At 42.1% G+C, this 144,179-nt stretch overlaps 1 pseudogene; it reads right to left on the bottom strand.

Moving 5' to 3' along the window:
• Positions 1 to 31,204: 31,204 nt before the first annotated feature.
• Positions 31,205 to 138,816, bottom strand: LOC133049722 (calcium-responsive transactivator-like; annotated as a pseudogene).
• Between the last annotated feature and the right edge of the window lie 5,363 nt (positions 138,817 to 144,179).

Raw genomic sequence — 144,179 nt, 5'->3', positions numbered from 1 at the left:
TTCAATTTTCCCATCTCTGAAATGGGGAAGGGTTTAGAAAATTATGGGCTTTGGCAGCCTGGATGGGAGGGGAGTTTGGGGAGCATGAATACATGAGTCCCTTTGCTGTTCACCTGAAACCATCACAGAATTGTTAATTGACTATACCCCAATACACGGAGAAGGCAATGGCACCCCACTCCAGTACTCTTGCCTGGAGAACCCCATGGATGAACGAGCCTGGTGGGCTGCAGTCCATGGGGTTGCGAACAGTCGGACACGATTGAGTGACTTCGCTTTCACTTTTCACTTTCATGAAATGGAGAAGGAAATGGCAATCCACTCCAGTTTTCTTGCCTGGAGAATCCCAGGGACGGGGAAGCCTGGTGGGCTGCCGTCTATGGGGTCGCACAGAGTCAGATACGACTGAAGTGACTTAGCAGCAGCAGCAGTATACCCCAATACAAAGTGAAAAGTTAAGAGTAAATAAATAGTCACACACACACATACAAACAAACATATACACACACACACATGTGTGTGTGTGTGTATATATATGTATATGACAATTATGGCTCTTGGGCCAAACCCATCTTCTTGTCTCTTTTTACAAATACAGTTTACCTGGAACACAGCCATGTAGTTTGTTTACATATTGTCTGTCTATCTCTGCTTTCACACTATAACAGTGGAGTTGAGTAGTTGTGACAGAGATAATTTGGTTCATAGTATCTGAAACATTTGCTATCTCACCCTTTAATAGAAAGCTTGCAGATCCCTGAAATAGAATAGATATTATCTATATCATGGCATTTTTATGAAGATAAAGTTAGCCATGAACTCAAGAAGAGTTCTTGACACATAGTAAGACCTTAATAAATCCTAGCTAGTGTTTTTAATATCATCATTATATAATTTATTATTATCACCATTGTTATTGGGCAATTCAGCACCAACAGCAGACGTTGTGGGTCCCCACTACCCCTGCTCCACTGCCGGGGCTGACTCCTCCTTGAGTCTGAACTACGAGGTTTCTCCTGGAGTTCCCTCTGTCCACACCAATGCCCACCTCCAGGTTTTGGGCTACCTTTAACCTAGACCAGGGGAGACAGTAGGGGGGAAATATAAGGGAAATATAATGAACTCACTGTGGATTTGAAGGTACTTTGAAATCTGTTTTCTCCCCTAATCTGCCTACCACTGTTTACAGAATCCTTGAATGGCTGCCCCATGCATTCTGTACTCAGTGGAAGAAACAGGTAGCATGTGCTTATTCCATCTTACCTGAAGCAATACAGTTTAGTATTATAAATTTTAAGGCAAAATGCTAATTATTTCTAGGATTATTAAAAACTTGGTCCCTGTCTTAGCAAAGTTTAATGGAGGGATTTCCCTGGTGGTCCACTGGTTAAGAATTTGCCTTTCAATGCAAGGTCGAATGTTCAATCCCTGGTGGGGGAATTAAAATCCCACATGCCAAGAGACAACTAAGCTTGAAGGCCACAATTAGAGAAGCCCATGCAATGCAAGGAAGAGCCCACACTTTGCAAAGAAGACCCAGTGCAGCCAAAAAAAAAAGCTTGGTGGAAGGTAAGAGGTCAGGATAATCCCCACATGTCAGAGTTTGGTCTTTGGTTTTTTTGCCCTGTGTGTATGTGGGGAAACTTTAAAGAGTGGGTTGAGCTCTCAGCCAAATGAAACTAGTAGGGAGCAGATTAGGGTTAGGGCTATAGTCCATGGGGTCACAAGAGAGTTGGACATGACTTAGTGACTAAACAACACCACAATGAGCACCCAACATTCTCCAAAGTAGGGTTCTCTAGTCAAAAGCTGTATTTTCAAGTGTGGCTTAGACTGGGAGGCTCCAGCAAGGCTTTGGATTCATTTCTGCTTGAAAACAGAAAGACAGTGTCTTTGTTCATTTGGAATAGAGTAGAATGGGCCTGAGAGAGGCCTTGACTGGGCTGTTTCAGCAGCAAACCTTGCAGGCTAGCTTACCTCACAGGTTCAGCAAGAGAAAAAGCAGAGCATGACTATCTTTTACATCGCACAGTAAGTTGGCCCACTATTAAACACAGCACAGTTAGCATTTAATCTCTAATCAGATTGGCAATTCTCATTCCCTTTGGGGAGGAGCTTGTAATAAACTGGAGAGAGGAATAAGAAATATTATTGGACACTCCTTTATCTATGGGAGAATTTGACTTCCCAAAAGAAATGAAAGTAATTTTGTACATTTGAACAGAGAAACTCCAAAGGATATTAACCCATGTTAATACTTCCTGGATTTATGGTAGTAAACATAAATGAATGTCTGTTCCCCAGGCAATTTTGAACAGCGTCCAAACTTCCTCTCTAATACCTGTGCTTGCCCAGAATTGTTTTCATAAAAGAGTGACAAACATCCCTTGGTTGGTTTTCTAAAAAGCCCTCAAGTGAACTTAGATCTCCCCTGTAGGTCTCGTCAGAGACAGCTGAAACCTTTAAGCCTTTCTGGAGCTCCTCATGGCCAAGCTGAGGACAATTTGCACAACAGAATAAATAATGATAGTGATTGATTATAATGCATAAAATAAGACAAATATCCAAGAAGCCATATTGATGTTAATAAATAATTGAGTAAATAATAAGAGAGAGAGAGAGAGAGAACTGCTCTTCCTTATGAACTACCAGTTAAAGAATGGAGCAGGAATGACTGAAATAGAAAAACCACTCTTTTGCAAACACCTCTGTAATAGTTGTTTCAAGTACCATCAGTGAATGCTAAAATCAGCAGTGAAGGCATCATGAAAAACAGATATTTGTACAGTTTCCCTCTCAAGATATTCTTAATGTAAAGGAAAAATAGTAACTTTTATTTATTTATTTTTAAGACTTTTTTTTATTTTTTGATGTGGAACATTTTTAAGGTCTTCATTAAATTTGTTACAATATTGTTTCTGTTTTCTGTTTTGGTTTTTTGGCTTCAAGGCATGTGGGATCTTAGCTGCCTGATCAGGGATGGAACCCACATTCTTTTCATTGGAAGGCTAAGTCTTAACCACTGGACCACCAGGGAAACCCCAAATAGTAACTTTTAAAAATATAAACCTGGCAGAAATCCCTTCAACCAAACGATCAAAGTTAACATCACCACAATAAGACATACAGATATCATGTACCTCCTGGTCTGATGCACTGAGAAGGTTGAACTTCTGTATTCTTGCCCCCAAAATGCATGAACTCGACTAATCATGAGAAAGATCAGACAAATTCAACCTGAGAGATATCCTACAAAATAATGGACTCTATTGTACACATTCATAAAAGTCTGAATAACTTTTCCAAATTGAGGAGACCAGGAGACATGACAACTAACTGTAACATGGGATCTTGGCTTGGTTCCTGAACCAGAAAAAGGACATAGGTAGAACAACTGGTGAAATTCAAATAAGATCTAGGGATTAGTTAGTTTTATTGTACTAGTGTCAATGTTCTAGTTTTAAGAATTTTATTATAGTTATGTAAAATGATAAATTTGGGGAAACTGAGTGTAGGGGATATGAAACTCCCTGCACATACAGTCCATGGAATTCTCCAGGCCAGAACACTGGAGTGTGTAGCCTTTCTCTTCTCCAGGGCATCTTCCCAACCCAGGAATCAAACCTAGGTCTTCTGCATTGCAGGCGGATTCTTTACCAGCTGAGCCACAAGGGAAACCCTTCTTGAAGTCCAAAATTGTTTTAGAATTAAAAGTTAGAAAATAAAGTCTTTCTGAATTCTGTGAAGACATTCCTTTACCCTTAGATTTATGCAATGAAGTAGGGCAGAAATTATACAGAAGATAAAAATTTGGTATATGACATTAAATATTTTGTAGCATATATTAGGTATATAATTTGTAATTGATGAAACATAGTCTATAGGTTCATTTTAAAACAAAGTTGGATATTAAACCTTTAATTAGGAATTTAATGCCCTAATACGATTTTAAGTCTGTGAAGAAACAATTTTAAGCTTACATAATTTTGACTTAAGCCACTGTTTCTAGAAAAGCAATCCTCTGCAAAACTGGGAATGGGCCACAAATGAATTACATTTATCAGAGACTGAGTAGATTGATAGAATCTGACTTGCAGGGAGGTTCTGACCATCTTGATTTTTTTTCTTTCTGATTACAAATCATCATTGATTTCGATAGATAAACTTAATTGCAGCTAAAGTGTGGCCATCATACTGAAGGACTTTGGGGCATATGTCATTATGCAAGAATGCATTGATTAAAAACAATAGGAAAGAAGACAAAACCTAATTCAGTTCTGGCTTCTGAGAATAATTTTTAATCTGAAGGTCTCAGAATCAACAGGGACATTCTTTGGGAAGATTCATGACCTGAAAGGACACTTTTGTTCATTCAGGAGCATGTATTACAAGAACCAAGGAAGATGTATGAGAACATGCATGACTCTCCAAAAGGAAATGAAATTGGGCATAGATGTTATTCCTGTCTGATTTGCATGATGAATGTATTCCCAGATCCTACGCTACGGACTACCAATCTATTGATTTTGGAAAGCCCAGAGCCCTTAGTACTGGGTAGCAGAAATGGAAATGGTGTGATAGTTCATGTGATGGTCAGTGTGTATGGAGGTGGAAGTCACTTGCAAATACTCAGGTGAATTAGTGAATTTTGTAAAAATGCTGGTTTATTTTCTTGGGCAACACTCATCGTGAGTCGAAGCTAACTTACAGAGTGCTTGCTATCTGTTAGGTTCTGTGCTGCACAATTTCTGTGTAATTCATGTAATCATCACAGCAACCCTACAGGGTAGATACTAATGGAGAGCTCTACTTTACAGATGAGGAAACTGAGATCTGGCAGTAACTTAACTTGCCAAGTGGGTAAATCCGGGCGGCCTGGCTCTAGAGTTATGCTTTTAGCTACTATACTATATTTAATGTAGGGCTTCCCAGGTGGCGCACTGGTGAAGGATCCACTTGCCAGTGCAGGAGATGTGGCTTTGATTCCTGGGTCGGGAAGATCCCCTGAGAAGGAAATGGCTACTCACTCCAGTATTCTTGCCTGGAAGGTCCCATGGACATAGGAACATGGGGGGCTACAGTCCATGGGTCACAACAGAGTTGGGCATGACTGAGCGACTGGGCATGCATACTTGTAGTTTAGGGTTTTGCTTCCTTGGTTTATTATGTTCACTTTTCTCTTCTGACCATATGCTAGTGATGTTCTATTGGTTCTGGATATATAGTAAGTACAATCAGCATTTTATAAGCACTTTATAAAAATTAAATAATTTAATTCCCATAACTAACAGGTGTGTGAATTTCAACGTCTTCGTTTTGCAAACTGAGGTTAAGTAAAAGTCCTAAGTCCTTAGCAATTAATTAGCCAAGGTGAGAGTAGCTGTTAGAGAGACAGAACTTCTATTCTTCCCTCTCCCCTCACTTTTTTTTTTGCATGTGGGATTCTACTTCCCCCACCAAGAACTCAACCCATGCCGCCAGCGTTGGGAGTGCACAGTCTTAACAAGTGGACGGCCAGAGAAGTCTTCAGGGCTCCTATTCTTTTTTTCTTATTTTTTTGGCTGCATCTCTTGACATACAGGATGTTAGTTCCCCAACCATGGACCAAACCCTCGCACATTGGGAACATGGAGTCTTAACCACTGGACTACCAGGAAAATCCCCAGGGCTCCGATTCTTAAACGCTGCTCTGTGCTAACTTTGGAGGATGTGGCAGATTGCTTTTCCTCACAACCCAAGTTTGTTCTCCCCCTTCTTCCCTATTGTGGAGTTTGGGGGTGAATAACAGGCCCCTCTGTATGGGCTTTGTTAACCAGATGCCCTTGAAGCTAGATTTGGCCATTCAACTAAGCTCTAGCCAAAGGAATGTAAGCAGAGGCGAGTCTTAAATTTCTGTCAAAAAATTGCTTACCCCGGCCAGACTTCTCTCTTTCCTGTAGGGGAAAGCAGAGTTGCCAAGCTGGTCTGGATCTGCTGGACTGTGATATCAAATTTGTTCTGATGGAGGATAAGTCATAGCCCTTAAACAACTACTCTCTCCTGCATCATCTGACGCATTCTAATGACAAATGTTTCCTGCCTTCTGGCAAAGATTTTTTTTTTTTCCTTAGAGCAGCTCAACTTCTACCACAACATCAAATGGTTCAATAGTCGTGTGCCAGAATCGAATATAATATTCCAAGCAGTCACCTATGAATTCAGGATCTAAGCATTCTGGGAACAACTGCTGCCTAGAGATGTTCTAGGTTCATTAGTTTGTGAACAGAAACATTGCTGTTCATTCGACTGTGATTTCCCAGTGACCTGAGTAACTTTTATCATGCATCCATTAAAAATTATGGGACGGAATACTACTTAATGGCACAGAAGCGAAGATGTTCATGATATTTTTTAAGTGAAAAATGTGCCTTCCAAAATGATAGATCAGGTATGACCCCTGGTTTATAGTAGTAGACCTCATTATGTTGAGTAATTACAGATTTTTATTTCCTCTTTCTTGACTTATTTATAATAATACAATATTTTTTCAATACAATCATATTATTTTTATTAAAAAATTTAAAAGAGGAAATACAGGTGGAATGTATAGCATATATCTGTGTGTGTGAATATGTGTATATGTGCTGTGTGTGCTAAGCTGCTTCAGTCATGTTGAGCTCTTTGCAGCCCCATGGACTGTAGCCCACCAGGCTCCTCTGTCCGTGGGATTCTCCAGGCAAGGATACTGGAGTGGGTTGCCACTTCCTTCTCCAGGGGATCCTTCCCACTCAGGGATCAAACCTGTATCTCTTATGCCTCCTGCAATGGGAGAAGGGTTCTTTGCCACCAGTGCCACCTGGGAAGCCCCGTTTGTGTGTGTGTGTGTGTGTGTGTGTGTGTGTGTATAGAGAGAGAGCAGCTCTTTATGAAAAAAATTATATATATAAAATTATGTATACAATATATACGTAATTATGTGTATTTACATGTGTATATACATATATACACCTGTGTGAAATAGAGAGCTCTAACAAATTAAATTGAAAAATATTCTGGCTTAGAGAACTAGAGTTTGAGTTCTTGCTCATGTAACAGAGCAGAGAGCAGGTTCCAAGGTGGTTGGTGGGGGCTCTACTCCCTGCTGTCACTCAGGGGCTCAGGCTGACAAAGGCTCTGCTGGATTGAACAAGTGGCTTTCAGGTCACCATAGTCATCTTCATTCCCACCAGCAGGAATGAAGAAAGAGCCCAGAGAAATGCACATGGCAGGTTTTCTAGGGTCAGGCACACATTATACTCACATTCCACTGTCTAGAACTCAGTCTTGCCACATCCAACCATACCCTGTCATCATTAACCTAAGACGTAATATCATAGTTCCCAGTTATTCACTCAGGTCGAATAAATAATTGAACAATATGACTTTTTATTTCTTATTCTTAGATTATTTTTTGGTTCAAACTTAGTGCTGCTAAAAGATAATTTATCAACTTTCCTGTCAATTTTTTTTTTTCATGAAGAGCGGGAATAAGAATCTTCTCTCCCCAAAGATTCAGGACTTAGCCTGTTGTACTTTAGCTTTGTAACAATCATATTGATTCACGTTGGTATTATGTTCTAACTAAGTTTCATTTCAGAGCAAGTGGCACCTATTATTTACAGATCAGGAAAATAGTTGACATTCAGTCCTGTCTCTGGGGTGAAACTAATGAATTGTGAGACTGGGTCATGGTGAATAAATTACTTTGAAACTGTGGAATTCAGATGTTTGTTATTTTCTTTTTTGAATCTCAGTTTGCTCTCTGTGACTCCCTGCTGTTTGTCTTTTGATTTTATAGATTGTATGAAATAAGCTCTTTGCATCCTCATCTCCACCCTCTTCTTTTCTAACCTCTCCTCAAGTAAAAGGGTAGTTTGTTAAATACTGAATATAATCCAAAGAATCAAGTGAGATTGATTTCCTTGAGTGATGGTCACAATAAATTTCTTCTGATCAAGGATAACTCCCAACTCCTTAAGCAACTTCTCCCTCTCACCCAGTCTGAAATATTCAGATGACAGAAATGTTTTTTTTTGTATTCTGATCATGTTATTCTGATATTGAAAGAGAGGAAGCAGTTAGGAGATGTGAATTCTGAGTCAGGAGAGTAAGAGTGATGGATAAATAGCCTTGAAGCTTTAAGAATTAAGGTTAGGAGAAATGAAAGATTATGAACAATGTTTTGAAAGCTAACTCACATCTCAGAGGACAGTGAAGAAAAGAACCAAGATCTGAAATGTACGGATGTGAGAGTTGGACCATAAAGAAGGTTGAGTGCCGAAGAATTGATGTCTCCTAACTGTGGTGCTGAAGAAGACTCTTGAGAGTCCTTTTGACTTCAAGGAGATCAAACCAGTCAATTCTAAAAGAAATCAACCCTGAATATTCATTGAAAGGACTGAGGCTAAAGCTGAAGCTCCAACACTTTGGCCACCTGATGTGAAGAGTTGACTCATTGGGAAAGACCTTGATGCTGGGAAAGACTGAAGGCAAAAGGTGAGATGGTGAGATAGTATCATTGCCTCAATGGACATGAATTTGAGCAAACTCTAGGAGGTAGTGGAGAACAGAGGAGTCTGGCATGCTACAGTCCATGGAATCAAAAAGAGTTGGACACGACTTAGCAACTGGACAATAATAACAACTGAAATGTACGGTTTAAACAAATAGAACTGCTGATAAGAGTGGGTTTTCCAATAGTCAAGAACCTACAAGTCTTGTCCTCCTTCTCATGTCCTCCTTTTCAACATATCCCTCTCCATCATTCATAAATTCTCTTTCTTTTCTCTCCTCCATTCCCTGACTTTCTTACCTGTTCCTTTCACACACCTGTTTTTTCCTGGTACCATCCTCAATTCTCTACACCTCTTGCTCACACCTTAAGGTAGCCACAAAATGGAATGGAATAATCTAAAATACATACATTTATTTACAAATAATTCTAAGCTCTAAATGTCAGTGTCCATGTTAGGATCCAGACATCCAAAGATGAACAAGGTATATTAATAATTCCTGATCTCAAATAACTCATAGTCTATTTGGTCAAGTGCTTCCACTCTTTGGGAGTATGAAAGGCAGAAAAGATAATTTTACCAAGGAAAAGCTTCCCTGATTCTCCCTGGCAAATAAGGGGACACTTGGGTCTTAACAGATAATTAAGATTTTTCCAGATATAAAAGGAGGGAAGACGCTTTCAGGCAGAGGGAACAGTATATAAACTCTTTTTTATTTTTCTTTGAAAAGAGATTTCCCAGTACTAAATGGATTTCCTCAAGAATAATCAAAGAGAAAGTATTTCCTTTCTTATCTATTCTGAGATGTGTTACACTGACTAATGATGTCAAAGTAAGATTTTCCTATCTATAACCCAGTTATTTAGAATTCCTATCTCTTGAGAACACAGCTGAACATCAAGCAATAAGCAGGCAAAGATATCAGGGTAGCCAAGAGTTTCGCTGCAAAGTGTCTCTGCTTAATGAAGAATTGTTCAGTCGGAGCCTCTTTCTGGTTATTACAGACATTGTTCTAACAAAGCTAATCAGAGACAGTCATATGGGGTGGGATCAGAGAAAGAGCTGAGCGTTAGAGGGCTATTTCAGGCAGGCTTACTAGGAGTTGTTGTTTAGTCACTAAGTTGTATATGACTCTTTTCGCAACCCTATGAACTGTAGCCCGCCAGGCCTCTATCCATGGGATTTCCCAGGCAAGAATACTGGAGTGGGTTGCCATTTCCTTCTCCAGGGGACCTTCCTGTCCTAGGGATTGAACCCATATCTCCTGCACTGGCAAGCAAATTCTTTACCACTGAGCCACCAGGGAAGCCCTTACTAGGAGCAGTAAAAATAATCGCTAGAACCCTGAGAGTCTGGAAAGAATCATAAAAACTAGCAGTGGGTTCCAAAGCTCCAACCACAGCTGCCCTGAGACCACTGTGTGAGAAGGCAAAGAAGCTGGCAAGCTTTGGTCAGCTCCGCACAGTTATTAGCTCGTTGCACCGATGTTCTCAGTGATGATAATGGGTCATTTACAAAGGAGGTTAAATTCAGTTCCATGTGCTCTGCCTTAGAGAGCAGCTTATAATTAATTTTAGAAAAACTGCCACCTAAGGTAGCTAAAAATTTCTTTTGAAATGTACTGCTGTATCCTAAAATAGTCTACGCTATTAATTCCTTGCAAGGTTTTGTGATTTTACTATACATTCCTTAAAATCACTACTACTTACATTTTGCCTTAAAAAACAAAACCCTATCTTTTAACAAACTCTTTTAACTGTCTTTACAACTTAAATCAAGCAGTTAGCTGGCAGGGTCGGGGAAAGATACAGGCACCAGAACCTTCTTCCTGCCTGTCGGAGTCACCATCAAGCGGGGGTCTGCATGGAGATGAGTGGAGCATGCTGCCTAAGACAGGGGTAACATTCTAGGGGAAGGACCACATTAAACCAGATAGTTCAACATTTAATTTCAAATGAAAAGTGAAAGCATTTTCAAAGCCCTGTTTACATTTAACCACCATTTGTTTATATAAAAGAATCACTGGCAGGCAGTCATCTTGGATTAGACTGAATCACCGAAGCCTTGGCATGGCCACTTCTGAATATGTTGCCGAAGACCAGAGCCTCCCTGACCACTTCTTTCTGGATTGTTCTCTGCTGCTCAGTCTTTTGACTTGACTAACTTTAGGAAAATGCAACCCATATTTCGAACTTCCCTGCTGGCTCAGTTGGTAAAGAATTTGCCTGCAATGAGGGAGACCCGGGTTCGATCCCTGGTCAGGAAGATCCCCTGAAGAAGGAAATGGCAAACCACTCCAGTATTCTTGCCTGGAAAATCCCATGGACAGAGAAGCCTGGTGGCCTACAGTCCATGGGGTTGCAAAGAGCTGGACATGCCTGAGTGACTAGCACTTTCACTTTCATACAACCCATATTTATTTGATGCTCTAACCTGCCTCTTGAGAAACCTGTATGCAGGTCGGGAAGCAACACTTAGAACTGGACATGGAACAACAGACTGGTTCCAAATAGGACAAGGAGTACGTCAAGGCTGTATATTGTCACCCTGCTTATTTAACTTCTATGCAGAGTACATCATGAGAAACGCTGGGCTGGAAGAAGCACAAGCTGGAATCAAGATTGCCCAGAAAAATATCAATAAGCTCAGATATGCAGATGACACCACCCTTATGGCAGAGAGTGAAGAGGAACTAAAAAGCCTCTTGATGAAAGTGAAAGAGGAGAGTGAAAAAGTTGGCTTAAAGCTCAACATTCAGAAAACTAAGATCATGGCATCTGGTCCCATTACCTCATGGGAAATAGATTGAGGGACAGTGGAAACAGTGTCAGACTTTATATTTTTTTGGGGCTCCAAAATCACTGCAGATGGTGACTGCAGCCATGAAATTAAAAGACACTTACTCCTTGGAAGGAAAGTTATGATCAACCTAGACAGCATATTAAAAAGCAGAGACATTACTTTGCCAACAAAGGTCCATCTAGTCAAGGCTATGGTTTTTCCAGTGGTCATGTATGGATGTGAAAGTTGGACTGTGAAGAAAGCTGAGTGCCAAAAAATTGATGCTTTTGAACTATGGTGTTGGAGAAGACTCTTGAGAGTCCCTTGGACTGCAAGGAGATCCAACCAGTCCATCCTAAAGGAGATCAGTCCTGGGTGTTCATTGGAAGGACCGATGTTGAAGCTGAAACTCCAATACTTTGGCCACCTCATGCGAAGAGTTGACTCGTTGAAAAAAACCCTGATGCTGGGAGGGATTGGGGGCAGGAATAGAAGGGGATGACAGAGGATGAGATGGCTGGATGGCATCACCGACTCAATGGGCATGAGTTTGAGTAAACTCCGGGAGTTTGTGATGGACAGGGAGGTCTGGCGTGCTGCGATTCATGGGGTCGCAAAGAGTCGGACACGACTGAGCGACTGAACTGAACTGATAGGAGAAACAGGCAAGGAAACTCGGGTCAGGGCAGAGATGAAAGAGACATTTGTCTTGCCCCTCCAAGAGTTTGGTGGGGCGCAAAGGATGTTCACAGAGAATTCAGGTCAGGGTATAATGTGAAGAGCGTGATAAAAACTACAAACAAAATGGTATTGCAAGCATTGGTGGAGTGAGATTATTTTCAGCCCGGCAGTCAGTGGCTTAGGGGTTGAATCAGGGAAGATTTTGTAAACGAAGAATATGGAATCTTAGTATTAAGGATAGGTATGATTTCAAAGGGGAAAGATGACAAGGAAGACTTTTCTGGGTGGTAGAGGGGACAGTGTGTGTGAAAGCATGGGGTTAAGAAAACACATTATTATTAGAGGCTTCCCTGGTGGCTCAGCGGTAAAGAATCCATCTGCCAATGCAGAAGAAATGGGTCTGATCCCTGAGTAGGGAACATCGCACTTGCCACAGAGCAACTACTGAGCCTGTGCTCTAGAGCTGGTAAGTTGTAACTACTGAACTCACATGTTGCAGCTACTGAGCCCATGCACCCGAGAGTCCAAGCTGCCCAACACGAGAAGTCCCCACGACAAGAAGCCTGCGCACCGCAATTAGAGAGTAGCCCTCACTTGCAGCAACTAGAGAAAACCCTCCCACAGCAAGGAAGACCCAGCACGGCCAAAATAATAAATTAACAAATATTTGAGAAAGGACACGTTAGGTTTCAAGAAGCCTGTGCGAAGATGGGCAGGGATTGGTATTGGAAAGAACCCTAGGCAGGGAGGCCGGAGCCAGGCTGTGGGGTGCTATGCCTAGGGCTTCACCTGTGGGCAGCGAGATGCGCGGGAGGAACAGTTTGTGGCGCCTGCGTTATAGCCAGTGTCGCCGCCCAAAGTGGAAAAGCATCCGCTCCTTCCACGTGATCGGAGAAAGCTGGAGCTGGGAGCTCGAGGCTTGGAGCGAGAAGTAAGTGCGAAAGAGCAAAACAAATATTGCACGGCAACACATACATGTGGAATCTAGAGAAATGGTACAGACGAACCTTTTTCCAAGGCAGGAGTAGGGATGCAGACATAGAGGATGGACGTGTGGACGTTTTTTGGGGGGGGGGGGGAGGGGAGAGTGGGACCAACTGGGAGAGCAGGACTGACATATATACACTACCAGGGAGAAAATAGCTAGCTAGTGGGAACCTGCTACAAAGCATAGGAAGCCCAGCTCGCTGCCCTGTGATGACCTAGAGGGTGGGATGGGAGAGGGGAAGGAGGGGATATGTGTATGCATATGGCAGATTCACATCATTGTATAGCGGAAACTGATACAACATTGTAAAGCAATTGTTTTCCAATTTTTAAAAAAAGAGAAGCTCTCTCAAGCACCCCTCCCTCTGAGGCCTCCCTTCTGTCTCTGGAGGTCACAGTGACAGAGGCCCATGGCTGAAGACCCCGTGGTCTGGGTGACCCAGCATGGCCCGTGCTCAGCTTCTGCGAAACCCCTTCTCCACTACCATGTACCGCCACCCCAGGAACACAATCATGTTCTTCCTTGAGCCCCATCAACACTGGCCTCTTTGACCACTCCGTTAGGGTCTTTTGCTTCATTAATGAATTGGTTTCAGCCCCCCTGAACTAGATATAAACTCCTGGAAGGCATGAGCCAGTTCTTTTGTTTACCCCTATTTGGTGACAGGTGCATAGTATGTTTGCAAAAAAAAAGGTCTTATTTTTTATACCAGCCCACTTTCCTCCCCACAAAATGGCTGATGAAAGAGTATTAATATAGCAAACTACTTAATCCTTTAAAGATTCCCAAGAAGAAAGCTATAGTTGTCAAATAACTTAGATGGTTTTCCTTCAATTAGCAGCTTTGATTGCATGCATATTTTTAGATTTCTGTTCGAGGTATAGAAGTCCCCAGAGTGCCAGTGGCTTCTTACACCCACTTCTTGGCCAATATTTTTTTTACCAGGCCCTGAGTCATAGCTCTGAAATCAATTCTGCCCTTTACTGCAAAATCATTACAGGGCCAAGAAAAATGATCCTTGCTGTTTAATCAGCGGGGGTGCTGGAAAATCAGGAGATATTGATACTGTATTGTGTGATAAAGGTCTGAATGAAGTATGCCACCCAGAGACGTGAAGGATGTGATCACGTTCAATCTCAAGCCTGGCTCTAAAATGGTGTTCTGATGCACTTTCTGTAATGCACAGAATCACAATTTTTTTGCGCATTCAATTTCTTGCAGAGTCTTTTAAATCTTTCTTACCCAAATAAAAAGAACATTCTAAAGATGAAGCGTGTGATCATAAGAAACTGAACCTAGGTATAAAATGATGTCAATCTACTGCCAACTTTTTTTGGTATGCTATCCTCGTTAGTTTAAAAAATGAAGTTGGACTCCAAGAAAACGATGAGAGAGCAAAGATAAAATATTCCCCATGCAATCAGAAAAATCACAGAACTGAGGAGACTCCAGTAGGAAGACATCACTGTTCTTGCTGTATCATACAAGCCAACAGCTGTAAGACTAAGGCTCAGGAAAGATGGGAATTCAAGAGCTGTGGGGAGGAAATGGGTCCTTTCTTCATCTTTTCCTGGAGACCCTGGTGCCTCAAGTAGAGACCCTAAATGAAGGCTTGGTCACCAGTTCCCAAGTTCAGTACATCAGAGCCAGGATGGAAGGGACCACAAGACATAAAGCCTGATGGCTTAAATAAGGACCTGCTTCTGGCCTCTTTATTTGGGGGTAGTTTTGGGGCCTGTAGAATCAGAACCTCTTGAGTCCATGGTCAGACTACAACTCCTTCAGGTTCATGGGATTTGCTGCTGTTTGCATTGTGAGTTGCTGAGATCAGAGCCCTCTTTAACCACCACCACTTTCTGGATTGTTCCCATCAATCAGTCTCTTGCTTTGACTAACTTAGGGCCATGGAACCAATATGCATTTAGTGCTCTGGGACACACATAGTAGGAACTGGATTGGGGGGAACTAGGATGAATAAGGTGTTTTTTTTTTTTTTTTTTTTGCCCCCGGGTAGGTTTGGAGCTGGGGGTGGGAAAGGATGATCACAGAGAATTCTGTACAAATACCCCTAAGTAACCCTCTTAGCCTATGCATGCTCTCTTGCTGGGCCAGCAGAGATACTCTCTTGAGGATCTTGGCCATGGAGCCCATGGAGAGAGAGGCACAGTAGGGTGACCTGGGAGCTTGTTCATTTCCCCTCCTTGACAATAAGGTACTAATCTTGTTTATCTTTATTGGTCTAGATCTGTGGGCAGTGGCTGTACATACTGCTCTCTCAGCAATTATTTGCAGTTGCTGCTAATAATAATGGGGCTTCCCAGGTGGTGCTAGTGGTAAAGAACCCGCCTGCCAATGCAGGAGACGCAAGAGATGCAGGTTCGATCCCCGGGTCAGGAAGGTTCCCTGAAGGAGGAATGGCAACCTGCTCCAGTATTCTTGCCTGGAAAATTTCATGGACAGAGGAACCTGGCTGGCTACAGTCCATGAGGCCACTGAAGCACAGCCAAACAACAACAATAATAATAACCATTTAATGAAAATGCACTATGCACCGATAAATTTTCATGCACTATTTTCAGCAAATCATTATGAAAATCCTTCTGAAGTAGATACCACTATTTTCATTTTTCAGACAGGTCTCTCAGAGATCAGGAGCCCTACAGAGTATCTGAATAGTATGTCCTCATCATCACAGACAGACCAAGGGTGTGCTTTGGATAATTAAAAAAAGCATTGTTTTCTAGTTCTTTCATCGATTTGTACATTTAACAAACTCTTATTGAGTGCTAGGACTATGTGCTAGGAGGCCCCAAGATAAGAAATAGACGCAGAACAAAGTGTTTTAAGACATAGTTCCTTGTTTTGAGAAATTCCTTTTTATGCAAAGGAGATAGACACATGAACCAACAATTTTATTTCAAAGCCCTTAATGGGACTATTGAGCAGAACTACCTGCCTAATTAGCAAGTTATGAAAACACAGTATTCTAAAACATTTGTGATGCTAATTATGATACTATTTTACAAAAGTATCTGAAAGTGGTTTAGATGTAAGGGGATAAGTCTTTATTCTAATTATAATTTTTTTTTCTGTGATACCGTTTTCTAAGATGATAGTACCACTGTTGACGTTTAGTTACCCCGGTGTTTTGTTTTATAGAAATAATTTGATGGATACCTAATAGTTCTTTCGAAACCCTATTTAAATTTTCTTCTTGTCGTTCTTCCAAATACTTTCTCTCAGCACATTTTTTCTTTCAGATATTTTATGGTCAGCATTTTAGAGACAGCTTCCTTTTTAATTTGGATCTTGGCACCTTAAAAATAGGGCTTGATAAAGGAACACGCTACAGTTCCTTCCGCAATCTTGAACTGCTTAAGACTGCCCTCTTAATAACGCTTCACATTTATCTTAGCACTTAAGAGTTTGCAAAGTGCTTTCCTATACATTATCTTAATGAACCTTCTTGATTACTTGATGGGATAGGCTAGAAAGCATTCTTATTGCCATGTTTATTAGTGCTACAAAAACAATACATGAAGACAGAAAACCCCCCAACAGTACAGACAATTACAAAATAAAAATTAAAAATTAAAAAAAAAGGGCTTCCCTAGTGGCTCAGATGATAAAAAAAATCCACCTGCAGTGTGGGAGACCTGGGTTTGATCCCTGGGTTGGGAAGATCCCCTGGGGAAAGGAATGGCTACCCACTCCAGTATTCTTGCCTGGAGAATTGCATGGACAGAGGAGTCTTGTGGGCTACAGTCCATGGGGTTGCAGAGTCTGATGATTGAGCGACTGAAAAAAAAAAATCTCTTCCCAGACCTTTCCTCATATGTTACCATTTTCAACTGCTTTTCTTTTCTCTTCTTCTGGTACTTTTCTCTATAATTTCAAATAACAGTATATGGTCATTTCTGTGCTTGTCAGTCTTAGGTAGAATCTAAGAATCTAAATGGATTCCTTTCTGTGAAAGTGAGAAATTTAGCTTATTTATAATACCTTCCTCTTTCACTCAACTTTTTGCTAGTTATATATTTATTTTAGTTCTTCATTGCATATCTTTATAATACTAAATAACATAGTGCTTAAAATCTGGACTGCTTCATATTTCAATTTTAGAAAAAATATATTTACCCGTTTTATAGCATATGAAGAATTTTTACTGTTTACCTCATCAAAGAATATTATCCTTTACCTCATCTCTCTCCCTTTTACTCCAAACTTCTATCAGTCCTATCATTACTTTTGTATGTTAAGGTTTTAAATTTTTACCTTGCGTCCTGTAACTATAATTAATTCTTACATGCTTTGTTTATGGGTTGATTAAAAAAATTAAAACATGATACTTATTCTAATATGATTATGAAAATACCATGCACTATATATAGTCCATGAGGTCAAAAAAGAGTTGGACACGACTTAAAAACAACAACATCTAATTAGTGATTAGTTACACAGCTGTGAAGGTAGTCTTGTAATTAAACCTATATAATTTAAAGGAGAATGTTTCAAGTGTCAAAGTCAAATGAGACTTAGGTGATATTGATTGCCCAAAATTGGGCTACAATGCTGCAATTTGGGTCACATTTTGATCTACTGTTTTTTGTTTTTTTACAGCTTTTTGTTTTTCCTAGAATTTAAATTGCTTAACTTTTCCCCTATGTTGCCCTTTCACTTTACAGCCACGTCTCAGTTGCAATCAGCATTGCCTTCTAAGAGCTCATAAATGCCGCTTTTCCAGAGAATTGTCCTGGGCCTAATGGAAGCAGCCTTTCCAGGGAGGTTACCCCTTCTCACACAAGCCTGTAGCTGGTTAGTCTGAATGACTGACACAGGGGCAGTAGACCAGTTTGCTGCAAGATGGGGCCCATTCTTTCCTGCAATTTGTGATCCCTATTTCCCTGTGGAGTCACTATACAGCTTGTATTGAGCAGAGCCACATTCTTGCTTAGCTTTTTTTTTTTTTTTTTAAATCTTTTATTATTTCCCTCATTCTCCTTCTCCAAAGAGCGTTTCCTCAATAAATCACTTGTAACAGAATCCTCATCTTAAGCTCTGCTGGCATTATCAACTAAATATTTTTCCTCCTCAAAAATTTTTCTTTTGAAGTCCTGATCCCTACTGTGACGGTATTAGGAAGTGGGGTCTTTGGGAGGTAATTAAGTTCAGATGAGGTCATGAGGTTGGAGCCCTCACGAAGGGATTAGTGTCCTTTTAAGAAAAGAAAAAGAGACCAGAGCCCTTCCTCTCTCTCCATCCAAACACACCACAAAAAAGCCATGTGAGCAAACAGCAAGAAATTTTATCTGCAGGCCAAGAAGAGGACTCTCACCAGACACCAAATCTGCTAGCACCTCAATCTTAACTTCCCAGCCTCCAGAACTGTGAGTAATAAATGTCTGTTGTTTAACTCACCTGGTCTATGATTTTTTGTGATAGCAGCCCAAGCTGATGAAGACAGCTAGGATATCCAGTCTAAGACAGTTTTGATAGAAGATCACAAGTCCTCACCAAATCACTTACAATTACATAGTTGTTTTTTTAAACCTTACTAAGTATTTTAAAGGAATCCACTTTCTTCTTGAACACATTTTTTGTTAGAATCCTCTGACTTCTAAGTTTGGATCAACTGCTCTCTAGGTATACTATGCATCTAAAATAATGAAATTTCTTTGATTGCCTCACTTCTGGGTTATATCCCCTAATATTTTATCATACAGTACAGTATTCTATTTCTTGGGTTCCCTTTTGTGTTAAAAAAACAAACAAACATGTAATAAAATTTAAAGCAATTGTCACAAAAGTTGGACAGGGGCTTAATTTTGTGAGTCATAACAAGTACGAAAATCTGTTTTCACTGACTTTATGATTGGCAGTTTGGCCAAACATATAATTCTTGTTTCAAAATAATTTTCTTTCACCCTTTAAAAGGAAATTCTGTATTGTGTTTTAGTTGCTAAGTTTGCTGATGAAAAATCCAATGTCAATCTGATTCTCTGGGAGGTGGGTAGGAAATCTATTATTTGTCCCTAAAGTTTTTTTTAATCCCTTTCAGTTTTCTAACTTTCATCTATTTGGTCACTCAATGGGCTTTTTCACTCTGACAGCTCCAGCCTTTCTTCAGCTCTAGGAAATTTCCTTGAATTATTTTTTTAATTGTTAAAGCTCCTTTGTTTTTTCTACCTCTGTCTGGATTTCCTCTTAGATGCATAATGACTCTTCTGGATTTATCTTCTGTATTTCTCTTAGTCCCCACCTCCACTCATATTTTAAAATTATGCTCTACTCTCTGGGAAGTTTTCACAATTTTACCTTCATCTTGGTGTCCTTCTTTGGGTCTGTTTTGATTTTTTTCTCAATTATGAGGACTCCTTAGCTTTCCATTTATATTTATGGATAAAGTACTAGATGATTATTGTGACTTGCCCCTGGGGTATGTGAGGCTCATGGAGAGGGAGAAAAGTAGTCTGCTTCTATAATGGATGTTTAGTGTGAGCACGTTCAGTCACTCAGTCGTGTCCGACTCTTTGTAACCCCATGGACTGAAGCCTGCCAGGCTCTTCTGTCCATGGAATTTTCCAGGCAAGAATACTGGAGTGGATTGCCATTTCCTTCTCCAGGGGATCTTCCCCACCCAGGTGAATCATGCTTATTGTCATCTGCAGCTCACTTTTGTTCTCATATCTGCTAACTCTGGGCTTAGAGTTTCTTCTGATCTTACAGGGAGGAACATTTTCAACTCCTGTCTCTGCTGCAGTCTCCTGCTTGGGTCCTGGGCTGTGACTTCCTCTCTCAACATGAGTCATTTCCAAGGCTTTAGTTCTTGATGCTGTTACGGATGTGTCCTCCTCACACACCTTTATTATTGATCTAAGGGATATCTGGGAGGACAGTGAGGCCAGCGCACGTGTGTCATCTACCCTCCTGAATGAGAGCGTGATCACTGCCATTTTCTAGTTCCCAAAACACGGGCATGCTTTGTCTAATAACTAGTAAGCTGTGGAGGTGAAAACTAGAATCCCGGTTTTCTGTCACCTAATGTTCTTTCCATTTCTCTGTACCTTTTTACCACCTCTTGTCCTCTCAGTCCTTATCAGTGGAATTCGAGACAGCTGAGCAGGAATGTTTACAAGCAGATTTTTGTGCATGTATCTCATTAGAGCCAGATGTGAGAACAGATAATGTATTTGTATTTGCTCTGAATGTTTTTCCCCAGTCACTGTTGCTCTCACTCTCTTCTTGGGCTTACGCACAAACGTCAGAGATAAAGAGATTTGGAAAGTTTTTAGTTTTAAAATCAGTGTGAGTCACTTGCAATAAGAGCTTTAAAATCAGTTAGTTGACTAGGGGGAAAAAATCTCTTTAAAAAATCTTTATTATGACCTGTGAACATCACATTTATGAGGGCCTACTTTGGTTCTAATTTCTGAAAACTAGTTTTGTGTGGGATGAAGGAAAGATATATAAATTACTTTTATCCACTGTTTAGTCAAAGTATACAACTCTCTTAACCTCATTCAGATCCACCTAATATTTTCCCTCTGGCAACCAGTTTTTGTCCCCATTAATTATTTAAAAATGAAAGCTGGAACATGTAGTTATGGCTGTTATTATACACACAGGGCCTGTTAAAGTGGATTAGGATTTCTCACCTTCATTTTGAGAAAACCATGGTTAATATGAAAGAAATAGTGGATAAAGTAGGGATTCCTTTTCATCAGGGAATCAGAGAGCAGAGAGTAACAATTCACTCACTCAATGAATGAGTATCTATTGTGTATCTCCTACTATATTCAGGCATTGTTGGAAATTTGGGATGAAAACAGATAAAATGGTGAGCATCTAGTGGAGAAGGCCGGTGTGAAGCAAATAATAGAAATACATGGTAAAATAATGAACTGGGAAGATACCATGAAGGGAAAGTCCACACACAGAACCATGGATAACTGGGGGAAGGCAGTCAGGGAAGGCTTTTCTGAAGGAGGGACGTTTAAAACGAGTTCTAAATGTGAGGGAGCAGGGTCAAAAGGGAGGAGAATTTAGGCAGAGGGAATAGAAGATGAAAGGGCCCCACAATAGAAGGGGGCATGTTCTAGGCTGAGAAGAGCCAGAGCAGCTGTGGAAAGGGGACGAATCCACAGCACAAGGGCCTGCAAGCTTGGGCAGCAGGAGAAGGCACTGAAGATGGTGTGGGGGTCTGACTGGATTTGTGCCCAGAAAAACTGTTCTGTATCATGAGGTACAAGCTGGAACAGAGGACCTAGCAGGTCAGCTGGAAGATCATACCAGTAATCCAAGTGAAAGGTCTTGTAGTGGAGATAAAAATGGGTGGATTCAAGCGATATTGAGAAAATAGAATTTCTGGGGCTGTTGGTAGATTGAATAGAGAGACAGCATGCATCTGGACCTCAAGGATGACTGGTTTCTCACAGGTGGAGGAAACACCATACTTTGGGAATATGGTGATTAAGATGAGCTTGAGAATGGGTTCTGTACTGACAGTTAAGAATGACGGTTGGACTGCTGTATTTAACATGCGTAACCAACAAGGACCTACTGTAAAGCACAGGGAACTCTGCTCAATGTTATGTGGCAGCCTGGATGGGAGGGAACTTTGGGGGAGAATGGATACATGTATATGTATGCCTGAGTCCCTATCATATCATTGTTTATCGGCTATACCCCAATACAAAATTAAAAGTTTTTTTTTTTTTTTTTTTTAAAGGATGAGTGTTGGGATGATAAATGGCCTTTTAAAGTAAGGAAAAAGATGGAAATGAAAGATACAGGGGTAATATAACCCAGGGTACAACAAAAGTGGAAGAGCATGAGGAAAGGATTAGGGTAGGCGGGAGAAGAGAAATGTGAGTAAGAAGTTAGAAAGGCTGGAAAGATAGGCTGAAGCTAAATTTCTCTAGAGCTGTGAGGGCCATCTAAGGAGTCTTGGCTTTATTTTCTAGACAGTGGGCTCCAGAGATTGAGAAGATTAAAATGAATGGAGCCATGGCTCCAAGATTTCAAGCCTGAGTGGTTGGAAGATTAGTGAGCTATCCTCAGGAATGGATAAGACAGCAAAAACACATGATTTAGAGGGGCTGATAGTGCTAAAGAATCCGCCTGCCAATTCAGGAGATGTAAGAGAAGTGGGTTTGATCCCTGGGTCTGGAAAATGCCCTGGAGGAGGAAATGGCACCCCACTCCAGTATTCTTGCTGGGAAAGTCCCCTGGACAGAGGAGCCTGGTGAGATACAGTCCATGGAGTCGCAAAGAGTCGGACATGACTGAGCATCTGAGCCCTAGAGGGGTTGTCAGGACAGCCAAGGAGAAATATTTACCAGGCATTTGAAAATACATGAAGCTCAGGGTTGGAGAAGTGGATTTGGAAGTCATCTCCAAATAGTTAAAGCTGGGATGGGGAAAGAGGATCGCTGATGAAATCACTAAGGAATTAAGAGTAAGGATTTCAGAAGACAGACCCAGATGAGAATCTCAGGAAATGCATCACTCAAAGGGCATAAAGAAGAAGCGTTGTCAATAACAGGAGTACGGATGAAGCTGACGGAGAGGCAGGAAATGAGTGGGAGGGGAGTGACGTCAGTCAAAGCAGGGGATCAGCTTTGTAGGATGGGGATCAGAATTGTAGGAGGAACAGGGTTAATAGTGTTAAATGACTCTTCAAGTCATAAGTTAAGATTGAGAAATCTGGGGAAAAGCTCGTTAGGCTTGAGGCAGAGAAGCAGAAAAGACAGGACCAATCAGAACTGAAGGGAGATAGGGACTGGCTCACGAAATGCTTGTTGAACGAAAGGAGGTGGGAAAGTGGGCTGGCCTCCCTGCCAGGGAAAGCTCTCAGTGGTACCTCTAGAGTGTATTTTTTAATATTTTTCTTAATAATTTTATTTCTTTATATTTGGCTGTCCTGGGTCTTAGTTGCTGCACAGGCTTTTCTCTAGTTGTGGTGCACAGGCTTCTCATGCTGGTGGCCTCTCTTGTTGCGGAGCACGGGCTCCAGGGCACAGGGGCTTCAGTAGTTGCCGCAGGTGGTCTTGGTAATTTTGGCTCCTAGGCTCTAGAGCACAGGCTCAATAATTGTGGCACATGGGCTTAGTTGCTCCATGCATGTGGGATCTTTCAGATCAGGAATTGAACCTGTGTCCCCTGCATTGACAGGTGGACTCTTCACTACTGAGTCACCAGAGAAGCCCTAGAGTTTTAGTTTATAGCTACGCATCTTCCATTGTTTTTAATTGTGTTCTGAAGACCATAAAATAATGCAGCCGGAATGATTACTTACCCCTAGGTCTTTTCTGGTCATTGTTTGATATTCAATGTAAAGTTATTGTAAAAGTTGTGTTTAATCCACTTACTCAGTGACCTGGGAAGTTTGGCTTCCATTTAATGGCTGCACAAATGACTGACTGGGCTCCAGGTCTTGATGCAGTTGACATACTGATGCCTGGAGCTTCCTCCCACACAGGCTCCTTAGGTAGCACAGGAAACAGACAGGGGGTCTAAGGTACCTGTAAAAGGAGGGATTCTCTGACCATTTGTACTCTTTGGGGTGGATTACAGAAGCGAGGAAGGGAACTTTCAGATGTTACTAGATTACTTTCAGTTTAGTAGAGAGTTCTTGTTGGAAATGCATCCAAAGGACTAGGATGAGTAGCTGGCTGTTGTCAGCAGGTGATTTGGTGGCTGCACAAGCTGCAGAATCTGCATAGCTACACAATAAGACATACTTACATTTCTCTATATGTTCTAGAAATGGAAATCTGCAATGGAAATGAAAGAGCATGGTTCTGCTGTAACATCTTCCTGACACTCCTAATCAAAGCACATCATTACAGCTGTAAATCTCCATGGAAAGGGCAAAGACAGGGGATATGGGAAAACTAGTGTTTAAGTCTCTGCCCTGCACCTATTAGTATGACCCTGGGCATGTTACTTCACATTCTGTGTTTCAGATTTATCGTTTAAAAGCAGGAAGTATGGGACTTCCCTGGTGGTCTATTAGCTAAGAGTCTGCACTTACACTTCAGGGGAAATGGGTTCGATATCTGGTCAGGGAATTAAGATCCCAAATGCTGCATGCAGTTCAGTCAGTTCAGTTGTTCAGTTGTGTCTGACTCTTTGTAACCCATGGACTGCAGCATGCCAGGCCTCCCTGTCCATCACCAACTCCGGGAGCTTGCTCAAACTCATGTCCATTGAGTCAGTGATGCCATCCAACCATCTCATCCTCTGTCGTCCCCTTCTCCTCCCGCCTTCAATCTTGCTCAGCATCAGTCTTTCCCAATGAGTCGATTCTTCGAATCAGGTGGCCAGAGTATTGGAACTTCAGCTTCAGCATCTGTCCTTCCAATGAATATTCAGGGCTGATTTCCTTTAGGATGGACTGGTTGGATCTCCTTGGAGTCCAAGGGATTCTCAAGAGTCTTTTCCAACACCACAGTTCAAAGGTATCAGTTCTTCAGCACTCAGCTTTCTTTATAGTCCAACTCTCACATCCATACATGACCACTGGAAAACCCATAGCTTTGACTAGATGGACCTTTGTTGGCAAAGTAATGTCTCTGCTTTTTAATATGCTGTCTAGGTTGGTCATAATTTTTCTTCCAAGGAGCAAGCATCTTTTAATTTCATGGCTGCAGACACGATCTGCAGTGCTGCATGGTGTGGCCAAAAAATATATATATATATTTAATTTAAAAATAAAAACAAGAAGTAACATGTTGATGACTCCCAAATCTACACTTCTCCCAAGCTCCCTACCCTGTTATTCAACTGCCTCTTGGACATTACGTAGGTGTTTCATGGGCAACTCAAATTTGTTTGTCCAAAATCAAACTCATCTTTACCCCTACCCTGGATAAAACAAAGTATTGCTCTTTCTGCAGGTTTCTAACTAATTTCATAAACTGGAAACTTGAGTGGCATCTTTGGCATATCTTCTGCCCCTCTCCATTTTCAGTTCATCACCATGTCTTATCAACATCATTCTCCAGCTGTCTGGCCATCCTGACTTTCACTACAATACTGATGTTTTCCTGTCTGGACCTCTCATCTCCTGCCACTTGCCCTCTTGTATCTTATACTGCAGCCACACTGAGCTGCTTTTAGTCCTTGAGCTGTACCATGGGCTTACTTTCCACTTGACCTTTGAAACAGTGGTTCTCTTTGCCTGGAATGCTCTGGCCATATTGCATCCTTTTCTATCTTCTGCTTAAATGCTATTTCCTTTGGGAAGCTCCACTCATCTCCACCGCCCTTTGGACTAGGTTAGGTGACCCCACTCAGCAATTCCATAATACTTGTGATACTGCCCCTAGTATAGCACTTGTCAAAGTCTATTTTGGAGACTTGACTAGTTACTTATTTTCTTCCTAAACCCTTAGTTCAGGAATTGTATCCATCTTGTTTACTAATGGGGCTTCCCTGGTGGCTCAGATGGTAAAGAATCTGCTTGCAACGCAGGAGACCCGTGTTTGAGCCCTGGGTTGGGAAGATCTTGTGGAGAAGGGAATGGCTACCTGCTCCAGTATTCTTGCCTGGAGAATCCCACGGACAGAGGAGCCTGGCAGGCTACAGTTAATAGGGTCGCAAAGAGTCGGACATGACTGAGCGTCTGAACAACAACAGTGGATTGTTATAACACTAAGTATTTTTTGAGTACTTACTGCATACTAAGTACTTTACATGCATTATCTTGCCTAATTCTCATAACAATCCTATGGAACAGACATATTATTACTGTCTGTATTAGTCAAATAAGGAGAACAAGGTTCAAAGAACTAAAAATAAAAACATTGTCCAAGGTCTTCCCGGCAGTGATTTTCCAAGACAGCTGTCAATGATCCTTCCTTCTAGTGATAGTACCATGGTGAAGTCCCCTCTCACATTGAATCAGGGCTGACCAGTGTGACCGGTAGAAAATGGCAGAGGTGATGGCCATGTAACTTCCAAGGCAAGATCATTGTGGCCTCTGCCTTGCTCCCTTGGCTCACTTGCTCCAGGGTAAGCCAGTTGCCAAGTCATCAGATCACTTAAGCCGCCTGGGGAGCCCATATGGAAGGAAACCAGTCTCCCTGCCAATAGCCTACAGTACCTTGCCATATGAGTGAGCTACCTGGGAAACAGAATTCCTAGCCCCAGTCTAGTCTTCAGCTAATTGCAACCCCATGAGAGACTTTTGGCCAGAATCACTTAGCCAAGCTGCTCCCAAATTTCTGAACTACAGAAGCTGTGGAAGATGAAAAACGATGCTTACTATTATAAGCCTGACAGTTTGGGGGTAATTTGTTTCACAGAAGTAGAGAACTCTTACACAGTTCAGTGGCGTGTATGTGTGCTAAGTCACTTCAGCTGTGTCCAACTCTGTGTGACCCAGAGACTGTAGCCCACCAGGCTCCTCTGTCCATGGGATTCTCCAGGAAAGAATACTGGAGTGGGTTGCCACGCTCTCCTCCAGGGGATCTTCCCAACCCAGGGATCGAACCTGCATCTCTTATATCTTCTGCGATGGCAGGAGGGTTCTTTACCACTAGCACCACCTGGGAAGGCCCAGTTCAATGGCAGAACCAGGATTTTCTCCTAAATCTGACTCCAAAATGCTCTTAACCATGAGCACTCTATTTTCTTACACACTCATTTTTAACACAAAGAGTTAAAAATGATAGTTATGCAGTTCAGTTCAGTTCAGTTGCTTAGTCGTGTCCGACTCTTTGCGACCCCATGAACCACAGCACGCCAGGCCTCCCTGTCCATCACCAACTTCCAGAGTCCACCCAAACCCATGTCCATTGAGTTGGTGATGCCATCCAACCATCTCATCCTCTGTTGTCCCCTTCTCCTCCTGCCCCCAATCTTTCCCAGCATCAGGGTCTTTTCCAATGAGTCAGCTCTTTGCATCAGGTGGCCAAAGTATTGGAGTTTCAGCTTCAGCATCAGTCCCTCCAATGAACACCCAGGACTAATCTCCTTTAGGATGGACTGGTTGGATCTCCTTGCAGTCCAAGGGACTCTCAAGTGTCTTCTCCAACACCATAGTTCAAAAGCACCAATTCTTCTGTGCTCAGCTTTCTATATAGTCCAACTCTCACATCCATACATGACCACTGGAAAAACCATAGCCTTGACTAGACAGACCTTTGCTGGCAAAGTAATGTCTCTGCTTTTTAATATGCTGTCTAGGTTGGTCATAACTTTCCTTCCAAGGAGTAAGCGTCTTTTAATTTCATGGCTGCAGTCACCATCTGCAGTGATTTTGGAGCCCAAGCATCTCACAAACTGTCACAGATGACAAAACAGAGGCACAGAGAGATTTAAAAATTAATTGGTGAATTCAAGTTTTGACATCAGGGGGTCTAATTTTAAGAACTGTGCTCTTTGTTACCATACTGAGCTAACATTATAATCAGAACAATCTTTCAGGAAATTAATCTGGAGTTGAACTGCTAGATGGGATGGAAAGGAAAGAGCATGAAAGTGTGGTCTTTGACTGGGAGGCTACTGTGATTATCAAAGAAAATATTATTTGAGAGAAATCAAGACCTCTGTCATGGAGAACAACTCTGAAACTATTTCTCAAAGTATCTTTGAGTACTATTTTTAATTTTTGTTTTGTTTCTTAAAGAATTGTTTATTTGCTTATATACTTTTGGCTGTGCTGGCTCTTTGTTGCTGCGTGCGGGCTTTCTCTAGTTGTGGTGATTGAGGGCTACCCTTTGCTGCGGTGTGAGGGCTTCTCATTGCAGTGGCTTCTCTTGTTGTAGAGCATATGGGCTCAGGCTCAGTAGTTGGGGCGCACCAGCTTAGCTGCCCTGTGGTAAGCGGGATCTTCCTGGACCTACAATAGAACCGTGTCCCCTGCATTGGCAGGTGGATTCTTAACCACTGGACCTCCAGGGAAGTCTTCTTTGATTACTGTTATTGCCTGTTGAAGATTTGGATGGGCAGGTCATTGATCTTTAACAATAAAATATTTCTCAAATTGCAATAATCTGTACTCATCACTCAGTATTCTAGAAAGAGATTAACCATGATCATTGTCCAACCTGACCTCCCAAATGGTGGGAGTTGGGCCAGCTGAAGACTGCTGTCAGCATTCTCTATAATGTGTAATTTCTATCTTCCTGCAGCATTCAATATTTATTTGTTATTAGCTATATTTAATTTATTTTTTTAATCGGAGGATAATTGCTTTACAAAGTTGTGTTGGTTTCTGTGGTACAGCAGTGTGAATGAGTCATAAGTATACACATATCCCCTCCTTCTGGAGCCTCCCTCCCACCCACCTCCAATATTAATTTTTATGTCAAAATATTTGTACTGCTGTTTAAAAAAAAATTTTTTTTTTAAGTTTTTATTTTGTATTGGATATAGCCAGTTAACAATGTTGTGGTAGTTTCAGGGGAACAGTGACAAGACTTAGTCATGCATTTGTATGTATTCGTTCTCCCCCAAACTCCTCTCCTATCCAGGTTGCCACATAACATTGAGTAGAGTTTCCTGTACTGCTGCTGCTGCAAAGTCACTTCAGTCGTGTCTGACCCTGTGCGACCCCATAGACGGCAGCCCACCAGGCTCCCCCGTCCCTGGGATTCTCCAGGCAAGAACACTGGAGTGGGCTGCCATGGCCTTCTCTGCTGTGCGGTACAGTAGGTCCTTGTTGGTTATCCATTTTAAAAACAGCAATGTGTACATGTCCATCCCAAGCTCCCTAACTATCCCTTCTCCCCATCCTGCCCCCAACACCCTCGGCAGCCATAAGTTCATTCTCTAAGCCTATAAGTCTCTTTCTGTTTTGTGGTTCCACTGTTTTTAAAAGAGGAAGGAGAATGGACCAAGATTTTCTGCCTTTAACGTAAGCTCACAGATCAGTGATAATTGAAATGAGAAATCCTGGTGCAGGAAGAGAACTGATTGTGCTCTGTCCTTGGTAGAGTTTTGAGTCATTCATGCAGTATAGTGTCTGGAGAGTTCTAGTGAGTCATGCATTGCTAACTATGGAAGAAAAAATGTATTTTCTAAAGCTGTCTGTTATGACTCATGTCTTTCAGTGAGCATCAGCAGATGTTGGTACCCTATTGACTGGTGATCTGATAGGAAGTTTCTCAGAGAGATCTGTGACACAATTTCCCTCTTGGATCAATCTGGCATGGGTCCTTTCATTTGTCTTGCAAGATGCTTGCATTAACATTGTGACTTATTTTTGGCTTGGTGTTAAAAAGATTGTTTAGTAACAAAAATGGAGCATTTGGATATTGTGGCAGCTGGGAGGAAGGCTCTTGTTTTAAAATGAAACAACTGAATGAATGTTTTTTACAGTGATTCATTCTTCATGTGGGAAACATTTCTTTGTATATATATTCTCTCTATTGGATACGTGAAGCTGTTTTACCTTCAATATTTAGGCAGAATTTCCTAGCAAGTGATTTGGGAACAACATCTATAAATGATAAAGATAGGTTCACCTGCAAAATAAGCAGTATGGAAACTATTAGGATTGAATGTTAGGAACCACTTGGATTCTACTCCTAACTGGGTCAGAGTCTGTGTATAACCTTGAGCTATTCATGTAATCTTTTTTAAACTTAGGTTTTCTGTCTGAAATAGTCAGAAAATTGCTTACCTATTTAGCCAAGGCAGAAACAATTTCCTGATAGGAAGATGACTCAGCAGCCTGAGGAGGGAATGTAGCCTCTTGTCCTGGAAGTCTTTGGGGAGACGGAGGCAGCCAGCTGCCTGGATGGATTAAAGTTTAGTGCTTGAAGACTGGAGGCCAGAACACGCAAATGAAGCCTGACCTTTAGGAACGGTAAAGAAATGTAGTCATTAAGGTCATGTGGTTTGCCTGCCACTGAGCTAGATTCTGAGAGATAATGGTGAACCAGATGTACCCAAAGTTTCTGCCCTTATGATGTTTATTGTTAAAGCTGCTTTGTGCATGTTTGAGATGATTCAGAGAGAGGTTCTATTATTTTTATTATTTTAGTCTCTGGATTTGAGGCTTTTTTTTTTTTTTTTCTTTTAAAATATGGGATCATGCAGGGTCACTGCTCAAGAAATACAATTGTGGGAGTCTTACAGGAAAGGAGTCTGATGTTGTATGGGGTATTGCTAAGACAGGCCTTGTTAACACAGGGCTTAACTGCCCCAACTCAGATGGCAGTAATGGAGTCACACTGGCATTGCCAATTACCTGAGATGAGCAGTGGGGAGAGTTTAACATCTATCACAGGGACTTTTGGGCCAAAGTTAATGGGGCCTCCACTGCCCCCAGAAGGGCTTTTCACCAATGTGCTGATGTCCAACTTAGATGATGATTATGGGGCTGCAGTAATTGAACCACGGATTCTGAGCACACGAGTCATTCATTTTCTGTGGTCAGGAGCATAGCCAGTGGAGATGTACAGACGGTGTAGTGGTATCACTGGTCTTGCACCAAGGTTTTGTTTAGAGCTCACATCTTACAAAGCAGTGGTTCTTCCTACCTTAAGAAATTTGAAATCCCCTTCTCTTGCCATTGTGCCTGTTGCTCATGCAGGGGCAAAGCTGCCACGGGTGCTGAGATTAGGGTGGTGGAGAGAGAGCCGCAGCATCACATAGCAGGTCCTTTGAACAGATATCAACTGGCTGGGGTATCCCAAGTCTTTCAGTGTTATTGGCTCATTTGTTCCATTATAGTTTTAATATTTTAATTGCAATATTTGCTTTACTGAAGTGGTCAGAACCGAACCCACAGTATCTCAGAGGTCTGCCTGTACCCCAAAGAATGGGAAGCAGAGTCTTGAAGAGATACTTGTAAACTCACATTCACAGACCGCTATTTATGATAGCCCCAAAGTGGAAGCAGCCCAAGTGTCGGTGGACAGATACATGGACCAGCGAAATGTAACCTAAACATACAATGGAATATCACTCAGCCTGAAGTGTTGGTCCCTCAGTCGTGTCTGACTCTTTGTGACCAATGGACTGTAGCCTGCCAGCCTCCTCTGTTCATGGAATTCTCCAGGCAAGAATACCCAGGACTGGGTTGTCATTTCCTTCTCCAGGGGATCTATGTGGCCGGGGGTCAGGGATGGGGAGTTAGTGTTTCCTGGGGACGGAGTTTCAGTTCAGGAAGATGAGAAGGTTCTGGAGTTGTTGGTGGTTTGTGGTGGCTGCGCAGCAATGTGAAAGTACTTGATGCTACTGAGCTGTGTTAAAAATGGTTAAAATGCTACATTTTAAAAAACGTGTTTTTACAATTGAAAGCTGCAGGCTGCTGTAGTTCTCCTGGAGCAGGTACCTTGGGAGGAGCCTGGCTGGGGCCCTGTGGGGCCCTGCGGACCACTGCTCCCTGCTAGCTCCCACCATCCAAGGCCATGGACTGGCTCCTGGGGGTGCTGGCTCCCTCCCCGGCCTAGTCTAGCAGGATGAGGCCTGCTGGGGTTTGACTGCACCTTGATGTTGGCCTGAGACACCTAGTTGCTGATGGCGCCTTGGCCCTTAGCAAGGACACGCTCTGTGAAGCCGGTCCCAGGAGGCTGTGGCCAGGCCCTGAGCCATGCTGCTGCTGGGTAAGCTCACGGGGGAGGTGGCGGGCAGCATGCTCTCTTCAGCCTACTGCATGGACACGCGGCTCAGACGGCTGCGGATCTGGGCCATGCCCACAGGATCAGTGAGGCTGCCCTGGGGAGTGCAGCTCCTGGGCAGAGCCACTCGGGGACAGACCTCGGGGTCCCAGCATTGTGCTCCGGATTGGCTGGGCAGGAGTGGGGACTGCGTGTTTTGGCTGGAGTCCCATATTGTGGCCAGGTAGGCTGGGCTCCTCTGCAGGATCTCCTGGCGCTGGGTGCACTCGGCGGCCTTGCCCTTGCTGAGGTCCAGGGTGCGCTGGGCCAGGTGGTGGTTCTTCTCCAGCACCTTCTGGATGGTCTGCTGCATGACGCCCTCCCGTTTGCCTCTTGGCGTGGCCAGGGACACGGTGGTTGGTGCCCCATTATAATTTATAAATTAAATGATTTTTAATTATAATTTTTAAATGAAAATGATCCAAAGCCTATCCTACTTTGAGGGATGTCCCAGCAGCCATGTAATATCACTCATGATTCTTTTTTTTTTTTTAACTGAAGTGTATAGTTGACTTACACTGTGTTAATTTCTGCTGTACAGCAAAATAATTCAGCTATACATGTGTATTACATTCTCTTTTATACTCTCTTCCATTATGGTTTATTTCAGGACACTGAATACAGATTCCTATGCTGTACAGTTGGACCTTGTTGTTTATCCATTCTATATATAATAGTTTGCATCTGCTTATCCCAAACTCCAGTCCATCCTTCCCCAGCCCCCTTCCCCCTTGGCAACCATAAGGCTGTTCTCTATGTGAGTCTGTTTCACAGATACGTTTGTTTGTGCCGTATTTTAGATTCCATGCATAAGTGATATCATATGGCATTTGTCTTTTGCTTTTTGGCTTACTTCATTTAGTATGATAATCTCTAAGTCTCTCTGTGTTGCTGCAAATGGCATTATTACATTCTTTTTTTGTGGATGAGAAGTATTCTGTGGTATGTGTACCACGTCCTTCTTATTCACTCATCTGCTGATGAACATTTATGTTGTTTCCATGTCTTGGCTATAGTGCACAGTGCTTATGAACATAGGGGTGCATGCATCATTTTGAACTAAAGTTTTGTCTGGATATATGCCCAGAAGTGGGATTGCTGGATCATATAATAATTCTGTTTTTAGTTTTTTGAGGAACCTCCATTCTGTTTTCCATAGTAGCTGCACCAACTTGCATTCCCGCCAACGGTGTAGAAGAGTTCCCTTTTCTCCACACCCTTTCCAGTATTTATTTGTAGACTTAATGATTGCCATTTGGACTGGTGTGAGGAGGTTTTGATTTGCATTTCTCTCATAATTAATGATGTTGAGCATCTTTTCATGTGCTTTTGCTCATCTGTATGTCTTCTTTAGAGAAATGTCTATTTAGGGCTTCTGCTCATTTTTCAACTGGATTATTTGTTTTTGTTGTGGTGGTGGTTGAGTTTTATTCCGTTTGTATCTCATGATTCTTAAGGGTTTATATTTCTGAGATACTGCAACAAATGGTGACTATCTGATATGGGAATGTAAAAAAAATCAAATCTCTTGCCAGAAATCAAATATTAAACTGTTATCAAGTCTTTATTCTTTACTGTCTTCCTGCTTCTTCTACAGTTGGAAACACTGGCCTGTTTCTGGTGTTTGGTGAAAGCGTCCCCAAAACTGTACATAAGACTGAATTAGGAAAAGTCACCTTCACATTGGCCATCTGTAGAACTGACACATCCTGAGTAATGATTTGTAACTGTGAACCTGAAAATTTGGGGACGTACTATGCTAAATTAAGGCAATCAAACTATAAACTCATCAGATTAGTTTAAGCTCTAAACCCATATTAGCCTGTTTGACAATACAGGCTAGTTTGTTGGTATTTGCACTGTGTAAAGGAAGATGGTTTACATGAAGAAATACATTGCAAAGAACTCAGAAAATATTTTAAGGGAAGTTGTTGAGTTTGATAATAACAGCCGCCAAAATCATGTCTCTTATTCCTTTGTCTTTGGTTCCCAGATAACAGTAATCTTCCCACTTGAATTTGACTCTCTAGGTACCACACAGAGACCAATGGGAATGGGAATCCCAGTGTTCTTGATGGTTACATTTCTCAATGAAAAATAATAGATGTTCCAGTTTATATATTATTCTTTTGTGAATTTTATTAATGTTAATTGGCACCCTAAAGCCTAACAGTCTCTAGGCATACCAACAGAACAAACCTTTCAGTCATAAAGTTGAGGACTAGACTCTAAATGAGATGACCAAAGACATCGTCATCCCCCGAGACCCTGACTGGCTCCCAGCCTAGACAAGAGCTCTGTCTCAGCTTTCCTTTATTGCCACATGTTGGATTGATAACATGTTTTGAGAAGGCAATGTCAGAACCTTAATGTTCTGAGCCAAAATCATCTGGTGGCACAGGCTGACAACCTGAATGTGTTTTTCAGCTGAAACTAGCACGTGGTCGCAGCAGTCACCACAGCAACGGTGTGGCTGGAACCCTTAGGGGTTTTTCGGCTGAGGAATAAGGGCAGCTGTGAGGATGGCTTCTACTGGAATTAACAGTGACTAACTTACAGGATTAGCCTCCTGGGAATCCTTTATGCTTTTTTTCTAGTAGACTTAAGTACACACTGTGATTGTTCTTCAACATGAAACACTTCTCTTGACTTTCATTAGATACTACAACTCTTTTTCTCTTCTAGATTTTATAAATGTTAATAAATCTTCATAAGGGGCTCCAATTTAAAGAGTGGGAGAAAGGTGAAGACATTGTTTTAGGCTATAGAAAAACATAGGTTTTATCTCATTTTCAACTCTGCATTCCTGAGTTTTCCTTTTGTTACCTACCTACTGGGCTGCACTTATCTCCGAATTGAAAGAAAGACAAAGTAAAATTTTAAGAGGTGTAGAACAGTGAACCTGAAGAGTTGTTTAGAATCTATTCTATGAAGTCAGAGTCTTTTACGTTTTTTTCACACTGTAGACATACCAGTGCTAAAATCAAATTGATAACACTTAAATTCATATCAAGAACCAAAGACTGGGGGAAAAAATCAGGAAAGCTTTATAACAGAATTCAGACATTCAGACATGTATTCAAAATTTTTCTTAATGGCTTATTATTGGGGAAAAAAAGAAAGATAAATAAGATAGGTATCTGTCATGAGAGTGGTGGCTGCAAAATTATATGAGAATAATAAGCAACATTTTTCAATAGATTAGTGTTTGGAAATACATATGGAGTATATTGTCACTGAAAAATATATTATGTTGGAAAGTTATGTTTTTTATGCAGCTCTAAAGATAATTATGATTAGAATCTAGAAAACAGAAAATAACTTTGTTTTTCCCCCTGGCTTTGTTGAGTAAAATTGGCAAATAAAACCTGTATATATTTTAAGTGTGCAATGTGATGTTTTGATATATGTATATCTTTTGAAATGATTACCATAGTCAAGTTGATGAAGATATTCATCATTTCATATAGTCACCATTTTTTGTTTGTGTGTTGGGAACACTTAAGATCTATTCTCTTAGAAAATTTCAAGTATGCAATAGTGTATTATTAACTACAGTCACCGTGCTGTACATCAGATCCTCAGAAATGAAGTCAGTGTGATAACCATTTGCTTATTGATTTCATTTAGAATTCAGTCATATCATTACCTGTTTGGTTGTTAAGGTGTGGTGACATTGCAGGTATTACTGTAGTGAATGTGGATAAGATATGCTTAACTGCTACTCTGGGCTTCCCAGGTGGCTCAATGGGTAAATTATCCGCTTGCAACGCAGGTTCAACCCCTGGGTTGGGAAGATCCCCTGGAGGAGGGCCATGGCAATTCACCCCAGTATCCTTACCTGGAGAATCCTGTGGACAGAAGACCCTGGCAGGCTACAGTCCATAGGGTGGCAAAAAGTCAAACATGACTGAAGCAACTTAGCACGCACACGACTGGTACTCAAGGAATTGTTCAAATTGTTTTAAAAAAATCTTAAAGGAGCACAGATCTGAGAATGAAAGGTAAGGACATCTAGACACAGGGTTTATTGATGGTGTTTATCACATACAAATATAAGTTCATAGACTGCAGTGAGGTGCCATCTTGGTGAAATAGACTTACAGGGTAAAGCCAAAGATGGTGACTGATTTAAGGTGCTTGTGACTTAGAGCAAATAATTGACTCACCATGTGGGCTCTTAGTTCCCCAACCAGGGATTGAACCTGTGCCCCCTGCACTGGAAGTGTGGAATCTTAACTACTGGACCACCAAGAAAGTCACTAGGCGCTGTTTTGAAAGGCTTCAGTTTAGTGATTAAAGAGATAGCCGTGGGGCAGGATAAAGGTCTATCCAATAAGGACTGGCACTAATGATGAATGTGCCCCGTTTCCTAGTTTAGCCTGGAAACATGGCTTTCAAGTCTCTTGTTTTGTTTTATTTAGCATTTAATTATTGCGCCTCTGGAGCAAAACCTCTTTTAGCCCGGTTAGCAGTTGGTGACTAGTAAGTAAATCATGCATTGCTCAAATAGGATTCCCAGAGATTAAGGAATTTGCACAAATACAAAATTAACAGGCATCTCTGCTGAAAAGTTCACTTACCTGACACTTTCAGAGAATGAGATGGGTTTTCCAAATAAGGTCAGGACCTTCCCCAAGGTAAAGGGCCTTGGGCAACCCAGTCAGTGTAGGTTCCTGAGATAATCAATCACACTGGAAAAGAGACCCTCTGCCAGCATCTTTCGTGGTCCCTTGGATTATCTTTATTCAAGACAGAAAATTTTACATTGAATTTTAAAGTGTTCCAAAATAGAAGAGTGTGGTATAGTACCACCATGGGACTGAGGAAAACTGGGTCCATTGCCCTCCCCAAGGCATGGCTCTAACTGGAATTTACCAGTTAAAAGGCCAACTCATTTTAATTTAGCCATTGTTGTTCCACCATTTCCTCCTACTTCCTGTTAATTGCCTCTCTTCTAGAAAGAAGTGTCCTGAGAAGTTGAAACAAATATCATTAAGTCCAGTTTCACTCTAGTAACACAACTGTGTGTGCGTGCTAAGGCTCTTCAGTCATGTCCAACTGTTTGTGACCCTATGGACCATAGCCTGCCAGGTTCCTCTGTCCACAGAATTGTCCAGGCAAGAATACTGGAGTGGGTTGACGTGAGACATAAATCAACCAACCTCACCCCCAAAAGGGCTTACCACTAATTCTTCCATAATTCCAGTTTCCACACGGAAAACTACTTAAAATTGCATTTTAACATGGGTTTTATTCATGGTTTTACTCTTTTTATTCATCTTAGATTACTGATGTGAATTACCTCAAGTACACAGTCATTCTTTCAACTATTCGTCTTTGTTTTTCCCAGGTGTATCTAAAGCAGTGAGGTGAGAGAATGAAATATTTGTGGGATGATGACTTGTCGTTCTATGCTTCCTTTTTATCTAGCCCAAGTTCTCCATCAAAGGATCAGAAACAAGCTTTGAGGAAAAGAAGAAACAAGCTCTGTTTGTTTCAGGTATTTAACAGTTCTTTGTTGGTTTGCACAATGAAGGATGTCAACAACCCCTGTAGTATTTTTGTAAAGAAAATTTCTTCAGAGTTAGACTATTTGATACTGGGTTGTCGATGGTGGCGGTGGGGGGTGGGGAGCCTGCTCTGGCCCCTCCTTCAGCTCCCCCCAACCCCCATACTACACAGTTTATGATTTAAGAGTTTCAGATGACAGGAAGAGAAAGAAAAACGTCTGTTCTTTTCTCTCAGGTATTCTTAGAAATGCCAACTCATTTTTCTGGAGTATATATAGCACAGGTTAACAAGAAAATGAGTCACTTCCAGCCCTGTGTGGGAACTATGACACGGTAGTAGCACAGCTTCCTTACTGTAGCCTGGGAGCAACAACCTCTTGAGTTTTTAACGTCACAATTGAATTACCAAACGGAGAGAGACCGAGGCTAGGAGAAGGGTTGTCATCAGAGTTAATTGGACACACATTTAATAATAACATATGGAATTATTGTGCTGAATGGCAATTAAGTACAAACGGTGCTCAGCCTATAGAACTGAGCTCAATTCTGAGTATACCACGGGCAAGTGAGGCTCAATAGGCAAGGATCAGAGTTGGCCGGGGGCGGGTGGGGGGGGCGGTCAGTAGATGGAAAATTACCAAGAGGAAACATCAGGGGTATGGAGGCATTCTGGCTAAACCAACTTGATAAGATTTTTGCTGAAGGCAGGGCCCTGGGGATGAAGAATTTGTTCAGATACGGAGGGTAAGGTTCTTGGTCAACTGACATGGCAGCGTTTTTGCTAAAATTGGGTGATGAAGAGATGGACACAGAATTTTAGTGGTTGGCTCCTAGTTGAGAAGAAAGTTCTGAGGAACCTGACCAAAGTCTGGTCAGGGAAATAGCCTCCTTTTAAAAAAATTAAATAATTGATCAATATATATTTTTGGCTGTGCTGAGTCTTCGTGGCTGTATGGGCTTTGTCTGGTTGTGTCGAGTGGAAGCTACTCTCTAGTTGTGGAGCACTGGCTTCTCATTGAAGTGGCTTCTCTGGTTGTGGAGCACGGGCTCTAGAGTACGTGGGCTTCAGTAGTTGTTTGTGGTGCATGGGCTAACTTGCTCCACGGCATGTGGGGTCTTCCTGGACCAGGGATTGAACCCGTGTTCCCTACATTGCAAGGCAGATTCTTAACCAGTGGACCACCAGGGGAGCCTGAGGAGATAGTCTTTGTCATGCCTCATATCCCAGCATCTTTCCCCTGCAACAGTTCTCTTTTCTCCAAACCACTCACCCATTTCTGCTGATGGTCCCCAGTCTCTACATCAAGCCTAAATCTGGACAAAAGCAATCACAAGAATGGCAAACAGATTTCAGAGATGCTTACCCTGCTTGATTGGCAGTAGCTTCCAGCTCAGATGAAGACAGGCCATAGGATAGGAAAAGATGCTGCAGCCAGCACCCCCTGGGACATACCAAGATTGATAAAGCTTAAGATTTCTACAGTTTACAAAAAGACATGACCACACGAACAGATTGTCAGGGCCTTGGAAGGGGCCTTTGCAAAAGAAGGGTCTTAAAGCTTAGCTTCCTGGTAGATCTGCCTCTGATTGAGACACAAACATTTCTCACTCTGATCCAACACTCTAGATCTCAGTGGCCCATTGTTCTTGCAACTAATCCAAATTATCTTTCCTTTATGACTAGCGCTCCTTGTGTCCTCCTTGAGATATCTTTGCCTATCGTGATGATATTTTCCTTTGCTCCTCCCTAATAATCAAGGTACCCAGTCATCATTGTCATCCTCCTCCTCCTAGTATTTATTAAAGCCTTGGTGTACACCTGGCAAGGTATGAAGAACTTCTACTGCGTTATCTCTTTTAGCCCTCATAGCCACTTAGATGGCAGATACTATTGCAGTCATTCCCACTGGACTGAGTTGGGCAATGAGGCTTAGAATGGTTGGCTACTTGCTCAGGGTTAGCTCGCTCAAGAGCCAGTAAGAGGCAGAACCAGGTTTTAAACCCAAAGTCTAAGTTCTTAACCTACCATGTAGTACTGCCAAAAGAATTAATTTGGATTTATGGAATCTGTCTGCAATGCAGGAGACCCAGGTTAGATTCCTGGGTTGGGAAGATCCCCTGGAGAAGGAAATAGCAACCCACTCCAGTATTCTTATCTGGAGAATCCCGTAGACAGAGGAGCCTAGTGGGCTACCGTCCATGGGGTTGCAAGAGTTGAACACAACTTAGCACCTAAACCACCACCATGAAATTTAGGGCAAGAGAGAAGAGATGTGATAAGTCTAAAGTCCTTCCTTATCACTACATTAGTGGCTGTTTCCTTATAAGACAGTTTGGCCCCACTTGAAATCTAAAGTACTTTGCTACCATGAATCTCAGTTATGGCTTCCATCATTTAGTATTACAGCTTCAGTTTCTGTCTGTCCCTTTTGATAAATCTTGAGCTCCTTGAAGGAGCTCAGTTATCCTCTTTTATCTAGTGGAGGATTTGGCATCCAGTAGGACTCAGTAAGATTTTGTTGTAAGAGGGCAGCTGGGGAGTTTAGAAGGGTTGCAATCAGAACATCAGTTTTGATATTTAATCCTGCTGCCTACAGGCTTTGTGATACTGGGCAAGGCATTTACCCTCTCTGAGGGTCTGTGCTGCTCCATTTCTGGAATAGGGATGATTATTTCTTTAGAGCATTAGGGGATCTAAATGACCACATATATGTGAAGACCTTTTGAAATTTGCAAAAACTCTACCTAAATGTGAAGTGGGCTTCCCAGCTGGCTCAGTGGTAAAGAATTCGCCTGCCAATGCAAGAGATGAGAGTTTCATCCTGGGCTGGGAAGGTCCCCTGGAGAAGGAAATGGCAACCCACTCCAGTATTCTTGTCTGGAGAATCCCACGGACAGAGCAGCCTGGTGGGTTATAGTCCATGGGGTTGCAAAGAGTTGAACACAACTGAGCAAGTAAACAATTACAACAAAATGTGAAGTATATCTGAGTATTGCTCCTGTTTTCAATGTCAGCTGCTGACATGGTGCCTTTTCTGGCCCAGCATCCTGGGATGGTTGACAGTCTCCTAAGCTCATTTGTCTCCCCAGCACCCAGCAGTGTTCCTTCAGGGTGGTAGGTGCTACTAATCAGTATTGCCCATGTCATACAGAAAACCTGCTTCATTTAGAGTTGACTGTAACAAAATTGATGGATTTGAGGTTTATATTCTTCCATGTCTTCTGCCCACGTTTGCTCTAGGTCCTAAGGAGATGTTAAATGAGCATAAATCTGGGTAACTATTAGGAAGAGGAAAGAAAGTAAGGGTCTCCACAGCTCAGGTTGCAGATAATTGGCTTCTTAGCTATTGAAGGTTAAGTATAGTGACTCACCAAAGCACAATGTTCTTCCTAACAGTCTTTATCATTGACATTTAACCGGGTTTGCTAAATGCAGCAGAGAACATAAAAATCTTAGGAAGCTGACATCTGAAAAAGCTTTTAGAAAGAAATGAATCAAAGATTCAAGAATTTCTTCAAATTTAACATTCACCACAAATTCAGCCTTCTTGTGCTTTAATTTTTTTTTACAATCAACTTTTCATTTTGGAGAAAAATTTTTCTTTTTTAAAAAATTCCTGTAGACTATATCTTCAATCATAACAAATTCTCTCAAGATATTCTGAAGCCTTTAAACACCTACTACTCTGCAAAGATAGGTATGATTTGCAACTGTCTTCTTTTCTTTTTAAAGATTTATTCATTCAAGTCAAGATAATGGTTTTACCAAAAGGATTTTAACTATACAAAGCTAACAATGATATATTTAGCATAAGCTCAACACTTTCTTTTGGACAATCATATAAAGAACAATATGAATACTTAGAATCATTAAATTGTATGTAGGAAAAAATGTTTACAAAATTATAAGAGTTCTCTTGACTCAGTAATTCTGTTTTTAGTAAACAATCTTGAGGAAATACTAAGGGAGAGATGGCATTTCTCATAACAGTGAATAATTGGGAAAAACTGAAAGGCCCAACTTTAGGGAGATGGTTAAATAAATTATTGTTTATTGACTAAACTGCAGCCATTAGAATGCTATTTTCCAAAAAATTAATTACAGGAAAAAATGCTGGCTAACATAATATCCAGTGAAAAGCCAAGTATGTGTATTTTTATATCATAGGCATTCTACTTAGAAAATATATATATATTTATGTAGAAAAAAGACCTCTGTCCATGGGATTTCCCCAGACAAGAATATTGGAGTGGGTAGCTATTCCCTTCCCCAGGGGATATTTCCGACCCAGGGATCAGACCTGGTCGCCTACATTGCAGGAGGATTCTTTACCAGTTGAAACTCCAAGGAAGCTCAACTGAAAGGAAACCCACCAATACATTAGTGATTGAGGTTATATTATTATATAATATAGTGATATAATATAACATTATATTGAGGCTAACTGTGGGTGATGGATATGTATGTAAGATTCATTTTTGGTTTAATTTTTTTGTATTTCCCAGATTTTCTGCAATGAGAATGTTTAAAATTTACAATCAGACACATGTACAGGGGGGACACAGGTACACCCATGGCTTATTCATGTCAATGTATGGCAAAAACCACCACAGCATTGTAAAGTAATTAGCCTCCAATTAAAATAAATAAGTTAATTTAAAAAATTTACAATCATAAAAAAGAGTTACTTTAAATATGCCTAACACAATATTTATAGTTATTACACAGCAGATGGTGACTGCAGCCATGAAATTAAAAGACGCTTGTTCCTTGGAAGAAAAGTTATGACCAACCTAGAGAGCATAATAAAAAGCAGAGACATTACTTTGCCAGCAAAGGTCTGTCTAGTCAAGGCTATGGTTTTTCCAGTGGTCATGTATGGATGTGAGAGTTGGACTATAAAGAAAACTGGGCACTGAAGAATTAATGCTTTTGAACTGTGGTGTTGGAGAAGACTCTTGAGAGTCCTTTGGACTGCAAGGAGATCCAACCAGTCCATCCTAAAGGAAATCAGTCCTAATGTTCACTGGAAGGACAGGTGCTGAAGCCAAAACTCCAATACTTGGGCCACCTGATGGGAAGAACTGACTCATTTGAAAAGAACCTGATGCTGGTAAAGATTAAAGATGGGAGGAAAAGGGGATGAGAGGATGAGATGGTTGGATGGCATCACTGACACAGTGGACATGAGTTTGAGTAAACTCCGGGAGTTGGTGATAGATAGGGAAGCCTGGCATGCTCTAGTCCATGGGGTTGCAAAGAGTCGGACACGACTGACCGACTGAACTGAACTGAACTCAACACTGTCAGATTCTTACATTATGATAAAACATTGAAAGCTTTATATTTCTCCTGAGATGGCTTCCTATACATGTTTATTTCCTGATTTTGTATGTCCACTTGACTGGATAGCCCACAGAATTTTCTGGAAGAGTTCCATAAATCCTTCAGACCAATAAAGCACTTTCCATGTCCCGCTTTGTTGGGTCCTCAATCCCAGTTAGAACAGACTGGAGCTGTGGGTGGGGAGGGCAGGAGGGACTGGTGACCTAGTTCAGTGAAGAGAGTTTAGTAGCTGTGGTTATGGCAGGTCATGGGTTTCAATCCCAACTGTGTCTGTCATAGCCGCCACCTCTCTGCGGCTCTGTTTCCATGCGTGGATTAACTGACATAATGGAGGTTAGCGTGATGTCTGGCACTATAGTAAGCACTCAGTAAAAGTTAGCTTTTGTGTATGTGCTGTGCATGCATGATCACTTGGTTGCTTAGTCGTGTCTGACCCCCATGGACCAAAGCCCTCCAGGGGCCTCTGTCCATGGGATTTCCCAGGCAAGAATATTGGAGTGGGTAGCCATTCCCTCCTAGAGGGGATATCTTCCCAACCCAGGGATCGAACCACCTGTCCCCCTAGTCTCCTGCATTGCAGGCAGATTCTTTACCACTGAGCCACCAGGGAAGCCCATAAAAGTTAGCTTTTACTGAACTTCAAAAGAAGTAGAACCCTTTCATCAACTCCGCAGGCAAGAGTTAGAACAATCTTAGCAGGTGTAGCCAACTAGTTGCCCTCTTGGTAGGAAGGAAGCAATTAACCGGTTGACTCTTTGTGTTTTGTTATTGCGGGTGAGGAGGGAGGCGGGGCTCAGAAAGCCCCATAAGGGCTGTGCCCGGGGAAGCACAGAGCTGGAGGCGCCAGATCAAGTGTTGTAAAAGAGGATTCAATTTTGGAGGGGCAGTTTAGGGACAGAATTGGGCGGAGCTAGGTGACAAATGTTTTAGGGACAGCCGACTGGGAGTGTGAGAGCTGCTCGCGTTCCTGAGTTTCCCAGACATCTTGGCCCAACGCACAAGGAGAGAAGGCCACCCCTGCTGTGGTCACTGTCCGCCCCCTCTCCAGCACAATGCTTCCTTCTTCTGAACCTGCCTCTCAGAGAGGGTGTTCAGTTCAGTTCAGTCGCCCAGTCGTGTCTGACTGTTTTCGACCCCATGAATCGCAGCACGCCAGGCCTCCCTGTCCATCACCAACTCCCGGAGTTTGCTCAAACTCATGCCCATCAGGTCGGTGATGCCATCCAGCCACCTCATCCTCTGTCATCCCCTTCTCCTCCTGCCCTCAATCCCTCCCAGCATCAGGGTCTTTTCGCATGAGGTGGCCAAAGTATTGGAGTTTCAGCCTCAGCATCAGTCCTTCCAATGAACACCCAGGACTGATCTCCTTTAGGATGGACTGGTTGGATCTCCTTGCAGTCCAAGGGACTCTCAAGAGTCTTCTCCAACACCACAGTTCAAAAGCATCAATTTTTTGGCGCTCAGCTTTCTTCACAGTCCAACTCTCACATCCATACATGACCACTGGAGAAACCGTAGCCTTGACCAGACTTTGTAGGCAAAGTAATGTCTCTGCTTTTTAATATGCTGTCTAGGTTGGTCATAACTTTCCTTCCAAGGAGCAAGCGTCTTTTAATTTCATGGCTGCAGTCACCATCTGCAGTGATTTTGGAGCTCAAAAAAATAAAGTCTGACACTGTTTCCACTGTCCCCCAATCTATTTCCCATGAGGTGATGGGACCAGATGCCATAGAGGAATAGATAATTCAGGTCACACTGATGAACTACTTAACCTAGGGGGAATAGGCAGTACCCTCCTCCCACCCCTCACCAGGGTGGAGTGTCAGGGACAAGCCGTGGAAAGCGTCACTCCTTCACTTTTTGCTGCCAAGGGTGATAGATGCTATTTCATTTGTTCAAAAGTGTGTTAGCGTGCACTCAGGGGAAACGAAGCAGTGAGAAGTATCCAGGGTGGCAAAAAAGTCAGGAATTTGACATTTGTGTTTTTGAATTGCTTAGAAAAAAATTAGTTCCCTGAATGGTTTGTAAAAGAGGATCCTTGTTCTCTGTGATGAGAAAATTTGAATTAAAAAGAAAAGTGACACGCTTTGGTAATACAGCATCGGAGAGTGAATTTTAGAGAAATCAAATTTCCTTCTTAGGACGTTTGGGGAGTTCTGCTGGTTCTCGGCAGACCCAAGCAGCAGAATGAGGCTAAAATCAGTCTGATCATTTGCCACCTCACTGGCAGCTCAGTGGGATGGGAGAAAGGTGATCAGCTCAAAGCCACCATTTGGCTTGGCCCATATGCAATGGGTCAGGGACAAATTTCAGCCTGGGTTGACTTTATTTATTTAATTACTTTTTAATCTTTGCTTTTACATTTCTTATTGAAGTATAGCTATACAATATTATATAAGCTACAGATGTACAATAGAGTTGGTTACAGTTTATATATTTATATATAATTTGTATATATTATAAGCTACAGGTGTACAATAGTTACAATTTATATATTTATATATAATTTGCATATATTATAATATATTCTCCATTTATAGTTGTTATAAAATAATGGTGATATTCCCTGTGTTGTACAGCATATGCTTGCAGCTTATTTTATACCTAACAGTTTATGCTTCCTGGCTGACTTTAAATAGCGCCTGTTCCAGCTGCCAGGCACTCATTCTCATTCTCCAGTCTGAATTTAGTTGTAGTATCCTTTTGTGTGATCAGTTGCTCAGTTGTGTCCGACTCTTTGTAACCCCATGGACTGTAACCCACCCAGAACTTCTGTCCATGGGATTCTCCAGGCAAGAATACTGGAGTGGGTAGCCATTCCCTTCTCCAGAGGATCATTCTGACCCAGGGATCAAACCTGCAACTCTTATGTCTCCTGCATCTTTTTATCTCTGGTAAATAAGAATTGTTTTTCCAGTAAGAATCTGACATCAAAGGCCAGGATAATAATCCAGGAAAACTCAGGCCTCTCATGGAAATGGTGAAGAATTGGTAGAGGAGGGTGACTTGACTTAGGAAAATATCTTATTTCCGTGGTTTGTAAATTGTGAGACAGGCAAGGTCTTACCTGCTCCCTGCCTCCAGGCCTTTCCTTTCATCTAGAACTCTCCCTTCAGATTGTAATGAAATACTTTGCATTTGAAAAAGCTCATCCTACTGAATACTAACTTCTTTGGGATTTCAAGACTTTTTCTTTAAGAACTCTCTGTTAAAACGCATGGGATTCCCAGGTGGCTCATTGATAAAGAATCTGCCTGCCAATGCAGGAGACTTGGGTTCGATCCCTGGGTTGGAAAGGTCCCCTGGAGGAGGAAATGGCAACCCACTCCAGTATTCTTGCCTGGAAAATTCCATAGACAGAGGAGCCTGGCGGGCTATAGTCTGTGGGGTCGCAAAATTGGATATGACTGAGCATGTTCACACATTAAAATGCAAGCATTCCAGGAAGGAGTCAAGTCTGCAGTGTTGACAGTTAATACTTTATCAGTATCAGTCAGAATCACTTTAGCAAACATTTACTGAGTCCTTTCTACCTACTTATTTATATATTTATTTGTTCATTTGTCTGTTTATTTAAAGTCGGGTTTATTGAGGTATAATTTACGTACAGTCAAGTTTATGCTTTTAATGTTCCACGCCTTTTGGGAAAAATACAGCAGTAATGTAACTAACCCTACAATCGAGGTATTAAACATTTCACTTTGGGGATGGTCCCAGTGCCTGGCAACAATGCACCTGTTTTCTGTCCCCATTAGTTTTGCCTTTTCCAGTCTTTATTATTATTTTTTAAATGTTTTATTGGAGGATAGTTGATTTGCAATGTTGTTAGTTTCTGCTGTACAGCAAAGTGAATCAGTTATACATACACAAATCCACTCTTTTTTAGATTCCTTTCCCATACAGGACATTACAGAGTACTGGGTACTGAGTACAGAGTACTGGGTACTGAGTACAGAGTACTGAGTACAGTTCCCTGTGCTATTCAGTAGATCCTTGTTAGTTATCTGTTTTATATTACAGTACTGTGCGTATGTCGATCCCAAACTCTCAGTTTATCCCTCCCTTGGCCCTCCACCTCTGCTGTCCCCCTGGATAACCATAAGTTTGTTTTCTGTTAATGCATCTGTGCCAGTCCTTATTATTTATAAAAATAAAACACCTTCTCCTTAAAAAATGACCCCAAACTGTATTTGACTCTGTTTGCAGTCTAGCTTCTTAGCCATTTCCCTTGGGGAGAGTATGGATAACCTTTCAGACTCATTTCCAGTCTCTATAGCCAGCCAAGCACTTGTTAACTGGGGAGCCAGTGAATGGGAGCTGGGAAGGAGAGAGGAGAACCAGGCAGAGGATGGGTATGTTGGGGGTGGGGCCGCTGATTTAGGAAGTACTCAGTAAGTCACTACACACTACCCTTCAAGCTGCAGACTTTCAAAGATGCAAACATGCGTTCCATCAATGTCAGGCATGAGTGAAATTCCAGCTTACCCTCCTATTGCTGACGACCCTTCAGCTCTACCATCTCCCATCTCCTCTCCTCCAGTCGGTAACTCTTCTTGCCTGTTCACTTGATGCCAGCCCCTATATGCCAGCTGCTGTATTGTGCTACTATACTTTTCAAGGTACTGGACTGTAAGATTAAAAATGTTTTCCTTATTTTTTATGTTTGTTTTTTAATGTATTATTTGTGTGAAAAGTATTATAAACCCATTACATTACAGTAGTATATAGCCAATTGTGTTAGTTGGGTACCAAGGCTAACTTTGTTGGACTGAATGAACAAATTGGACTTATGAACGCACTGTGGGAAGGGAACTTGTTCGTATGTGGGGAACTTACTGTACTCATCTGGCCGCCAGCGCTGCAGGTGGGCAAGTCACAGAGCGCCCTTCACCCGGGTTCCTGTTGGCCCTCTCATCCAAAAAAAATAAAGCCAGGTCAGAGGCAGACTGTCAGCTTTATGAGGATGAGTCCCCTCTCTTGGTCTCTATCATCCCTTTTACCCATTTGGTGGCATCTGCTGCGAGTGACTCTGCTCGTGGTGGGTCAAGGACAGAGGAGGGTAGAATCATTTCCACATTTCTGGCCGCAGAGACTGGGTAGGTGATGGTGCCAGGAATAAGGGAGGAAAATGAGGAGAAATAATATTTTTTGCACTTCTTCCATGTCGCAAGCACACATGATTTCATTTAGTCCTCTCGTGCATCAGATGAGCCTCTGAGCCAGAGACCAGTCCACGCCAGCTCTGTTCTCCCACCCCGTGTTGTGCAGCATCAGTCGTGACCGTGACCGTCAGTTTACCCCTTAACTCCTTCCTCACCCTCCCTTCCTTTCCTCCTCACTGCTCTGTCTTCATTCAGTCTCATCATCTCTTGTCTGGATGCTTGCAATCATGTATTAGGATTCTCTCCACTCCAACCTGGTCCTCATTTATCCCTTTTGTGGCTACCAAAGTTATTTTTCCCAAATGCAAATTGGATCTTATTTGTCCCCTGCTTAGATTTCCTCTGTGACTTCCCATTATCCTCAGCGAAAAGTGACAACTCTGGCTCCTGGTAAACAAGGACCCCTGATCCAGTGCAAGCCCCTTTCCCTACCTCCTCTATTGCACCCAGAAATCTGCTGGTGGCCCTAGGCGACCATGCTAGTTCATGCTCATCTTCTCCTCCTCCCTTTCCTAGCCGTTCCCTGGGCTGCACGGATCTTTCTTGTCTAGATGCAATATTACCCTCTCCTGTTCCCTCTGCAAAGACCCCTCCTTCCCCTGTTCTTCACGGCATCCTGACAGTGTTCTGTTAACAGCCCTTGTGTGTGCGTGTGTGAGCAGTCACTTCCATCATGTTCGACTCTTTGCGACCCTATGGACTGTAGCCTGCCAGGCTTCTCTGTCCATAGCGATTCTTGACGAAAGAATACTTTGGGTGGGTTGCCATGCCCTCCTCCAGGGGATCTTCCCGACCCAGGGATCGAACTCGAGTCTCTCATGTCTCCTGCATTGGCGGGTGGGTTCTTCACCACCAGTGCCACCTGGGAAGCCCCATTACAGCCCTTACCAGAGTTTATTGCACTCATGTGCTCACATCTCTGCCTTGAAATCACTCTTTTCCCTGCCTTTCTGCAATACAATTCTTAGTAACTGACAAAATCCCATTTTGTTTTACTTTTTTTAAAGGATTTTAAAAAACCACTTATTTTTATATATTTATTTGGCTTTGCTGAGTGTTAGTTGCAGCACAAAGGACCTTTGATCTTTGTTGTGGCATGCAGGAATTTTAGTTACGGCATACAAACTCTTAGTTGTGGCATATGGGATCTAGTTCCCTGACCAAGGGTCAAACCTGGTCCCCTGCATTGGGAGCATGGAGTCTTAGCCACTGGACCACTAGGGAAGTCCCTCAAGGACCTTAAATTCTTGCTTTCCACAACATGACTATCTCAAAGAGTTAAAGCTTGAACCTAGAAAACTGGCTGATACTCAAGCCCATGCTGCTTCTATAGCATAAACTGTAGAAGCACATTTGGGAAGAAAGATGATTTTACTGGGGGTGTGTTGTATTTGAGATGCCTGGGGTCACTGGGGTGACTGTGTGCAGTAGACAATTGGAAAGGAGAGTGTGCACTTGGAAAGCAGTTTGGGGTTGGTTTTCAGTAAATAACTCTGTTTGGTAGACCTGAAGCACTCTTAGCTTTGGAGGCTCTTTTCCACATCATATAAAATATATCAAAATAACTCATGTACAATGTTTTAAATAGGTAATCATATGAGTTACATTGCAGACCACTCACATGATTTAAAGACTTGATTAAACATTAAATTTTTTTTTTTTCTCGTGTTTGGCTGCACTGTGGGGGCATGCAGGATCTTAGTTCTCCCACCTGGGATTGAACCTGTGCCCCCTGCAGTGGAAGAGAGCTGTCTTAACCTCTGGACTGCCAGTGAAGTCCCTGATTAAACATTTATTCATTTCAGTTTTCAGTTTCCCCCCCTTCCTCTTTCTTTTCCTTCCTCCTTCCCCTTTTCTCTCAAAAATTTCCTTGACACTTGAAAAGAGATGGTACTTCTTATACCAGCACCCAATAAGCTGTCCCAAATAAAGAGAGGTATTTATGCCAATAAAGGTATTTAGACTCCTCTGTAAACTCAGTTTCAAGGCAAATCTCCTACTTCTCCCTGTAGAGGAATTCTGGTGTCTCTGCTGGGTTTGAATCAGTGATGTTCCTTTGTCAAATGAGAAGATGGCTGAGAAAATCCAACAGAACCCTAACATTTGAAGTATCTGGCAGAGGAATAGGGGTCTGGGGAGAGGGCCAAGAGGCTAGAGGTATACCAGATAGTAAAGAGTGGAGGGTTTCTAAAAAGGAAAAGCTCAGTAGAAAGAGGGATTTGGTATGAAAAAAATGGAAAATAGTTCATTGATAGGCAATTTAGGAGCCATTGGTGGGCAGAGCTAGGTCATCTCGAGATGGCACGGGAGAGGGAGCTAATTGAGCAGAGCAAGTGTAGACAATATTTTAAAGACACTAGACTATTAAGGGAAGAAAGGAGAGATAAAGGGCATAACTAGATGCAATTGCAGTTTGCTTTGATTTGCGATGGGGAAGCCAAAAGGTGCTCAAGGAGGCTGAGGGGAAGGGGCCAGTGGAAAGCATGGGCATGGGTCATGGGAAGCATGAGTTATCCAGACTCAGCTCCGGCCAACCCGTTTATTTCTACTCAGTCCCATTGCTCCTGTACTCAAGGACATTGCTCCAGTAATGTTCTTTTTCTGTTACCTCACAGTAAACCTCTTTCGAGGTGTTGTGTTGAGAAGGAAAAGAGAAATCTAGGCAATGGCTTGAAAGGGGAACATGAATTCTAAAGATTTTGTTTTTAAGATGAGAGAAATCTCCGTGGGTTTGTATGTGGCTGGGAAAGATCCAGGAAAAGGAAAAAACTTGTGAAAAAAAGAAAAGTGAAAGTGTTAGTCACTCAGCTGTGTCGGACTCTGCAATCCCACGGATTGATACTTCCCTGGCGGCTCAGACGATAACGAATCTGCCTGCAATGCAGGGGACCTGGGCTTGATCCCTGGGTCAGGAAGATCTCCTGGAGAAGGGAATGGCAACCCACTCCAGTATTCTTGCCTGGAGAATCCCATGGACAGAGAAGCCCTGTGGGCTACAGTCCATGGGGTTGCAAAGAGTCATACATGACTGAATGAAGAACACTTCCACTTTTCATTTTTTCACAAGTTTTTTTCCTTTTTCCTGGATCTTTCCCAGCCACAAACAAACCCACTAAGATTTCTTTCATCTTAAAAACAAAATCTTTGGAATTCATGTTCCCCTTTGAAGCCATTGCCTGGTTTCTCTTTTCCTTCTCAACACAACACCTTGAAACAGGTTTACTGTATTCATTGTCTCTAACTCCTCATCTCCCATTCTTTCCTCCATTAACTCTAGTGAGTGCTGGTGGGGTCAGGGGTTGTGCCTCCCCGCCCCTTTCTGTTAAAAGTTCCCCGTCAAGGTTATTGAAGACATCAGGTGGCTAAATTCAACAGTCAGTGAAGAGTCCTCATTTCCTGCTGGCGTATTTGCAGCATTTGACAGGTGTGATCACCCTTATCCTGACATACTCTGTTCACTTGAGCTCCAGTCCTTGGTCCTCTTGTCTTTTTTGGTCTATACCCACTTCTACGGTGATTTCACCCTAATCTCCTGACTTAAATACTAGTCTGGACTTCTCCCCAGGGCTCCAACTTCATGTTCAACTTCTCCACTTGGATGTCTAATGAGCATTCAAAACAGAGCTCCTGAGAGTCCACCCCATACCTGATCCTTCCAAGATCTTCCTCATCCCAGCAGATAACAACTCCATTCTTGAAACTGTCAAAGCCCAACGTTTCAAGGTTATCTTTGACTCTTCTCTTATTCTCATTGGAGAAGGAAATGGCAACCCACTCCAGTACTCTTGCCTGGAAAATCCCATGGACAGAGGATCCTGGTAGGCTACAGTCCATGGGGTCGCAGAGTTGGACACGACTTATTCTCATGCCCTGCGTCTATTAATTAGTAAGTACTGTTGGCGTCCATTCAAAATATATCCAGCATCTGATCACTTCCTACCACCTCCAGTGCTAACACCCTAGTGACTAGGGTCTTTCCAGACCACCGTCATCTTTCACCTGGATTTGCTGCCTCAGCCTCCTAGCTGGGTTCCCTCCCTCTACCCTTGTGTTTGTCAATCTAGTCTCAGCACAGCAGCCGGGATGTTCCTATTAAAGTGTAATTCAGGGACTTCCCTCATGGTCCAGTGGTCAAGAATCCACCTTCCAATGCAGGGGACATGGGTTCAATCCCTGGACAGGGATCTAAGATCCCACATGCAATTAAGGCCACATGTTGCAACCACTGAGCCTGAGTTCGGGAGCCCAAACCACAACTAGAGAGAATCCTGAGCGCTGTAATGAAGAGCCCATGTGCTGCAACTAAGACCCAAGACAGCCAATAAATACATAAATACATTAAAAAAATAAAAGTGTAATTCAGATCACATTACTCCTCTGGCCAAAACCTCCCGTGGCTTCCCAGATCACTCAAAAGAAAAGCCAGTTTTGCCATGATTTCCTTTCATTGGCTCCTTCACATACCCTGAGCGCACATTTGTTTTACTCCAAGGCCTTTGTACTTACTACTTCTTCTGCCTGAAATGTTCACTCCCTTGCCTCCTGCAGGGTTTTAAGCATCACCTTCTTAGGGTGACACCGACCCCTCTATTCGAAGTTGCAGCATTCTTTCCTGGATACATGACTTTCTATCCTCTGCTTTGTCTTTTCCTCAGGGAAAGGACTTCTATTGTATCCCCTGTGATTGATCCAGCACCTAGGCCCTTGCTTGGCACTTAAGATATTGAACGAATGAGAGCAATCCCACTGGAGGACAGAGGGATTATTAATAGATGAAGGCTCAGAAGGGAGCACGTGGAAAGACAGATGTAAAAGAAAAAACACTACATTTTTATCTAAAGAGACAGGGCAGAGTAGGGAATCAAGAAAACTCCTGATACCATCATTTGCACGTCGACTGAAGCAGATCAATACCAGTATGTCACCTTTCCTATGCATTTCTATTTTTTCAGGCTTTTATCTCTAATTGTGGTGGGACGAAAACTTTGTCCCTCTGTTAAGGGAATTGCACGTGCTATTAAGAAGATTGGTGGAGATTTCCTCACAAAGCACAGAAGCCTTCTTGACCTTGACATTGTCTTACACCTGAGGTAAACCAGCTTTGTTCTTGAAGACCCGTCATCCTGAAGCGTAAAACAAGGCTTCTTTTTATTACCGTTATTATTAGTAATAGTAGTGTTGGCTTGCCCAGTTGTGAGGCTGAACTCTAGACATTCTAAGCACTGGTCCCATTGTATCCTTTCCAGCTTTGGACCCAAGACTCATCATATCCTGAGGAATCAGAGCTAATGTTGCTAATCTCTTTTTCTTCTCTCAGTGTCCCTTTCTTCCCCTTCAACATGAAAGTCCTGCTGATAATCCCCACCAACAATCACAAGCCCCAAATCACAGATTTTCTTTGACCTCAGGTCTTTAACACTTAACCCTAAGGGAAGTGAGCAATTACATAACTGCTCAAGGACAACTGTAGGGGTAGGGGATAGCAAAGATGGAAGGAGAGACAACCACGAAGAAGACTGCATGCCTAAAGGAGTAAGCAGGAAACTGAGGAAGCTTGTCTGTGCTTGATTTTCTTTATCAGATTAATTTTATTCTAAGTTTTATCTAAGTATAACCATGAACCCTCCATAAGAGCTAAACATGTATAAGCCCCTTACGATATTGGTTTCATTACTTTGCACTCATCCTTCATATTCTTGAGACTGCATAGCTTTTGCAACTGGAAAATAAAGAGGGAGTATTTTCAGGAAACCAATGACAAGCATGGTCTTCCGTGGATGAGGTGAATTCATAAAGTTCAAAGGATTTTAACCCTTACTTCATCAGTAGATTACCACGTACTTAGCAGGTTTCTGCTGTGAATGACTTGTATTGCTACGAAGATAGATCATTTTGACCTTTTCATACTTCTGTTTGTTTGAACATAGTAACAAATGGGCTTCCCTGGTGGCTCAGTTAGATCCCCTGGAGGAGGAAATGGCAACCCACTCCAGTATCCTTGCCTGAAAAATTCCATGGACAGAGGAGCCTGGTGGGCTACAGTCCATGGGGTCACAAAGAGTTGGACATGACTGAGCGGCATCACTCACTTCACTGGTGGCTCAGTGGTAAAGAATCTACCTGCCAATTCAGGAGACACAGCTTCGATTCCTGGGTCCGGAAGATCCCCTGGAGAAGGAAACGGCAATCCAATCCAGTATTGTTGCCTGGGAAATCCCATGGACAGAAGAACCTGGTGGGTACAGTCCATGAGATTGCAAAGGAGTCAGACACAACTTAGCGACTAAACAACAACAACAAAGGAGTAGCAAATAGGGATGAGATGAATGTGAGACGTCATGGTGGTAAAATAAAGCAACAGGTATGCAGGTATCCTAGTTGAGGTTGGAAAGAACTGAAATGATGCAATATCAAAGTTGTAAAATTTTCAGTGTGTTTTGGTGATGCACCATAAAGACCTATATTAAAGGACTTTTCAATGAACTTGGTTTGGGGTCCACTCTAGTAGTTTTGATGCCAAATAGATTTTGACCTTTAGGTCTCTCAGTTTCAGAGAAGAAAATTCTTGGAAGAGGTACCTTCAAAAGGATCAATTAGACAACTCAGGCTACACATCCTTTCTTTGAATTCTGGTAATATCACAGGAACACCCTGTGGTTGCTACTTGCTATGCAAAGCCTGCATGGTAGACCTAAAAAGATTGTTCTATTGACAGTACAGTGTGACCATCATAGTCAAGTCCCTTAAAAACATACCAGATCAGAGTTTTCACATAACCCACAATTTATTACTCTGTGCTGCCTCTTTTATGGAAAATGAGAAGTTCATTTTTAAAACTCCTACATATAAAGGGTTATAAAGGTTGTATATTTCAGTTTTAAATACTGAGATTCTATTCTGTAAGAATAGGACACAGAACAATAGTCTTAAGTCCCTAATTGTATAAAATGGAGGCATATTAAAGATTAACCTCATTTGCTTTCTTACGGTGGCCCATGTTTTATTTCTAATATTCTTTCCTAGTTAGATGTGGTCAAGATACTGGAATTCATTCTATACCATGTAGCTGTAAGTCCCACAGGTTGTTCCCACTGGCGGTGGGTGGCTCTGAGTTACTGGTTTTGGTCACTTCATACTCATATGTAAGCCATATTATTAATCTCAAGACGATATGGGGTCAAACACACACATTCAATGTTGGATTTGGACCTTGGGTTCTCTGCAGGATTTGAAATGTGAAATTTAATCTTTCAGTATTCTATAAAGGAAAAACAATATTGTTTCTTGTGTAAATACAGCCTGAATAAAATTTGAAACTTCAGCTTCCTAGCACTAAGCGCCCTCCCCCCATTAAAACATGGTTTCTTATCAAAAGAAATAAACTTGGAAAAGTCAGTTTGGTTCTAGAGAAATCCTGTGGTTTCTTCTTATATTGTATACGTGTTGAATGAGGGACTTGTTGAAAGGCATTGATCCCAAAATAACAAAAGAAGAATGGAGGAGAATTTATTATTCCCAGTGTTCTCTTCACTCTTCTTTCTAAGAGTTGGAAGGAGGGCAGTTTCTGTCTGCATCAGACAGAAAACCAAATAGGTAAATTAGTTGGACATGCTTACTATTAATACTTTAAAGTAGCCCAAAGTCCAGGTTTCCCTGGAGAAATGCCCCAGTGAATATGTTAGGATTCTACAGACAAGTAAAATAGGGAATCCACTTCTCATGGCTCTGGCCACATAAGACTTAGAAACAACAACAAAATGAGAAGCTACCTCTTGTCTCCTTTTCCCAGGGCTAAATGAAGCCTTAATTATCTCCTATTTCCAGCTTCGTGTATAGCACCCACATTGCAGCTATTGCTTCTCTAAGCAGTCTACCCTCTCACCCCTACAGGGCAGGGCTTTAGGCTTGATTTCTGACCCTAAATGAGCATTTGAGATGTGAAGGACAATATATCACAGAAATGGACTTTCCAGTGAAAAGGAAACTTATCCTTTCAAATGAATTTAGATTTTACTTTCCTCTCCCCTGTCTCTAACTGTTTAGAAATGTTTAGTTTATTTTAAGAAAGTTTGCACTTGTATGTCAGTAACAAAGACTCTCAGTTGAGACTTGAAAAATGCTTTCATGTCCCAACTTTTAAAGGAAATTTGGAGTCAACTCTCCATGAACTTGGGAGTAACTAGTTAGTCCAGTGGTTCTTGGGTTCCTTAGACTCAGAACCTTCCTTTAAAGAACCACACATTTTGAGATATCACTTTCCTATTCTGAAATGAAATTCACAGGTAAGGCAATCTAACTATACAGATTAAAAAAAAATGTGAAATACCAACTGTCATATGAAAGAGAAATATAAAGAATATAACCTGATATGTATGTCAACACGTACATGGCTAAACTGGAAGATAAATTCTACAAATTTCCAAAACACTTTATTGGGAGGAGAACTAAGCTGGGTGAGACCACTTAGTGCTCTGTTCTCACTGGTGCTGGGTGGTGCAAGAAGTGATTGACAAGTAGGTTCTCTGTGACTTAGAGCAGGTTACTTTTTTCTCTGAGCTGGAGTGTCCTCATACTGAAATGAGAACACTACTTATTTCACAGGAATGCTTCCTGTATCACTTAACACTACATTCGAAGCACTTAGAAACACATAGCCCATAGTAGGATCTCAGTGAATGTTGATTCTCATTCCCTTCTTGGAGGAGTCAAAGTGACTGTGAGTCCAAGTGTTAGTAGTCCTCTTTGCAAGGTTTACCTGGTTGGGCTTAGTGCTTTTCTACTAGGGGAAATGAGAAGTGGAATAATTCAAAGACCAAACTGTTAAAGAAACAGTGACTTTTACTGCTCCCCACTGCTCCCGCCCCTTCTCCAAGTAGGTGAAATTAACATGGGTCAAATTGCCCTTGCTTCTCCCCAGCCCAGTCTTTTCATGCTAGGGACCTTATGCAGATTCCAACTACCTGTCACGGGAGGTAAGGGCACTTTGCAAGCTGTTGTTAGATGGTTGAGGACTGGATTGTGATTTGGAAAGCAATCTGAAGTCTCTGCTTCTCTCGGATAAAGGTTTATGAGGGTGAGCCATTTGTAGGGGCAGGTAGAGCTGGTGGAGAAGAAGAGAGGTGGTAAATAGTTTCTCCATTCTCGGCTATTTATGCTGTTAGCACCCTATGCTAACTATAAAGCAGAAACCAAGGAGGCTTTCTTTTTAATCTCTAGAAACAATGTGGCAGTTCCTTTTTAAAACTAGTAGCCTCCAAATAAAATCCTCTAAAATATTTTGGAGGTGAAACATGCAGCTCTCTTAAGAAAACAATTCAGGCTACAGTCTATGTTTGCAGTTTGGGAAAAGATTATTTTTGTTGTTGTTTAGTGAACAGAGGGGAGATTTTAAAGTAGATGTTCTCCCCCCTGTTCATTTAGAGATCCCTGCAAACAATGATGTTTTAATCATCGTGCTTTCACGTTTTAGAAAGCATAGCAGGATGAAGTCCTTATTCTGCATTGCAAAGCAAGATCCTTTAAAAATTATCTGGAGCAGCAAAATGTCATCCTCTGTTTTATACTCTCATAAACAAACTCAATTGGATGAAAAGCGCTTGTTGGGGGTGGGTGGAGGCAGGCCTCTCTGGTTACTGCCACTTCTAGGTTTCCCTTCTCTGTCTGATTCTCCTTTTTGATAAGAGATCAGGTAACCATGACAACGCTGCACAGTGGAAGTCCTTTCATTTTTGTGCTTTACATAATTCTGAAAATAAATCTGCTACCTGTTTGACATTTGCTTCCTTTTCTTACAAACTTTTTTTTTTTCCCTTTAATCTTAGCACAGTATCTCCTGAAAGAAACTTGCTACTTCAGAGGCTTTGCTCCCACCGATGTACTTCCTGTGGGTAGCAGGGTTGACTTTGCATTCTCTGGGGCTTGGATTCCCACTGGAAATTCTCCCCACACACACTTCAAACTAAATTGTACCTCTATTATCCAGTTATTGAAGAGTAGCAAGACTGTGATGGTTCATGGGGGTCTTTTCTGATTTAAGACTCACACAGTTCAAGTCTATGTCATCCAAAATGGCAGCTGTTGTTATTAGGCCAGTCCCTAGAACTCGGCATCACAGGGCTGGTTTCATAGGGATAATTCTCATAGGAATCTTCCAAAAGTCCGCAGTGGATTTAAAGCACTGGTTTTACACTCAGATTTTGACAGTGTGAAAAGACAGTTTAACCTAATCTTCCTTGAAAAATCAAGACTGGAATATAATTTAATATATGAGTCTTGACCATTTGCCCTTGCCATGAGAGTGTGTACTGTACACACTTGGAAATGTTAGAAATTTTTTTTTGGAAATGTTAGAATTTCGTCGTTGCTGTTGTTGTTGTTCTCCAGTCGCTCAGTTGTGTCTGACTCCTCGAAATGCTATGGACTGCAACACGCCAGGCTTCCTTGTCCTTCACTATCTCCTGGAGTTCACTCAAACTCATGTCCATTGAGTTGATGATGCCATCAACCATCTCATCCTCTGTCATCCCCTTCTACTCCAGCCCTCAATCTTTCCCGGCATCAGGGTCTTTTCCTGTGAGTCGACTCTTCACATCAGGTGGCCAAAGTATTGGCACGTCAGCATCAGCATCAGTCCTTCCAGTGAATATTCAGGACTGATTTCCTTTAGTATGGACTGGTTGGATCTCCCTGCAGTCCAAGGGACTCTCAAGAGTCTTCTCCAACACCACAGTTCAAAAGCATCAATTCTTTGGTGCTCAGCCTTCTTTATGGTCCAACTCTCACATTCATACATGACTACCAGAAAAATTTTGAGCCATCCCCAAAGACTGATTCCTTCCTTCCTTTCTTTTTTCCTCTCTCCCTCCCTCCCTTCTCTCTTTCTTTTTGCTATCAGTGAGAAGAAAGATTTGATTCCATACTGTAAATCCTGGAGACTTCCAGACTTCCACGATAACGAAGTCTTATCCTACAATAAAAGGAAATGACTCAGTTTTTTTTGGTTTTGTTTCCTACATTAATGGCTTCATGGAGACTCAGAAATTTGAATGCTGTATAGCTCTTGGTTGGATGAGGAAAGTATCATTAGGGTCAGAAGCAGGTCATTGTTTTGAAAGCAGACCTGTTCTTACCATTACCCACTGACTTGGATTGTGTGCAGGCGAACTGTTATTGATTGGGTTTATTTCCCTAATGGTTGCGTTCTGCTCTCTCTCGGGATCTTTAATGTACAAGACACATAGAGCTTTCCCCTGCATGTCTGCCGATTAAGTGTTATTGAGTTTAATGAGTCTATTCAACACCACCCAACTCTCTAGTCTTTATTCAGACAATCTCCTAGGAGTTGGAGCTCAGAGAAAGGACTGCAGAAAGAAACCTACTAATTTGTTAAATAACCTTATATTTGCTTTTAAGTTCAGGCTTATTCTCCCTGTGTGTAATTACATGGAGTGTAATCATATCACTGTCATTCAAAATGACTGGACATTCAAATGACCTTTATTCAAAATGACTGGGCTAAGTTCAGGGTCTCTGTGTATACTGCAGAGGTTGTGCCTTGATTAAGGGTGGTAGCAGAGAGTTAGAGTGAATCCAGCCTGTGTCAGCTCAGGGGGAAGGTGCATTTTGCTAACTCCCCCAAAGACTCTGCCTATGATGGCTTTGGGTGAAGTGGTTTTGGTACCTCACTGTTCACATTCAACCACCTGGGTGAACAATGTCTCACTGTTAGGATGCTATAATGGTGAGCAGAGGAAAGGAATAAAAAGATATAAGGTGGAGGTAAAAGGAAAAATAAATGCACAGACATCTGAATATCATAACACATTATTGACTGGAGAAGTGAACGCCACAGGCATTGGTTTCTGCAAAAATCCCCTGGTCAATGGTGTGTTAACTGTTGACTGTTAAATAACCGATATCTGGTTGAATTCCAGATTTGGTGTGACCTAGGGGGCCTCTTTGTGTTCCTTATGTCTGTGACTTTGATTCCTCATCTTTCCTACCTTATGGAACTGCTGTGGGGCTTCCCAGGGGGCACAGTGGTAAAGAATCTGCCTGCCAATGCAGGAGACACAGGAGACTCAGGTTTGATTTCTGGGTCAGGAAGAGTCCCTGGAGTAGGAAATGGCAACCCACTCCAGTATTCTTGTCTGAAAAATCCCATGGACAGAGGAGCCTGGTGGGTTACAGTCCCTGGGGTTGCAAAGAGTCAGACACAACTAAACCCACACACACCTTTCAGAACTGTTGTGAGGATTCCTTGAGATAATGAACATAGAGCTCTTGGTGCAGTGCTCAGCAAACAGTAAGTGCTCAATAAAAGTTTTCAGGATTGCCACTCCCCTCTCCCAGTCCCTGACTGGAATTTAGTCTTTACTGGCCACTTTGTAGGAGCTGATAGTCATTCTGTGACACCACATGGGGTACAGGGCGAAGAGGAAGGGAAACTGGAGTGTGGGGAATGAATGCAGCATACGGGATCGGACTTGAAGCATGTAGGGCTACAGGGAGATTTAATCAGCAACACATTTAACCAAGAAGAATCTTTAAAACTCAGACTAGATTTATCTAGGTTTTTGTTCTGATTATTTCTGTAAACCACATCTTATGATCCTAAATACACAAGAAATCTGCACATTTCTCTGAAGGTGGTAAAGAGTTTGCTTCTGATCATTACTGCTTGTGAATTCAAAAAGTAGAGGGCGGGTTGTATTTACATCTCTGTCTCTGACTACCAAGACTATCGCTCACATCAGAGGAGGAGTAAATCTTCTGTCCCTTGTTGTCCAGTGTGGTCATCTGACCCCGGTGTCCACTATGGGCAGTGACCATATAATACTCAAGGGAACAGGGCTGAGGCCCTCCCCTGTCCACATTTAAATACAGCATACGTATTTTTGTCTTCCAAACTTAACTGGAAACCAACTGGCTTTACAACTGGATATTTAGCCTTAATGGTTTCCCACGATCACTCTAAATGCTGTATTTATATACTATTTAAGCTCTCTAGTGAGGGGAAATTCGAGGCTCAGAAATATGCTTACTTGCTCTAAACAAAATGCCACGATGCCATCTGCAAACCCTTTGAGAACCATCTGAAGCAAATGTGTCCAACTGGGTCGAGTTCAGTACCTGGGTCGGGAAGATCCCCTGGAGAAGGAAATGGCAACCCACCCCAATATTCTTGCCTGGAGAATCCCATGGAGAGAGGAGCCTGGTGGGAGCCCCTGGTAGGACAGAGGAGTCCATGGGGTCGCAGAGGTCACAGAGTCAGACACAACTGAAGTGACTGAGTACAGCACATAGGAATCCCTTGTTTTAAGCTAATTTGGTTGTTTTGGGATTTTTTTTTTTTTTTTTTCCAGCCACAAGAATGACAGGAAGAGCACTGGCCCAGAGTTGGACCTGAGCTGTAGAACCTGATCTGTTTCTAACTGATCTTGGGCACAGTGTCTTCCAGCCTCAGTTTTGTCAGACGTGAAATGGGAGGTTGAGCAATTGTCTTTAACAGGGCTGGGTTCACAGTGAGGCCCAGTGTAAAATGAAAATGTGGGACCCCTTGTTCAAAAGGCAGGAGCTATGAAAGGTATATAACATGACATGTTTCCTTTCTTCCAAGTGTTCTCAAGTTGTCTTGGTGGGTTTTGTTGTTGTTGTTATATCATGCTTGTTGTTATTGCACCACAAGGCTTATGGGATCTTAGTTCTCTGACTAGAGGTTGAACCTGTGCCCCTTGTACAGGAAGGGTGGAGGAGTCTGAACCACTGGACCACCAGGGAAGTCCCAGAGGTTTAAAATTTGCTTTTAAATTTGCTATTTAATATCATTCTAAGTGAAATCAGAATTTTAATTTATTAATGTGTATTTTATCATTTGTCTTTACATTATGCAATTTTTAAATACAAATGTGAGAGCGTTTAACTTCTGTGAAATCACAATATGCAATTAGAACATACGGGTCACATGCATATGTCTTTCATTCTTAGAATGGTGGGTACAGTGCACAAACCGAACTCAGCTGTTTTCATTTCACTTCTTGATATGAGTACCTCCGATTAACACCCTCCATCTTCACCTTACTGATGAGTAAGAAAGGATGGAAAGGAAAGGGACCCAGGGAGAGTCCTGTCTTTCCCTTTCTTCCACGTCGTCATCTTCAGCGGAAGTAGTTAGCTGATACACGGAAGTTACGCAAGTCCGAGGGGATGGGATAGGTTTTCTTGGTTGTTCCTACTTCTTAGAACTCCTTTGCCATCCTTCTGTGTTGGAAGCGAGTTTCATTTTAAATAAAAAGAGTGGTATCTCGGGGGCTGTCATTCCCCTCCCCCTACCTGCTTAGTTGTAGAAGGAAGCCGCTTACCTCCTGGTTCTTCTGAGCCTTGCAGAAACCCCATGCATTGTGGGTCACCAGGACTCTCTGCTTATGGGACATCAGGAGTCTTTTTGCTGTGTGTGAAGGGGGCGGCAGGGGACTCTGGGCACACATACTGCACGTCCTCCCCTCTGCTCCAATATCCTGTGGCCTTCGCTTACAGAACACAAGTTAAAAGGTGAAATAATTAAGAAGTTCAAGACGGATGGCAATCATAGCATAAAACAGAGGCTGGGGCCCTTCTGAGCAGCTGGGCCTTGTGTGGCTCCACAGGTCTCCCCAGCCCCAGGAGGTGGCCCTCATCTGGAAGTCTCTAGATCTCATATAATCATCTGATTGCATCATGACTTTATTCATTCCTGGACATGTTCTATCTTTGCAGAGTGGTTGTTTAGAGTTAGTTGCTCAGTCCTGTCTGACTCTTTTTGACCTCATGAACTGTAGCCTGCCAGACTCCTCTGTCCATGGGATTCTCCAGCCAAGAATACTGGAGAGGGTAGCCATTTCCTTCTCCATAACTTTGCATAGGTGTAATTCACTCACCGTAAATGAACAGTCTGATCATTTTTAGCAAATGTATCCAGCTGTGCACCCATCACATCAATCCAGTTTTAGAACACCATCATCACCCCCTTAAGTTACTTGTGCCCACAGCAGTGCATTTCTATGCCCACCCAAGCCCAGGCATCACTTCCCATCATGAAATATTTATATAGCAGCCTCTTTGGACAAATTTGCAGTGGCAGTTGTGTGTCTATGAGGCAACTAGTGATTCAGACACAAGGGCAAAATTACAGAAACATAGGCATAAGGATACCCAAGGCATGGAAATTGATTGGAGAGGTTCTTGTGCCACTCAAGAAGTGCCTTTCCGTGGATTAAAAACCACGTCTGAATGCCACAACTAAGACCTGGCTCAGCCAAATAAATAATTTTTTTTTTTTTTTTAAGTTTGCCTCTTTCAGACAGAGTCAGCTCCACGGTTTGGAAAACTCAGCTTGGGCTACACTTTTATCTCCAATTCCCCCATGACCTACACTCACAGCTTGGGCTCCTTTGTCAGATACAACCTGTAGGTACAGCCCAGTGGTCTTAGGAAAAGTACTGTTATTAAGAGTGGGGAATGACAGCTTAGACCCCTTCTCAATACTAAACCTGGGTACCATATTAACTTTTCTGAACCTCTGTTTCCACATCTACCCAGTGAGGACAGTAGAATTTACCTTGCTGAGTTGTGGGAACAGAGTGGCAGGCAGCAATACACATTTAGAGGCTCCAAAATGTGCAGAGTGCTCCAAACTGTTAGTAATTGTTTTTACTGGCTGAAAAGTATTACAGGTGCTGTTATTTTCAGCACTGTATCCCAGGAGCAACAGCAATCCAGGAGTGTCTGGTTCCCTCTTTAACTCTTAAATTACCAAGTGTTTTCTTTCTTTTTTAAAAAAATTATTTATTTATTTGGCTGCACCAGGTCTTAGTTGCAGCACAGGGGATCTTTAGTTATAGCATTTGGGATCAGTTCTCCAGCCAGGGATTGAACCCAGGGATTGAACTCCCCTTGCATCGGGAGTGTGGAGTCTTAGCCACTGGACCCCCAGGGGAGTCCTGCAAATGCTTTCAACTGAGTTCATTGATAGACTATACTCTCAACTCTATTTCCAATTATAGAACAAAAAATTAACAGGTACCTAGAATTTCATGTTAAAAATTCAATTCATGGACAAGTGCTGGAATACAAGTACTCCAGGAGTTTACCCTTCATTTTCTCCTTCCTATTTTTCCTTTCATTTAACCAAAAAACTTTGAAATTGCAGGAAAGGTTCTGCCAGTAGCTAGTTTTTTCATGCTGGCCAAATCATTTGCCTTCTCTGGGTATCAATTTCTTCCTTTATGAAATGAAGAGTATGGACTATAGATATTCTAAGAGTTTCTTCCAGTTCTAAAATGCTGTGGTCAGTGCTTACCTCTGGGGAAGAAAGAAACACACTCATACAAAGAAAAACCCTGGTCTATTTAAATTGAATTTCTTCTTACCATGTCTTTCTGTTCCTTTTTTTTTTCTATTTGCAATAAAATTTGTGGGTATTGTACCTAATCAGATCCAAGCTGTGATGTCACAGCAGGAAGGAGCATCAGTCTTTGGGTCCCTCTCACTCCCAGTCTTGGCAAATTGTTGGGAAGCAGCCTCCTGGCTCAGTGCGGCTCCTGGGTGTCATCATGGAGTAAGTAGGGCAGGTTTGCTGTGAAAAGGGGAGAAGTGAGGAGTAGAGAGGACAGAGTCTACACCGGGCAGAGGATGCCCCATGTGCATCCTGACAGATGGAAGTGCTGTAATCATTTATCATCCTTGACTCTGAGTTATAACAGGAGGTGATTGCATTTATTGCTTTTTCTGATTAAAAAATAACAAAGGAAAGTTTTGCCCTCTTTTGATTTTTAATTTTTTAATTGAAGGATAATTGCTTTACAGAGTTTTGTGGTTTTCTGTCATACATCAGCAAATGTCAGCCATAGGTACACCCATGTCCCCTCCCTCCGGAACCTCCCTCCTACCTCCCTCCGCATCCCACCCTCAGCCGGTCACAGAGCCCCACTTTGAATTCCCTGAGTCATACAGAAAATTCTCATGGGCTATCTACTTTACATATGGTAATGTAAATTTCCATGTTATTCTCTCCACACATCTCCCCTTCTCCTGCCTCTCCTCCCCGCATGTCCATAGGTCTGTTCTCTATGTCTGTTTCTCCATTGCTGCCTTGAAAATGAATCCATCAGTGCCATATTTTTAGATTCTATATACATGTGTCAGTATATGGTATTTATATTTCTCTTTCTGACTTACTTCACTCTGTATAATAGTTCATCCACCTCATTAGAGCTGACTCAAATGTGTTCCTTTTCATGGTGGAGCAATATTCCATTGTGTATATGTACCGCAGTTTCTTTATCCATTCATCTGTCGATGGACATCTAGGTTGCTTCCATGTTCCAGCTATTGTAAATAGTGCTGCAGTGAACACTGGGGTACACGTGTCTTTTTCAATTTTGGTTTCCTCGGGGTATATGCCTAGGACTGGGATTGCTGGGTCACATGGTTGTTTTGTTCCTAGCTTTTTAAGGAATTTCTTTCTTAAAAGAAGCCACATCTTCCATAGTGGCTGTATCAGTTTATATTTCCACCAGCAATGCAAGAGTGTTCCCTTTTCTCCACACCCTCTTCCACATTTATTGCTTGTAGACTTTTTGATGACAGCCATTCTGGCTGATGTGAGGCGGTATCTCATTGTAGTTTTGATTTGCGTTTTCTTTACTAGCAAATGATGTTTAGCATCTTTTCAGGTGCTTGTTAGCCATCTGTATGTCTTCTTTGGAGAAATGTCTCTTCAGGCCCTTTTCCCACTTTTTGATTGGGTTGTTTGCTTCTCTAAGTTTTGCCCTTTTTTATGAATGACATCTCTGCCTTGGTTTTTATAATGTGTGTGCGCTCAGTTGTTTCAGTCATGTCCGACTCTTTGCGACCCTTTGGACCGTAGCCCACCAGGATGCTCTGTCCATGGGATTCTCCAGGCAAGAATACTGGAGTGGGTTGCCATGCCCTCCTCCAGGGGATCTTCCCGACCCAGGGATCAAACCCTTGCCTCTTATGTCTCCTGCTTTGGTAAGCGGGATCTTTACCACTAGAGCCACCTGGGAAGCCCTTTTTATGATGAAAAGTAATTAAAAAATAAAGATGAAAAAAAAAAAAAAGAAGAAAGAAAAAATAAAGATGACATGTCTGGAGAAGTGAAAGCGACTTTGAAAAGGATTCATGTCCACTTCTTTCTTTTTACAATGGAATACACAAAAGCAGAGAGAAAAACATGCAATAACAATTACCCATCACCCATAATCAACAGTTATTCACTCTGGCCAGTTTTGTTTTTTTCTTCAGTGTTCCTGCTACTCACTACCACTCTGTAGATTGTTCTGCAGTAAATCCCACACATCATATCAGTTCAACTCAAGTGCTTTAGTATATATCTCTAAAATGTAAGAACTTTTTAATAAAAGCACAATCAGAATATAATTATCATGCCTAAAGAAGAGAACAATTGATTAATGTTAGCAAATTGTCAGTAGTAAAACCACTAGACCATTCAGGTATGACCTAAATCAAATCCCTTATGACTATACAGTGGAAGTGAGAAATAGATTTAAGGGGCTAGATCTGATAGACAGAGGGACTGATGAACTATGGATGGAGGTTCATGACATTGTACAGGAGACAGGGATCAAGACCATCCCCAAGGGAAAAAAATGGAGAAAAGCAAAATGGCTGTCTGAGGAGGCCTTACAAATAGCTGTGAAAAGAAGGGAAGTTGTAAAGTAATTAGCCTCCAACTAATAAAAATAAATGAAAAAAAAAAAAAGGAAAAAAAAAAAAAAAAAGAAAAGAAGGGAAGTGAAAAGCAAAGGAGAAAAGGAAAGGTATTCCCATCTGAATGCAGAATTCCAAAGAATAGCAAGGAGAGATAAGAAAGTCTTCCTCAGTGATCAATGGAAAGAAATAGAGGAAAACAACAGAATGGGAAAGACTAGAGATCTCTTCAAGAAAATTAGAGATACCAAGGGAAAATTTCATGCAAAGATGGGCACAATAAAGGACAGAAATGATATGGATCTAACAGAAGCAGAAGATATTAAGAAGAGGTGGCAAGAATACACAGAAGAACTGTACAAAAAAGATCTTCATGACTCAGATAATCACGATGGTGTGATCACTCACCTAGAGCCAGACATCCTGGAATGTGAAAGCAAGTGGGCCTTAGGAAGCATCACTATGAACGAAGCTAGTAGAGGTGATGGAATTCCAGTTGAGCTATTTCAAATCCTGAAAGATGATGCTGTGAAAGTGCTGCACGCAATATGCCAGCAAATTTGGAAAACTCAGCAGTGTCCACAGGACTGGAAAAGCTCAGTTTTCATTCCAATCCCAAAGAAAGGCAATCCCAAAGAATGCTCAAACTACTGCACAATTGCACTCATCTCACACGCTAGTAAAGTAATGCTCAAAATTCTCCAAGCCAGGCTTCAGCAATATGTGAACCATGAAATTCCAGATGTTCAAACTGGTTTTAGAAAAGGCAGAGGAACCAGAGGTCAAATTGCCAACATCCACTGGATCATCGAAAAAGCAAGAGAGTTCCAGAAAAATATCTATTTCTGCTTTATTGACTACGCCAAAGCCTTTGACTGTGTGGATCACAATAAACTGTGGAAAATTCTTCAAGAGATGGGAATACCAGACCACCTGACCTGCCTCTTGAGAAACCTGTATGCAGGTCAGGAAGCAACAGTTAGAACTGGACATGGAACAACAGACTGGTTCCAAATAGGAAAAGGAGTACATCAAGGCTGTATATTGTCACCCTGCTTATTTAACTTCTATGCAGAGTACATCATGAGAAACGCTGGGCTGGAGGAAGCACAAGCTGGAATCAAGATTGCCGGGAGAAATATCAATAACCTCAGATACATAGATGACACCACCCTTATGGCAGAGAGTGAAGAGGAATTAAAAAGCCTCTTGATGAAAGTGAAAGAGGAGAGTGAAAAAGTTGGCTTAAAGCTCGACATTCAGAAAACTAAGATCATGGCATCTGGTCCCATCACTTCATGGGAAATAGATGGGTAAACAGTGGAAGCAGTGTCAGACTTTGTTTTTTGGGCTCCAGAATCACTGCAGATGGTGATTGCTGCCATGAAATTAAAAGACGCTTACTCCTTGGAAGGAAAGTTATGACCAAGCTAGACAGCAGAACTAGACCAAAGAATTTCACAATTTGTATGGAAATACAAAAAACCTCGAATAGCCAAAGTAATCTTGAGAAAGAAGAATGGAACTGGAGGAATCAACCTGCCTGACTTCAGACTCTACTACAAAGCCACAGTCATCAAGACAGTATGGTACTGTCACAAAGACAGAAATATAGATCAATGGAACAGAATAGAAAGCCCAGAGATAAATCCACGAACCTATGGACACCTTATTTTTGACAAAGGAGGCAAGGATATACAATGGAAAAAACACAACCTCTTTAACAAGTGGTGCTGGGAAAACTGGTCAACCACTTGCAAAAGAATAAAACTAGAACACTTTCTAACACCATACACAAAAATAAACTCAAAATGGATTAAAGATCTAAATGTAAGACCAGAAACTATAAAACTCCTAGAGGAGAACATAGGCAAAACACTCTCCGACATACATCACAGCAAGATCCTCTATGACCCACCTCCCAGAATATTGGAAATAAAAGCAAAACTAAACAAATGGGACCTAATGAAACTTAAAAGCTTTTGCACTACAAAGGAAACTATAAGTAAGGTGAAAAGACAGCCCTCAGATTGGGAGAAAATAATAGCAAATGAAGAAACAGACAAAGGATTAATCTCAAAAATATACAAGCACCTCCTGCAGCTCAATTCCAGAAAAATAAATGACCCAATCAAAAAATGGGCCAAAGAACTAAACAGACATTTCTCCAAAGAAGACATACAGATGGCTAACAAACACATGAAAAGATGCTCAACATCACTCATTATTAGAGAAATGCAAATCAAAACCACAATGAGGTACCGTTACACGCCAGTCAGGATGGCTGCTATCCAAAGTCTACAAGCAATAAATGCTGGAGAGGGTGTGGAGAAAAGGGAACCCTCTTACACTGTTGGTGGGAATGCAAACTAGTACAGCCGCTATGGAAAACAGTGTGGAGATTTCTTAAAAAACTGGAAATAGGACTGCCATATGACCCAGCAGTCCCACTTCTGGGCATACACACTGAGGAAACCAGATCTGAAAGAGACACGTGCACCCCAATGTTCATCGCAGCACTGTTTATAATAGCCAGGACATGGAAGCAACCTAGATGCCCATCAGCAGATGAATGGATAAGGAAGCTGTGGGACATATACACCATGGAATATTACTCAGCCATTAAAAAGAATTCATTTGAACCAGTCCTAATAAGATGGATGAAGCTGGAGCCCCTTATACAGAGTGAAGTAAGCCAGAAAGATAAAGAACATTACAGCATACTAACACATATATATGGAATTTAGAAAGATGGTAACGATAACCCTATATGCAAAACAGGAAAAGAGACACAGAAATACAGAACAGACTTTTGAACTCTGTGGGAGAATGTGAGGGTGGGATATTTCAAAAGAACAGCATGTATACTACCTATGGTGAAACAGATCACCAGCCCAGGTGGGATGCATGAGACAAGTGCTCCGGCCTGGTGCACTGGGAAGACCCAGAGGAATCGGGTGGAGAGGGAGGTGGGAGCGGGGATTGGGATGGGGAATATGTGTAAATCCATGGCTGATTCATATCAATGTATGACAAAACCCACTGAAATGTTGTGAAGTAATTAGCCTCCAACTAATAAAAAAAATTAAAAAATAAATAAATAAAAATAAAAAGCATTGCTTTTCCAACAAAGGTCTGTCTAGTCAAGGCTATGGTTTTTCCAGTAGTAATGTATGGATGTGAGAGTTGGACTGTGAAGAAAGCTGAGCACCAAAGAATGGATGCTTTTGAACTGTGGTGTTGGAGAAGACTCTTGAGAGTCCCTTGGCCTGCCAGGAGATCCAACCAGTCCATCCTAAAGGAGATCAGTCCTGGATTTTCATTGGAAGGATTGATGCTGAAGCTGAAACTCCTATACTTTGGCCACCTGATGCGAAAAGCTGACTCACTGGAAAAGACCCTGATGCTGGGAGGGATTGAGGACAGGAGGAGAAGGGGATGACAGAGGATGAGATGGTTGGATGGCATCACCGACTCTATGGACATGGATTTGGGTAGATTCCGGGAGTTGGTGATGGACAGGGAGGCCTGGCATGCTGCAGTTCATGGGGTCGCAGAGAGTCGGACATGACTGAGCAACTGAACTGAACCGAACTGATCTGAGTCAGAAACTTTGAAGGTGGGACACTGAAAGCTGCCTTCTAGGTGATTCTGATACAAAGTTTGGAAGTGCTGCTCTAATCTTTAGGTTTCTCTCTCTCTCTCAGAATATCTGTTGAAGAAACTGATTGTATGGTCATTATACACTTCCCCATAGGTTCGATTTTGCCAGTTGTGTTCCTATAGTAATGCAACAATTGTTTTTTAAGCAAACTGAATAATAGTAAATGTGTTCTCTCCATATGGATCAATTCACATAAGGTATCACCACAGTTAGCATAATGAGCCACTATCAGCTGACAGTATTAGTTACTGTTTGTTCTGCCAGTTTGAAAGTGTTACTAAGAGAAGCCAATGGATGTTTTGAAACTATTTGGGCTTAATTTTTATTGTTAGAATGATAAATACCCCATTTTTGGACTTGTAGGCATTCCTGTTATGTCAAATAACAGGCTTATTAACACATATTATAAAGCTGACACATCCAATGGCATGATGGTAGGTCAGTTGTCTGGCTCCCTGCTTCCCACCTCCCTGCTCTCCTCCCAGTTTATAGAGTTTTGCCCATGGATGATTTCATGCTACCAAAGTGATGTCATTGACTTGACATCACTTGATTGCTGGCACAGTCAGCAATCAAGAGCCAATAGGAGCTGGCTCCATCACACCGCTGGCTCAGTCTTTTAGAATCTGGTCTTTACAGCCACAGTAACTTGTGTAGTTTAGGCAAAAACCACTATTTTCCTTCATCCGTGTGAATCTAAACTAAGGTGCATGTGATAGTTGATTTTACTTGTTAACTTGGCTGGGCCACATGTCCAGATATTTGGTCAAACAGTATTTTTGGTATTTTTGTGAAGATGTTTTTATGAAGGACATTAACATTTAAATCAGTGGACATTTAACATTTAAATCTGCTTGGAGTAAAGCAGATTGCTCCCTGCAATGTGGGTGAGCCTCATTTAATCAGTTGAAAGTCTTAAATTAAGAATGACTTTCCCTGAGGAAGAGAAAATTCTGCCTTTGGACTCAAACTGCAACATCAGTTCTTCTCTGAGTCTCCAGCCTGCTAGCCTGTTCTGCAACTTTTGAACCTACCAAGCCTCCACAATCTTGTGAGCCAATTCTTTAAAATAATCTCTCCCCTTCTCTCTCTCTCTCTGACTTCCTCTTCCCTTGCCCCCCAGCTTGCTTTCTCTCTCTCTCCAAATGCATATGCATATACATACACATACACTCTGTTGGTTGGTTCTATTTATGTTCCATAAAGCTCCTTTTCCATAGAAATTAAATATTTAAAAAAAATATTGGGTTGGCCAAAAAGTTCATCCTTATAAAAAAGTTAGTCATAACTCTAACCTTATAACCCTGTTAGTAGGCTGAGATCTGTGATTGGACAAAGACTAATTTAAGGGCTGTTTCCCCCAAGCATCTTCCTATTGGCTTTTCTACAGTGCTTGAAACTCCTACCTCATTTACATAAGGTGAGGCCTTGATGCTTGCATGCATACTCAGGTGATAATTTGTGTCTGACTCTTTGTGACCCCATGGACTGTAGCCCACCAGACTCCTCTGTCCATGAGATTTCCCAGGCAAGAATACTGGAGTGGCTTTCCTCTCTAGGGGATTTTGGAGATTTCCTCCTCCAGGGATCTTCCTAACCCAGGGACTGAGCCCGCGTCTCTTGCATTGGCAGGCTGATTCTTTAGCAGTGTGCCGCCAGGGAAGCCCCTAAGGCCTTGATAGCTCCTGTTAAAATATGGAGCAGGACAGCAATCAGGTTAGTATCACCTGTCAGCATCTTAATGGGCTTTATGGGCAGATTTTCTGTCCAATCACCCCTGATAAATCTGTGCAGGGTTCTAAATATGGTCCCCTGGCAGCTAGAAGTCCTCATGAAGCCCTATCTAAGACACAGGTGGGCCTCTGTTCACTAATTTATGTACTTAAGTACCTCCCAACTAGCTCTGGAAAGGATTTAAGATGGCTTTCAAAGAAATAAGTAGTGTAGCAAGGCCAGAGGGATTGAAAAAAAAAGTGAAGCAAAGGGAAAATGATGGTAGAAGAGGATGGAACCAGGAGCAAGGCAAATGTGCAAATTAAATTTCCTGAAAGCTATGTGCTTCCAGAGGTGTGTTATACAATTGAGTTAAAAACTTCTAGGAGAATGTGTGAAGGGGGCTAAAGGGAGTCATATAACATAAAAGATAAAGAGTTAATCTGTTGCTTAGATAAGTCCAAGTCCTTTGGTTGTTAAGGCCAGAGTAAGATTTCTTCAGTAGGTCTTCCAAGAGAAAACTCTGGATAATGTAAACAATTATGTCTTTGCAACATCTTTGGACTAAATGAAGTGACTGACTTCAAAGGACCCCTTTTGATCATACTCTTCACTTAGCCAAGAGGATTATATCAAAGTGCAATTCAGTAGAAATACTTTTCAGGTACCTGCCATGATACATCCCAGGTGTAAAGTCACTAGTGATCTGGTTTCATCCAGGGATAAGTTATAAATTATCTAGCTGTTCTCAAGTGCCGGTCTGGCAGGCAGTGATGAAAGTTCCATGGGTTCATGATGAAAATTAAAAAAACAGTGCAGTCACTAGTGAATTTTCCATAACACTGACTTTCCATAAGACTTCAGTTTAAAATACTGTCCTTAAAAGAAAAAAAAAAAAAAAAAAAAAGACTGTCCTTTTGTTATATCCTTACTTGGTAAAAATAAGTTAGCAACCTATGTCAGTAAACAGCATTAAAAAAATTTTTTTTTTAACTAGCCCGTGAAAATATAAAAATCTGGGAAACCACTGACCTAAGAGAATGGAAAGACACACAATCCTCCATGAATATTATTTTTCTCAGCAAGGCTTTTGATATCTTTATAACTTGCAGTAATACACTAGAAATCAAACCCTATGATGACTATCTGGAATGCAACTCTCCAACATTACAAGTCTAATTCAAAACCCTACATTTTAAAAATCAGTCAATCTGGAGCTAGCACTGATATACTGTTACAAAAATTTAGGAACCAAACAAGGGCCATGCCCAACTAGAAACCACCCCCACTGTCACTTTGAGTTGAGCCAAGGGGGGGCTGGGCCAAGAGTGTCCTCGGGATGTTATTTTGAAAGTTCACTACCTCACAGACATATAGGTGAGAGAGATTCCCAAGTTTTACACCATTGAGCACTGCTGCAATAACTCTAATTTGAGAATTATTTTAAAGTAGACATAACCAAATATACTGTTAAACATCTGAACCACACAATAGCAGCAACCAAAATTGCCAAACAAAAGCTACACAGTAATAAAACCTACAGAATCCTTTGCTTTGAGTCATTGGGCTTTTTTAGTTTCTCGAGAGGTGAGCAACTGTGTGTTAACAGATGATATCATCTGGTAGACAGGATGTGGTCCATATGTAGATGGTTAATATTTTGGGGGGCTTCCCTGGTGGCTCAGAAGTTAAGAATCCATCTGCAGTGCAAGAGACGCAGGAGACTCAGGTTTGATCTCTGGGTTGGGTAGATCCCCTGGAGAAGGAAATGGCAACCCGCTCAGTATTCTTGCCAGGAAAAGCCCATGGACAGAGAAACCTGCAGGCTATGGTCTGTGGGGGTCTCAGAGTCAGACACAACTGAAGCAATTGAGCAATATTTCTTGAGCACTGTTTTAAACATTTTATGTATAAATACCTTCAATCTTGACAACAACCTTATGAGATATGAATCAGTATTATTATATTCTCAATTTACAAATGAACAAACTGAGGCCAAGAGCTATTAAATAAATGTCATCCAATGACTATGAGGTAGAACCAGATTTCAAACTCCAGTAGAGTAACCCCAGAGACCATACTTAGAACAAGATGTTTCATTGACTCTGTAGAACTAGCTAATACATCTGGAGGAAGCTAGGAATTGATTCCTAGAAATGGTGCCCTTGATCTTAGAACAGTTCATTTGTGACCATTCTTTCTGGAAGTTACCAAATGACAAGGACAATTTTCTTGGAAGGTCATTTCTAGCCTGTGTTAATAAAATTGTATCATCTTCAGATAAGACGGTGCTTCTTGTACTGTTCTTTAGAGTCCTTGGCCTCAAGCTCAGCAGAAGCACCATCAAATTATTTCAATATGAGCTGAAAACAAGGGGGATGGGGAGTGGAGAGTGACTCTGGTGCTTAGAACATATCTTCATTCTACACACAAATTTTTTTAATTTTATTTTTAATTGGAGGATAATCACTTTACAATATTGTGATGGTTTCTGCCATACATCAACACAAATCATCATCGGTATATACTTGTCTCCTTTCTCTTAAACCTCCCTCCTGATCCTACCCCTCTAGGTTGTCACAAAGCACTGGTTTACACACAAAATTTTATTGGTTTGGCCAATAAAATTGGCCAAAGAGATTTAGGTCACCCCTGAATCTCTGGCTTATAGAAAGTACTGGGTGGCAACCTCTGTGTGAATGTCAATGTCTGTGGTGTCTCTTGAATTCTGGTACTGTCACCCACACTGGAAATGGTAACCCACTCCAGTATTCTTGCCTGGAAAATCCCATGGACGGAGAAGCCTGGTAGGCTACAGGCCATGGGGTCGCAAAGAGTCGGACATGACTGAACGACTTCACTTTGCTTCACCCACACTGGATTCTATTCCACTGAGTCAAAGACCTAAGAAAGATTAAAAATAAATTGCAATCTGTCTTTTATTAGGCCTACCCAATTTCTTCCAAGAAAAGAGCATAAAGAATGGTCAGTAGCAGATAAAGGACAGAAATGGTATGGACCTAACAGAAGCAGACGATATTAAGAAGAGGTGGCAAGAATACACAGAAGAACTGCACAAAAAAGATCTTTACGACCCAGATAATCACGATGGTCTGATCACTCACCTAGAGCCAGACAGCCTGGAATGTGAAGGCAAGTGGGCCTTAGGAAGCATCACTATGAACGAAGCTAGTAGAGGTGATGGAATTCCAGTTGGGCTATTTCAAATCCTGAAAGATGATGCTGTGAAAGATGCAATATGCGAACAAATTTGGAAAACTCAGCAGTGTCCACAGGACTGGAAAAGGTCAGTTTTCATTCCAATCCCAAAGGAAGACAACCCCAAAGAATGCTCAAACTACTGCACAATTGCACTCATCTCACACGCTAGTAAAGTAATGCTCAAAATTCTCCAAGCCAGGCTTCAGCAATACATGAATCGTGAATTTCCAGATGTTCAAGCTGGTTTTAGAAAAGGCAGAGGAACCAGAGGTCAAATTGCCAACATCTGCTGGATCATTGAAAAAGCAAGAGAGTTCCAGAAAAACATCTATTTCTGCTTATTGACTATGCCAAAGCCTTTGACTGTGTGGATCACAATAAACTGGAAAATTCTTCAAGAGATGGGAATACCAGACCACCTGACCTGCCTCTTGAGAAACTTGTATGCAGGTTAGGAAGCAACAGTTAGAACTGGACATGGAACAACAGACTGGTTCCAAATAGAAAAAGGAGTACATCAAGGCTGTATATTGTCACCCTGCTTATTTAACTTCTATGCAGAGTACATCATGAGAAACGCTGGGCTGGAAGAAGCACAAGCTGGAATCAAGATTGCCCAAAAAAATATCAATAAGCTCAGATATGCAGATGACACCACCCTTATGGCAGAGAGTGAAGAGGAATTAAAAAGCCTCTTGATGAAAGTGAAAGAGGAGAGTGAAAAAGTTGGCTTAAAGCTTAACATTCAGAAAACTAAGATCATGGCATCTGGTCCCATCACTTCATGGGAAATAGATGGGTAAACAGTGGAAGCAGTGTCAGACTTTGTTTTTTTGGGCTCCAAAATCACTGCAGATGGTGACTGCAGCCATGAAATTAAAAGACACTTACTCCTTGAAAGGAAAGTTATGACCAACCTAGATAGCATATTAAAAAGCAGAGACATTACTTTGCCAACAAAGGTCCATGTAATCAAGACTATGGTTTTTCCAGTGGTCATGTAGGGATGTGAGAGTTGGACTGTAAAGAAAGCTGAGCACCAAAGAATTGATGCTTTTGAACTGTGGTGTTGGAGAAGACTCTTGAGAGTCCCTTGGACTGCAAGGAGATCCAACCAGTCCATCCTAAAGGAGATCAGTCCTGGGTGTTCATTGGAAGGACTGATGTTGAAGCTGAAACTCCAATACTTTGGCCACCTGATGCGAAGAGCTGACTCACTGGAAAAGACCCTGATGCTGGGAGGGATTGGGGGCAGGAGGAGAAGGGGTCGACAGAGGATGAGATGGCTGGATGGCATCACTGCCTTGATGGACATGAGTTTGAGTAAACTCCAAGAATTGGTGATGGACAGGGAGGCCTGGCGTGCTGCGATTCATGGGGTCGCAAAGAGTCGGACACGACTGAGCGACTGAACTGAATTGAACTGAATGCTGACATCCTGGGATGGAGGCAGAGGCAGCAGACAGCTCATTATCAGTGTGTTCCCCAGAGTGCTGGAGGCCGTGATGTTGTGCTTTCAGTCTGGAAGTCCTCCGATCTCTCACCCCAACCCCCGACTCCAATTTGTAAGTTGTCATCATGACAATATTCACTCCCTGCCCTTCTGGTTTCTGGTCTGCTGTAATACAGGCTGTCTCCAGCCAGTGAGTCAATAGAAGTTCAAAGTATTTACAAGTGAGGAAATCATGGGTTCCCAGAGCCGGTAAGTGTCTAGCTTTTGAGACCATTCTCCTAATTTCCCTGAGTCCAAATATCTTTTTTCTTTCATTTGGCTGTGCCAGATTTTAGTTGTGGTGTGTAAACTCTTAGTTGCAGCATGCATGATCTAGTTTCCTGACCAGGGACTGAACCTGGGCCTGCTGCACTGGGTTTGCAGAGTCTTACCCAATGGAGCACCAGGGAAGTCCCCTAATATCATGCTTCTGCCTGCAACCTTTGGGAAGAGTTTAATCTCTTTGTTTTGGGCTGCTCAGGGGATCTGTTCTCCTTCTACTTCAAATACTTCTTTTTCAACTCAAACTTTTCTCTGATTTCCTAACCTAGCTTTTCTTTCTTTCTGACCAGCACTGTGGAGTCTTTGTTCTCTTTGACTGAAAGTCCTAAAAGTCTCAGAGTCCCTCCTGGGGAAAACGATCTTGTTTATCCATAGTTATCAGTTCTGTCATTGATGCAGCAACATGCAGTAAACTATCCACAAGAGGCCAGTACAAACGGTGGATGCTTCTCACCACAGGGGAGGGACAGGGATCCGGAAATAAAGCTACAGGTGCACAGAGGACAAATTTGCCTGCTCCCCAAATTATTATTTTTGACTTGCCAGAGGAACATTAAATATTCACACACAGACTCATTCAACAAATGTTTATTGTAAAGTACTGTGCTAAAGCCAGTCCTGGAGTTACTTGGGCTCTGCCTTTAAGGAGTTTTTGGCCTAGCAGGAAAGCTGTGGCATGCATTGTACAAGACAAAGATAATATTACAGGGACTTCCGTGGTAGTCAGGAGCAGTCATTGTCTTCCAATGAAGGGGGTGCAGGTTTGATTCCTGGTCCCAGAGCTAAGATTCCCCATGCCTCATGGTCAAAAAGCCAAAACATAAAACAATATTGTGACAAATTCAATAAAGACTTTAAAACATGATCCACATTAAAAAAAATCTTTAAGAAAGAGATTATATTATAGGCAGAAAGTGATAGAGTTCTAAGAAATGTACAAATAAAGTGCCGTGGGTGTCTAGATTACTTCACTGAAAAATCTGAAGTGAATCAAAATTTTAAGAAGTAGGAATAAGAATTTATAGTGGGAGTGAATTTAAAGGTCAAGTAGTTCATCTGATTCACTTTGTAGATGTAACAAACAGTGTCAAATGCATTTTTTTAAGAAGCTAGACACAAACCCAAGTTTATTAGTAATTTATTATATTATATTACAGAGCAAATGCACCAAGTTAAAAAAGAAAAGTATGTTAAGAATGGATTTCAAATACTTAGGTATTTTATTTTGGTTTTTATTTTTGCTTTTGGCTGTGCTAGGTCCTTGGTGCTTGTGAACGGGCCCTCTCCAAGTTGCCAAAAAAAATGCATTTTAAAAAGTTAAAAAGGAGATATACAGTTTAATTGTGACAAAATTGGTCTAAAACATAAGCCCCTGCATTTCTAGCCTGGAGCTATTTTCTTTACACCAAGTAGCTTTCCCCAATAAACCAAGAACATGTGGACCACAAATTGAATCTAAATTAGCAATAGCCAGCAAAGCTGTTGTTTTAAAAATGGGGATGACCATATTAATTGGAGAACGTCTCAGAAAATATGGGAAAGAACTCTCTGGTTATATTTGGCATTGATTCCTTTCTTGTTATAAGAAACTACATCCAAAAGAGAGCTATAAAAATAAAGGAATAAGAAATGAGACCCTAAGAAAGGTTATGGAAATCAGAGTTATTTAGTCTGAAAAAAAGAATGTTAATGGGGGAATTCTTCAGCCTTCAGGGATCAGGAGGTCCCCCAACAGCTGTTCTCTATTTCTCCAGAAGGTAGAAAACCAGAGAAAATAGACTTGAATATCAAGCAGAAAAGATGGAGTCAGATGTAAGGAAGAGGCCCCTGATCTGAAGGTCTGACACACGCAGACAGAGGAAACTGCAGGATCCTGCGGCTTGTCTTTCTCTTTCAGTCTCAGGAAAGGGAACCAACGCCTTTCCTAGAAGTTCTATAGACCTGGCTGCAAGTGAGGATGGAGTCGTTTAAACCTTTTATGGATTCTTCCCAGTCTTTGGGAGATTATTCCAACCCCAACACCCTTGCTCTATTTGATCTTACAAATGAGGGGAAAACAGAAAGATAAAAATAAAATGCTGCTTAATATTTCCTGGCAAATATAAACAGAATTGTGCTGGTTTAATTGCTAAGTCGTGTCTGACTCTTTTGTGAACCCATGGACTATAGACTGCCAGGCTCCTCTCTCCATGGAATTTTCCATGCAAGGATACTGGAGTGGGTTGCTATTTCCTTCTCCAGGGGATCTTCCCAACTCAGGGAAGAAACCCATGTCTTCTGCATCTCCTACATTACAGGCAGATTCCTTACCCCTGAGCCACCTGGGAAGCTGGAGCTGCATAAATAGAATGGGATCAGACATTTCCGTAAGGTGTCTGATCTGAAATTGCTAAAGAAGGGTCCTGTTTTGCAAATAGCCACTGTGAGTCAAGGCTAAACAGGAGACTGAGAAGGAGCCATGCTAGTTTCTCAAGCCTTTCCACGGAATTCCAAAGCCTTCCATTCTCACTCTTCCCTTTCCCAGACTATCATGTCTGAAAACATCTCTCAGGTGTTGATGAATCCTCTGAATTACTAACTGAGGATGGCATAAGTCCCTGGCTCCAAAACCTGGGCATAGAATTGTCCAGAAAGTTGAAAATAAAATAGAAAAGTCTAGGTCTTACTCCAGAGCTTCTTACTTAGTAGGTGGGAAAAAAAAGAAGAAAACAAAAACAAAAAAAACACCAACTCTCCAGGTGGTCCCAATGACCAGATCTGAGGATAATTAACCTGTGATATTTTCCTCTCCTGAGGTATTTTCACTTTAAGAAGGGTCTCTTAAAGACCTCAGAGAGTTTCAAATCCCTAGTAATTGCAAGATGGTGAAACCCCTGCTGCAGGTGTTCAGAGAAGTGATTTTGGGGATTTCATCCCCTAAATTGTTCCACATGGACTCCACCTACTCTGCAGACTTGGTTGTGACCTTGGCTTTGCAAAGGGGAGTGTCGCTCTTGCATGGGAATAATTTTAAGGAAAGGAGCAGAACCGAAAATCCTGGGACAAGTGACAGCGGTCCTTAGGGAGGGATGAAGTGAAATGCAAGGCAGGCAGACCAGCAGACTGTTTTGGGGGCTCTGCATGGGTTGTGTAAACCCCTCTCACCTGCTGTTTTGTATTCTTTTATGAAATGGCCAGTTAGGTGTAGTCAGAAAAGGTGACAGTGGAAAGGCTCAGGAAAAAATAGAGTTTGTTACACTCACACGTCCATAAGAGCACAACACGCCACGCAAGGCTACATGGGAAAATCATCAGGGTGGCCCAGAGGCAGAAGGTAAGAGGGAGGGGAAGCTTTAGCCCAGAGACTTTATTGGCGTTTCCTTGGCAAAAGCAAGGCAGAGCGGGGTCAACAGTTTAGGACTGGCTACTTTGAGTAAGTTCTGCAGGCTTTGGGCTCTAGGGGTGGTCCCTAGAAGCCTGGAACTTGGCTCTAGGATGACTAAGGCAGAGGAATATTGCCTCCTGGGGCCTGTGGGCCCAATAGAGGAAGTAAGGCTCTGGACTGGTTAGTTTGCATAACCAGGGCATGTTCCTGACTGGGTCCTTTTTCACGTCTCTACAAATTAGCTAGCCCAGGGAGACATAGTCTCTCCCCAGCCAGAAAGGTTTTCTAAAGATGTCAAAACATTATAATAAACCAAAAATTAAAAATATTTACAAGACAATTGGTTTCCTATCCAAGGGACTTTATTACTATTATCTTTATTTTATTTTTTACCATACCCCATGAGCTGGTCCCCACAGTGTGATAGGCTGCTGAAATTGTTGAAAATCTAGAAGATGTGCCAATTTTCCTCCCGTCTTGAGACATTAAAAAAAAAAATTGGGTAAGGAAACTAAAGGACAAAAAGAAACAAGCCTGCAAGGAAATGGGCTATGAATTGTTTACTGACCCTTAAAGCTCAGCCTTTCTGCACTGATCCTCAGCCTGGACAGATAATCAGAGCTGTTCTGAAAAATTCCTTGCTTCATAAATTGGAGTACTTGAGTATCACACTGACAGGAACTCAATATTTTTCTTGGAAGGATTTGGTCAGCCTGCACTGGCTGTTAATTAGTAAGTGGAGTCATGCCCAGGTAGTGATTACCAGCTAGTGTTTATCTCAACTACAGTGTGGCAGAGTCTTAGTTGTCCTTCTAAAAATCTCTTCTTCCCTTCTTATTAACTGGTCACCTAACTGCCTAGTTAGAGACTGGATTACCCAGCCAACTTTGCAGCGAGCATGACTATGAGATTCTATTGTCTCTCAATCAGTAAATTTGGGGACAATTTGATGCTAGTGACTTCCGCTTAACTTAATTGAAAGAAAATTGCTTGCCTAGGACTCTCTTTCATTAAATGGAAAGCACACCTATCAGAGAGTCAGCTGCAGTCATGGAGAAGAGGCCAATGCCCCACGGGAGCAGAGCAATGAGATGGAAGGAACCTGGGACCCTGAGGCATCTCTCAGAATCAAGCCAACCTAGCAACCGGAAGTACTCCCCTTGGGACTTTTACATAAGAAATAGACTTCTGTTTTATTTAAACCTTGTATTGTGGATCTCTTTGTTATGACTGCAGAGCATTATCTAATTAATTACATAGTTATAAGTTGCCACTTTTTTTTTTCTAGAAGGAATTATTGTTTTCACAGAAACAGAGAATCTTAGAATGTAGAATAGACTCCCATGCAGGAGTCCCCTCTACACTATGCCTTCAGGAGGTCACTCAGGCTCTCTAACCCTTTTGTGATGGGATCTATACCTCTTCACCAGGTGGCCCAGACCATGGGGCTGCTTTGTCTATACTGTGGATGAAGAATGTCGCCTACCATGTCAGTAAACAAAGGATGTTTGTAGCCATCAAGCCACCAGCCTCTGCAGCTAACCCCAAAGATGTACCCTGAGGGGATTCAGGATGGAGAAAAGCAGGGTACTGGCCTTAGATAGTTAAAGTGCTTATCAAAGGAACAAGGTCAATAAGCCCAGACTCTGGCATCTTCCCACACACAGACAAGCACTAAATCCGTTAACTTGCGGTCTGGTTTTCTTTAATTGACAGCAATCTTTTAATGTTCCTACTACCTGCTTTTTTGTTTGTTTGGTTTTTTGCAAAATTCCTATATATCCTGGCCTCCTCCCTGATCTTTTCCGAACAGTCCCTCAGAGCAATCTGAGAGTCTGTCTCCTGGGCTTAAGTCCTCAGTAAACCCACTGAATGAAATGTAATTCTCAACTTTTAGATTGTGCAGATTTTCCAGTACACAATACTTTTATATCTTCCTCCTGTGGCCAATGGTGTAGTGTGTTGCTACAAAACTAACTGGCCTATGAAACATGTAACCCCTCCCTCCCCTAATTATGGTCTTGTAGCAACCATTCTAGAAGGTACTCCTCAGATACAGCATTTTGGAGCCAAATAAATTTTGAAAATACTTACACTATACCTACCTCTAAAGAGTATATATTAATGTTTTCAGGTGTAGAAAAGTCTGAAATAAATTTGTTTAACTTGCTTTAATCCAGATTTTATTGAACATATTTGGCCATAAACAATTAAAAAAATTAATTTTTCCTGAATAATATCCATCCCTATCATGTAATAGTGTGTTCTATAAAACACATTTAGGAAACACAGATCTGACCCATGACCTGGCCTTAATTGGCACTGTTTCCTAGACCACTGAGCAGGTCAGTCACAGACACACAGAATCTAACGCCACACTGGATAGAAAAATGTTGGAATTTGTTTATATTGCTTGGTTACTGGATGTTAGCCCAGTCAGTAGTAAACAGGAAATGTTTTTATTTGAGAATATAGCAAGAACTCCAGAGACAAAGGAAATACACACCCCAAATAAAATCCTTACCCAACAAACCATGAACACATAACTAAACTCTTCCTTCCCATAATTCCCTTTTACAGGGCTTACTAATAGAGAATCTAATCTTTACTGATAAGAAAACCTGGTTTGTCTTCTGTGTAATCTCAGCCTGGTTTAGAAGGAAGTATATGCACTCTGGAGTCAAACAGCTTGATTTGAATCCCACTTACTGTCTTTGTGATTTTAGAAAAAGTTGTTTATTCTAACTGAGGCTTAATTTCCTTTTTTATAAAGTGGGAATAAAAATACCTCATTATGGAGGACTTCTCTGGTGGTCCAGTGGTTAAGACTTTGTCTTCCAATGCAGGGTGTGAGGGTTTGATCCCTGTAGGATCCCACATGCCTGGTGGCCAAAAAACCAAAACGTAAAACAGAATAAATATTGTAACAAATTTAATAAAGACTTTAAAAATGGTCCACATCAAAGAAAATCTTAAAACAAAAATATCTCATGTTTGCAGGGATTAAGTGAGAATGCTGGCAGAGCCCCACACAAAGCATCTGGCAAATAGTAGGAGTTAAAAAAAAAAGGACCTATCTCAACTTCTCTATTCTCATCTCACCCTCCTCTTTGTAGATATTTCTATTTCAGATTGACCTTTCCATATATTTCATTACTATAGGATGCATCCCATATTCCTTAGCCAAATCCAAGAAATTTATTTAACATCTGTTTAAAATTAATAAATATAATTTGTTCATCTTGCTGCCCAGATAAAGTCTTTCTCTTCCTGATAGTTGTTATAGGATATGAATAGTTAGGCCCCCCTCTTCTATTCAATGAAATTTTTGAGTTTTATCATTGAGGGCACTATGGTGCCTTTTTACTATAATAATTGATTAACACTTGAAGAATATCAAAGACAGACACATTAACATTTTTCAACTAAACTGGATTTTTCCTCTTCTTTATGGAGACAGAATATTGTGTCTATAATTAATTTTCATTTATTCCCCTACAACTCTATTTTAACAGATGTGAGCACTAAGTGCCACTGAAAGTCAAAACTACACTTTGAGTAACCAAAGAATTTTTCAGGAACTGAAAGAGGTCAAAAGGTTAACTAATGGTTAGGAATTTGTTTGAAGTTCTGTTGGTTCATCACATTTGTAAAAGGCAAAAGTTTTGTTTGTGGCTATCATTGAGTAGCTTACGACAAACCCTCCCCTGAGCACAATTATAAGAGCTGAGGAGCGATTTTTAAAAGAACTCAGCTATTTGAAGATACCAGAAAACAACCATGGCAGCCAGGACTTCAAGGGCCAAAATTCCAGAGATAGCCCTTGACATAAGAATCTGATAAAAATGGAACAAGAAAAGAATGTTACAGACTTCTCACACTCATGAGCCTAGTTGCAGAAATCATAAACAAAATATTTACAAACAGAATTCAATACTATATATAAAATGAATTCATTATCATGACCAAGTTGAGCTTATTCTAAGAATGCATGATTGTTTAACATTAGAAAAATCAACCAATGCAATTTTCTGTCTTAACAGAATAAAGGGAGAAAATTATATGATCATCTCAATAGATGCAGTGTAATTATTTGGTAAATTTCAGCTTCCCAAAGGACTTGCAGAAACCTAGAAACAGAAAGGAAGTTCTTTAATTTAAAATTAAAAATGTTTCTGCAACAACCTACATCAAACTTTGTACTTAATGGGGAAATATTAAAAGCTTTTCTCTTGAGATCAGTAATAAGTCAGAGATGACTGCATCAGTTCTAATCAACATTCTATTAGAGTTTCCGGGCAATGAAATAAGGACTGAAAAATAAAGAAATATCATAAAGACTTGAAAGGAATATATAAAACCATCATGATTTGCAGATAATATAATTTAGTACATTGAAAACTCATAAAAGTAAACTTAAAATTAAAAAGTGAATTTAACAATGTCTCTGGATACAAGGTCAATATACAAAATTCAACTGTATATCTGAACACTTGAAAGAAATAAGTAGAAATAAAAATTTTTAATGATATCATTTGTATTAGCAAAAAACATACTTATTCAAATATGTGTTATACCTCTATACCCAAACCCACAAAACACTAGGAAGAGAAATCAAAGAAGACTTAAATAATATACCATACTCATGGATTGAAAGACTCAAAACTGAAAAGCTATCAGTTCTCCCCAAACTGATTTATAAACTTAATGCAATTTCAATCAAAACACTGCAGAGTTTGTGTGCACGTATGTGTGTTGACTGACAGATTGCTTCTAAATTTTACAGGGAACAACTTAGGGCCAAGAATAATCAAGACAATCTTGAAGAATCAAATTGGGAACTTATCTTGATGAATATATTTATACAATGCAGCAGTAATTACGGGGGCTTCCCAGGTGGCGCTAGTGATAAAGAACCCGCCTGCCAATGTAGGTCAGACGTAACAGACGCAATTCCATCTCTGTGTTGGGAAGATCCCCTGGGGGAGGAAATGGCAACCCACTCCAGTATTCTTGCCTGGAGAATCCCGTGGACAGAGGAGCCTGGTGGGCTACAGTCCGTGGGGTTGTTGGACATGACTGAGTGACTAACACACATAGCAATTAGGACAGTGTGATATTATGCAAGGAGAGGCAAACAGGTTAAAGGAAAAAAAAGGGTTCAGAAATAGAGGAACACCTATTATGTCATTTGATTCAAAACAAAGATAACTATTGAAAAACAGTGGAAAAATATAGTCTTTTCAATAGATAATACTAAGCCAATTGGACATCTAACTGGAAAAAATAAATATTGATTTCTACTTTGCACCATTCATTACACCAATTCTAAGTTGATTGTGGACTTAAATGTGAAAATAACATAGGAATATAACATTGGAATATGCAAAGATATCTTTCATGGATTACCAAAAGTGAAAGTGAAGTGAAGTTGCTCAGTCGTGTCCAACTCTTTGCGACCACATGGACTATAGTCTACCAAGCTCCTCCGTCCATGGGATTTTCCAAGCAATAGTACTGGAGTGGGTTGTCATTTCCTTCTCCAACCAAAAGTATTAAGCATAAATGAAAAAATGGATAAATTGGAGTTATTAAAGTTAAGAACTTTACTAAAAAATAGATGAAAGTGAAAAAGCAAGCCTCAGATATGGCTATTTATAATACATATATCTGATATATCCAGACTTGATATGTGTATATGTAATAACTCCTATAAATCAATAAGGAAAGATGGATATTATTACTCGCTCTCCTTTCCCCAAAAATGGACCAAAGTTTTCGGCAGGCATTTCACCAAAGAGGATATCCAAATGGTCAACAGATGTATGAAAATGTGCTCAACATCATTAGTTATGAGGTAAATGCAAATTAAAGTCATGGTAAGAAAGCACCCCCCATGTACCTTTTCTTAGGAATATTCTAGAGGAAATGTTCTGCTAAAGTTAGAGATTAAACCAAGAAAGAGGATGATGTAGAATCCAGAAAACCGAAGAGCCTACACAAGATGGGGTGCCGGGTATTACCCAGAGAATGGTCAATGGTCCAGACTGAAGCAGCTCAGAAGTTTCTGGGAGATCTGTCTTCAAGAAGATGAAATTCGTTCCATATCTTTAGGAGTTTTAAAATATAAGATAGACTCAACTTTAGGGAATTTGAGTTGGATTTGTGATTATGCATAGAAAATTGGGCTTCCCAAGTGGCGCAATGATAAAGAATCTGCCTGCCAATGCAGGAGATGCAAGAGACCCAGGTTATATACCTGTGTCAGGAAGATCCCCTGAAGTACAAAGTGTCAACCCACTCCAGTATTCTTGCCAGGAAATTTCCATGGACAGAGGGTCACAAAGAGTCAGATACGACTGAGCAACTGAGCGCACATGCACACACAAAATAAGCAAAATAAAAACATAGTAATTATTAACTTCGGGGGGGGGGAAAGAAAACAGAAAGGAAAAGCAATTATGATACACTTCATAGCTCAACTGTAAATAATATTTATGTCATTAAATTAAATATTGATTACTGATCTAAACAGAATTATAACTACACAGAGAGAAGAGAGGATTGGAAAATGTGTGTTTTCTGTTTCAAGCTATATCTGAAATTGAAACAATAAAATATTTAGAGAGATTAAAGTAAGTAATAGAATCAGTTAAAAACATTTTTAAAAGTAACTATTTTGGGGGATTAGGAAAAGGAGGGTGGGTGAGAATGGCTATTTTTTGTAACAGTCTTGTAGAGCTATTTAACTGGAAGTATGTTAAATTGTGAGAAAAATAGAAACAAACAAAAAAGAAAACTATGGAAAGACTTGAATTTTCTGTGACCTTGGACAAGTAACTTCTCAGGACATGATTTGTAAAATAAAGGGATATGTAATCTTCTATTCTGGATGATCTCTGGCCCAATAAATTTGTGTATTATAAATACACATTTATAATAAATGTGTATTTATAATTTATAAATTTATAAATTATAATAAATTATATATATAATAAATTATAAATTTATAATAAATTATAAATTTATAATAAATTGTAAATTTATAATAAATTTATAAATAAAGCTTAGTTCTAACTTCAAAATGCTTAACATCCTAGGAAATGACATCAAATTTTAGACTTGGAAGGGTTAATGATGTCACGGAGTTTAATCCCTCAGTTTCCAAGCAGGAAATCCAGAGAAGCTTTGTCTGTTCTTTCTTTATAGGCAGCAGCTCCTGAGTGCCTGGGAACACACTGGGACATGAGTATATTCATCTCTTGATCCAAACACCCTTTCTATCTTACCCTGACGCCAGTGAGAGACAGACCAAAAAAAATCAGAGAACCATAACTGCCCACCCCCCACCTCCGCCGCCCCCAATTCTTAGAATATCATTTCCTGTGGTTGAGCAGGAAAAGTCATTTGATTGAAACCTCTCCCATCCACTCCACCCACCTCCTTCTTGATAGATTTGTGTGTCTAACTCTAATTGCAGCAAAAGGTCAAAGGCGAGAGAAGCCCATTTCTAATACAGAGATAAATCCAACTTCCCAATGCAGAGATTACACCAGAACCAATTTTATTGTGTGTCACCAAACCTTTCCTGAGGCCATTAGTAATTTTCCAGACTTCGGTCCCACACTGAGTCTGCAGCTGAATCAATGCTGGGGTTATAACAGAGATGCAGAGTGACGAGCCAGTCCGCAGACCGTGTTAGAGGCGACATTCTGCCTAGAGCACACTCTGTATGCGGCGAACCTCTTCCCTTCCCCCAGTCAATTTGCTGTGCTCGCCTGGATGCAAACATAAGAGGGACATCTAAGAGCAGTTACTAAGGAAACAAAACAGGTGCTTGGCATGAGTCATCCTCTTTGGAAGGAATCTGGGTAAATTTTCTAGGGTGGAAGCTTCAGTGGTGATTAATTCACTTTTGACATCCATTTCAATGCACAGGGGCTGAAGAATTAATTTCAAATTAAACTGTACTTTTTTTTTTTTTTTTTCCCCCACCACACTGGCAGGTGAAAGTAGAAAATGATTCACTGCAGTCTGGTCTGGGGTTACAGGAATCCCTCTGCTCTGCTGGGGGAAGGAGGGACAGAGGCAGAAGCTGCTGGTTGCCTAGATGGCTCTGCCTCTGGGCTGAGGAAAAGCGTGGGTGACAAATCAGTCATTTGGCTCAGCAGAAAGGGCTGGGGAAAGGACCGGATGTTAAAATGCTCCTAACCTGCGCTAAATCCTACAGAACAGCCAGTCCCATTCGGGCAGTCAATCTTGATAAGCCAGATAAAGGATTTGGGATGGGAGACAGGGCTTCCGTGGTGGCGCAGTGGTAAAAAATCCACCTGCTAGTGCAGGAGATGCAAGAGCCAAGAGTTTGAGCCCTGCGTCAGGAAGATCCTCTGGAGAAGGAAATGACAACCCACTCCAGTATTCTCGCCTGGAAGATCCCGTGAACAGAGGAGTCTGGTGGGCTACAGTCCATAGGGTCACAAAGAGTAGCTGAGAACGGATGAGATGGGGGTAGGAGACAAGAGAGAATACAATTTAGATTTGACTTTCATCCTGGGAGGCAGCAGCTTGATGGAAACATCACGGGTTTAGCAATCAGATCAGTGATAATTACCATCCCAAGAATGCCAGGTAATGGCTCTGGGTCCTTAACCTTTCTGAGCATGGATAATATGGGAACAATGCCTGCATCAAAGGTTGTTGTAAGGACTTACACAGAGCATGCTCCTAGAAAATTGTGGCATTCCTGTCTCTTCTTCTATGAGTTATGAACACAGGTTTAGATAAAACTCACATAAATCCACCTCTAGAAAGGGACATTTGGTCACTTGGAATGCTTAAACAAACTCTAACCCCCCTAAAAGGAGTTCAAAATTTCTGCTCAAGCATCTCTAGTAAGAGGGAATTTCCATTTCCAGAAGGAAGTCCTCTTTTTAAAAAAATTTTGACTGTGCTACATGGCATGTGGGATCCTAGTTCCCCGCCCAGGGATCGAACCCACAACCCCTGACTGGAAGCACAGAGTCTCAACCACTGGACCTCCAGGGAAGTCCCATAGAAAGCAATATTTGAATCTTCTGATAATTATTTTGGAAAGTCCTTTACCTATATGTCTCAGTTTGAGCCCCTAGATCCACAGAGAATAAACTAGTCTAATCACTTCCACAGGAAGCACAATACTTTTCTTCCTAACATGATATGCAACTTTCTCCCATCATTCTGATGGCTGTTTCTTTGAGAGTTTATAGCAGAGAACTGTCATCTAGCTACCTAAATCCATTCTTCCATCCCTTTGTTACTATAGAATTATAGTTAGGTAGCTTTAGTTAATTAGCTGAGCCCCCTTTCCCAGCCTGTCATGCAGTGAGGTATAGGTATACCAGGTCACAGTGAATGTGAACAGAGAAGTTCCAATTCTTGGTCAGCACTTCAAGACGGTGGAAATGTCCTTCCTCTGCTCCCTCAGTTGTAACCTGGTCATTGTGGTAACCCTGTTTCAACACCACTGTTGTCGGGTCGTTAATTCATGCCCAACTGTTTGTGACACCATGGCCTGTAGCCTTTCAGGTTCCTCTGCCCGTTGGATTTCCCAGGCAAGAATACTAGAGTGGGTTGCCATTTCCTTCTCCAGGGCATCTTCCTGACCCAGGGACTGAACCCACATCTCCTGCATTGGCAGACAGATTCTTTACCACTGAGCCACCAGGGAAGCCCTAGCAGATGATAATGCCCTGGTGGATGATGAAGCAATGATTGTGGAAGGAACCTGGTTCTCCAACTGACCACATGGAACAGAGCCACTTACCATCTTAGAATACTCACCTGGGACTGTTAATGCGAGAGAAGCAAGCTTCTTTGTTCCTTAAGCCACTGACTCAATAGATCTCACTGTATCAGCAGCCTGTTCAGTTGCTAAGTCGTGCCTGACTCTTTGTGACCCCTTGGACTGCAGCACACCAGGCTCTCCTAGTAGACCCTAACTAAGACAGGTCCTCTTCAGGTGTTCCCAAGAAATGGTGCAATAATCAGGTGGTGGTATGGTTTCACTAGAGCAAAGACACTTATTTTTCTTTTGCCAGATATTATCGCATTTTATGAAAGGAATCTAAGACTAATTATTCGTGTGTAGTCACATCATATTGGCTGTGAAAAGTGAAAGTCTGACTCTTTGCGACCCCATGGACTATATAGTCCATGAAATTCTCCAGGCCAGAATACTGGAGTGGGTAGCTTTTCCCTTCTACAAAGGATCTTCCCAACCCAGGGATCAAACCCAGGTCTCCTGCATTAGCAGACAGATTCTTTACCAGCTGAGCCACAAGAGAAGCCCAAGAATACTGGAGTGGGGTAGCCTATCCCTTCTCCAGTGGATCTTCCCGACTCGGGAATTGAACTGGGGTCTCCTGCATTGCAGGCGGATTCTTTACCAGCTATCAGCTTTACCAGCCCTTTACCAGGGCTCTATCAGGGAAGCCCTGGCTGTACAGTAAGCTAATATCTCAAAACACTTTTTCCCGTGTTGTTGCTAAACTACATAGCCCCCAACCTGTACTTGTGGAATGGGTTTTTGGATGCAAAGGAAATCCCTTATACTTATCATCCTTATTAAACCTCAACTTGGCAGAATCCATCCTTCTAGTTTGCCAAGATCCTATTGTTTTCTGGTTGTCAGCCACTCTCTTGGTTCCTCCTCTCAACTTCCAGTGATCCATATTTTCGAGCATCATGCCAGCTATAGCCTTTGATTAGCTTCATTTCTTCTTTTGATATTTGGATTAAGGAATAAAATACCTTACATATATTTTTCCTGCTAAAATGAACCTAGAGTTCTCAGTCTACAGCTTAACAATATGATTATGATCCCCTGTGATGCAAGTAATACTCATAGGGTTGCCCCTGACATGGTGCCTTACCAGACAGTACAAAAACGCCGGTGAACATCACTATGCTGGGAACATACTCAGTTCAGAGCCTCTCTTTCCTATCCTGCAGGTGATGTCAAAACCTTGTCCACCCACAGGGGTATACTGCTTATTTCTAAATGGAAAAACGGTCCAACTCTTCTGCTTCTTGGCAAGTGAGTTTCTTTTGTTCCTTTCTCATTTGTAGACATACATCTGCAGACACAAACTTATTAAAAAGTGCGTTACCATTTTAATTATCTGTCATCTGTAAATGGACACATTAATGTAGCAGGCTAATTAAAAATTAACAACGCAGCATCACTCCGAAGCTAAAAGCCAAGTTTTAGCTTCTAGTGACTGTTTGAGATTAGAGTACAGTTACTGAATAAAAACCATCTGATTCTCTTTAATTTAGTAGAAATGAAGGAGGTGATGAAACTTGCCAGAGGTAGCTGGAATTCACACATAAGTTACCTTACATTTCTGTGTGTTTCTGTTGCCAAACATGATGCCAGTGCTGGCCGAATCCTGGGTGGGAGGCGGAGTCTCGGACTTGGACCTGTTCCGAGACCCCTGCGGGGCTCTGCGCTTCTGTAGAGCCACTGCCTTCCCTTGCCCTTGGGCCTCACCGTAGCCTCTTGAATCCCCAGGCTTATTAGGAAGTTTCCAGCTGGTTGTGCCCAGGACTCCAATGCTAGGCCAACATAAGCTAGTGCCCCTCAGCAGGTAGATGTGATCCATACCCAGAGGATCAAAAATATACCGAGCCATCAAAGACATGATGGCCTGTGTCTTGAGTCCTGTTGGAGTGAATTCAGCATCACCAAATTTTAGGAGTAGAATGAACTCCAGAGATCCTGGAGGGATTTGGTATGTTTCCATAAACTAAGAACCTTATCAACCATGCCTGGAGCAGCATGGAGTTTCCATAAAGCATGACCTCTAAACTCCAGCTGTCATCTGTTAGATTCTTCTAATTTCTCTTCCTTAGCCTCAGAGAAAAACACTTAAAAAATTGACCCATGGTGACTACTTAGGAAGTTCTTTCTATTTTAGGGCCTCTTCCACATCTATCTGCATAGCTTCTTTAAGTGTCTTATTTTGTTATCTGAATAAAACGGTGTGGGAAATAGTAACTACCTGTGGTTTCCACTGAAGCTGTGCCTTTTTCCACTAGCCTGTCTTTTCTTCACCTTGTTTTCCCATCCAATTCCCACATGCTTCTCTGTAGACAGGGCAAAACCACCATGGTTCCTTCTCAGCCAGAAGAAAAACATTTCATCTTTAAAAGTTTTTGCATCGGATGACGTACATATCCAAAGCCTAATCTGGTCCTCCTCCTATGTTCGCTTGTCTTAGTGAATGGCACTGGTATGAGTTTTTAGCTCAGAGATTATTTCTTCAGCCATGTCCAATCTACCAATAAGCCCATCAAAGGCATTCTTCATTTCTGTTACAGTGTTTTTTTGTTTTTTAAATCTCTAGCAATTTTTTTGATTCTTTCATAGGATTTCCATCTCTCTGCTTACATTGCCCATCTGTTCTTGCGTGTTGTCTACTTTACCCATCAAAGTCCTTAGTATATTAATCATAGTTGTTTTAAATTTCCTGTCTGATAATTTCAACATCCCTACCATGTCTGGTTCTGATGCGTGTGTGTTCTGCTTGTAATTTTTCCTTGGTGGGTGGACATGATGTACTGGGTAAAAGAAACTGCTGTAAATAATCCTTTACTAATCTGATGGTGACGTGTGTGTGTGTGTGTGTGTGTGTGTGTGTGTGTGTGTGTGTGTGTGGTGGGTGTGTTCTATCGTCCTGTGACTAGGTAGATCTCCGTGTTTTTAGCTCCTGTGTCTGTTAACTGTGAACTTTGCAAGCGTTTCTGCTTTTTCTTCCCCCTTTAGTGTGGCCGAATGGCTAAAGCAGTCTGGAGTTGGGTATTTCCCTTCCCCCAGGTCAGTTAGGCTCTGATCATATCCCAGCAGGTTAGGTCTGGTTAACTAGTTGCCCTTACGGGCAGGCTTTGTTGAGAACACAGTGCTCTGACTTGTTTCACAATGGTTTCTTTCCTCCTCTGGCTGGAGGCACAAGGGGATTTTTTTTTTTTTTTTTTCCCTCTGATGTTTATTGTGGGAATCTGATCAAGCTCCTGGAGGTAAGTCTCACCATAATTGGGGCCCCTGTGTGACTGGCTCACCCTGGAGTTTTTAACTCTTGGAGCTGTTCACTCCACATCTCCAGCAACTCACAACAGTTCAGATTTTCTAACCCCACCACTGGCTTCCATAGGTTTCTTTATTTCTTCTTCTTTCCTTCCTATAATTTATTGAAAGCTGTATTATAAAAAAGAATTCTTTTTAAAAATTCAGCTTGATATGGTGGATTTCTGTTTTTATTTTTTATTGGAGGATGATTGCTTTACAATGTTGTGCTGGTTTCTGCCGTACAACAACATGAATCAATGTTGATTCAACAATGCGAATCAGCCATAAATATATACATAGACCCCCTCTTTCTTGAGCCTCTCCCCCCACCCATCATCCCACTCCTCTCGGTCATCACAGAGTGCCAGACGGGGCGCCCTGTGTTATGCATCGGCTTCCCACGGGTTATCTCTTTCACACATGGCAGTGTCTATATGTCAATGCTCCTTCCTCAATTCGTTCCCCCCTCTCCTTCCCCTGCTGTGTCCACACGTCTGTTCTCTACGTCTGTGTCTCCATTCCTTCCCTGTAAATAGGTTCATCAGTACCATTTTGCACAGGTTTCTGCTCGCAAGTTTCTGGCCCCATAAGCCGAACTGCCCTGTCTTGGTGCAGCAGTTTGCTCCATATGCCCCCTCTCTCATATGGATCCAAGAAGAGTTGGTGATTTTTCAGCCTGTTCAGCTTGCTACTTGTTGTTAGAATGGACTGGGAACCCCCAAGCTCCTTACATGTAGAACTGGAAACTGACAGTCCTCCTGTTGCGAATTTTTAATGAGTTTGGAAATCCATCTAGTTGTGTGATTCATAAACGAATCTCATCTCCAGATCACCTCCTGAGCCTTTTGACACTTACCTCCTAAATATCCCTTGGACTGTTCCCCTTCCCTCCTTTATTGTCTCCACACTGATCAAAGCCACCTCACTTCACTGCTCTCAGCAACCCCAGTGTGGACCTCCAGTTCCACACACTGGAGCCAGAGCAATACTTCCAGAGCAGAAATCTCTGTATTACTAACCCTCTTTCGAAACCCTTGTGGCCAAAGGATAGTGAGGCCTTGCCCATGGAAAGCCCCTAAATGGACAGAGAGAATTTCTAGATTCTGCAACAAAGATGCAGAAAAGTCTTAAATATAGCCCAGCAGGAATTTCATCACTCAGGACTGGGTAATGTGGACTTCTGAGTGGGCAGAATTGTTGCCTTACCCGGGTGGGCAAATAAACACTGGAAGGCTCATGGTTCAGGGCCTTTCATACTTAAAGGACTGGTCTCTCTGACAGGCTGCTGACCACAGTTGATACCCTGAGAAGCAGAGAGGGAGACTCAGGAGGTGTCTTTTTTTAAGTCTTCATTGAATTTGTTACAGTTTTACTTCTGTTTTCTGTTTTGGATCTTAGCTCCCGAGCAGGGATAGAACACATACCCCCTGCATTGGAAGGTGAAGGTTTTTTTTATAATTAAATTAATTAATTTATTATATTTTTGGGCTGTGCTGGGTCTTGGTTGCTGCGTGGGCTTTTCTCTAGTTGCAGAGAGCAGGAGCTAATCTCTAGTTGTGGTTCACGGGCTTCTTGTTGCTGGGGCTTCTCTAATTGCAGCGCATGGGCTCAGCAGTTGTGGCACACAGGCTTAGTTGGTCTGCGGCATGTGGTATCTTCCCGGATCAGGTATCGAACCTGCATCTCCTACATTGGTAGGTGGATTCTTTACCAATGAGCCACCAGGGAAGCCCCCAGGAGGCGAAGTCTTAACCACTGGATCGCCAGGGAAGTCCTAGGAGATGTCTTTTGTCCATGTTGTTCTTATATGCCCCATGATGCTTCAAAGTGCTTGTGAGGGGAACTGGATGGGGCCCACAGGTTTCATGGTTCCTACTCACAAGCCCAGCCCTCATTCCATGGCCTAAGAAGCCTTTCAATGATTTCTCATGGCTTTTAGGATAAAGCAGACTCTTCAGCTGTGGTCCCTGGCTGGGTTTTCAGGTTCCTATCCTGCCCTGCTTCCCCTCCCTCCCTCTCTCCAGATCCAGTGACTTCCTGGTTCTGTGTACCTGCCACTCTCTCCCACCCGAGCTCTTCTTTTAGTCAGGGATACTTCTTTCTGCTTTCCTCAGCTACATCACTTGCACGCATCTTTATGATCTTAGCTCAAGGACCATTTCTTCAGAGAAGATGTTCCTGAGCTGTCTAACTACTCAAATCCCAGGGTAGGTTTTTATAGCATCTTGTATCTTTTCCTAACATTGGTCACCATTGTAGTTTGCATGTGTTGCGTGCTAAGTCACTTCAGTTGTATCTGACTCTGTGTGACCCCATGGACTGTAGGCCCCCAGACTCCGCTGTCCATGGGGAGTCTCCAGGCAAGAATACTGGAGTGGGTTGCCATGTCCTCCTCCAGGGAATTTTTCTGACCCAGGGATTGAACCCATGTCTCTTATGTCTCCTGCATTGGCAGGTGGGTTTTCTACCACTAGTAACACCTGGAAAGCCCTGTAGTTTGTATACCTGTGTAATTATTTGATCAGTATCTGTTGCTCCATGAAGGCAAAGACAATGGCTTGTTTTGCTTATTTTCATTTCCTCTGTGCCTGGCTTGGTGCTTAGCCATGGGAGGCACTCAACAAATGTAATGAGTGAATGAGTGAATGCCCTTGTATTGGTTATAAAGAGGAATCATTGCATAACTGACATTTTCTTTCGGTTTTTTTGGATGGGGTTTGGCTGTTCATCAGAAAGTATTTATTGAGCTTGTATGAGGCAGAGAGTATTGTTTGTTGCTGTATTTTTTAATAGTCCCATGGTATATGGTATGTGAATTCTGTGCTGTGATTCCAAGGAAGACAAATAAGGTATACAAATAAGGTGTAAGAGGCTGATCTTCTTCATCTTCTTTATGCAATATGCTAGCATAAAAGAAGTAACCAGAGACCAACAAACAAGCGATGAAATCGCTTCCAAAAATAACACAAGTTAGTGATGGAGCTCAGAGTGATGGAAGGAAAGTTACCAACTGCTCCCTCTCCCTTCAGCCACTTTGTACATTTCTGTTAAGAGTTTCTCTGTTCTAGGTAAGTGTAGTGTGACCTGGGGACACATGGCGAGTAGTACGGAGTGAGTTTTACATAATGCATCGCAGGCAGCCAGTGAAAGTTGCTGTAAGTCACCAGGAGAGAGAGAGAAGCCATTCTCCAGCAGGGCCCTGGAGAGGGTCCCCATCTGCAGGCCTGTGACCCAAAACAAAGGGAACAGTTGTCTCATTCCCCTTCTATAGGCTGCTGCTGGTTTAGAGGCATGCCCTGTTTTCACCACTCATTAGCGTGGACTCCATGTCCTTACTGAGTGGTTGTGCAACAGCAAAAGTGATTCAAGGGGAATTTAAGCCAGAAGGCTTGTTTACCAAATGTTAACTTTGGTCCGAGTACCGAGGCACTGATGTGTGCCATATGCAACAACACAATTTTGTTGGCCAGAGCAGGCACTGTGTAGACAAACCTCCTCCTTCCTGGGAAGGAGGTTTGGCTGGTACAGAAGAGCCTGGAATGAAGGCTGAGCCTGAAGCCCTCCCTGATGGCCAGGGGAACTATAGTGAAGCAAGGACTCACTTTGTAAATATCTGATGCCTGTTGAACAGCATGTGTGTCTTACTGGAGAAATGCTCGGCATGCTGTTGTGCTGGTTGTTAAACCAGTTGCTTAAGAAAACACACACACACACACACACACACACACATTTATTCCAGACGTCTACTGGAAACCCAGTGTAATCTCATTTGGACTTGATTTCCAGGGATGGTAATAGACTATCTCTTCACACTTCACCTTCATTAAGTATTTTGGAGATCATGAAATTAACCTCTCAAATAGTTTTAAAAAACCCCAAATCACTCATGATTCAGCCCCAGATTAATACCCTTTCAAAGGATGTGGATGAAGAAGTGAACCAAGGGAAGTGGAAATGTGGAGTTGTGAGAATTTTAATATCAAAAGGATCAGTCACGGGTTTGAAAATATTTTTAATAGATTCTATTTTGTAGTTTTAGGTTCACAGCAAAATTGAGCAGAGTTTTCCCATATATCTTGAACATGCAGAGCCTCTGTCCTTCTGGATCAGTCATGGACTTTGAAACATAAGATAATGGGTAGGAAATGGCCTTTTATTGGCTGTCCAACATCAATGCCCTTCCACAGCATCCTGATTTCACTGGAAAGAAATGTCCTTCCCCCATGGATATTGTCCTCATGGCATAGAGAAGACATCTCTTTGTCTAAGCTGCAGGGGTCCCCAACCTCTGGCATCTAATGCCTGATGATCTGTAGTGGAGCTGATGTAATAATAATAATAGACATAAAGTGCACAATAAATATAATGCTCTTGAATCATCCCAAAGCCACCCCCGACCCCCCGCCCCAGTCCATGGAAAAATTGTCTTCCACAAAAGTAGTCCTCTGTGCCAAAAATGTTGGGGACAACTGCTCTAAGGAACCTGAAAGGAACCAACCCCTCCCTCTCCCTGGGAGTCGGATGGCACATGATCTGGGCTCAACCAATCAGACTCACTGCCTCAGGAATTGGAATCTTGACAAAGTGTTGAGAGGACATGAGAAAGGGGCCACAGGGAAGGACCTAAAGAAGTGACCCAGCAACCACCACCCTGGGTGGCCGTGGTTCTTCTTTTACCTGGTCTTCTGGAAACCCTCGGTTCCTGCCGATTTTAATGGTTTAATGCCTACAGCCCCTTGTCGATTCTCTGAGCCCTCACGTCCTTCCAAGAAATGGCTTTGGCTTAAGATTGTCAGAGATGTTGTTGTTCAGTTGCTGAGTCATGTTGACTCTTTGTAACCCCCATAGACTGCAGTATGCGACGCTTCCCTGTCCTTCACCATCTCCTGGAGTTTGCTCAAACTCACGTCCATTGAATCAGTGATGCTATCTAACCATCTCATCCTCTGTTGCCCCCTTCTCCTCCGGCCTTCAATATTTCCCAGCATCAGGGTCTTTTCCAATGAGTTGGCTCTTTGCATCAGACGACCAAAGTATTGGAGCTTCAGCTTCAGCATCAATCCTTCCCATGAATATTTAGGGTTGCTTTCCTTTAGGACTGACTGGTTTGATCTCCTTGTGGTCCAGGGGACTATCAAGAGTCTTCTCCAACACCACAACTTGAAAGCATGAATTCTTCGCTGCTAAGTCTTCTTTATGAGTTGCTGACTAATATGCAAATGGTAAATTAGTAAGAAGGTTGTTGAGATGGTAAGACATTAAAAAACGACTCAAGAGTGTACCCTCAGGAGGAAACGGCAGGGCTGGGGAAATTTGGGGCCAGAGTCAGAGGGCGCTTTTGGGTCAGGTTTTCATGAAAATGAGAGAAATGAGCGATGGGAAACTCTTCAGGTTTCAAGGTAGACTTCAGAGTCAGAATAAAGCTACGTTACCTTCCCACACTGAGTCATCAAGGACATAGAGGAAAACAGCACTACTGTGGCAGCAAGACAGAAAAGACAAGTTTTTTCATAGTGGAATCAATACGGAAAATGATACATCGTGTTCAGAATAATTCAAAAAGTGAACCTCTTCCAAAAAAAAAAAAAAAAAAAAAACTAAAAATAAAAAAAAGGACTTCCCCCAAAGCCCAGTGATTAGGACTCCATGCTTTCACTGCCAAAGACCTGGGTTCAACCCTTTGTTGGGGAACTAAGAGCCCACGAGCTGCGAGGTGTGGCAAAAAAAAAAAAGTGAACAGAGGAAGGTGAGGCAACACAGAGATAAGCAAGCAGGAAGCAGCAACTACCTCCCACCCCTGTCTGGAAGGACAAAAGAAGGAGGTGGTATAACTATGGTGGGACATGGGTGGGACATGGGTGGGGGAGGTTCCTGCACTGTGAAGGCAAGAACTTTGGAGAGACATCCTGACGGGTGGGAGCAGGACTTGCAGTAGATGTAGCAGGAGATGCAATAACTCCCAGAGGTACCATTTCCATGGTCCAGAGAGAAGGTAGAAAATGCTCTGGCTTCTCCTCCCATCCTGCCTTCTGGTCTTCTAATGCCTGCCATTGGCTGAACCCTGCTGGTAACCAGGTGATGGGAATCTGGAAATTTCAGCCTGCAGGGAAAGGCAGATGAGAGCCAATAAACAATGACCCCATTGAGTAGAAATGGGGTTGTCTAGCCAGAGAGGCCTCATAATATTCAAAGAAGACCTGGAGAGGAGTCATATAACATGAGTGAAACTAGAGCTGTCTGGAAAAGACTGCTGCTATTAATTTCCTAACAAATGATCACAAATAGATTGGCTGAAAACATTACAAATTTATCCTTTCACATTCTGGGAGTCAGAAGTCTAAAATCAGTTTCACTAGGCTAAAGTCAGAGTGTCACCAGGGCTGATTTATTCTAGAGGCTTCAGAGGAAGATCTATTTCATTGCCGTTTTCAGCTTCTAGAGGCTGCCTGCATTCCTTGGCTTGTGGTCCCTTCCTCAAATCACTCCAACCTCTTCCTTGCATCATCACACCTCCTTCTTTGGCACTCACCTTCCACCTGCCTCTAGTAAAAACTCTTTTTGATTCCGTTGAGCCTATCTGGAAAATTTAGGATCATCTGTCCATTTCAAGACCCTCAGCATATTCATATCTTCAGAGTCCTTGTTGCCATATAAGGTCACATATTCAAAGTGTCCAGGATTAGGATATGAACATCTCTGGGGGCCATTACTCAGCCTACCACACGTGAACACTTGGAGCTGAGTCAAAATATGGGTCTTCCTTGGGACTGGGAATAGTCATTTGTTTTACAGCTTGAGTCCTGAGACATTGCTCATCACAGTGAAACAAGACACATCGCACTTTGCACATGTACTGTACTGCTGTAGAATTGACATCTCAGAGGAGAAGGAAGTTTGAGTGGGACTCTCAGGGGGACGTTGTTTGGATTAAACATTCTCTTTGGTCCCTTTTCAGCTGAGTCACCCAGTTCAACATCAGGGACAGAATGAAACCACCTGCAAGGCCACCTCCTTTTTGCTTCATTTCCTCTTGTCTCAAACCAGCTCTAAAGTTGTAACCACACAGCATGAAGAAGGTGTGAGAGGAGTGCAGAATCTAACTGGATCTGCCAGGAAGTGGTATGGTCTACGAATAATAAGAGAATCTAGAATTCAATAAGGTACATAAGAAAATAGCTTAGCCTGGGTAAGGGTTTGAAAACTTGAGATCATCACATAAGGGACTGGCATAAAGCATAACTTTAAACCTGGATCGACTCAACTCATCTGCAGGATATAGGATTTGATGTCTTTTATTGTCATAGAGTCTATCCCCAAAAGGCTCAGGATGTCTTTCAGTGACTCAGAAAGAATCCCCTTAGATTTATTCATCCCCCATTCCTGCCTACTGACTTCAGATCTATGATCAATAAGCAATCTCAGGCTCCCTGAGATGATGATCCTGTTGTGGTCACTGGCAAGGCAATTACCTCAACTCTCTATAGGAAACTATAAGATGAGAAGAACTGAAAGCAGAGATGACAAACCCATATATGAACACATGCGTGCTAGGTATGGGAGTATTTCATTGATGCTTGATAATAAAAGTACATGTGGTATCTTAGAGAATTTAGTATATTAGAGAAACTGACAGCTTAGTCTTATGCACTTGATTTAAAATGTATAATTGGTTTTAGGCTTGCCTTTTAAGTAAAAAGCATAAGAAAAATGGACCTCGCTTGTAAGTGGTATTATACTGTTTAAAAGGACTTACATTTTAATTTACTAGATGGACAAAAGTTTCTAATAATACTTCTGGTTGTAAGTCTTCCCTTTAGGCATTTGAAGGGCTTAAAAAGCAATCAAATACAGTATTTTTAAATTAATTTCTTTAATTAATTTATTCTATAATTAATGAAGTTTAAAAATTTTAAAGGGGGAATTTCCTGGTTTGTCCAGTGGTTGGGTCTTGGCATTTTCATCTCAGGAGGCATGGGTTTGATCCCTTGTCTGGGACCTAAGATCCCATAAGTGACAAGGCATGGCCAAATAAATAAGTAAAATGTTTAGAGAGATCTGATTAAGTTTGTAAATGGGATTTATTGTTAGAATGTTCAGTGTGAATGTATCAAGTACCCATCAAAGGCCTTCTTGTTTTTATTTTACACAATTTACCAGACTTATAAATAGCATAATAAGATTTTTAAGTGAAACCTCAGGCCATAATGTAAACAACATTTTAAATTTATTAATCAACTAGTTTAATTTTATAGGCTTCCCAGGTGGCTCAGTATTAAAGAATCTGCCTGCCAATGCAGGACATGTAGGAGACGTGAGTTTGATCCCTGGATCGGGAAGCTCCCTTGGAGAAGGAAATGGCAACCCACTCCAGTATTTTTGCCTGGAGAATCCCATGGACAAAGGAGACGGGCGGGCTACAGTCCATGGGGTCGCAAAGAGTTGGACATGACTAAGCATGCATGCACATCAGTAGTTTAATTTTAAACTTGATAACTGTAAATATTATTTTCTGTGCACCATTCCAATATTAGAATACTCACACTGACAGCTCACAAACCTATATGGGAAAGCTCAGGGTTGGATTAGCTTGGAGTTCTCTCCAGCAGAAAGCAATTTAACTAGGATTACACAGATGGAGATTTCGAGAAGGCTGCCCAACATATAACTTTTCATGTTGGAGATTTCTGATATGCTGCAAATCACATATCTACTTCCAAGTGTGGCCTTCAGTTCATCCTTGCCATTGTCACCTCAGTGTCAAGACCTGCCATTCTCTTCTGAATTGATTTGTTTGGTTGGTTTCCCAGCCACCCCCAAAAACAAACTTGGTTCTCAAACTCTCTCCTTTCTCATCATGCTTCTACTCTGTAGGTCTGGGACTGTTTGCCTTTCAGTTTTGCCATGAAGTCTGTAGCACAGAGATTGATTCAGTTCTGCATCTCTCTCTCCAAATTTACAGCTTGTTTATGATTTCCTACTTTGCAGCTATTAGATTGTTGTCTTTTTTCCTCATCCTCCTATCCGATTCATGACATTTTGCTTTGCTTTGGAATCAGTCTCTCAGGAAGTACTTGGTGAGATTTTGTGTTGATGACATTAGATGAATGTGAACAGCATTTTGTGTCGCAAAGGAAAAAGGATTGCATTTGTGTATTTTGGATTAATGCAAGGAAAGTGAGCTTCTGTATGATTGTGGGGTGAAAGTGACAGGATCTTGTCTAATTTTTAAGGCAACAGGGAAAACAAATTTAGACTAAAATAGGCAGAATGGAGCTGAAAGGCATCCTATTACCTGAGCATTAGGGCAGAGAGCTAATCAATCTCAGACAGCCCCGCCAGCTCACATTTTCCAGGTCATCTGTCTTATCACTCCATTGTGTAACTCAGGACAATTCATAGCCTGCTCATGGTCATTTTGTGTTTATGTTTTTCAGAGTATGTGCTGAAAAGCTCAAATTCAGCTGATTTTGCTGAGTTCCTCATGTGTGCATTTGTCTTCTTTTTTGGCCTCGATTATTTTGCAATAGGAAATTTACTCTGACTTTAGAATCCTGTCTTAGGAGGGTAATAGTTGGGGATCTCACTTGAAATTGATACAAAATATACAAATATAGAGGGGCTTTCTCTATGGCTCAGAGGGTAGAGACTTCATCTGCAATGCAGGGGACACAAGAGATGCAGCTTTAACCCCTGGGTCGGGAAGATCCCCTGGAGGAGGAAATGGCTACCCACTCCAGTATTCTTGCCTGGAGAATCCCATGGACAGAGAAACCTGGTGAGCTGTAGTCCATGGGGTCGCAAGAGTCAGACATGACTGAACACACACACACACACACACACACACACACACACACATGCATATAAATATAAAGTGAATGATGAAGTCTTAGGGGCATTAGCTTCATCTTCATCTGGGAAAATTGATCCACATTATTTCCACACTCAAGATACCCTCACATTTATGATAAGGCACCCCCAAATGAACTGCTTTTTCACAGGGAGCTTCTGTTTACATATGAGACATAAATAGTTCAGGAGATTGTTGTTTAGTCGCTCAGTCGTGTCTGGCTCTTGCGACCTCGCAGACTGTAGCCAGCCAGGAACCTCTGTCCAGGAAATTTCCCAGGTAAGAATATTGGAGTGGGTTGCCATTTCCTCCTCCAGGGGATCTTCCCAATCCAGGGGTCGAATCTGCATCTCCCACATTGGCAGGCAGATTTTTTTTTACCACTGAACCATCAGGAAAGAGCAGGGACTGCAGATAAAACAAGAAAACAAGATAGGCCATGAGTTAGTAACTGTTGGGGTTGGGTGATGGGTTCATGAGGGTGCATGATACTGTCTACTTTTGTTTATATCTGGAAGACTCTGATGCTGGGAAAGACTGAGAGCAGGAGAACAAGGGAGCGGCAGAGGATGAGATGGCTGGATGGCATCACCAACTCAGCGGACATGAGTTTGAGCAAACTCCGGGAGTTGGTGATGGATAGGGAGGCCTGGCGTGCTACAGTCCCTGGGGTCGCAAAGAGTTAGGACATGACTTAGCAACTTAAGAACAACATCAAATTAACATAAACTTTACTTTTCCCCTACTGCTCAGAATATAGTTTAAACTCCCTGACAAATTTATCACTCCAAGCACTTCTCTGGTGCCCAGTGGCTAAGACTCCACGCTCCCAATGTAGGGGGCCCAGGTTTGATCCCTGGTCAGGGAACTAGATCCCACATGCCACAACTGGGATCCAGCACAGTCAAATAAATAAACAAATATTTTAAAAATAGAATAAATGAAAAGTCATTTTCACCAAAAAAGTCAATTTTGTTCAAGAAAAAAACAAAAATTATCACTTCATGTACTTAGGAGAATGTATTCTTTGGGCAAACCATAAATATGGTTTAAAATTTTAAAAATTATAGCCCATAACTAATTTACAGTCTTAAAAATACTTTGCAAATGGTAAAGAAAATCTGTATTTTAAACAATTCTTATCAAATCTAAAAATTTCCTCTAACCTCTTGTTAGCTGTGGCAAAAACGGGGTAAATTTTCACTAAAATTCTCATTCTCTTCTTCCTTGGCTACATTTCTTAGACTTTTTGCCTCTGGGTGGGGCAGTATGACTAGTGGCTTTTGAAGTGGAGGTGTCACCCGCAGACCAGGCAGTTAAAAGTTGGGGTGCTCTTCCTGTGCAATCTTTTCTTTCAGTTCAGTTCAGTTGCTCAGTCATGTCTAACTCTTTGCGATCTCATGAACCACAGCACGTCAGGCCTCCCTGTCCATCACCAGCTCCCAGAGTCCACCCAAATCCATGTCTATCAAGTTGGTAATGCCATCCAACCATCTCATCCTCTGTCGTCCCCTTCTCCTACCCTCAATCTTTCCCAGCATCAGAGTCCTTTCCAATGAGTCTGCTCTTAGCATCAGGTGGTCAAAGTATTGGAGTTTCAGCTTCAGCATCAGTCCTTCCAATGAACACCCGGGACTGATCTCCTTTAGGATGGACTGGTTGGACCTCCCTGCAGTCCAAGGGACTCTAAAGAGTCTTCTTCAACACCACAGTTAAAAAGTATCTTTGGTGCTCAGCCTTCTTTATAGTCCAACTCTCACATCCATACATGACTACTGGAAAAACCATAGCCTTGACTAGACAGACCTTTGTTGACAAAGTAATGTCTCCGCTTTTTAATATGCTGTCTAGGTTGGTCATAACTTTCCTTCCAAGGAGTAAACGTCTTTTAATTTCATGGCTACAATCACCATCTGCAGTGATTTTGGAGCCCAGAAAAATAAGTTAACCACTATTTCCATTGTTTCCCCATCTATTTGCCATGAAGTGATGGGACCAGATGCCATGATATTAGTTTTCTGAATGTTGAGTTTCAAGATCCAGTGGTGAACCTCAGTGCTCTTTCAAGATGGCAGAACCTTTGACTCAAAGGAATCTGGGCCCCTGAGTGATTGTGTGGAGCAAAGCTCCCTGCTGACACTCACTGGAGTGTGAAAGTGAAATCACTCAGCCTCTTCGCGACCCTAGGGACTATACAGTCCATGGAATTCTCTAGGCCAGAATACTGGAGTGGGAAAATCCCTTCTCCAGGGGATCTTCCCAACCCAGGTATCAAATCCAGGTCTTCCACATTGCAGGTGGATTCTTTACCAGCTGAGCCACCATGAGCAGTAAAAACATCTATTATGTTGAGCCACTAACATTTTGATGTCATTACTGCAGTTATTTTGCCCTGATTAAGATACTGGATAAGCATTAGTGCTTGCTTAGAAAAATGACTCTGAGTGCTGATTAACTGGCATTTTTCCCCTCCATAATGGTTTCAACGGTCTTATGGCTCTGACAGTGTGTGGGGGAAAAAAAAGCTTACACACGTCCTTGCCAACATTGACTATTATCCTATTGAAAATTTTTTGCCAACCTATGTTTAATATAAAAGAGTATTGTATTCTTTGATTTTGCATTCCTCTCATTATTAATGAGGTTGAATATCTTATTTATATACAAGTTAACCATTCTGATTTTCTGTTCTATACATTGTTCATTCATATGGTTTGCCCATTTTTAAAATTGGGATCCCAAGTTTTTTCTTATTAATTTATGAGAGTTCCTTAAAATACTAATCTTTTATGATTTTTTGACTTGCAAATATTTTCTCCCAACCTTACACTCAATTATTAAGTTTTTCTATTGTGCTGTTTGTTGAAAAGAATTCCTTAACCTTGATGTAGTCAGATCCATAGTTTTGGTCTTGTGTTTAGTACTTTTGAAGTCTCTCCTGGGAAACTATTTGTACTCCAACGTGATAGAGGTAGGATCTGACACTTTTCCATTTATATTTTTTTAAGCAATCTGGAATGTTTCTTTGTATATAGAGTGAGTGAAGTAGGCATAAACTTCATTATTCTCATTATGTGAAAAAGGCCAGAATTTCCCATAGTATTTCCCATAGAAGATGAACCACGTGAGATGTTAAGTGGGCAGCAGAAAAAAAAAAAAGAGTTCTATGGGTAAATACATTTGAGATAGGTCTGATTAAACAATGGCAAACACACTTTTACCCTACATATTTTTTTTTGAGTCTTTAATGCACTAGTATACATTCTGAACATTCAGGGATAATCCATAGCAGGGTTAGGCAAACTACCCACCAGTCCATGGGCCAAAACTGGCCCGTGGTCTCTTTTTTTGTACAACCTGCAAGCAGTATTTATCACATTTTTAAAAAGGTTGAGAAGAAGATGCAGCCAGGCAGGGGGAGAAGAGAAGGAAGAGGAAGGCTGGAGGGGGAAGAAGGCGAATATGTAACGGAGATCATATATAGTCCACGAAGCCTAAAATATTTGCCGTCTGGCCCTTTCTAGGAAAAGTTTTTCCATCACTAGTTCTAAAAGGTGTTCAAAAGAAATTGATCCTAGAACCTTTAGGATGAAGGTGGTCTCATGGCATTTGATTTCTGCCACACAAACACCAGGAAGCACTGACCTCAGCTAGGTCAAAACCATATTAACAAAAGCAAAAAATCTGGTGATTTTCCAATTAATTTGAATACTGTAGAGTCACAGAATTATTAAAGATTTAGCTGACCTTATTGGTCGTTCAGTCACAATCTTCTACCCAAAGTGGGTCCAATCAATAAAAACACAACTGCAGAGGAGAAACACGTCTGGAAACACCTCCACACACATTTCTTTCCCCGAAGCCATCCTGCCACCTACACTGATGCTGCAGTGTGTCTGTGCTTCTGCTTCAACCCACTCACTCTGAACTCTAAATTCTATTTTTATTTTTCCACTGCTTTGAGGTTGCTGAAAATATTGATAAACCTTCCATTTCATAGCCTTGCGCTCCTGCTTTTTTCCTGAAATTGTTTCTTAAGGGATCTATCTAAGATGGTTTCCTTCCTATATATATTTAAAAACACTTTGAAAGAGACAGATTAGAAATTATTTACTATGTAAATTTCTAATTACTGCCAAACAGTTATGGGGTAGGACAATGTGACAAGAATCAACACAATGGACCAGTGGATAATGTGCAGAAGTTTTAAAGATATTTATCCTCTTGACTGAATAAAAGGATTCTCTGCCTTTTAGAGATGAACTTTGGGAAGAGACATGGAGAATTTAGAAAGTTCCCCTAATATGCAGCCAAAATAATTAGGTGGTTAAATAGGAGTGTGAAGGGTATTTTGAATGTGAGCTAGACATGTATCCAAAGAATGAAGTTTCAGTTCAGTTCAGCTGCTCAATTATGGCCAACTGTTTGCAACCCCATGGACTGCAGCACGCCAGGCCTCCCTGTCCATTGACAATACTTGGAGCTTGCTCAAACTCACATCCATCAAGTCGGTAATACCATCCAACCATCTCATCCTCTGTTGTCCCCTTCTCCTCCTGCCTAGCATCAAGGTCTTTTCCAGTGAGTCAGTTCTTCACATCAGGTGGCCAAAGTATTGGAGTTTCAGCTTCACTATCAGTCCTTCCAATGAATATTCAGGACTGATTTCCTTTAGGGTGGACTGGTTGGATCTTCTTGCAGTCCAAGGGACTCTCAAGAGTCTTCTCCAACACCACAGTTCAAAAGCATCAATTCTTCACTGCTCAGCTTTCTTTATGGTCTAACTCTCATATCCATACATGACTATTGGAAAAAACATAGCTTTGCCTAGATGAATCTTTGCTGGCAAAGTAATGTCTCTGCTTTTTAATATGCTGTCTAGGTTGGTCATAGCTTTTCTTCCAAGGAGCAAGCGTCTTTTAATTTCACGGCTGCAGTTAGCATCTGCAGTGACTTTGGAGCCCCCCAAAATAAAGTCTCTCACTGTTTTCATTGTTTCCCTATCTATTTGCCATGAAGTGATGGGACCAGATGCCATGATCTTAGTTTTTTGAATGGTGAATTTTAAACCAGTTTTTTCATTCTCCTCTTTCACTTTCATTAAGAGGCTGTTTAGTTCATCTTCGCTTTTTGCCATAAGGGTGGTATCATCTGCATATCTGAGGTTACTGATATTTTCCCCGGCAATCTTGATTCCAGCTTGTGCTTCATCCAGCCCAGCATTCTCATGATGTACTCCGCATATAAGTTAAATAAGCAGGGTGACAATATACAGCCTTGACATACTCCTTACCCAATTTAGAAGGAGAAAAATATAAAATTTATAGTGGTGAAAACTGGCAAATACTACCTTAACCAGATGAATAAGGTTAACTTTACCAGTGATGTCCTATAACTGATGTGTACCCCCAATATGATATGATGAGAAAGGGACTTCACCTCTGTGTTATTCTTTCCAAAATCCTATAATGACAGTTTTCTCTTAAGAAAAGCAACAGACCAACCTAGATAAGGGACATGCTACAAAATCCTTAACTCATATACCTCAAAAACTATCAAGGTCAAGGGGGTGGAAAAGAAAACAAGGAAAACTGAGAAATTCTCAGTATAAGACAAGAACATATGAAGGAAACATGACAACTAAATTCAAAGTGTTGTTCCAGAATGGTTCCTGGAACAGGAAAATAACTTGAAGGAAAACCTGGTGAAATCAGAATAAGATTTGGAGTTCAGTTAATAGAATGTGCCAGTGTTGGTTTCTTAATTTTAACTAATGGAGTCTCATAGTGTAGGATGGTAGCAAGTGGGTGTGAGAACTGGGTGAGGGGAGTGAATATAGGAAACCTCTGTAATATTTTTACAATTCTTGCAAATTTAGATTCTTGCAAATCTAAAACTGTGCTAAAGTATGATGTTTATTTTTAAAATGAAATTGGAGGGAGAACAGAAAACATGTGAAACAGTGGTGAATGGTGATGGTATTAGGAAGTGTTCAGTTGTGGAGTGCAGACTGAAATCTGCAGGCATTCAAAGCAGAGAGAGACTAATAAGGGCTGAGATGGAAGGTTTCATGGAGCGTTGGATGGGAAAGTGAGCACCTTACAGATGAGGGGGTCACCATGAGTGGATGGAGTACTGAAGGAGTCCTGCTCAGGGACCAACAGAAATGAGCTCACCAGAGCCATGTGGGCAGAGGTAGCAAGGAGATGGGTTTGGACAGGTGGTGTGAAGCAAGGCAGGTGTGGAGCTTCTGGATTGGAGGGGCAGCTCAGAACAGATGTGTCTGTATAAAACCATTGAGGAATTATTGGAAAGGAAAAGATCTTTATTGGCCAGAGGAGAGAAAGCATGGTTAATAATTTGCAGGCACCTTAATCATTTTAATAACTGGGAGGTACAAATCATAAATGAGAAATAAAAGTCTTGTAATAGGTAAAGTGCTTTTCTTTTCTTCCATATTTGGCCGCACCTTGAGGCTAGTGGGATCTTAGTCCTCTGATCAGAGATTGAACCCGCGCTCTTGGCAGTGAAAGCATGGATTCCTAACCACAGGATCACAAGGGAATTTCATAAAATACATTGCTATGAAGGAGAATAAGCAGCCCCTTTGCATGGGCATGATGATCTGAATGTGTGTGGTAAGGGAGACTTAAATTAGACAAGATACAGTGCCTTTTGATTGAGAAGCCATTAAGTCTTAGAATATGCCATGTGGGCTGGCATAGAATCTCTTACAGAGAAGGGCATACAGATCAGGCTGGAGGGCTGGTGTGCCTTCTCGGCAGGATAACCCTTTACTCCAGGTTTCTACCAGATCTATGGCTCTGTGATTTGAAAAACAGTTTTGAAGACCTGGGTCGTGGCTCCTGGTGAAAAAAATCAATGACTGTACAGGGCTTTCCCACTTAGTTTTTCATTTTTACATTCTTAGGTCAAGCTGGTGGCTGTAACACTCAGGAAAATGATAGACTGCCCTGCTCAGAGCTGCAGGAAGTTGGAGGAGAAATACAGAGCACGTTCCTTTGGATGCCTGGCTCTTTGGACTGGGGCCTGTCTTACGGCATTCCTGCTAACCCGCATGGGCCTCTCCAGCTGTTGATATGATGAAACCAGTGCTTCTGATTCTGAATTTGCTCTTTGATCCAGTCACTCTTGGCTACACGTAGTCTGTTACAAAGAGCAGGAGCAGTATTTCATAGAGGCAGAGAAGCTTCCATGAACATCTGTTGAGTCTCACAAGCTTCCCGTCCCAGGGGAAGGACACCATTTCTCAATCACAGCCGCCAAGAGTTTTTGCATCCATCACATACAAGCAAGAGTTTTTCTGGTAGCTCATTTCCCTGGTATGCTTTATGGAAAAGCAAATAAAACTCTCTTGTCATCTCGACTTATATGCTCTTTCTGTTATCCACATGTTGCTGCATGTGAATAAGACATAGCTTGGGTTCCTACAGATAGAGAGAGTCATGGAGAAGATGGGGGCCTTCTGGGGGGGGAGCAAATGTATTTTTATGTCCTAGCTGTGTCAGACTGATGGGGTCCTTGAGGCTGTCACAAGTGACACAAGCTGATTTTTTTCCCTTATCACACTGAGATCTCCCCTCCTGCCAACACAGCATCCTCTGGCCATCACAGAAGGCAGACAACACTGTTATCTTTCCTCCAGTCAGAGTGCTCTTTCCCTTGCTCCCTGGGAAATGAGGTCTACCTTTACTGGTACCCTGATGTCAGGGGGAGGGTTGGTAGGAGGGGGATGGTGGGGGTCAGCAAGCTGAGCTGCTTCCATAGACTCCAGCTTGGAAGAGGGGTTCAGGCTCACCATTCCCCATGGCTCCTGAGAAAACAAAAAGTGAAAGTTAAAACCACCACCTACTACCCATCACTGCATCTGTGATTCATAGACACTGTAGCCTGGGAGCAGCATATATACATCAATCACTTAAATGGAGGGTAGCATTTCAATGTTTTGTTTCATCTCTAACTTCTTCTCTACCCTCTTCCCCCTCTCCACTTCCAGATGATGCTTTCGCCCTTCTCTTATTACTGACATTCTCTACACTGTGTCTGAGACGATGTTCGATAAATGGAGTAAGGTTGACTCTCCATGAGAAGAGAGATGTCTATTAAGATACAGCTACAGAATTCAAGCTCTTGAGGGAAATGGAACAAAATGTCAATAGAATATATTGACCATTGAATTCAGGGACCATTAAATTTGGCAAGATGGAGGCCATGGGTGGCCTTGCCTAGAGTAGTCACAATGGAGTGGTGGGGAGAGGATCTCAGTTCAGTTGGTTTGAGGAAGGCAAGCGTAGGAAGGAAGTGGGACACTGACCATGGGCTAGTCTTACAAGAGTTTTTCACTGTCAAAGGGCATGAAGTCAAGGGAGGGTTTTAGAGGCTACTAGAGCATCTCTGTCTGCTGGTGTTGATGCTGTTTGCTGATCTAGGAAAAAAGAGGGAACTGATGAGACCCAGTCGTCTCTTTTTCTTACTTTTAAAAAAGCAAAGTCCATTGAGAAGGATTCAATTTCACTTCATGGCCACTGCCCTTTCTACTAGTTTATAACTGTGTCAGGGTGGAAATCATATCTGATCCATTTCTGCATTTCAAAAAGTGCTTGGACATCAGGTCCATCGGAGCAGGGATCAGGACTGCCTTTATTCTCATTGTGTCCATAGTGGCCAGCACCATACTTTGAGCATAGTAGGTACTCAATAAACTGTTGTGGCATTGAGCGATTGCTTAAAGAATGATTGCGTGAGCACAGGCATGAGTGGACTCGACTATCTACTTTATGGAGTTTCTATCAGAAATTTTGAATCATGAACTTCCTTCTCTCCTCTGCCTCTGTCGGTTCTAAAATCTTGCTCTCTAAAACACAGATTCATACTCAGAAAATGTTAAATTTAATATACACCTAGAAAAACAGGTTTGTTGCAAAGGAACCTACCTGTAAGTTTCAAGTTCCTAGTAGGACTGATTTTGGGGGGTTTTCCTCCATTTTGGAATATCTTTTAGTTACAGCTTTCTTTTTTTTTTTTTGGCCATGTTGTGTAGCTTTTGGGATCTTAGTTTCCCAACCAGGGATAGAACCTGGGCCCTCGCAGTGAAAGCAGCACATCCTAACCACTGGATATCCAGGGAATCCCCTCATTATAGTTTTCTTTATGAAGTGTGTTCTCACCTGTCATCTCAACCTTTTATCAGTCCTGAAGCGAAGTGAGGGTCGGATATGACTCCCATTTTAGAAATGGGGAAGCGGAGGCCCAGAGGACTTCAATTTACTTGAGTTCACACAGCTCATTGCTGCAGATCAGGAACTTGACCTCAAATATTCTTGCCCTCCGTTTAATGAATTAGTATTTAAGTTCTCAATTTAGTAAGAGCTCTTCACCCACATCCTGTGACTCAGAGGACCCACTCCTGTTTTTCTTCCACTTGTTTCCTTTCTGTGCAAAGCAATAACAAATCTGTATTTCTCCAGGGCAGGCCATGGTTCATCAAAGCTTCTGCCAAGTGTTAACCTTTTCTAATACTTAAGGCAGATGGGACAGGCCATAATAAGACTGACTTTGCTTCGTGGGAATTGCTGGGTTGGACCAGACACAACGCGTCCAGCCTGGAGGCTGAATCCTCCAGTGGCATTTAAGGTTTTGTGATATGTGGGCTTCTGAGCAGGCAGGCAGGGGATGAAGCACTACTGTTTACCAAATCAAAGCAGATGTTCCACTCTTTGAAAGGTGAGATGGAGGCCGCTCCCCTCTGAAATCTGTTTTAAAATGTGTCAGTCTGGGAAATGTAGGCTCCAGACACACACACCTGAGACTCTGTTATGCGACAGGCTTGACAAACGGGCTTCCCTGGAGGCTCTGCCTGGTAAAGAACCCACCTGCCAATGCAGGAGACAAAGGAGACTTGGGTTCGATCCCTGGGTCAGGAAGATCCCCTGGAGGAGGCAACAACGGACACAAGAGCCTATTGTATCTTCTGGGAAATGAAATAAACATAATGATAAACTAAAGACAGTGAATATTAGAGATACTAAGTTAAGATTCACTCATACATGTGTCTAGGACATACCCTTGGTTAAGTGTTGGGCTGACATATGAGCATAATGAAGTGAAAGTCGCTCAGTCGTGTCCAACTCTTTGTGACCCCCATGGACTATACAGTCCGTGGAATTCTCCAGGCCAGAATACTGGAGTGGATAGCCCTTCCCTTCTCCAGGGGATCTTCCCAACCCAGAATCAAACCCAGGTCTCCCACATTTCAGGTGGATTCTTTACCAGCAGTGCCACAAGGGAAGCCTGACATATGAACACAGCAGATCGAATTGCACAAGCCATCCAGTGTTTACACCAGCCAATTAATTAAAAGACTCAAAATGTGAACAACTGGATTATATTGCTGCACTCTATCAACTCCTGGAGGGATATGTGGTTCTGTTTATTTTGTTTTTCCTTTTTTTAATTTTAGTGTTCAGTTCAGTTCAGTTCAGTCTCTCAGTCATGTCCGACTCTTTGTGACCCCATGAATCATAGCACACCAGGCCTCCCTGTCCATCACCAACTCCTGGAGTTTACTCAAACTCATGCCCATCGAGTCAGTGATGCCATCCAGCCATATCATCCTCTGTCGCCCCCTTCTCCTCCTGCCCCCAATCCCTCCCAGCATCAGGGTCTTTTCCAATGAGTCAACTCGTTGCATGAGGTGGCCAAATTACTGGAGTTTCAGCTTCAGCATCAGTCCTTCCAATGAACACCCAGGACTATCTCCTTTAGGATGGACTGGTTGGATCTCCTTGCAGTCCAAGGGACTCTCAAGAGTCTTTTCCAACACCACAGTTCAAAAGCATCAATTCTTCGGTGCTCAGCTTTCTTCACAGTCCAACTCTCACATCCATACCTGATTTACTGAGGCATAATTGACGTAAAATTGTAGGATGTGCATAGTGTACAGAATGGGGATTTGATATACATATACATTGCCTTGGGCTTCCCAGGTGGCTCAGATAGTAAAGAATCTGCCTGCAGTGTAGGAGACCCAGGTTTGATCCCTTGGTTGGGATGATCCCCTGGAGAAGGGATAGGCTACCCACCGCAGTATTCTTGCCTGGAGAATTCCATGGACAAAGGACCCTGGTGGGCTACAGTCCAGAGGGTTGAAAAGAGTTGGACACAACTGAGTGACTAACACTTTCACTTTTCATACATTGCATTGTTTCTTTATTTTTAATCTATCATAAAATAGAGTTAGCTGAGGCATTTGACATTGTCAGAAGTTGACCGCTTCAGTGAAATAAGGATGTACATAAGAATATACATGCATTTCTGTATACATTTTGTCTTCACCTAATCATGTCCTTGCCTGGAGAATCCCAGGGACGGAGGAGCCTGGTGGGCTTCCGTCTATGGGGTCGCACAGAGTCGGACACGACTGAAGTGACTTAGCAGCAGCAGCAGCAATCATGAAGGAATTTAGCGGAAGAGTTGGTGATTATTGAGTTTGGATCGACTTATTTCCTCCTTCCACCCTCTTTCCCCCCACTGAACACACACTCTGTGTTAGACCCTTCTCTAAGTATTGGGGATACAGTAGTGAATACGGTGGACGTGGTCCTTGGTTTTATGGAACTTGAAGTTGAGGTGGGGAGAGTATAGTGGATGGGTTGATTGGAATTATGTAGATAATTAATTATAATGTTTGTAAGTACTGTATAGAAATGTACAGTGCTTAAACAGGGAGGACAGCAATGGATACATTCAATGTCCATTCAATGGATATGTGAGCTGAATCAACAGGGCTGGTAATTCATTTGATATGGGTGGGGGTGGTATTTGATATGGGAGGGTAAGTGAGGGGTCAAGGATGAGACTGGGTGATTAGCTGGATGGATGGTGGGGGAAGATGGAGGAGGAACAGATTAGTCAGAAAAAATCCGAGGGAAATTGAATTTTTTTCTGGGTGAAGATATCTTATACCTATCTCCCTTCCTCTCTCCCTCTCTCTGTTTCTCTCTCCAGTATCTTCCTTCCCACCCCGCACTCCCCCAAAGAAAAGAGGATTTCTGAAAGTCCTTTTTTGATTCCCCAAAAGAAAATTATTATCTCAATGAACCAGGAAGACAGGTCCAGAAAAAGCCTGTTGTGCAGGCTTTTCCACTCCTGATTGTAAATGGCACTCTAATCTCACCCTTTGTAGGAACCATGATGGTGATCTGCTTCTCCATTTAATGTCCTGCCAGCCTGTCTTTTCCTTGTTATGTATTATATTGTGAGCTTCCTGAAAGTGAGGGTAGCATTCATTTTTTTTTTTTTTTTCGTCTCCCTCCATCTAAATAGAGCATGGCATTTAGTAGGTAACAATAATTATTTGTTGAATGATAAAACAGTTGCATGAATGCTGGCTATAATGAACTTGGGTTCTTTTATGCTTGCCTAGACTTTACATGATCTTCCTAAGCACTGTGTATTTCTGTGTGTGGCTCCTTTTAAGGAAGGGGTGTGTCTATCTTTCCAACCACTGCCTCTCCAATCGTGATATATGGTTAAGTTCCAAAATACTTGTTCAAGACCAGTGGTTGCCGGGGGGAGGAGGGTTGGGGATGAGTAAAACATGAAAAGGGGTTCAGGAGGTACAAGTTTCCAGTTGCAAACTAAATAAATCATGGGGATATAAAGTATGGCATGACGACAAGGGTCAATGAGAGTGGAGAGTGTACTTGAAAGTTGCCGAGAGAGTAAGTCCTCAAAGTTAACTTTGTGCGGTGACAGGTGGTAACTAGACTTACTGTGGCAAACATTTCACAGTATCCACAAATATAAAAGCTTTACGTGGTATACCTGAAACCACTATAGTGTTATATGCCAGTTATACCTCAGTAAATTTGTTTTTTAAAATACTTGCTCCTTTTTTGAAAAGAAGAGGGCAAAGTTATTAAAAACCTCTGAAAGCATTCTGCATATTACGCAAGTAAGGGAACGACAACGACGACAAAGTGTGCCCCTGATGAAACTGAAGAGCCTCAGAAGTACTGCTGAGGTTTATTTTATATATTTAGTTAATTTATTTATTTTTTGGCTGCACTGTGAGACATGTGGGATCTTAACTCCCCAACCTGGGATAGAACTCATGCTCTGAAATGAGGAGTCTTAACCACTGGACTGCCAGGCAAGTTCCTACCATGGTTCTTTATACAGTAGAGTGTTTTTACCCACAGCCTGACCATCTTTAGATTAGACAAGTTTGATTCAGATATTAGACCTTAAATTAATTTTCATAGTCAACAAGATTGGACAAATTTGACGTTTTGATATTCAAACCAGAAAGGATGGAGGCTTTTCTTCATTGGTTTTCCATGATGTTCCGCAGAGTCTTTGGGGTTTCTTGGAAAGCTTGAGCAAGCCAGTTGGGTGGAGCTCTGACCTGTTACTTCTGCCTTCAGCCAGTACATCTCATCTGTATTTATTTTGTTTACATACCTGTAAAATTTCCTTTGAAGAACAAGCTCAATGACTTAAAAGAAAAAAAAAAACAAAACCCAATGTCAGATAACAACCTAACACTGTTCTCAAATAATTATAATATTCCTACATGTAAATTTCTTACCTGAGAATTGATGGTGGCATCTGCTTATCTTTGGGAAGCAACAGTTTGGTCTCCTAGAAAGTACACAAATCATTATCAGTTCAAACATCAGAAGATTACAGATATGCTTGTAAAATGCATGTTTCTAACCATTGCATTTTTTCCTTTTTTTTTTTTAACTTGCCTGTTTTCTGGTGTAGGCTTCCCAACAACTTGCCTGTTTTCTTGTGTGTACTTTCCATTGTGAACTCTTTGAGAGCAGTAGCAATAACTTTTGTTTCTTTTGAGGTTAGCACAGTGCCTAGCACAATAAAGTTATACTGAATAAATAGATGGATGTTTGGATGCATGAATGGATGGATAGATGGATAACTTTGACTAGTAGAAGAGTGACTGGGACACATTAGAACACTAATGCCTGAGACTTGGTAACTTTTTTCTAATCCTGTCTCAGCAATCCTGTTTTGTAAGACCATGAATAAATTGATTTTGTATCTCATTATACTAAATATAAAAATTAAAAATAGAGTGTGTTTTGCAAATTAAGGATAATGAGTCACTGTTTCTTGGGAATAGAGAGTGCATGAACAAATTAATTATAAAGTCTTATGTTATTATCATTATAATATTAATTATAAGATATAGCTGCTGTTGATGAAACTAACCCAGGAAAGAAATGTTATATGAGCAGTTGGTTCAAATTTTGGGCCAATATTCTGGTGAACAAAATTATTGTTTATGACACAGAGGACCTCAGACCAAAGTTTGACAGAAAATAGGCTGTGTTGGCTTTCTGCAGATTCAGTAACAGCAACGACCTAGTAGCCCAAGGAGATATTGAAAACCAAGGCAGATTTGAAGAGGAAGAGCCAACAGTTGTGAAAGGTAAAGATTTCCATCTCTTGTCAATTGCTATGCTGGGTGAATGTACGTCTGTATGAATAAATTTAGGAGGACTTATTAAGTTGCTTTCCTGTGCAAGATCTAGTGCTGAAGGAAATGAGATGAGTTACTAAGTCAAGGGAGATGAGACATAAACATATAACAAAGAAAGTATGAAGGGCCACAGGAGAAACAGTGTTCAGTGGTATGAGAATTCATGAGGAGGAGAATAATCTTACTCTAAATATTGCTTATTACTTGGATTACTTATGCCTTGGTTTTCAAATAAAATAAAACCTTTCGTCTTCTCACTAGAGCCTTTAGAATAAATAAATATGTAGAGAGTATTTCTGGCAAAGGTATGCATTCCCCAAAGAAGGAGGCCGTTTTCATACACAACTGTGTTTCTTCGTTGGGACAGTCAGCTCCATTTTGCTTCCATCATGTGTTGTGAAGGCTCTTGACGTTGTGAAGTTGTCCCTGATTCTGGGTCAAAATTGAATCATCAGATTGACTGATCTCACCACACCATGTGTTTTGTATTAAAAATTTGTATGCGCGTGTGTGTGTGTGTGTTTAGCACAGGAAAATGAGGACTCCCCAGGCCCCACATTCTTTGTTATTCCTACATTTACCAATGTTTTCCTAATTCTGTGAAAACAATATATCTCTGATATATTCAAAGTACCTCATTTTCACAAGGCAGGATATTAATATAATCCAGAAAGACTAAGAATAAATTGATATGTGTACTCCTCCAAAAAACAACAGTAACTTTTGACCTTCATGCAAATCTTTCCATTTGAACGGGTTAGTTCAATTTTCAATTTAGAAAAAAAGGATAAATAGATGATAGATCTAAAAGAAAGTCTGAAGAAAAGAAGATGTATATAATCTCATCCTAACTTAATACACACTTTTTTATTTTCATGCCTTTCCTTCCAGTTATTTTTTTCTTCATGTCATTACCTTCCACTCATTCCTAACTCACCCGGGCTCGCACCGGACCACCAAAATTGCTCTTATCAAGTCACCAATAGCCTCAGTGGCTTCCTTTCAGTCCGCATTTGCCTGATCTGCTGAGAGCCTTCAGCACAGTCTAGGCCCCACCTCCTTTTTCCTTATGCTCTGTGTTCCAAGCACTGTGGGTTGACTGACTTTGGGTCCAAGGTGTTCTTTTTGTTAATGGTTTCTGCCTCCATGTTCTCTGTTCTCTCTTACTTAGAACTCCTACTATCAGATCTCCTGGATTAATTCTCTAGCTTTCTAACCTTTAAAGTCTGATTTCCTGTCCCCTTTCATGGTTGGGATATTCTCTTATCTCTCTGCGGATATCGATGGTTTTTTTTTTTCCCCTTCTCCAAGTATAGTCTTTGTTTTTTCTGAGTTACTTTTTAACTGATTTATTTATTTTGGTCTTAGTCTTTCAAGGTAATGACTGTCCAGATGTGTGCTCACTTAGATGTTTCAGTAAGTTTGTTTGCAACTGAGAGATAGGGAGCTCTGAGAATGTGGATGGTATTGACAAAGCACTGTGGTTTGCCTGGGACTCCTAAGTTTTAATACTGAATGTTCCATGAACTAGGGAACCCCTCAGTCCTAGCTAAGGTCACCCTCTAGATGTAAGATCTTCTAGAGGGTGAACTGTCTGGAAAAGTTCCTAGGGAGCCCAATGTCAGCGTCTTCAGTTCCTTTTTCGGTGAGCTGGCAGATTCCCCAAAACATACTATTCCAATTTCCTGCATGGAGGTCAAAGCCCTGCCTTCGAACATTCTTGGACTTTAGTTGAGGGAGTGCAGCAGGGACTGTCAGCTTCCAATATGAAAATAGCCTCTTAATCTCACTTCAGCTGTGTCTGGATTTTCCTATTCACTGTTTACTGAGTGCTTGCCATGTGGCAGGCACTGTTTTTAAGCACAGGAGAGGCTGCAGAGGATAAGACACAAAAATATCTGCCTCTGTGACACATGTAGGAAAGCAGGCAATCAATCAGTTAATTTTTTTAAATTATGATTTGTCAAAAAGAGATAAATGCTTTGAATTAGGGGGGGAAAAAAACAGGAGTGAAGGAAAGATAGAGCTAGGGTGAAGTGAAGTGAAAGTCGCTCAGTCGTGTTGGACTCTTTGCAACCCCATGGACTGTAGCCCGTCCACTGGCAGGCAGGTTCTTTACCACTAGCACCACCTGGGAAACCCCTTATTTTATATATAGTAGTGGGTATATTGGACACAACTGAGTGACTAATACTCACACACACATATGAATTTAGGGCTTCCAGGTGATGCTAAGAGTAAAGAACCTGTCTGCCAAATGCAGGAGACATAAGAGATGAAGGTTTGATCCCTGGGTGGGGAAGATCCCCTGGAGTAGGAGATGGCAACCCACACCAGTATTCTTGCCTGGAGAATCCCATGGACAGAGAAGCCTGGTGGGCAACTGTCCAGGGAGTCACAAAGAGTTGGACACGACCGAAGCGACTTAGCACACACACATATGAATTTAAGGCTATTTTAAATCTAGTGATCAGAGAAGATCAGAGAGGATGACATTGAGCAAAGACCTGAGGGATGTAAGTGGTGTTGGAGGAAGAGCCTCCCAAGCAAAGGGAATGAGCAAGAGGTCCCTGAGGCAGGAATGTGCCTAATGTCTTTGGGTATGGCTATAGCATAATGTGTGGGCTTCCCTGGTAGCTCAGCTGGTAAAGAATCTGCCTGCAAGGCAGGAGACCCCAGTTCGATTCCTGGGTCAGGAAGAGCCCCTGGAGAAGGGATAGGCTACCCACTCCAGTATTCTTGGGCTTCCCTTGGTGGCTCAGAGGGTAAAGATTCCACCTGCAATACAGGAGACCTGGTTGAGAAGATCCCCTGGAGGTGGGAACCCCATCCAGTATTTTTTCCTGGAGAATCCCCATGGACAGAGTAGTTGCAAAGAGTCGGACATGACTGAGCGACTAAGCACAGCACAGCATAGCATAGTGAGAAAGGAGGTAACTAGTCATTTTAATTATTATGTGTAAAATAGGCTGCATGGGCTGAGAGAAGAAAGAGTAACCCAGTTAGGAAGCCATTGTATTGCTCCAGTCAAATCATGGTGGTGGCTTGGACCAGGGCCAAACTGTGACCAAATTGCTCCTGAGAAATCACTAGTTTCCAGATATGTTTTCTGGATTCACTAATGGATTGGTTCTGAGGAGACAGAGAAAGGAGGGAATCAAGGATTGACTCCAAGGGTCTTAGTCTAAGCATCTGGAAGAATGGAATTGCTATTTGCTGACACAGGGGAGATTATAGGGAAGCAGGTTTGGAAGAGACATCATGAGTTAGATTTTATACACCATATTTGAGACATCTATGGAATGTATGTGTGGAGTAATAAGTGGCTGTATAAGTCTGGGGTTACATGGTTCTGCACCCAGTTCCAACATGTGGAGGGGCAGCGTTCCACCCCTTCCCCCCCAACATTGTCAAGGAATGCTGGGGGGCATCAGCTGAGTGTCCTATAACCCAACTCAACTCAGACCCCGTTTTTGCAGAGGTGACTCAGGCCACAAAGAATCTGCCTGCAATGCAGGGTCTGATCCCTGGCTCAGGAAGGTCCCCTGGAGCAGGAAATGGCAACCCAATCCAAGGTTCTTGCCTGGGAAATCCCATGGACAGAGGAGCCTGGTGAGTTACAGTCCAAGGGGCTGCAAAGAGTAGGACATGACTGAGAAATAGCATCAGACTCCACAGGCAAAGAGTTCAATCCCACAAGACCACTTTCCACTTCAGGTACCAGTCACAAGTCCAGTTTGGTCCCTGCACTTCTGACTAACTGGCCATAACTGAGAGGTCCTCATGACCTTACTTGGGTTCAATTAATTTGATAGAAAGGCTCACAGAATTCAGAAATCCTGTTTACTCACTAGGTTACCTGTTTATTATTAAGGATATTAAAGGATATGAATCAATACCCAGATGAAGAGATACATAAAGGGAACTTCCCTGGTGGTCCAGTGGTTAAGACTTCACCTTCCAATGCAGGGGGTGAGGGTTCCATCCCTGGTGGAGAGTTGAGATCCCACATGGTTCCTGGCCAAAAAATAAAACAAAACAGAAACAACATTGTAACACATTCAATAAAGACTTTAAAAATGGTCCATTAAAAAAAAAAAAAAAAGACCTTAAAAAAAAAAAAAAAAAAAGAGAGAGAGAGATACATAGTATAAGTTTCCAAACAAAGGAGCTTCTTTCTGTTCTCATGGAATTTGGGTCCCAGCACAGTGGCACATGCAAGCATTCTGTTTCCTCAACTTGAAAACTCTCAGAAAACTTATTCTTTTTGTTTTTTGATGGAGGCTTCATTACTTAGGCATGATTAATTAAATCATTGACCATTGGTGAGTGATTGAGCCTCCAGCCCCTCTTCACTCCCTGCAAATCAGTCCTAATTCTCTATTTCTGGTTGGTTACCCTGGCAACCAGCATCCATTCTTAGGTGCTTTCCAGGAGTTGCCTCATTAACATAAACCCAGTTGTGGTAGAAAAGCCTTTTTATGTGAATGTCACCTTTACGGCTCTGAAGTGTTTTCAGGAACTGAGCACAAGAGACCAAATATAACAAAAGCTGCTCCCACTGCTCTTCCAGCTCAGGAAGCTCCAAGGGCTTGGGGAGCTGTGAGCCAGGAACTGTGGACAAAGACCAAATAAATATGAAAAATATACTTTGGTCATCTGAATGACCAAGTGCAAATTTCTTATAAATCACAATATTGTAGGTACTCAAGGAAGAGGCTGGAGACATAAATTCCAGAGATGGCATTGAGGGTCATGAGGCTGGGTGAAATTGCCTAGGCAGTGATATAGATTGAGCAGTGGACTAAGCATAGAATGTACATCAACATTCAGAGGATGAGGAGATGAGAAGTAACTAGCCCAGGAAACCGAGAAGGAGGGACCAGTTAAGAAGGTAGAGAATCAAGGGAGATAATTATCTAGAAGTCAACTGGAAAAAAAAGAAAGTTTCAGGAAAGAGTGATGAACTGTGTCGGGTGCTGCTGGAAGAGTCCTCTAGTTCAGAGATACTGTGATCCATTTGGTCCAGAGAGCTTGTGTGGCATCTTCTCCTGGACCACACCTCCAACCATCTACCAGGGTCGGAGGAGGGACAGTCACTGGCTTGTGCAGAACAGGAGAAAATAATGGGAAATGGGATATCAAAGTGCTTCTTAGATTGTCCACACTTCCCCTTGTTCTAGCGCCCCCCCCCCCCTTCATTTCACTTTTAAGTGAATGCCACCAATTTCTGAGCCTTAAAAAGTAGCCTCCTTGGGACTTCCCTGGTGGTCCAGTGGTTAAGAATCCCCCTGCCAATATGGGGCGAACATGGGTTCTATCCCTGGTCTGGGAAGATTCCACATGCTGTGGGGGCAACTAAGCCTTTGTGCTGTGAGTACTGAAGCCCATGCCCCCTAGATCCTCTGCTTCGCAGCAAGAGAAGCCACCACAAAGAGAAGCCTGTGCACCGCAGCTAGAGAAAGCCCTCGAGCAGCAATGAAGACCCAGCACAGCCAAAAATGAACTAAATAAATATAATTAAAAAAAAGAAGCCTCCAATAGATTGATTCATACTTTGCCCCCACTGCCTGTTTAGGAATCTGCTTTCTCTGATGTGCTATGTCATTTGCTTCTTGATGATCTACTACTTTCAGACTTCGCTAATAAAATTGCTATTGTCTCCTTTTACTCTGATCCTTATGGACTTAAGCCTCTTAAAAAGATCCTTTCACTGTCACTTAGGGAAGGAGTAATAATGGATGCATATATCCAACCCATCTTCTTCACCTGGAAGCCGTGACCACCGTTTTCAATGGTGTGAGGTTGTCAACTATCTGGACATATATCATTTACTTAACTGTTTGCCAATTTGGACATTTGGATTTCTTCCAATGACACATAATACTATGCAGTAAATCTTCTTGCATATAACATTGTTCATGATTAGGATTTTTTTTTTTTTTTTTTGCTCTGGATCAATTCCCGGAATGTAATAACTGGGTAGAGAGATATTAGAATTTGATACAGTAAAAGGCCATATAGTGAATAGTTCAAAGCATAGTCTCTGGCGTGTAAGTCAGAGTGCCTTTGTTTGGATACTTGATCTGCCATTTGCTAGCGGTGTGACCTTGGGCAAGTTTCTTAAATTCTCTGTGTTCCAGTGTCCTCATCTGTCACATAGTAATAACACTAATAGTATTACTGAGAGGAGTAGGTAGGTTAACACACACAACCTACTGTGACTGATGCACAAGTTAAGTCAATAAATATTAATCAATATTAATGTTTACTAAGGTAAGTCAATAAATATCAATAAATAAGTTAAGTCAATAAATATTCTCACTACCATCATTGTGATCACCATCATGACATTGATAAGTATTGCCAAGCTGCTCTTCAAAAGGGGATCAACTTCAATGCCATCAGCGATGTGTAACTGTGCCCATGTAAACACTTCTTTGCCAACAAAACTCAGTAATTATTTTAAAAGGTTCTTAAACAAAACTGTCTTAAATTCCTCTATAGTTTTTGTAATTAAAAAAATGGACTACAGGGCTTCATTGTTAGTGTTCCAGTCTATAAAAGGAAAATCTTAGCAAATTACATGCAAATTCTGGTACAGGGGCTTCAGATGCGGGAAGTAACAGCATACTTGGATTTGACTTGAGCAAAATCAATTATATCGCTGGACAGGAGAAGGAGAAAAAATTTAAACCTATAGTGATTTTTTATAACCATTCCACTCAATGAATATCTGTAAGTTTGAGATGGAAAGTTGAATGCGATTTTCCTCAGTTGGTCTGAGGTTTTTTTTTTCCCCCCTAAACTTTTAATCCTGTATTGAAGTATAGATGATTGACAATGTTATAATAGTTTTAGGTGGACAGCAAAGGGACTCAGCCATCCGTATACAAATATCCATTTCTCCCTCAAACTCCCATCCCATCCAGGCTGCCACATATCATTGAGCAGGGTCCCCTGTGCCTGCAGTAGGTCCTTGTTGGTTACCCATTTAAAATACAGCCGTGTGTACATATGCCTAATCCAAACTGCCTAACTATCCCATCCCCGTGGCAACCGTAAGTTTGTTCTCTCTGAGTCTCTTCCTGTTTTGTAAGTAAATATGCCATTTACAGTATGAGCATCTCATTCATGCAGATTATGATTATACAGTTTTAGATCGATTTTCATGCCATGTGCCTCCCAGAGCAAAGATAATGCAGTTGGCCACTGTTTTGAGAGCTGCTGTATCAGTGTACTCCTAAGTGATGTTCAAGAAACACTTTGATCATGTGTGAGACTGCCACCACATCCAAAAGTTTGTACACAAAAATGTTGACATCATTTTTAGTCTGTGACTAAACTTTTTTTTTTTTTTCTGTTTGAGGCTATTGATGTTGAACCAGCTAGGTGATTTTCACTGATGCTATGTTGGCTTTGGATCCAGACACACTTCCTTTCTTTGTTTGCCTGGCAAATTTAAAGCCAGCCTTCAAGATTCAGCTCAGGCCAGAAGGCTTCGCAGATCCTGTTGACACCTTAGGCCACTGTGTTCAGACCATCACGTGTGGACCTCTAGTATAGCAGTGTTGAGTCATGATTGTTTGTATGTCTCTGTCTCCGCTGGTCTGTGAGCTTCTCTAGGATAGGGACAGTGTAGTAGCAATTTTTGTACCCACGTGCTGTGCTGTGTTTAGTCGCTTAGTCATGCCTGACTTTCTGTGACCCCAAGGACTGTAGCCCACCAGGCTCCTCTGTCCATGGGGGTTCTCCAGGCAAGAATACTGGAGTGGGTTGCCATGCCCTCCTCCAGGGGATCTTCCCAATCTAGGAATCAAACCTGGGTCTCCTTCATTGCAGGCAGATTCTTTACCAGCTGAGCTACCAAGGAAGCCCAGTAAAATGCCAGGAACATAGGAGACATTCAATACAAACTCTTGATTGAATGAATGAGAAATGGAAATAGAGATAGAACGAGAATCATGTATGGATGTGTCACAACATCCAGGGGAAGAGTTTACAGATGAAAACTCATCAAAAAGAGTAGTAGTAACTACTCACTATTAAAGACTAGAGTGGTCCAGTAGCTAAGAATCTGCCTTCCAATGCAGGGGATGTGGGTTTGATCCCTGGTTGGGGAACTAAGACCTCACATACCACCAAGCAACTAAGCCCATGTGCCACAGCTAGAGAAGCCCATGAGCTGCAAAGGTCCTGAGTCACAGTTAAGACTCAACCCCCAAAAATAAAAAATAAAATGACTCAATGCAGCTAAATAGATAATTTTTTTTTTTGAAAAAACAGACTATCTGTATTCCAAAAGCCCCATATGAATTATCATCTTTCTTGCAAATCATTTAACTTATTGTACAGATAAAGAAAAGTCAGTCTCAGAAATTATGTATCTTGTCCAAAGTCCCCTGGCTAGGAAGATGGGAATAAGAATTTGAACCCAGTTTGTGTATTTCCATCACTCTCTCCCAATTCTCTGATTCCATCCTATCAGAGGTAAAAGAGGAATCAAGTGGGATGATCAGAAAGCATCCACTGAATTTGGCTATTAGGAGGAACTGGGAACCCTTGCTGAATTTAAGGGACACACACCTATGTGTCCAACTTTTTTATTTTTGACCCTGGTAATGAAGTTCCTGGTCACAAAGTATGTTGTCAGAACACAGATCTTCATTACCAGAAGTGCCACTGAGTATCCTTCAAAAGATCATCATGTTCTCAAAAGGAAGTGCAAGTTTACTCTGGAGATATGGGTCATGGTGTTGCTCAGGGGACACAGGCCTGGAACTCAGGGACAACTAGGAAACATGTCCTTGCATCTGGCTGGAAGTGAGCCAGGTGCCTGAACAGAACTTTCTGGAGAGGAGTGAGGGTGAGGGAAGAATGCACACACATGGATGTGTGTGTTTGTGTGTGTATGGGGCGGGGTGGTTGGAGTGGGCAGGGATGGGTGTCATCCTTGAGCTCCCAAGGACTCATGACGGCAGGAAAAGCTGATCTCTGAGCTAGTGAGAATGCATCTATTAATGTGGCACTGGGACAATAACTAAAGTCCACTAGCTTGCTGGATTAAAATGTGAGGCTGATGCACTGCTAAATGGAAGCTTGTTAAGTGTGAGTCATGATGACAAACCACTGTAACAAGAGATATTGAAACCCTTACCCTCCTATATTCAAAGTCATTGTTGGCTATGATGCTTCCAAAATTTAAAATCTCCCCAGTTCTTTTATTTATAACTTTCCTAAATCAAATGTAGCAGAGGGGTCTTGACCAAACCTATGTGGAAGTTGGACTGTGGAAACAGAATGACTCCTTTTGGACCCCCAATAAATTGTAGGTGATGGAGATGAAGACTTCCTTTTGACTGAAGGGAGAAAGGAGAGGTTGGGGGCACGGGCACAGAGTTTATGATGCAGAAAGTATGGACAGGATCCAAGAATTTGCATTTCTAACTAAAAACTTGCCAGGTTATATTGATGTTGCAGATCCAGGGACACTTTTAGAACCATTGATCTAACCATTATTTTTGACTCCTGAGAACCAATATAGATAAGGTGACCATAAAGATACTGCTTAATCTGTAAAACCCACCAAACTCCAAGAAATACAAATAAAGTCTTACATTAGCCACTACAAAAGAGTCACTCTCTCTCACTGTATTTCCAGGTTGAGACAATTTATGGACAAGAGCTCCTTGAGTAGAGGAAGGCTGTGACCACTTACAGAAGGAACCATGCAATCGTCTGACATGTCCTTTATTGCACATCTTCCTGCAGCTTCTCCAAAGGATCCTCTGGTCGCTTACTAGAATAAGAAAACATACCTAGTTTATCTGGGACATTAGACACTATCTCTAAGCAAAATTAATTTTCAGGGACCCAGAATGCCACTCTCATTTACAGAGTGGAGGCTTAGCAGGGCCACGCAACAGATGGAGATTTAACCTAAAGTCACCTCACAGTAGACCCCATAGTTATTACCCTAGCTTTTTAGTGTATTGATATCATAGATTTACTTAGCAATCTTCAGAATCCCCTCATTGGGTCCTTGACCCATGGAATAAATCTATTCTCATTGGTAAGATCAGTGAGAAACCTCTGACTCAGTAAATCAAATGCAATGCCTCATGCTTGATAAAACTGAACATATAAATAACATTATTATGGACCTGAAATGATGTAGGAGTGGGGTTATTTTCACATTCTCATTGGATTGCCCTTTTCGTAGTATTACAAGTGGTAGATTTTTGGATCACGACAACAATTTGCTGTAAGCTTACTCAGGGAATAATGACAAATTGGAACTACTCTTCTGGATGTAGTCTCTTCAGTAAAGCGAATATATACATCCCATGGCGTCAGAAGGCAGCTGTTGGTCTCTATCCCCCCAAACAGAAAATATGTGGAGTAGTGTGCTTTTACCTAGTGACTCCGGGAGATAGTGGAGGGCAGAGGAGCCTGGTGTGCTGTAGTCCATGGGGTCACAGAGTTGGACATGACTTAGCAACCGAACAACAGGGATGAGGGCAGTATACCTTCAGTGTATCGCCCGGGACACATCGACTTCCTGTCTTTGTGCCTCACAAGTCAGTCTGCAGGGGCTTTGATTATTCCTGTCATCATCTCACAGAAGATCAGACCGTTTCACTACACTGATGAGATAGATTTCTGGGAGCAGAAAGTCTCTGGAGCTCGATATGCTTTGCTATGAATGAGGGGATTGGGAGATAGACACTCATGAAAATTCTAGGCTTGAGAGGTCAGAAGTCTGAGGCAAGATGGGATACCATTACAAGTCAATAACTTGTTGCTACATCTTGTAACCCCTACCACTAAGGGAAAAGAAAACGCTTAGTGGAAATGTTTGGATTTTGTAGAAAATGTATACCGCCTTTTGGTGTTCTGTTTCTGCTCACTACACATTGAAAGACAAGCAGCTTTAAGTAGAGCCCGGGGCAAGAGAATTCTCTCCAGCTGATTGTGATGGCAGAGCAACAAGGCTCCAAGGGTTTGCTGCGAATTGTCACGTAGAATGAAGCCTGTAGGGAATCTCAAGGGGATTGCCACAGAAGCGGTCCCTAAGGCTTTCTAGCAAGTGAAGGCACTGTTCACCTGTGAAGAATATCTCCTGCTTGCTGGTCAGCCCTGTTAAAGACTGAGAGTGGGGGATTTCTTTGGTGGTCCAGTGGCTAAAAGACTACATGCTCCCAATGCAGAGGACCCGGGTTTGATCCCTGGTCTAGGAACTAGATCCCACATGCTGCACCTAAGAGTTCCCAGGCTGCAACTAAAAATGCTACATGCTGAAATGAAGACCTAGTGAAGACAAGTAAATAAATAAATTTAGAAAAAGAGAAACACTGTTAATGGGACAATAGGCAACCAGATAGTCTTGACCCTTTAGTTATATTTTTTTCTGTATTTTCTTCACTATAGTGTCATGTTCATATTTTAACTATTTCTCCTCTTTTCTCTTCCCTTCTCCATGATTTTGTATAGAATGAGTTGGTAGTAGTTGCCTTAACTATTGTGTGTGTCCTCAGTTGCTCAGTCATGCCCAGTTCTTTGTGACCCCATGGACTCTAGCTCGCCAGGCTCCTCTGTCCATGGGATTCTCCAGGCAAGAATACTGGAGTGGGTTGTCATTTCCTACTCCAGGGGATCTTCTGGACCCAGGGATCAAACCCACATCTCTTGGGTCTCCTGCATTGGCAGGCGGATTCTTCACCACTGAGCCACCTGGGAAGCCCCTTTAACTACCACTAAATCTCTACTCCTTTAATATCTAGTCCATAGGCTATTATAGGTATTCTAGAAAATCACCACAGATATTCCTCTTCTAGAAACAGAAGAGTCCCACTCAGACTTCCAGGTCATGAGCTGGATGCAGTCCCTGATAAGATTTGGTGTTGCTATCTTTTTGAGGAAGGAGTGAAAAGATAGTCCAATTGTATGAGGGATGGTTACATTTTGTCAGGTAGAAGCATTTAGGATGAAGAGAAGAGTGTCTGTTAATGTTGGATAGCCAAAGGGGTGGACGGCGGTGGGCATTTGTTATTTCTACTAACAAAACCTCAGACTCTTCTCAGCGCAAAGTGCAAAGTGTAATACCTAGTGGCCAGTGGCTGAAGCAGAACGTCTTTGCTATACCAGTTCTCAGGCATGTTCTGGAGCCTTGCTCTTGCCCATGTACCTGAACTTGAGTCTATAACCGATCACAATTCCAAATGTCCAATATAATTTTAATAAATTGCTTTTGTACTTACACCCATTTACAGTTATTTTCTACTACATCTAACAGAATCCTGTACAATCTTCTCATTAAAACAACCACTGGCCACCATCATAAATTAGGAGGAGGATTCCTTAGGTAGTAGATACAAACCTTCTTGTCACTGTATAAGGCTATCTCCCACTGCATATTAAATAAATTGACCTTCTAATTCAAATATTGATCTCTCGTAAGTGTGGTTTGCATGAGTCCAACCCTCTGAGTCTAGTCTGCTCTGGGTACACTAATAAAATCCCAGTGACTTTGTGACAGCTGACTATGAGGTTCTGTCTGAGTGGTTGCCTCTGATCTACTAAGATCTCTATCTCTTTCATCTTTAGCCCAAAAATCATGCCATGACTGCCTCCTGGAGTTCATATCTCCAGGGTACATTCACGTGCTTTCCCTCACTCATTCCCCTACAAGGCAGGCAGGCATTTTTACCTACAGCCTAGAGGTGAACAATGAAAGCTAAGCATGCAACCAGCTGAGGCTTCCCTGGTGGCTCAGTTGGTAAAGAATTCACCTGCATTGCAGGAGACTGCCTGCAATGCAGGTGACCTAGGTTCAATCCCTGGGTTGGGAAGATCCCCTGGAGAAGGAAATGGCAACCCACTCCAGTTTTCTTGCTTGGGAAGTCCCATGGACAGAGGAGACTGCCAGGTTACAGGCCATGGGGTCACGAGAGTTGGACACCATTGAGCAACTGAACAACCACCACCATCATTCAACCAGCTAGAGATAAAAGAACTAAAGAAAAGATACATCAACAAACTAGTAAGAAGAAGATCAGAACCCAGAATCTTTGGATTCATGGATCAGCCTACTCCAGAGGGTGCTTTGCTTTGTTTATCAAATCCAAAGCAGGCACAGTCATGGGGGGATGCCTGTGTATGGAGCCAGTGCCATCCGCACCCATCAAAAAACACCTATGGAGATCGAGAGAGCTACTTAAGTGAGTGTAACTTACTTTTAGGTGCCTCGAGGGCTTCTACACCTTGTCTGCTCTGCTTGTTTCTGTTTCTGCTGTTTTGAGCTCCTACGTTGTCTTTGCTCTGGCGTCTGGTAACCTTTGATTCTCATCTTCATGTAACTTTTAGGTTGCTCTTGCCATAGCCAGATTCATACAAAATCAACGCCATGTCCATCAGCACCCTGGGAGGAGCCCACATGTAGTGTGGAAGATTTCACTCTTTTCAGAACCCAGAGGGTGAAGCACAGAGGCAAGCTGGTTCAAAGAGGTTCTGTGTCAGCTAGTGAGAGACATTTTCATCTCTTCACAAATGATTTATGCCAAGTAGACAGTAGCAAATTATGCAGATCACCACAGGAACAAAAGTCGCATGAAAATAAACCTCTCATTGAAAGGCTCCTTTTCTGAAAGTCTACAGAAAGGGAGCCTAAACCTTTCAGGCTGTTCAGTTGCATGCTGCGCACATACATGGTTTTATCCCTTTTAAGTTTGCTTTTAGCTCCCACTCTTTGACTTTATTCTGGGACCCACCTGTCTTTGAAATTGCCACTTAATTTACATTGCCACCATCTGAAATTTACCAGCAGACCCTACATTACCTACATTACCCTTTCAGAAACTTAGAAGCCCTCAGTATTTTGTAGTTTGCTCTTTGCATAGCAAAGCATTTCCAGGTTTTTTTTAAAATTTACTTTTAATATTGTCTATAAAACCAAAATTACCAGGTTTCTATGACACATGAGGTATACTGTTCACCTCTAAAGAGAATCAGTCCAGGTATTCTAGCAACTCTTACCCTTGCTGCTTCCTCTCAGTGGCAATGTTTTTCACTCATTCATTCATTCAATTGGCATATATTAATCTTGTGCTAAGGATCATCCCTGTATAAAATGGCATTGTGTTTAAAAAGGAGACCTGATGGGGACTTCCCTAGTGGCCCAGTGGCGAAGATCCCTCACTCCCAATGCAGGAGGCCTGTATTCAATCCCTGGTTGGGGAACTGGATCCCACATGCCACAACTGAAGGGTTTAAGTGCTGCAATTAAAGATCCCGAGTGCCTAAATGAAGGTCCAAGAGCCCACGTTCTGTGACTAAGACCCAGTGCAGCCAAAACAATCAATAAATAAAAATGACTATTTAAAGAGGAGACAAAATGATGCGTTCTAGTCAGGACTTACCACCTTCTTGGGTTGTGAGCCACGACTGGAGCTCACATAGAATACAATGTATCATATAAACACATCCCCTGTACGTTCAGAGAAATAAAAATCATCTGTGTTTGCTGTTACATAATCTGTAGGACACACCCTTTCAAAGTAGCTCTAATGATAAAGAACATGCCTGCCAATGCAAGATCCATGAGAGACACAGGATCGATCGCTGGGTCAGGAAGATCCCCTGGAGGAGGATGGAGAATCCAAGGACAGAGGAGCCTGGCGGGCTACAGTCCATAGGGTCACGCAGAGTCGCATCCGACTTTGAAGCAGCACACAATCATTGACAACACCTGTTACCCTGTGTGGGCTGTGAGTTCTCTGTCAACAACTGGGGGCCCAGAACGTCCTGACTCAGCTGGCGGTCTCTCCACATCCCTAAGTGCTCTAACTCTTTCCCTTTCAATTGGCGCTAAGAAGGCAAACTTCCCAATCACGTGGCAGAACGTGAGCCAGCCACAGTAGCTCACGTCTATGAAGTGCAGTATGACCTCCAATCAGAGGGAGTAACTTTCATTTTTCTAAAGAGGAAAGGAATCATCTTTGTGGGGAGATCTATTAAGAATCCTTTTTTTTTTTTTTTTTTTTTTTGGTACCTTCTGGATGAATTTCTTTTCTAGTTTTACATTAAATACTAGCATTTCTCTTAGCAGAAGTTATAGCCTGCAATTTAGATAAACTGGCTTCTGGGACAGATTAATAATTTGAGTTCTCTGAAACTGACATGAATGGAAGTGGAAAGGTTACATGTTCACATTTGAGGATTTTAACCACAAGATGTAAACAGAAAACTTATTAGTTTAAACAGAGTTTTGATGGGCTCTCAAATGCTCTCCACCAATGTTGTGGGTCATCTGTTACTTTTATTTCTGACCTTATCAACCCATCCTCTCTCCTCTCCTTAAAGTTCAAGTCAAACCAAGGGGTATGTAAATGGGCTGTGGTTCACCACATGAGCCCGCATTTCTTTCCTATGGTTGACTCATCTAGCAAGGCGAAATTGTTTCAGATTTGGAATCTATTTTTTTTCCCTTCATACAAGAAAGTCTGCTTACTTTTATAGTCTCCTTGAAGGTACCAATCAAATTCAGATAGGGCCCTCTGCTGTTAGGCTTTCCTTGCAAATGGCCTCAGCTCTTAGAGGCTGGTGCATTCCACCTCAAAGAACCCATAGCACATGCCACAACTTCAATAAAGTGGAAGTCAGTCAGTCTGTCTATTTATCTAATTTATCTGTCTATCCATCTTTCTATCCTCTGCTCAAACATGTATTGTTCACTTAATAAGCCATGGCAAACATAGTGCTGGGCTTATAGATGTACAGATGAATAATATTAAAACAGAGACACTAGTGTAGGAGGGAGAGACAGGAAAACAGCCTATGGTAGGGGCTTCCCTGATGGCTCAGCAGGTAAAGAATCTGCCTGCAACGCAGGAGACACAGGAGACTTGAGTTCGATCCCTGGGTTGGGGAGATCCCTTGGAGAAGGAAATGGCAACCCATTCCAGTATTCTTGCCTGAAAAATCCCATGGACAGAGGAGCCTGATGGGTTACAATCCAATGGGTCGCAGAGTCAGACATGACTAAGCATGAGCACGGAAAGTATAGTGTTGGTCTCTGCTTTTAGCTCTATTTTCAGTCTTACATTTTGGTGCTTAGAATAGAGCGGGCACTCAAATCATTATTGAGCAAACTGGTGATAAATTACAGAGGCCAACGTCATTGGAGCAAAGTGAACGAGAGAGGGAGAGCTGTGGGTGAGGGCAGAGAGAAGGCAGGATGGAACTGGCTGGGTGAGGTGTGGACGGCATGAGGCTCTCTAGGGGATACAGGGCTTTTACTCCAAGAAAGATGGGAAACAATAGAAGAGTGTGGGCGAAGGAGTGTCATGCTCTGACTTCAATTTGGAAAGTGTCCCTCTGGTTGCTGTGGGGAGAACAGACTGCAGTGAGAGCGGGTGAGCGGCTCCTGCAATAATCCAGAGGAGAGGGGCTTCCCTGGTGGTCCACTGGTTAAGCCTCTGCACTGCCAATGCAGGGAAGACAGATTCAATCCTTGGTCAGGGAACTAAGATCCCACATGCTTGGCAGTGCAGCCCAACAATCAAGAAGAAAAAAAAAAAAAAAGACAGAAAAGGGATGCTGAGGCTTGAACCAGCGCTGCAGGCAGTGAGCACCACTCGACTCTGGAAACAGTTTGAAGGTATAGCCAATAGGATTTGCTGATAGATATGATATGGGCAGTGAAAGGAAGAGAGGAAAGAGTCAGGATGACTCTAAGCTCGTTGGCCTGAGAACCCAGAAGGATGATGTCCCCCAGCCCCAGTATCTACCAGTTAACTCTTTACTTTCTTGAGTTTTCTGCCTAAGTGTCTCTTTATCATCAGAGGGTTTCTTCGACCGTGTGTAGCAGTCATCAAGGCTGCTCACACATGTTCAGTTCTGTCTTCTTAGGGAGATGGTAGGATTGCTCTTTCCACTTCCTGTTTAACTCAGGTGTGATCACGTGACTCATTTGGGCCAGTGAAATGTGAGCAGAGAGGACCTGGATTTCTCCATTTTCAGATGAAATTCTTAGCACCGGTGCCTGCTTCCTCTCCTTTTCTTTAGCCTCTGCCAAAGCAGTGTTTGCTTGGGAACTCTGCTCAGTAGTCTGTAATAATTTAAATGGGAAGAGCATTTGAAAAAGAATATATGCATGTATAGATGTAACTGAGTCACTTTTCTGTACACCTGAGACTAATACAACATTGTTAATCAACTATGTTGCAATATAAAATAAAAATTTAAAAAAAAAAGAGAGATGTTTGCTTGGGCTTATCTTCAGAGTGAGGAACGTGGAGCTATGTCCTAGATGACCCTCAGTAATCAAGGAGCATGACTAGAAGCAAATCTTTGTTTTAAAACTAAGATTTTAAGGGGCTATTTTTTTTTATTGCAACATAAGCCATCGTATCCTGACTATCACCCTAAATAAAATAGAACTCTCAACCCCTTCCTTAGTCCCTCAGTCCTCTTACTTTTACAACATCCTAACAGTATACACAGGCAAAAGGAGAAGGGGGCAGCAGAGGGTGAGATGGTTAGATAGAATCACTGATGCAACAGACATGAGTTTGAACAAACTCTGGGAGATAGTAGGGGATAGGGAAGCCTGGTGTGCTGCAGTTGCAAAGAGTCAGATACGAATTAGACACGAACAGCAGTATGGTATATAATGATTTTCTTTCCTTTGCTTTGAATTCCCACCCCCTTTTATTTGAATGAATGCTCCATGAGGATGGAAATGCAGTCTGATGTGTTCACTGCTGTCTCCAGCACTTAGAACAGTGTCTGGCTCACAGCAGGTGGTTAGGCTGCACCTGCTGGCCTGCAAGCTCTGTACTTGCCCAATCACAAGACCAAAGATAGAGCCCAGGGTCAGCAACAGAGACAGCAGTGATTTGATGGATGGGGGAATCTCACGTGACTGAAGCAAAGACCTGGAGTGACACCCCACTGAGAAAGATGGTGGGCAGGACATAGCAGTAGTCTTCACTACTGGGGAAGAGGGAGATTACCTGTTATGGGGGTTGCCAGGGAAACCAGCAGACTGGTGTGCCTTATTGGCCCATTGATAAACTATCACAGGGTAGACAGTGCTGATGTAAAGATGAGAACCATCACTAGTTGGGGCCGGGGGCAAGTGCACAGGCATTTACTGGTTAGGCTCATGCTGAAGAGGAAAGGTCAGTCAGGTGAGTAGGGTAGAGGTGAGGCAGCAGCTGGGTGAGCAGGAGCTGCTCAGAGAGCAAGAGAACGGCCATGTTGGGTGGCCGGCTCATAAACAGGTGCTAAGGAAACACGAGCTCTGTGAATGAACAGATGCCCGGGACATCAGGGACCGCTTTCCCAAACAGAGAGCATAGAAACTGCACCTCCGTGGGTGCACAGGAGTGTGCCAACAGAAGGAAATAGCCTAGGGAAAGACGTGGCCTGTCCATGGAACCCTAAGGAGTTCAGCATTGTTAGAATGTGGGTGAGCAAAGACAGCTGTGGAAGGAGTTAGGGTTTGGGGAGGCAGAGTGAGGGAAGGAAGATGAGACTAGAGAGAGAGGCTGGGGGTCTTTCCTGGTGGTCCAGTAGTTCAGAATCCGTTTCCCGATGCAGGGGACGTAGGTTTGACCCCTGGTGAGGGAACTAAGATCCCATATGCAGAAGGACAACTAAGGCTGTGCTGCAACTACTGAGCTTGAACCACGACTAGAGAGAAGCCCGTGCTCTGCAACAAAATGCTTGCATGCTACATCTAAGACATGATGCAGCTAAATAAGTAAATAAATATTCTCTTAAAAAAGAGAGAGAGAGAGAGGTTGGTTCTAGTTTTTGAAGGGCCTTGTATGCCCTCCTAATACACTTGAACTTCATTTTTTGAGCAGCGAAGAATCAATGGAGTTTTTAAATCAGGAAGTGACAAGATCAGTTTTGATTCTGCCTGAACAAATTACTTTCAGGGAGCAATCTCTGCCCAGATAATATTCTCATTTCTCTTTGCCCACTGCAACTATGTCACCCTTCATCAAATCATTCATTTGTTATTTTTCCCCAACAAATGTTTACTGCTTGTTTATGAACAATGTACTGTGTAAGGGGCATGAAGAACAAACAGGAGTAAAAGATGCTCCTTGCTCTTAAATGAGCTTTCCTAATCCAGAGTTCAAATCTAGCAACATAAAGGGTGACTACACAAGCCATGTGAGCAAAATTCTGCACTGGGTTCTCTGGCTCCTGTGAACCTTTCTTTCCATCAACACATCCACTCTGGTTCCACATACAAAATTCTCTAAAGTTCACTTCAGAGTTTCACAACCTTCTCTTCCAAAAGAAACCATCATCGTTTCATCATTGCTATCACCATCCTCAACATCATCATATCATCCTCACAAAACCTCAGAAAATTAGCATTTATCTAACACTTTCCAGTTTACAAATGTCTTTGATATACATTACCTCATTTAACCCTGACAAGAACCCTATGAAGTATTGTTATCATCACCTTACAAATGAAAAATCAAACCAAAGCTAAACACTAGGTTTTGAGAAGTGGTAACTCGTCCAAAATCACATACTCAGAAGGGCCTGAAATCCAGGTCAGGTGAACAGAGAGATGTAAAAATGACCCACACTCCACTTGCAGATTTTCTAGCTTCTAGTTTCCCACTTTGTTTCTCCCTCAGGACAACAAATATTTTCGGAGCATCTATGATGTTTCAGACACAGCCTTGGGGCTGCAGAGGGAATGGTCGAAGAAAACACACGGGGTCTCTGCGTTCTTGGAACCTAGCAGCATTTATAGTCTGGCTTTGTGGGGGTGGGATGGGGAAGCGGGGGGAGCTTTCCGTTTTACTGCCACTCCTGACAAAGTGGTGAGGGAGGGCTTTCTCCCAATTGGTCCAAGGACAGAAACGGCACCTGGTCACTATTTCCCCACTTCTGCAGGGGCCCCCTCCTTAGCCAGTGGGTGTGTTTCCCCCGGATTAAGCACAAACGTGTTGGATCCTGCTGTTTCTGCCCTCTCTCGCTGGCCGCGGACTCTAAGGTGTTCTAACAGTCAGAAGCTCCTCAGAAAGTCTGTTACTGGTTTCTTTCCTCACCGCACCTTCCTTCCTGTGGCCTGAGGCACCGGAGTCTTGATCGCCTCTCAGGGTTGGCTATTGCACAGCCAAGGGGCGGGGCTTGGTCATCATGGGGTGGAGCTCGGTCCCCAAGGGGGAGGGGCTCCGTTATCAAGGGGGCGGAGCTGTCATCAAGGGGTGGAGCTTGGTCATCAAGGGGCGGGGCTCGGTCACCAAGGGGTGGAGCTCGCACTGAAAGCACCTTCGTCACCAGGCTTATTATTCTGCACTGGGAGCCCCGCCTGAAAGCATTTTGCAATTTCTTCCCCGAGCTTACTGGTCAGCAAGCCTAGTTCTCTTTGAGCTAACGGCCATTTCTGACCCTGCCATCTCTTGCTCTTTAGTGCCCGTTCTGCTGCTCTTCCTCCAGGGCTGGGCTGCCCAGAGGGTACTACAGTCTGGAAGCACCCAGTAAACAATTCCTTATCACTGACATTCCCCCAGCCCCCCTGGAGATGTCTACAGGTGACAGCGAAGCCTTCTGACTCCAGCCTGCGGGACGCTTACTCTGCTATGCAGAGTAATCTGCTATGCAGATTCTATCTAAAATGGGGGGAAAGAATTTATAACCATGGACTAGACTTTTGATCTGAAAGGTGAAATTAACATGGCAACCAGGCCTGAATTGCCATACTGTCATAGGTCTGGCCTGGGGAACTTAAATGACAATAGCAGAGAGGATCTGTGGCTAACAGGGGATCTGTGGATGGTCTCCCTTGTTGTCGTTCAGTTGCAAAGGGTCGTATCCGACCCTCTGTGACCCCATGGACTGCAGGACGCCAGGCTTCCCTGCCCTTCACTATCTCCCAGAGTCTGCTCAAACTCATGTCCATTGATGCCATCCAACCATCTCATCCTTTGTTGCCCTCTTCTCCACTTGCGTTCAATCTTTCCTAGCATCAAGGTCTTCTCCAGTGAGTCGCCTCTTTGCATCGGGGGTTCTCATAGTCATCACAGCTCACATTTTCTCACTTTCTGTTTGATCCATTTACTGACCCGGGTGACAATGGAAGCTGGGAACTGAGAATTCAGCTGGTTGACACTGGACAGTTCCTTATAGGGGAGGTGACACAGGTGTCGTGGGGTTCAGACCATACCTCGGTCTAGCTCTGTACCAAAGAGTCCCTCTCTCCACCCATGCATGGCCTCTGCCAGTGGGGCTAACCTGTCGGGAGCATCTGAAAATTCTCCATCCCTAAATCCTAAAAGTATGATTTCCCCCTGGGGCAGGGGTGGGGAGTGGGAAGTGAGCTGCTCTCAACAGAAATAAAGGGATTTCAGATATGGGAAGTGAGATGGAAGTAGGCAGAGAAGAACATAACTTCTTGTCTGGAAAATGAACATGGTCAAGAGGTGAAACTCAGCAACAGTGGTGGAAGAGAGGGATGGTTGTATGTGTTTCTTTAAAAAAAAAAAAAAAAGAAAATAACAAGATTTCCCATTATCATTACAAACTCACTGCAGAAAACTTGGAAAATTAAAAAAAAAAAAAAAACTACAAAGAAAGTACTCATAATGCGGCTACCCACTCCAGTGTTCTTGCTTGGAGAGTTCTGTGGACAGAGAAGCCTGGCAGTCTACAGTCCGTGGGGTTGTGAGGAGTCACACACGACTGAGCCACTTTCACTTGTTACTTTCATAAAGAAAATGGGGCTTCCCAGGTGGTGTGAGTGGTTAAGAACCTGCCTGCCAATGCAGGAGACCTAAGAAATGCAGGTTCAATCCCTGGGTTGGGAAGATTCCCTGTAGAGGAGCAGGGCGGTCCACTCCAGTATTCGTGCCTGGAGAATCTGATGGACAGAGGAGCCTGGTGGGTTACAATCCATTGACTCGAAGAGTCAGACATGACTGAAGTGACTTAGCACAGTTGTATGTAACGTTTTAAAATTTTGCTTTTGACTTCTCTCAGTCCCTAAATACATAAATAGGGACTTCCCTGATGGGCCAGTGGTTAGGACTCCACCCTTCCACTGCTGGGGGCCTAGGTTTGATCTGTGATTGGGGAACTAAGATCCCAAAAGCTGATTGCTGTGGTCAAAAAAAAAAAAAAAAAAAAGAACAGAAAGAACTCATCATAAATACACAAATAAAATTCCTCTCCTGCTTTTGAATATGCAAAATATTTTCAACTTTATGATGATAAGTAACTTGGTGATGGACATCTTTGTTCCCAAATATTTCTCTAAATTCTTTCATCATGGTGCCTTTCCTCATGACAGAGAATGAAAACATCCCAAGGGGAAATGAGAGTAGGTCTTTCAGGAAGTTGGATGGTGGGGGAGACCCCCTGCAAAGAGGGCAGAAATGTCCGAGTTCATAGAGATCAAGAGCTTGTGTGCACTTCTGTCTCTTATGTGCTTATACTATTGCAGTTTCAGACTATATTCTTTTCACTTTAGCTTGATTTTATTTGGCAATTGGCCAAAGCCTTCATTGTCCGGAGTATTATTGTGTGCATTGATAAGCTCCCAGGCTACCCAACCCTTTTCTATAAGGGAGAGGTGGGAAGATAAAATTGACATTTCCCACACCTCCTGGTACTTAGGCTCCAGGATGTGGTTTGGAGGGTGCCAATCACAGGTAGAACAGAGTTTGGAATTGAATCAGGAGGCAGAGGGGGGGAAAAAAGGAGGAAGCAGGCATTCATTTTGCGTTACAAATAAGGCTCAAGTTCCATCTGCCTCTCCTCCCCCGCCACGCCCCGCTGTGCCCCCCACCCCACCACGGGCCATCTCCCCTTCCCCATTCCTCCCCCCACCACACAATCCTATTTTCCTCCCTACTCAACTCAGAGGGAACCGGTGCTATCAGACTGCTGTGCCCCTGGGTCGGGGAAGATCCCCTGGAGGAGGAAATGGCCACCCACTCCAATATTCTTGCCTGGAGAATGCCACAGACAGAGGAGGCTGAGGGGCTACAGTCCATGGGGTCACAAAGAGTCAGACATGACTGAGTGACTGAGCACACACATACATACATTCTATTTTTGCTTGGATTCTCCAATTTTTTTATTGTGATAAAATATGTGTATCATAAAATTCACCATTTTTAAGTGTACTGATCAACAGTATTAAACACTTTCATAATGTGCCTCCATCACCACCATCCATTTCCAGAACTCTTTCCTTCTTCACAAACTAGTAGTCTTCGTCTATTAAACATTAACTCCCCACTCCCCACACTCCCTGGCAACCACCATGCTGCTTTCCGCCTCTATGATTTGGACTATTCTAAGTACCTCATATAAGAGGAAGCACACTGTGTTTGTCTTTTAGTGGCTGACTTATTTCACTATGTCACTTAGCATAAAGTGCTGAAGGCTCATCCATGTTGTAGCATGTGCCAGAATATCCTTCCTTTTAAAGGATGAATAATATTCCATTGTAGGGCTTCCCTGGTGCTTCAGACAGTAAAGAATCTGCCTGTAATGCAGGACACCCGGGTTTGATCCCTGGGTTGGGAAGAGCCTCTGGAAGGGAATGGCTACCCACTCCAGTATTCTTGCCTGGAAAATCCCATGGACAGAGGAGCCTGGCACACTACAGTCCACGGGGTTGCAAAGAGTCGGACACGACTGAGCAACTGAATGACAATATCCCGTTATATTTGTACACCACATTTTGCTTATCTGTTCATCCATCCATGGACACTTGGGTTGTATCCACGTTTTAGCTGTTGTGACTAATGCTCTCATGAACTTGCTTGCAGGGTATCACTGATACTGAGACCCGTAATGCTTATCACAGTCTCTGAAACAGTCTTGCACATTGTCAGTGATGACACACGGTGGCCCTTACTACTCTTACTCTACCCTCTAAGCTCATCTATAGATGGGGTTATTCTATTGCAGTATTGTGGGATTAAGATAATTTTGTCACTACTACAGGATGCCTCTATTTTTGAGAGATGCCAATGCACTCCGTGCTGCACTTTTTTCCTTTAATAATTCTTTTGGGGAAATGAAAACCTTTATTTTGAGATCTTCAAGTACACAGTTGATTGGGTAGAGTCAATCTCTGTCTTTTATTTTTTTGGCCGCACGTGGGATTTCAGTTCCCCAACCAGGAATTGAACCTGGGTCCCCTGCATTGCCTGGAGAATCCGATGGATGGAGAAGCCTGGTGGGCTACAGTCCACGGGGTGGCAAAGAGTCAGACACGACTGAGTGACTTCACTTTCACTTTTCACTTTTCCCCTGCATTGGAAGTTTGGACCATGGACCACCAGGAAAGCCCCTATGCTGTATTTCTAAACGGGCCTCTTGAAAGAAGCCCACCGCGCTGTGTGCTCCTATCTCATTAGACCATCTGATACTTTTAATTTAAGATGGTGAATATGGGCATGAGTTTCCTGCTAAATTTTTCCTGAAAGAACCACTTCTCTGTGTAATTGCAGATACTTCTACTTTTCAAAGGTTTTGTATATAAGAGGTGAAAATTAAGCTAATGCCCTCAAAATGAAAATTTTCAAATGAAGTGAATTGTGCTCGTTAGCATGCTCTATTTAAGGAAAAGGAATATATGTTCCCATTTTAAAAGAGGCCTTTTGAGTAACTCAGGCTATCACAGGATGGAGAAAGAATGACTGGGGAGTCAGAGAGCCGCTCTGACCCCTGCCCATTATTAGCAGTGAGAAAGACCTGTAATATTTCTTATATTTATATTTACCTCATAAGGTTGCTAAGCTTTAATAAGATCATGTATGGAAGTGCTGCACACAGAGACATACCGTTCATTCTTGTCTTCCTTCCAGTGTCATTCTAAATTCATCATCTGTTTCTTGAGTACCAGCTCTGTGCCAGCAGGACTTTCATAGGCTTCAGGGTAAAGGGACACGTCAGAGAGTCAGTCCCACCTTCGGAGCATTTTAATTTAATTATTTAATTTATTTATTTATTGGCCTTGCCACGTGGCATGTGGGATCTGAGTTCCCTGACCAGGGATCAAACCCATGCCCCCTGCAATGGAAGCACGGAGCCCTAACCACTGGGCTGCCAGGGAACTTTCCAGAGGGTTTTTTAAGTGAGAAAGGCTATGGCTAAGTTAAGAGAATGATAAGTACGAGAATAACATTATGGCCAGGAGCCACATGTCCTAGCACAGAAAATGAGAGGGACCTTCACAGAGGGGTTTCGTGAGCTGGGCCTTGAAGAATGGGAATGAGTTCACCAGGCAGGTAAGAAGAACAGGTGTGAAAAAGCAAAGACAGAAAGAACATGGAGAGTTCTAAAACCGATGAGCATTTTTCTTTCTTCTAGAGAATGTCTGGTCCAGAATTCTCACAGTCTCTCCTCTGGCTGGCATCTGTTCAAATCTCTGGGCACTGCATTCAAAGGAGAAGCCAGGGATTATTAAAGTCCATAGCAGGCTGGAGCTTCATGCATGAGCCCAGGGCTCCCCATCTCCCTGGAAAAGACTTAGCTTGTCCTTTTCTCCCTGTTACCTTTTCACGGGAAAACTAAGTAAATCACCATGGTGGTTGGTGCGTGGCAGTCCTGCCTGTCACTATTGATCATGAGAGATTTTTCTCTCTGGAATCAGATCATTTAATCTCATTTCTAAAAGTGGTGTTCAGGTGTTGGGTGGGTGGGTGCTGCTAATAATAACAAATGATCAATGATTCTTCCAGCAAAGACAGGAGGAAGTCATCTAGTGGACAGAAAAGTCTGTTCCTCCAGGTCTATTTAATTAAGAAAATTCTAGAGCATGAATCAGTTTGTCATTCAAAGTGGCCATTCCCAAATATAGTTCTTATGTCCCTATGCTCTTTTATAAACCTCTGGCATCTGCCAGCTGCTGCTGTTGAGGCAGGAATGTTTATATCCAGGCAGAAGGGCAAAAATATGACTGAAAATGAACAGCCTGAAGCCAGTGAGAAATACTGAAAGGAAAAGAGAAAGCACAATCAACTTTTTTGCTGTGTAGTTTAAAAGAAATTCCAGTCCAGTTGTAGCTGAGAGATGACTCACCCTGTCCACAGAAGCATGAAGAGGGGCAAAGCAGGAGGGATGAACAAAAACAAGATTCTGTTTTACGTAATTCTCATTTTCATGCAAAGAGCTATTCCTACCGCTCATGAAATTAGCCAGCAATTTAACTACCTCATTATTTAGAGTGTCAGGCAAAGTGCACCAGATTCTTCTAGATAAGGATTATGACAGCTGGGCGGTAAGAAGACTGTCATAGGCCATATCCTACTATCCAGAACACCAAGGAGTGCCCAAGCTCCTTCAGAAGCCTGGGAGGAGCCATGCATACAAATCCTTTGGTTGCAACTTGAGACCCACCCACACGACCTCAGAGAAGGGGCCCAGGAATCACTCCCCGATCAGGTGATTCACAATCTTGATTACACATTCACCTCACCGAGAGAAGTTTTTCAAACTACTGAGATCTGGTTCTCACTCAAGAGATTCTCATTCATTCAGTGTGGGGTCCGACCTGGGGAGCAGGATTTTTGTTTTTTTTTTTTAATCTCCTCAGGTGATTCTGACAGACAGCCGCGTC

This window comes from Dama dama, chromosome 30 (genome assembly GCF_033118175.1).
Source record: "Dama dama isolate Ldn47 chromosome 30, ASM3311817v1, whole genome shotgun sequence".
Lineage (NCBI taxonomy): Eukaryota > Metazoa > Chordata > Mammalia > Artiodactyla > Cervidae > Dama > Dama dama.
The sequence above is the reverse complement of the archived record's forward strand: the minus strand, read 5'-3'. Positions and strand labels throughout refer to the sequence as shown.